The sequence below is a fragment of the Cornus florida genome, unplaced genomic scaffold (assembly GCF_030987335.1).
Source record: "Cornus florida cultivar Cherokee Brave unplaced genomic scaffold, ASM3098733v1 CherokeeBrave_3.0.0_Hap2_Chr11, whole genome shotgun sequence".
Classification (NCBI taxonomy): domain Eukaryota; kingdom Viridiplantae; phylum Streptophyta; class Magnoliopsida; order Cornales; family Cornaceae; genus Cornus; species Cornus florida.
This window is the reverse complement of record NW_026775581.1, coordinates 104658038-104782120: the sequence shown is the minus strand read 5'-3', so window position 1 is coordinate 104782120 and position 124083 is coordinate 104658038. Positions and strand designations below refer to the sequence as shown.

The 124083-nt window shown below is 35.1% G+C and overlaps 9 protein-coding genes and 5 pseudogenes across 9 annotated transcripts; 8 read left to right on the top strand and 6 right to left on the bottom strand.

The window, feature by feature from the left end:
- Positions 1-22709: 22709 nt before the first annotated feature.
- On the bottom strand, positions 22710-23662 carry LOC132286837 (17.9 kDa class II heat shock protein-like). The gene has a single exon (XM_059789237.1). It carries the CDS (start codon positions 23435-23437, stop codon positions 22967-22969), a length of 471 nt encoding a protein of 156 aa, XP_059645220.1. The 5' UTR covers positions 23438-23662; the 3' UTR covers positions 22710-22966.
- A 789-nt stretch (positions 23663-24451) lies between these two features.
- LOC132286832 (17.3 kDa class II heat shock protein-like) lies at positions 24452-25345 on the top strand. Its single transcript, XM_059789233.1, has one exon. The coding sequence runs from the start codon at positions 24669-24671 to the stop codon at positions 25140-25142; it is 474 nt and encodes a 157-aa protein (XP_059645216.1). The 5' UTR covers positions 24452-24668; the 3' UTR covers positions 25143-25345.
- A 983-nt stretch (positions 25346-26328) lies between these two features.
- Positions 26329-30136, top strand: LOC132281749 (ankyrin repeat-containing protein BDA1-like; annotated as a pseudogene).
- On the top strand, positions 27674-31983 carry LOC132286839 (ankyrin repeat-containing protein BDA1-like; annotated as a pseudogene).
- A 496-nt stretch (positions 31984-32479) lies between these two features.
- Positions 32480-33296, bottom strand: LOC132286020 (17.1 kDa class II heat shock protein-like). Its single transcript, XM_059788274.1, has one exon. The coding sequence runs from the start codon at positions 33114-33116 to the stop codon at positions 32640-32642; it is 477 nt and encodes a 158-aa protein (XP_059644257.1). The 5' UTR covers positions 33117-33296; the 3' UTR covers positions 32480-32639.
- A 1068-nt stretch (positions 33297-34364) lies between these two features.
- On the top strand, positions 34365-35280 carry LOC132284368 (17.3 kDa class II heat shock protein-like). Its single transcript, XM_059786468.1, has one exon. The coding sequence runs from the start codon at positions 34491-34493 to the stop codon at positions 34965-34967; it is 477 nt and encodes a 158-aa protein (XP_059642451.1). The 5' UTR covers positions 34365-34490; the 3' UTR covers positions 34968-35280.
- A 2303-nt stretch (positions 35281-37583) lies between these two features.
- LOC132281748 (ankyrin repeat-containing protein BDA1-like) lies at positions 37584-39340 on the top strand. Its single transcript, XM_059783423.1, has 2 exons — positions 37584-38123; positions 38471-39340. The coding sequence occupies exons 1-2, from the start codon at positions 37584-37586 to the stop codon at positions 39338-39340; spliced, it is 1410 nt and encodes a 469-aa protein (XP_059639406.1).
- A 3183-nt stretch (positions 39341-42523) lies between these two features.
- LOC132281744 (uncharacterized) lies at positions 42524-43390 on the bottom strand. Its single transcript, XM_059783419.1, has 2 exons — positions 42766-43390; positions 42524-42648 (listed from the first exon to the last, which is right to left on the bottom strand). The coding sequence occupies exons 1-2, from the start codon at positions 43388-43390 to the stop codon at positions 42524-42526; spliced, it is 750 nt and encodes a 249-aa protein (XP_059639402.1).
- A 20925-nt stretch (positions 43391-64315) lies between these two features.
- Positions 64316-64828, top strand: LOC132285579 (17.9 kDa class II heat shock protein-like; annotated as a pseudogene).
- A 19021-nt stretch (positions 64829-83849) lies between these two features.
- On the bottom strand, positions 83850-85572 carry LOC132281743 (ankyrin repeat-containing protein ITN1-like). Its single transcript, XM_059783418.1, has 2 exons — positions 85006-85572; positions 83850-84677 (listed from the first exon to the last, which is right to left on the bottom strand). The coding sequence occupies exons 1-2, from the start codon at positions 85570-85572 to the stop codon at positions 83850-83852; spliced, it is 1395 nt and encodes a 464-aa protein (XP_059639401.1).
- Positions 85573-87055: 1483 nt separating this feature from the next.
- LOC132285098 (17.9 kDa class II heat shock protein-like) lies at positions 87056-88649 on the top strand (annotated as a pseudogene).
- Positions 88650-94091: 5442 nt separating this feature from the next.
- Positions 94092-96900, bottom strand: LOC132281742 (ankyrin repeat-containing protein BDA1-like). The gene is made up of 3 exons (XM_059783417.1): positions 96715-96900; positions 95263-95850; positions 94092-94919 (listed from the first exon to the last, which is right to left on the bottom strand). The coding sequence occupies exons 1-3, from the start codon at positions 96898-96900 to the stop codon at positions 94092-94094; spliced, it is 1602 nt and encodes a 533-aa protein (XP_059639400.1).
- Positions 96901-99499: 2599 nt separating this feature from the next.
- On the bottom strand, positions 99500-99978 carry LOC132285904 (17.1 kDa class II heat shock protein-like; annotated as a pseudogene).
- An 8661-nt stretch (positions 99979-108639) lies between these two features.
- Positions 108640-110493, top strand: LOC132284458 (ankyrin repeat-containing protein BDA1-like). The gene is made up of 2 exons (XM_059786570.1): positions 108640-109220; positions 109398-110493. Exons 1-2 carry the CDS (start codon positions 108651-108653, stop codon positions 110247-110249), a joined length of 1422 nt encoding a protein of 473 aa, XP_059642553.1. The 5' UTR covers positions 108640-108650; the 3' UTR covers positions 110250-110493.
- Positions 110494-124083: the final 13590 nt, after the last annotated feature.

The window sequence follows — 124083 nt, the reverse complement described above, 5'->3', positions numbered from 1 at the left end:
CGGACCCTAAGTGTTCGGCTCGGCGAAAATCTCACCTCGGACCTTAAGTGTTCGGCTCGGCAAAACCTCCCTCCGGCTCCACGCCAGGGAATGTATAATTTGCCTCGGATCCTGAGTATCCCAGACAGCTTCGGACCTTAAGTGTCCTATTCAGCAATATTCCTCCACACTCAGTGCCGAGGAATAATTCGCCTCGGATCCTAAGTATACGGGACAGTTTCTGACCCTAAGTGTCCTATTCAGCACTAGTCCTCCACACTCAGTGCCGAGGAGTAATTCGCTTAAGACCTCTGATACCCAGATCAGAACTCTTTCCTCCGGACTCCAAGTGTTTAATACCTTGTGTATGCGGATATGTCATGAGTTCATCATACTCCACCCCACATCAGGAACACATGAGAAGGAAAGAGTATGTATACGTCTACTGAAGGCAAGTAAAAGGCAAGGAGGGTTCATTTAACAGTTAAATCATTGTCCATACGAATCATCCTGCGATATCAACTAAACTGTTAAAAAGATCTCCTTCTTCTCACAATCCTTGCGTTTTCACGGATAGCATAAATCCGAAGCATAAAGACAATGTTTAGTGTTTAAACACATTACCAAACAGAGAAATATGAACAGTATCAAGAACATACAGCAAAAGCAAGTCAGGCAAGCCTAAAACGAAAAGGTATATTCATTATCCCAAAACAAGCTGTTCATAAAAACAAAGTACATGGCTCTACTTCCTCTTCGGATCGAAGGGAGTAGATTCAAAAGCATCCACTACATTAGGACTTGAGGTAGGAGGAGTTGAAGCCGCAGGAGCAGGGGAGCTAGGAGTACCCTTTAGATGTGCCTTCACCATCTCGGCAAAGCGGATTTCAGCTTCCAAAGCCTCTGGCCCTTCATCGTATGGGAAGTGCACCCCCACTTTCTTGTTAAAGGCGTCCGGATCCGTCGTCTTAGGGCCTGAGCCTTGATTATAGCCAGACCGGAACGCTTTAGCACTAGCCAAGTGCGCCAGACAGGAGTAGCGTCCTTGCATTTGCTTCCCCGCCTTGAAGCAGGTAGTAAGAGCCTCGGTCAGGCGTTGAACCTCGGCCTGAAGAGAATCCACCTTAGCCTCAGAGGCTGACAACTGCCTCTTGTACGCATCCTTGGCTTCAGAAGCTATCTTCAGATTGGTAGAGGCAGTAGTGACTCTCTTCTCTGCATTTTCAAGATCCTTTTCCAACTTCTTGATGGAGAGGGATTGAGCTTTAGCAGTGGCGCAGAGGGCCATGGTATGGTATAGATTCTGTTTAACAGGGAAGCAAATATAAGCATAAATAGAAACATAAGCAAGCAAGAGTAACTTAATTCTGAAGGAGCAATGCGAACCTCTATGGCCCGGACTAGAGCAGAGGGGAGTAGTTGCTCCAACCCCATTTGGCTGATGGCTTCCTCGTCCTTTGGGAGCCACATTCCTCGAGCCACCGCCAGTGCAGCTGAAGGGTCTGTAACCACAGAATCCCCTGAGTGCAGGACTGACCTGTCAGCCCTGGTGAAGGAAAGAGTCCAAGGAGCCCCAGTCTCAGTAAGAACAAAGGCCCTGACTTTATCTTCAGGTTCGGCCTCTCCAGCCTTTTTCCATCTGCTTTTAGAAGGGACTTTGCCCTTGCCAGAGGAAGAGGGGTTGAGGCGAGATTTCTTCAATGGTGGTTCCTCAACCTCCACCTCATCCTCAGTTGATCCAATGACGACCAAGGGTTGGGCATCTTCGGCTTTCTTTTTTAAAGCCTCAGCCCTCCGTATCTCCTCCTCAGTCATTGGGAAACTGTCAAAGGATGGTAGAGACAGATCCATGAGGTCTGCAGCAACGGCACTGGAAGCAATGTCCTTGAGGTTTGAAGAAGTTAGCAGGTCCTCGATAGGCGAGGGGTCACTCCAGACTCGTTCCTCAAGAAAAGAAAGTCTGTTCCTTGCTGCGGAGGCTGGGAATGTAGCTGAAAAAACACCAAGAAATTCATAAATACGGCGAAATATTAAGACTTGGCAAGGAAAACAGCCAGAACACTTGGTATGAAGGGAGGTTAAATATTCTATACCTAATTTCCCGAATTTGCGGGGGATGGGAAGCGCAATTGATTGGGACACGAACCATTTTCCTTTAACTACAACCATCCTTTCTTTCCATTTCTTTTCGGATGAAGGAAGGTTCGTGCATATCCTTTGATGAAGTGGAGAGGTAAAAAAGAAGCGACCAGGCTCGGTCCCATGCTTAGATATATTGTAAGTAAGCAGAAGGTCGGCAAGGGTCAAATCCAGAGCCTCTAATTTCCGGTGCACCAACAATGCCGAAAGGATGCGAAAGAAATTAGGATTTACTTGAAGGGGGGCAAGACCTAGCTTATTAAAAACTAAATGATAGAAGGGATGAAGAGGGAATCGGAGGGCGTTAAGGTGCCCTACCGAAAGAAGCAACTCATCCTCCTCAATTCCCTCGCCGGAGGTGAAATCGGCACCCTCGGGATATTCTGCAATTTCTACTCCTTCAGGAACATCAAATTCTTCCATTACCGAAGCAATAGAGAATTTGATGCGGCGAATAGAGATGATTGCTTTCTTCTCTTCATGGGTAAGAACATAATCAGAGCCTGAGGTGGATGTTTCGGTTGGAAGAGGGGAAGTACCTGATGGATTCAACGAAGGGAGATCTGTAGAAACCCTAGGAGGGGGAGCCCTAATGCGAATGGGGGAAGATGAAGGTGTGGATTCAGAATCCCCAAGGTCTACACGTTCGGGAGTAGATGAAGTACTCATAATGAAAGATTGAAGAGAAAGATGCGAAACTAACCTGACAAAGCGATGGAAGCGATGGAATGAAGGACGCAGAAGTGCAGCAAGGGCAAATGTAACTCTTGCAAAGTCTTGTGTGACGGATTAATAATGAAAGACCACGAACCGTTTCTGAAGCAAAGTAAAAATCGGTTTCAATTCCCTCTTTAATAGGAGCCGTCACTCAATTAAAAATGGAATTTAGGGCAAAGTGTGGAGGGAAAAAAACTCCCTCCAATAAAAAGCGCACACGTCACCACCACACATATCTACATTACAAGGGCATTCAAGGCCCATCATGTTCAAGCCCAAATTGAGCATACTTACAGCCCAAGACCATTATAATTTGTCCTCCAACTTCCATCAAGGCCGAATCAAGAAGTCATCAGCCCAGCTTATGAGTATTTAACATCCGGCCTGTTACTCAAGCCCAGCCGGATCAGAATATATTCAGCCCAAGAATGCACAAGTCCTACCATTTGAAGGAATTACCTTATAAGGAAAATTCTGATAGGAAGTTTTGTGCAAGGCAAGTTCTATGTATGGAAAATTCGACAATGGAAAAAACTCTACTAGAAAAGAATGGTTATATAGAAAGAATTGGGGGGCAAGCAACGCAAGTCCTACCATAATTTTGCAATCTTTTGTATATAAATAGAGGCTAAGACCTCCAATAAAGGATCAAGCAATTCCACACTTCTCTATATATTGTTCTTATTTATTTTTATTGTTTTTTGAGTGAGTTGTTTTATTTTTCTCAATCACTATTGGTTGAGCGAAATTTTGCACCTACAGGTAGAATATTATATAATATAATTTTTAATTTTTATCAATATCTCAATAGAAATATGAAAAGAGATTAATTTGAGTCATCATATTATTTATATGACATAACAATTTCACATGGATGGAAATCAATATAATATTTATTTTTTACTATCTATATAGCTTTGAACTAAATATAGTTTTATACTGTGTGATGAATTATAAAATATGTTACTTTTGCATGACAATTTTTATCCCAGGGTTGACATTTAATGTTTCTTTGAGGGGCTTAAAAAAAGATATATTTAATAATTCAATAAAATATGAGTATGTTATCATAAATGAACTATATTCTACGTATAAATATAAATAATTATTATTGAAAACACAAAATAAAAAATCTGGCACCTAAAATGCAGTCCTCCTTAGTTTTTCTAATTTAAATATCAATATAATAATAATCCATTATTTTATGATAAAACATGAGTATGTTATGAAAAATGAATTATATTCTACATATAAATACAAATAATTATTATTAAAAACGTAAAATAAAAAGAATCTGACAACTAAAATGCAGTCCTCCTTAGTTTGTCTAATTTAAATATGAATATAAATAATAATTATTATTATTATTAATCCATTATTTTACTATTTAATTGCTAAAAATTAATATAAATAATTGGGTATAAAGATAATTCATCCAACACAAAATTAATTTATTTTTTAATATTTGAAATTATGAGGGTAATTTTGGTAAGTAAATCATTTTTTTTTTTTTCCCTTTCATGTCCAAACTAATAAAATAGTAATATTTTCCCACAACTTTCTTGAAAATTTTTTTTGCTAACCAAATCCGTGAATGAAACTTGATTTTTCTTTTTTTCACTTTCACTTTCTATCATAAATTACCATCTAACCAAATGGACCCAAATGTTCATTTGATTAGATAGAAATTTATGATGAAAAGTAAAAGTGAAAAAAGTAAAGGAAAGGAAAAGAAAATCAAGTTTTCAGTATGCATTTGGTTAAAAGGAAAAAATTTCAAGAAAGTTGCCAAAAAATAATATTTTGTCAGTTTGGATAGGGTGAAAAGGAAAAGAAAATGATTCTATTACCAAAACTACCCTTTTGAATTTAAATATTTTAAAATAAAATAAAATTTTGTTTGATGAATCACCTTATATCTAATTGTTTATATCTATTATTAGCAAAAATAAAAAAAATAAAATTATATATTACTAAAAATAATAATATAATTATTTCTATTAATATCTAAATTGTATCTTTAACGAACACAACAATTGTAAAACTCAAATATGGAGGTTGTAAGTTTCCAATCAAACTAAGAATCCCAATGGCCAATAACACCAACACTAGCCCTAATTTTCCAATAAAACTAAAAAAAACATGTATGTATACTATTCAATCTCAATCATTATTAATAAAAAATTAATTTTATATACATATATAGAAATATAAATAATTAAATAAGGATTACACCAATTTACAGAAGAAAATCTACCTCTGCGTGAAGTTTGTGGAGAAACTGAAAAGTGGAGAGAAATAAGGAGAGAAATAAGGAGAAAGTAAAGAAGAGTGGGGGAGAAACAACTGACAGGGGCACCAGAGGAAACAAATATTCAAAGTGGCTAAGTTTTGCGAGAAAGTAAATTTTCGCGTGTTTTGTACAGGAAAATTTTTAGGGAAAATTCATAACATGCGAGAATCTACTTTCCCGAAAATTTTCAATTTTGTAATGTTTCCGATTTTTACCATTTTTCATTTTTTGTAAATTTCTGTTTTTAAGGTATTTTCGTCTTTTTTTGTTTTGCGTACCGGACACCGTAGGGTGTGCCGGGTGTGTCAGAGAATTGTTTGGGACATTTCTTTGAGTCTAGAACTCTTAGAAATATATCGGTGGTCATCTCAGCATTTCTTTGTTTTCGGGTTGGAAGGTCCCAGGTGGGACCCGTTATTGGGGTTGTTGTGTACAGCAGTGGTGTCAAGGGTCCATTGCATTTCATGCAAAATTGTTTTGTACATAATTATATTATTGTAACTTGAAAATATGTGGTTGGAAATTTAATTATATATATATATATATATATATATATATATATATATATATATAAAAGAAATAAATGTGGGATTTTTTTTTCTTGATGGTAGGACCCACCATTCTTTTTTTTAATTTATTTTTTAATTTTTATTTTTATATGGCTACAAGGCCATTTTTGGCTTCAATATTTCTCTCTCTCTACGTAAATCTCTCTCTCCCTCTCATTTTTCTGTCATACCCCTCGGATCCGAGACGCGAGTTGATCAGGCCCAGGCCCAAACCCGAGAGAAATATCAAACAATTAATATGTAACTGAATACAGAATACAAAAGAAAATAAGAAATAAAATAATAACGGAAAAACGCTAATTGAAAATCCTTAAAATAATATAATTATTGAAATCTGTTAAATCCAAACTCCATAGGTTTACAACTTGGGAATCCATCCATTGGACCCCTTATTAAAGATTCTCAAACCGAAACTGAAAAACATAAATAAAAACTAAAGCTAACATAAAGAAGATTCCTATATAGTCGGAGGAATGAATAACTGTATCTGCTCTGCACGTCCAAGCTCTAACCCTGGAACTAACGAACACCTAAAAAGTAAAGAAGTGGGTCAGGCCCACATGCAAGTCCTGATCCTACTAAAATCCAAATAGTAATCCGATACGCAGATACATCCTAGGAAGACTCAACAATAACTAGAGTAGTCCATATAAGTATATAGTACACACTATTGGACGCTCGCTAGTCCAGTAAGTTTATCTCAGCTTGAATAGAAGGCACATGCAAATACGCACCCTAAGGTGGGCATGAGTACCTAGACCTACAAGGGAACAACACCTATGTCCAGTTATCCATCCTAGGCGATATACACGCCCTAACCATGGTCATGAGACTCAAGCTCATACCACGGCACATAATATATATATATATAAAGTCCGTACTCCTCCTAATACATAAGACCATCCATCTGTGCAGTGGTCTGATATATGTATAACAAATCCATCCTGAAACCATAGTGGATCATTCAATTCACAATTAATGTGACACATGTTGGTGATGGACTTAATCTTTATGATTAATCCATACCTTAATCCAAATTTAGGTAGGGCTTAGTGTCTGAACTAATCCGTACCTAGTATGACACCGTCCCATACCGGCACATACCATCCTCCAGTTTCGGTAGTTAATAACACAGTATAATTACTTATTAACCACATCCTAGAATAAACATAAATATAGTTTAGCATGTACACAACCAATTTATGCATCCAATATAACATTTAGATATCCCATTACAGTTCTTGATATAAATGAAAAGACTGTACATTTAGCTCCTCCAGTTAACACAGTTGATGAAAACAGTATCAGATACTAATCAACCATACTCCAAAATTTGCATAATTACAGTTTAACATGTGTATAACTAAATTATGCATCCAATAACAATTTTAGAGTCTCAGTTCCAGTCATTTAAATACATGAAATAAAACTGCACATTTAATTCCTCCAAACAGAACCATAATTAATGCAATCAACGGAAAAGGTAATCATCAATTAATTCCAGCTAAATAGATTTATGTTTCCGGATAAATAACTATATACTTGTACACAGTTAAGACATGTTTAATGTCTTTAATTTAGACAAAGAATCCCAATTGTTTCAGAAAATAGTAATAACAATATACTAGTTTCAATCCTTTCATCCACTGTTTCCCAAAGAGGTTTAATGTTGAACCTTATCTTTGTGCATACTTCAACATAATATCATTAACATGCTTCCTAACAGTTTATACATCTCTGGAATAATTATACAGATCATCCACATTCCCTGAACCAACCTAGAAACCTTCCTACAGGCCAAACCGGACCCAGAACCACGGAAAACCTCAAGAAAAGGGGTTGGAGCCGCCTCTAGAAAGTTGGAGCCGGCTCCCCCCTTAGTGGAGCCGGCTCTACCCCATGTAGAGCCGGCTCTACAAGTCCTAGAGCCGGCTCTACCCTTTTGGTAAGCCGGCTCTCATCTTTTGAGAGCCGCATCCCCCTAACCTGTTCGTCTTCTTCGCTTCCGGCGAAGTCCAGAGCCTCTGTAGTATTTTAAACTCCTATTCTGGTGTTTATTTAATGTCCCAGATTTATTTGAAAGCCCCCGACATGCAACAATAATCCCAATTAAACCAAGCTTAAACTCAAGAACGGCATGCAACAAATCACAGAAACTTTAAGAACTTGCACCAGTTTGGTTCACGAGATTTATTACAGTTTAAACATGCATTCAAGATAAATTTAAACATTTATTTAATCCGTTTTAATGTTGGTTTAATCCCTGGAGTCTTTCTAAGCATGTACAGAACACAGATTAAAGAGATAGAGTGAAACAGAGACTTGCCTTGAGTTTCAGACTTTGAAACTCTAAACCTCCGTCTCTGAATTGTCCGTCAACGTCGTCGACTACTGTCCTACTCCTCCGACGCTCTTGGTTCAACCCAGAAAACACCCCGTCCAACCTTCCTTGAACCTCTCTGTATAATACTCAAGTTCCCTCTCTGTTTCTCTGCTCTCACAACTCTTTGTATCACTGTATACCGAAATAGAGTTTTATGTATTTTTTCTCAAACTCTAAACCCACATAAGGTCATATATATAGGCGTAGTAATCCAACCCTAATCCTTGTATAATTTGAGCCCTAATGCAACACTTAGTCGGCCTAAGAATAACCTAAGTTATAACTTATGTCGACTAATACGTGAATATACAGAAAACACAATCCTAATTTAAACCAATTTAATTAAATAAAACCAATTATCAATTAAGTCAAATAAAACATCATAAAACAATTTAATTTAAAATAATTTAATAAAAGAAAACAAAACAATTTAATCAATTAATTAAAACAAAATCAAATTTAAATAACCATAGAAGAAACACACATTTAAAATAACCAATTAATAGAATAAAACGCAATTAAACAATTAAATAAATGCCAGGACTATCCTTTTAAAATTTGGGGTATTACATTCTTCCTCCCTAACAAAAGGAATTCCGTCCTCGGAATTCGCTCTTACCTTCTTCCAATATTTCAGGAAACTGTGAGCGAATGACATCCTCCCGTTCCCAAGTGGATTCAGCCTCATTCTGATGACTCCACTACACACGAACTAAAGGGATAACCTTGTTACGAAGGATTTGATCTCGACGGTCAACAATACGACATGGTGGCTCCAAATAAGTTGCATCCGGCTGCAACTCAATCTCCCCAACATCGATATGCTAATACCGATCCTCATCTCACAGAAATTTCCACAACATGGAAACATGGAATACATTGTGAACGCGATCCAAGTTATCCGAAAGTGCCAACCGATAAGCGACAGCTCCTATTCAATCCGTAATCATGAATGGACCGACAAACCGCGGTGACAATTTTCCTTTCTTCCCAAAGCGCATAACACCCTTCATAGGAGACATTTTGAGAAGAACCTTATCCCTAACCAAAAACTCCAATGCCCGAGTACAACAATCAGTATAGCTCTTCTGCCTACTTTGGGCAGTACCTATGCGATCTCTAATAAGAGCAATCTTTTCAGAGGTATCCTTGATGAACTCAGGACCCAAGAATCAATTCTCTCCAACTTCCATCCAACAAACAGGTGATCAACACGGTTGACCGTACAATGCCTCAAATGGTGCCATACCAATAGTCTTCTGAAAACTATTGTTATACGCAAACTCCACAAGTGGCAAATAATCCTCCCAATGGCCCTTGAAATCAAGAACACATGATCGAAGCATATCTTCCATAATCTGATTCACACTCTCAGTCTGTCCATCAGTCTGAGGATGATAAGCAGTACTAAGATGTAACTCCGTACCTAAAGCCTGCTGAAAGCTCTTCCAAAATCCAGATGCAAAGCTCGAATCCCTGTTCGATATAATAGATAATGGAATGCCGTGCAACTTCACAATCTCTAAATCCTTGCCAACTACTCCGAAATGAAATCAGTGCAAATAGGCAAGAAATGAGCTGACTTGGTCAACCTATCCACAATGACCCATATGGAATTATGCCCCTTGAAAGAATTTGGCAATCCTTCCACAAAATCCATAGATATGCTTTCCCATTTCCACTCCGGAATTGGTAGTGGCTGTAGAGCTCCTGGAGGCCTCTGATGATCAATCTTGACCATCTGACATGTACTACATTGCGAGATAAAAAGAGTAATGTCCCTCTTCATACCTGCCCACCAAAACTGCCGCTTCATATCCTGATACATTTTGTCGCCTCCTGGATGAACAGAAAACTCAGAGTGGTGAGTCTCCGTCATCACATCCTTCCTCAAATCATCAGCAGAAGGTACCACTAACCGTCCTTTGTACCACAAACCTCCATCAGCCCCAACATAGTAGAATGGAACCTCTCCAGAACCTATCTCTGCAACTTTGTCGATACACTACTGATATGTAAGTTAGGCTTGCAAAACATTGCGAATGATGGAAGGTGTAACTACCATACAAGCCATAAAAGCATCCGATAACTCATCCACACTCTTCAAAGCATTCCACTCAATAGTGAATAGAGCAGAAAGACTACCAACAGGTCGGCGACTGAGTGCATCCGCCACCACATTCGCTTTCCCTGGATGGTACTATATAGAAAAATGATAGTCTTTTACAAACTCCAACCACCTGCGCTGTCTCATATTCAGCTCCCGCTTAGTGAACAAGTACTGCAGACTCTTATGATCACTAAATAATCTGAAGGACTCACCCAACAGATAATGCCTCCAAATGCATAAGGCAAAGACCACAACTGCCAATTCCAAATCATGTGTTGGATAATTTAGCTCATGAGGCTTAAGCTTCCGAGATCCATAAGAAATCGGTCGCTCCTCCTGCATCAAAACACATCCAAAACCCTGCAACGAAACATCCGTGTAGACAAGATACTCTATCCTGCTCTGTGGAGTAGACAAAATCGGTGCAGAAGTCAACTTAATTTTCAGCTCATCAAAAGCTGTTTGACAGTGCTCATCCCATACGAATTGTACACCCTTCTTGGTCAGATGAGTGAGTGGTCCGGCTATTTTTGAGAACCCCTGGATGAACCTCCTGTAACATCCCGCCAAACCGAGGAAACTCCGAATCTTGGTAGGTAAAGTAGGCTGTCCCCACTCAACCACAGCTGAAACCTTAGCTGGATCCACCGCTATTCCTTTTTCTGACACCACGTGACACAAAAACTTCACTTTTCGTTGCCAAAAATCACATTTCTCAAACTTGGCATACAACTGGTATTCACAAAGCATCTGCGAAACTATCCGTAGATGTCTAGCACGATTGTTCTCAAACCTAGAATAGATCAGGATATCATAAATGAAAACATTGACAAACTGATTCAAGTAAGCCCTGATGACCCTATTCATCAGATCCATGAAGACCGCTGGTGTATTAGTCAACCCAAACGACATTAACCGAAACTCATAAGATCCATATCTAGTGAGAAACACCGTCCTCAGAACATCCTGCTCCCGAACCCGAAGCTGATGATATCCAGACCGCATATCAATCTTGGAGAAATAGGTAGCTCCCTTCAACCGATCAAAAAAGTCATCAATCATAGGCAAAGAATATTTGTTACGAATCGTAACCTTGTTCAACTCCTTGTAACCTATACACAGGCGGAGCGAACCATCATTCTTCTTCACAAATAGAACTGGTGCTCCCCAGGGTGAAGTACTCCTATGCACGAAACCCTGGCTGAGTAGCTGCTGAATTTGATTCCTCAGCTTACGCCTTTCCACTGGTGCCATCCTATAAGGTGCCCTAGCAATAGGCGTAGTACCTAGAGCTAAGTCAATCCCAAAGTCGATCTCACGACTCGGTGACAACCCTGGAATCCCTTGAAATACCTCCGGGAAATCCTGTACAATCGGTATGCTATCCAATGATACAGTAGTTCCATCCTCCGTTTCCTCCTCCACATGAAACAAATAGGTGCTAATGACCCCGCGAGAACGTGGCATAGCGACTACAAAAGATTTCCTGACCAGGTATGGTAAACACAATAGACCTATCCAAAACAAATAACTTGAGCATGGCAGTGGTAACCAATCCATCCCAAGTACCATGTCATAAATGTGCCGGTCCAAGACCAAAAGATTTGCTAGACTCTAAGTCTACCAAAAATCTAGTGTCATAGGTCCATCCTATGTGGCAGTGTTGCCTAAACAAATATCCCAAGGTCTATTGTAAAAGGATATCAACCAATCCATGAAAATCCCATAGTTCTAAATACTCCGTAGAGCAAAACACATAAGTAAACAAAAATACTCCGTAATCTTCCCATTTTTCAACTAGTATTCTACCTTGGGAATTCCTCCTTCCTACCATATTGACTTACCCAAGTTCATTTACAAACTCCTTGGTAATCGTCCTGTCTCAACATAATGTACCACAAGCAATTATCTGTTTGCATGAGCAAAACCAATCACTCCACTGTGATAGACATTTATGAGCCCAACATACATCTTCTAATACCGCTTAGTAAAACCATATGGGTATAACTCACACACATGCCATCACAAAACAAAATAAAATAACCAAAAACCACGAGTTCACTTTATTAAAAACGTTTCCAAACCAAAACTGTTAAACAAATAACCGTAAGGTATTCTTTAACATACTCCTAGTGTACGTGATTGAATCCGTACTACATTCTTACTAATACCTCATCCACTACTAATAATGATAAGTACTCTCAAAAGAGCGGTCACCCTTGAACTCCGGTGCCATCCATCTTGGATGCTCCGGTATCTCCTCCATCCCGATCTTCTTTGGGGTCTTCCTCTCCGCTTGGCTCAGCTTCGAGCACCACCGAAGTTGTGTTAGGTCCACAGTATGGTGGCCAATCCCGCACGTAAGAAACTTTCCTTGACTTATATTCCGAAGCAACGCCTATTAGAATCAACTCCTTGGTCTCCAATTTTGCCTTCTTGATCGGCCTTCGTAGGGGAATCGTCGGAGTAGCCTTCCTCGGCCTTGGGCCCTTCTTTGCTTTCATCGCGGACCCCAACCTTTTCCTAGTGCCAAACATTCTGAAATTACAGAATACACTTGACATCAGTACTTTCTAAACGAACCGTAAAGGAATACTATGAATCCTAAACTTAAGCTCTAATCACGAGAAAACGTTCCGCGGAAGACTTAATACGAAACATCCTAGAGACACTTGAACCTGGAGTGCTCTGATACCAATCGTGATACCCCTCGGATCCGAGACACGAGTTGATCAGGCCCAAACCCGAGGGAAATATCAAACAATTAATATGTAACCGAACACAGAATAAAAAAAAAAAAGAAATAAAATAATAACGGAAGAATGCTAATTGAAAATCCTTAAAATAATATAATTATTGAAATCTGTTAAATCCAAACTCCATAGGTTTACAACTTGGGAATCCATCCATTGGACCCCTTATTAAAGATTCTCAAACTGAAACTGAAAAACAGAAATAAAAACTAAAGCTAACATAAAGAAGATTCCTACATAGTCGGAGGAATGAATAACTGTATCTGCTCTGCACGTCCAAGCTGTAACCCTGGAACTAACGAACACCTGAAAAATAAAGAAGTGGGTCAGGCCCACATGCAAGTCCTGATCCTACTTGTAATACCCCTAATTTTAAAAAGGATATTCCTGGTATTTAATGGTATTTAATTTATTATTTAAGTGCATTTTATTTGATTATGTGTCATTATTTTTTTTATTAGGTGCTTAATTATTTTCTTTTGTGGTGATTTAATTTATTTCTTTTGTGGTGATTTAATTTATTTAAATGATATTTATTTTTAGTTATTTGATTGGAATTACTTGTTAGTGTTTTAATTACTTAATTGGCATTAATGGTTTAAGTGTAATTGGTTTAGTTATTTGATTGGAATTACTTGTTAGTGTTTTAATTATTTAATTGGCATTAATGGTTTAAGTGTAATTGGTTTAATTATTCTATGTGTGTCTTATTTTATGTGTATCTTATTTGGTTTAATTGGGTTTACTAATTATTATTTTGTTCAATTAGATTATTTGTTAAGTATTTAATGGTGAATAGGGTAATTAGGTAAATACATCTAACTAGGGTTTTAATTACAGTATAAATTAGGGTTTTATATTATAGTTGTCGTAGGTTTCTACGTTAATTGGATGGGCCAGTTAGGGTTGTGAGTTGGACTTAAATGAACCTAGGGTTTAGGAAAACTCTATAAGTATAAGGTAGATGTCTGTGTAGGTTTTTTTAAAACAAAGCACACGTTTTGTGGAAGTGGAGAAGGAAAAACGCAGTTTTTCACATTCTGCCAAGGTTTGATCAAAGCTCCGATCCTGCTTCGTCCGTGGTCCGATCGAGCTAAATTTTGGAGGAGAGGTTCACGACTCAGTGACGCACAATCTGAACGGTGAAGATTAGAGTTTGACCTCGGGAACAGTGATTCGTACTCGTGAACAGTAACCGGGTCGCACAGGTTTTTTCCATTCTGCCCAGATTTCATCAAACATCCGATCCCGCTTCGTCCGTTGTCCGATCGAGCTGAAATTTGGAGGATAGGTTCATGACTCAGTGTTACACAATCTGAATGGTGGAGATCAGATTTTGAGTTCAGGAATAGTGTTTCATACCCGTGAACAGTAACCGGGTTTTGGAACTTGCCGGGATTTTTTAAAAGAAGGCGACGTTGAAACTTTGAACAAAAGTTTCTGAGGCAAGATTCCATCCTTACTCTTTCCCTTAGGCTTCATACTCTTTGCACTCTTAAATGATTCCAGGATTAATGAAGATTAAACCAAACTAAAATGATATCTGTTTTGCTATGAAACTGGTAGTTACAGTAGTGTTGTATGCTTGTTCAACCTAGACTAAGCATGTTTGTGGATGCATTGTGGTTCTGTGGTTCACGTTTTTCCTTACCACTGCTAGTATAAATTATTGGAAGGATGGGTCTAGATGATAGCTATCTTAACTTCTGTAATAGCAACTGTTGGAACTTAAATACTAGGAGGATTTGAGTTTAACACTAGATCGGTTTTGTGGAACACTATAATTTGAGCATGTCTACATACATACTGTGAATATTGTTTTGATGCTTACATTATCACAGTTAGTATCAACTGTGGAGGTTAGGATTTTGTAATACATACCCTACATATCTATATGTCATTTGTAAGGTGTTAAATGGAAGTTTTAATTAATTCTGTCTTTATATCAGACTAAAGGGAACAACTTAAATTGGGCATGTATATGTTGTTGTTGTGACCCTGTTTATCAATGCTTATTTTATCACTGCTAACATTGAATGTTGGATGTTGGAATTTAGTTGATATATACTTGATTTATTGGTATTATTGACTACTGGAGGATTGGAAAGTAGGCACCGGTATGGGACGGTGGCATACTAAGGATGGGTTTGGTTTTTAAAACAATACCATTACCCACCTACTTGGAATAAGGATGGGATTAACTAAAAGTTAAGTCCCGTGGATTTGTATTGTCATGGCAATTACTTGTTGAGCGGCAATACCAGGGATTTTGGATGGATTTTATATATGTACTGTTATGGTGCCTCGGTATGAGCTTGAGCCTCAGGACCGATGACTAGGGAGCGTATATGCATCGGGATGTGTAGCTGGCTACGATGGTTGGAGGTGTACCCTGTTTAGGTATAGGTACATATGCCCACTTCGTGTGCGTTTTAGCATGTTACCTCTATTCAGGTTGAGACCGGCCTGTAGTCCAGTGAGAGTCCTTTAGTGTGACTATATATATATTTACGGACTATTAGCTATTGTTGAATTGTTTAGGATGTACATGCGTATCGGGCCTCTGTTTGGATTGTAGCAGTATAGAACTTGTGCGTGGGCCTGACCCACTTCTATTTTTCAGGTACACGACAGTTCCAGGCTCAGACGTGTTCGTGCTGAGCAGAGGTCTCTATTCACTCTTCCGACGATGTAGGGCTCTCTCTATAGTTTTATTTCTGAACGTTTATTACAGTTGTTCTATCTTCCGTATGGATGTTTAATAGGGGTCCACTAGAGATGGATTCCCAAGTTGTAAATTGATGGAGTTTTGGAGTTTGGGTTTGATGGATTTTAATAATTATAATATTTTGCGGATTCTATTTTTAGTTTCTTCCAGCTTTAATTTCATTTCTTAATTTATTTTGTATTCCGTGTTCATTATAAAATATTAATTGTTTGATATTCCCTCGGGTTTGGGCCTGGGCCTGATCAACCCGTGTCTCGGATCCGAGGGGTATCACACTACTAAAATCCAAACAGTAATCCGATACGCAGATACATCCTAAGAAGACTCAACAATAACTAGAGTAGTCCATATAAGTATATAGTACACACTATAGGACGCTCGCTAGTCCAGTAAGTTTGTCTCAGCCTAAATAGAAGGCAACATGCAAATACGCACCCTAAGGTGGGCATGAGTACCTAGACCTACAAGGGAACAACACCTATGTCCAGTTATCCATCCTAGGCGATATACGCGCCCTAACCATGGTCATGAGACTCAAGCTCATACCACGGCACCATATAATATATATATAAAGTCCGTACTCCTCCTAATACATAAGACCATCCATCTGTGTAGTGGTCTGATATATGTATAACAAATCCATCCTGAAACCATAGTGGATCATTTAATTCACAATTGATATGACACATGTTGGTGATGGACTTAATCTTTATGATTAATCCATACCGTAATCCAAATTTAGGTAGGGCTTAGTGTCTGAACTAATCCGTACCTAGTATGACACCGTCTCATACCGGCACATACCATCCTCTAGTTTCGGTAGTTAATAACACAGTATAATTACTTATTAACCACATCCCAGAATAAACATAAATATAGTTTAGCATGTACACAACCAATTTATGCATCCAATATAACATTTAGATATCCCATTACAGTTCTTGATATAAATGAAAAGACTGTACATTTAGCTCCTCCAGTTAACACAGTTGATGAAAACAGTATCAGATACTAATCAACCATACTCCAAAATTTGCATAATTACAGTTTAACATGTGTATAACTAAATTGTGCATCCAATAACAATTTTAGAGTCTCAGTTCCAGTCATTTAAATACATGAAATAAAACTGCACATTTAATTCCTTCAAACAGAACCATAATTAATGCAATCAACGGAAAAGGTAATCATCAATTAATTCCAGCTAAATAGATTTATGTTTTCGGATAAATAACTATATACTTGTACACAGTTAAGACATGTTTAATGTCTTTAATTTAGACAAAGAACCCTAATTGTTTCAGAAAATAGTAAGAACAATATGCTAGTTTCAATCCTTTCATCCACTGTTTCCCAAACAGGTTTAATGTTGAACCTTATCTTTGTGCATACTTCAACATAATATCATTAACATGCTTCATAACAGTTTATACATCTCTGGAATAATTATACAGATCATCCACATTCCCTGAACCAACCTAGAAACCTTCCTACAGGCCAAACCGGACCCAGAACCATGCAAAACCTCAAGAAAAAGGGGTTGGAGCCGCCTCCAGAAAGTTGGAGCCGGCTCCCCCTTTAGTGGAGCCGCCTCCACTTCATGTGGAGCCGGCCCTACCCCATGTAGAGCCGGCTCTACAAGTCCTAGAGCCGGCTCTACCCTTTTGGTGAGCCGGCTCTCATCTTTTGAGAGCCGCATCCCCCTAACCTGTTCGTCTTTTTTGGCTCCGGCAAAGTCCAGAGTCTCTGTAGTATTTTAAACTCCTATTCTGGTGTTTATTTAATGTCCCAGATTTATTTGAAAGCCCCCGACGTGCAACAATAATCCCAATTAAACCAAGCTTAAACTCAAGAACGGCATGCAACAAATCACAGAAACTTTAAGAACTTGCACCAGTTTGGTTCACGAGATTTATTACAGTTTAAACATGCATTCAAGATAAATTTAAACATTTATTTAATCCGTTTTAATGTTGGTTTAATCCCTGGAGTCTTTCTAAGCATGTACAGAACACAGATTAAAGAGATAGAGTGGAACAGAGACTTGCTTTGAGTTTCAGACTTTGAAACTCTAAACCTCCGTCTCTGAATTGTCCGTCTATGTCGTCGACTACTGTCCTACTCCTCCGACGCTCTTGGTTCAACCCAAAAAACACCCCGTCTAACCTTCCTTGAACCTCTCTGTATAATACTCAAGTTCCCTCTCTGTTTCTCTGCTCTCACAACTCTTTGTATCATTGTATACCAGAATAGAGTTTTATGTATTTTTTCTCAAACTCTAAACCCACATAAGGTCATATATATAGGCGTAGTAATTCAACCCTAATCCTTGTATAATTTGAGCCCTAATGCAACACTTAGTCGGCCCAAGAATAACCTAAGTTATAACCTATGTCGACTAATACGTGAATATACAGAAAACACAATCCTAATTTAAACCAATTCAATTAAATAAAACCAATTATCAATTAAGTCAAATAAAACGTCATAAAATAAATTAATTTAAAACAATTTAATAAAAGAAAACAAGACAATTTAATCAATTAATTAAAACAAAATCAAATTTAAATAACCATAGGAGAAACACACAATTAAAATAACCAATTAATAGAATAACACGCAATTAAACAATTAAATAAAAGATTAAACAATTAAATAAATGCCAGGACTATCCTTTTAAAATTAGGGGTCTTACAGGAGTGGTGTCATGGGTCCATTGCATTTCATGCATAATTGTTTTGTACATAATTATATTATTGTAACTTGAAAATGTGTTGTTGGAAATTTAATTATATATATATATATATATATATAAAAGAAAAAAAGGTGGGATTTTTTTTTTCTTGATGGTAGGACCCACCATTCTTTTTTATTTTTTTTTATTTTTTTTATTTTTGGCTTCAATCTTTCTCTCTCTCTACGTAAATCTCTCTCTCCCTCCCTTTTTTTTTTTTTTTCCCCCTTTTGCTTCAAAGCTTCAAGCTTTGATTTCTCTCCGACCGTTGGGAGTTTGTTTGTGCTGTTTGTGGCAAGTCGAAGGGCTCATCGAGATCTTTGATTTGATCGGAGCCAAGTCCTGTTTGGCCAACCTTGGAATTTCAAAATTAGGGCTTGGATTTGGGTAATTGTTGGGACTTTCTTCAATTAAGAAGTAGGGGTCTCTAATCCACAATTTCTTTGATTTTTGTGAGTCAATTTTTTATAAATTGTTGTAAAGCATTCCTAATTTGTCTTGATTCTTGCAAAATTGACTAAATTATTGTACATGTGATATGTGATTATGTGTTAGTCGCTATTTTATGAGGAAACATGCTGTATATCATTATATTACATGCCTTGTGTAATTTGAGTTGCCGTACATGTGGCAAAAAGCATGATATGTGTGTTACATAGTTTCTCTCAAATGTGTTTTATGGTTAAAATTCAAATATATGGAGAATTATGATATTTAAGTTGCATGGTGCATTTATGCATTTTCATTGGGAATGGAATGGGAAAAAGTTTTTTTAAAAAGCCAATGAAATTGTTCTGGGCAAAAAGGTTTTGAAAGAGGTTTTTATGAAATCCCGGTCGCCTAGGAGTTGCATAGGGTGCGCAGCGTTAGTGCGACCTAGAGGGGTCTAGGGAAACTGCCCTAGTGTGGTTGAGTTACTTGGACCCTAAATGACACCATGGAGTTGCCATGGGTCGGGACAGTTAGCCAATCATTCTCTCGTGCCGCGCATGGAGTTGCCATGAGACGGATTTCACTAACGGTTTGGAAACGAGGACGGAAATGTTTTAGAAATGTGGAGCGACATTGCATGGCATTGCATCCCATTGCATGGCATAGTTCATTACGATTTTGATTGTGATTGTTAACCTTGTTGTTAAGTTTTTCCCCGACACGGCATGATCCCATTCTCCTTATTTCCTATTCATTATTTGGATTCACAGGGTCACAAGAGGTGTGTCTTAGACACCTCTTGGTTAGCCATTGTGCTCACCCCTTTCATTATAGACATTTTTCAGGGCTCGGGAAAAGAAGTGGCGGATGACAACCCACCACAAGCTTGAAGGGAGATATAATTTCATTTTCCTAACTTTTGTATCTTGAAAACCCATTCTTTTGTAAAACCTTACCCTGCAATGTATTCACTCTGTGATGTAACTATAACCATATGATAGTATTTCTTGTAAAGTGGAGCTAAGTAAGCAACTTGCAATGAATGGGTTATGATGGTATATTTTGTGACAAATTATTGATGATTTTAGTCATGGGATGTGGTGTAGTATTTGCCGTGAATTCAGAATTATATTGTTTATCAAGTTGGTCCCCAATGAGCTCAGCATTTTTTATGTTTTTAGCTGCAAATAACAGCATTTCAGGGCCTGTCGGTAGTCTGACAAGGACCATCAGCCGACTAACAGTGCACATTTTGGTATTCCAGAGAGTTGGGTTGTAGAAAACCTTGTTTCGGCTGTCCGAACTTTACCATCGGTTGACCAAAACTCCATCATCAGTCGGCTGACACCCCATCTCCAGCCGGCCGACAGTGCACTTTAAGAAAATCCCGAGAGTTTGCATTTTTACCAATCGTTTCTGCCGGCTGATCATTTCCATCAGCCGACCGAACATGTAGTTTCAGCTGGCCGATGAAGGGCCACCAGCCGGCTGTCCTTGCCCCTTTGACCAGTGCTTTGACCCTCTACTTCTAAGTTTTATTTGGTGTACCTTGGGTCTTGTAATGAATCGAATACTATCTAAGAGCACAGGTAATGATGATTGTACCCTTAGTTGACCTCGGGTTCGGATAAGAACCCGGTTAACGGTTCGAACCCACGGGTTCGGGTCATTACAAACTAAGTATCAAAGTGATGGTTCAAATACCATTAGGACGACGGGCAGAGGCCTACCTAGGATTGCATAGGGAAGTTGAATTGCATGACTATGTGCTTATGTGTTAAGGTGTTCAATTGTTCGAAAAGCATGCTTACTTGTCTACTCGCTTATTTACTTATGTGATCACATGCCTATGTGTTTAAAGTAATGCATATTGTTACCATGATAATGATTGAAAGTATGCTGATCTTGATATGATGATGTGTACAAGGAGTATAATAGCGGCAATTGGAGGCATGGAGTGAACAGTTCATTTTTATGGTAATGCGACAAGTTAGGAGCATGGTTGTATCATGGTGTGGATTATGATTATTATAAGTATATATATCCATGTGAATATGCGATCGCGCATGGGATGGTTGTGTAAGTTATGACCTGAGTGGACGAGGAGCTCAGTTGCTCTAGGATTGTTAGGTGCCAGTTCTTATCGGACGAATGACTTGGTCTTTTAGCTCGTGGATTGAGCTATTTATGTGTAGTCATTTTGATTTTCTTGTTGCATTTGTGTAGTGCTTAGAGCACGACTTTGGATTGTTGGGTGCCAGTGTTTTTTTTTTTTTTTTTTTTTTTGTACAAAAGGCAGGGATAGGGGCGAGCACATGGTTGGATCCACTAAACATTCTTCATGATGCACTTTTTTAGAAATACCAAAACTATTAAACATTCTTCATGATGCACCTTTTTAGAAGTACCAAAGCTGTTAATTTCCAATAACTTTACAAACTGATTAAGGTCTGGTTGTATGTTCCATTAACCTTATATAAGCCAAGGTTTGGTAGGATTTTATTATTATTATTATTATTAAATTTTTTTTTTTGGTGCAAAATGTAAATTTGTTTAAGTTTTCTAACTGATGAAGGAATGCAAATTACCAGGGTATTATACCTTGGTGACAAAAATTGAATGGAAAATACAGAAATACTATTTATAATGCACACAAATAGCATATACTATTTTCAGTGAAGTGTAAATTTGGCACGTCGACAATCGGATACTGATTCTTCATCATTTTAGGCGTGTTCGTGCTTCCTAACATCTAACTGAAGTTATATCACCACTGATAAGTTTTCTATAAATTCTGCAATTTTTCCATAGAATGTATTTCCTCCAAGAATTACCCGTTGTAATATTTGAAGATTTCCTATAGCAGCAGGAATTGTGCCCTTGAATCGATTATTTTGAAGATCTAAAGTTGAACTCTTTGAATTGGTTAGCAGCCCGATCTAATATCTCCAAAGGCTACAGTTGGCCATAGAATGAATGAAGTTCATTTCATCTGGTTCACTACTTCCCAAATTATTTTGAGAGAGTAATTCTACCAAGATTTTGAAAGCCTCCAAAATTAATTCTTAGTTTCCCATTGAAATTACTCTCTCCAATATCAATTTCTTCTAGTTTTCTACAATTGGGTATGGAGACAGTAGGGTCAAGTAAATTTGTTCCCCCATAATTGGAGAAGTCGAATATTAGGGAGCATCAGACCCAAGTTTGGTGAAAGAGTGCCATCAAGTTGGTTAGAAGGCAAAGAGAGAACATTTAGAAAAGAAAGATTACAAATGGAAGGATGGATTGTACCAGAGAGTTGATTGACGCCAAATGCAAGAACTTTAGGTTTTTCAATTGACCCAAAGTGCAAAGAGAGATTTAAGCCTACAAAAAATTGTATGAGCAATTTTCCATTTCATCTGCAGCAAAAGCCCCATGTTAAATAGGAGTGGGACTATCTCGAGCTAACCCGCCGAGTCCAAAAATAATTATTCCTAATTTTTCCACTTTTGGCTTGCGAGTATAATTATTCCTAATTTTTATTGACGGAGGTAAATATTGCAAAGAAAGATGTAGAAAAAGTCCTATGATTTTATATAGATACGACATAATCATGATTATGTGGTTTACAACAAATAGTTGGGGATTTTTTATTTTATTTTTTAATATTGAGATGGAGAGATGGAATGTAGGATTTAAATTTTGTGTTCCAAAAATAAATACACGAGCAATTAATTTATTCCATTGAGGTAAAATTACCCAGTAACATAGACAAATTTGATGCAAAAACCACTCTGAATTTCTCTGATATTAAATCATATTCCAAATCCAGTTATTGGCTATTTCAATTTCAATTGAACATCATCCAAATATTAAGAACAGCACACCCCTAAAATGGAAATTGTATATCATACTCAAAATTCATTAAAGGAAAAATTCACGAAGCTGAGACAGATTCACTTTAAAAGACAATATATCCCATTGATTTATATAAAATATTTAAACCCCCACATCAGAAAGCAAACCTAAAACACACCTCACAAACAAAAACACCCAACTCATACATACAATTATAAATAGCTAAGAAAGACTATAAAACAGGACATTATAAAATCATAAACCAATAGGAATGATGTGCCATCTTAATTCAAGCAATCTTGACCTCAATGGTCTTGGGCTTCTTGGGCTCCGGAGGAGGCAACTTTTGAACCGTAACAGTAAGCACACCGTCCTGACAAACCGCGGAGATGGCATCAGTATTTGCATTTTCAGGCAACACAAACTTCCTCATGAATTTCCCAACCCTCCTCTCCATTCTCACGTACTTGGCTCCCTCTTCCTCTTCCTCTCTCTTTCTCTCTCCACTTATCAGCAGCAGATTGTCGTCCTCCACCTGCACCTTGATGTCCCCTGACTTCAGCCCCGGCATGTCCACCACGAACACGAACGAATTCGGGTACTCCTTCACGTCGGCCGGTGTTGTCGCCATTGCCTTGGCGTCGCGGACGTATGTGCGAGTCGGAGTGTTGGAGGACTTGTCGGCTTCATCGGTGGCGTCTAGGATGTGTTGAAGGGCGTGGAAGATTGGGGCGTCGAAACCCACTGGCCTGAATTCCATTTTCTGCTTTGTTTGGGGAAGATAAATTACTGAAATGGTTTTGGGTTGTGAGAGAGATTCAAAAACTTTTGATTTTGCTAGGATTGTTTTGTTGAATCGATATGTTGAAGGGATGAGAATGTCGTGGGTAATTTATAGGTGGGGGTATGTGAAGTTTCTGGAAAGGTTGGGAATACGTGAGACACTTCTAGGAGGTTCAGGTAATTTCTCCCACTAAAGTCCGTTGGAACTTGGTATGTTAGTGGGGGCATCCATCTATGAAATTTTATATGTTTGGACCGGTTTGTGTTCTTAGTTTATTTGTTAAAAATAAATAAATAAATCTTCTGATATTTTTTTAGAGAAATAATATTTAATATTTATTAAAAAATGATATTAAATGCAACAAAAATGAATGAATTTCATTTCCAATTTTATGTTGTATAGCCATATTGTCTCCTTAGTAAAAATAAAAAACAATAATAATAAATAAGAGTTAAAGTGAATAAAATATTCTCTTATAGAGAAGTATAAACTTTTCTTCGATTTTTATTTGCTTCTCTTCCTCTGTCTCATTTTTTTTTTATTTTAACAATTTCTTTTTTGAATTAACTTTTTTTTTTTAATTTTTAATTTACTTCTCTACCTCTGTCTTTTTTTATTTTTATTTTTTCTGACAATTTCTCTTTTGAAATATGAATTCTTTTTTGTACTTCTCTCTTTCTAATTTATTTTTTCGATTCTAAAATTGTATTTATAGTCTTCTCAACCCTCATTTGAATTTTCGTAGTTATATTTCTAAATTTGCATGTATATATATTTTTGAATTTTGGTAGATATTTTATGGGGAAAAAAATTGTGAATTTTTTAATTTTATTTTGAAGTCTTTTTTTTTTTATTTTTTAAAAAAAGGTTATTTCCGATTATTTTAATTTATTTTTGAAATTTAAAAACTTTACTACAAGCTTCACCAATTATAGTCAAGTCAAGCAACGGAAGGCCAGAGAATATGTAAAGTCGGCCCCACAACTCGGGAAGTGAAAAATGGCAAAAGGAGAAGCTCCTAGAAACGTCCCCATGTCTTCCTTACCTTTCCAGAAACTTCACACACCTACCTATTAATTGCCCACAGCATCCTCTTCCTCTCTTCAAACGCACAACATTCAGATTTCAAACAAATTCTTAAATCAAATACAGTGATTTTCTCTTTCAAAATTTCCAGAGACAAAACCCAATTCATCACCAGAGAAAAATGGATTTCAGGCCAATGACGGGTTTCGACGCCCCGATCTTCCATACCCTTCAGCACATTCTCGACGCCACAGACGAAGCAGACAAGTCCTTCAACGCTCCGACGCGCACATACGTTCGAGACGCCAAGGCCATGGCGGCGACACCGGCCGACGTGAAGGAGTACCCAAATTCGTACGTGTTCGTGGTGGACATGCCGGGGCTGAAGTCAGGGGATATCAAGGTGCAGGTGGAGGACGACAATGTGCTGTTGATAAGCGGAGAGAGAAAGAGAGAGGAAGAGAAAGAGGGAGCCAAATACGTGAGAATGGAGAGGAGGGTTGGGAAATTCATGAGGAAGTTTGTGTTGCCTGAAAATGCAAATACTGAGGCCATCTCCGCGGTTTGTCAGGACGGTGTGCTTACTGTTACGGTTCAGAAGTTGCCTCCTCCACAGCCCAAGAAACCCAAGACCATTGAGGTCAAGATTGCTTGAATCATTATCTCATATTAGTGTTCTGCTTTGGTATTTCATCAGTACTACTAGTAATAATTATTGGTTATTCTAGGTATGAATTGGGTGTATTTCTTGTAATTTTGTTTTCTGGCTCTGGATCATTTGCTTTCTGATCATGAGGAAGTTTGATGCTTGTTATATTATCAATTTCATCAATGGAATATATGGGTTATCCATCTAAAGGAATTCTTTTCAATTGTGAATTATTTTATTTTATTTTGGCTTTTTACCCTGTATATGCTCAAGAAGTGGTTTCTTCTTATTTAGCTTTTTATTTATGATTTTCGGACAAAGTAAGAACTCAGAAATGACAGTTATAATAGAACTGAAAATGTGATTCCATTTCATCAATGACAGTAGAATATGCAAGTTTGTTGTTGGAAATTACTTTTAAAGTAAATTTTTTTAATGAATCTCTGAATATAATGCAATTAATGGAAACTTGAGAGATAATCATATTTATACATCACATGAAATGATATCATGGTTTTTCATTTTATTTTAAATCCATTTGCTTTTGTTGTTTTAAGATTTTTCTGTTTTCCTGGAACATAGGTTGAGAATGAGAATGAGAGATCAATGTGGCGTCATTGTGTGAGGGTCTCGTGGAGTGATACACTGTGCAAGGTATTGAATTTCTCTCTTAGCTACAGTCATGACATTCTCAAATTAGGCTGGCTTGTAATTTTTTATGGATTTATATATAATCTATTGTACTGTTAGGACTTTGTAACAAGGGTTGATGTATTTTATGAGAAAAAATTGTAACAAAGCTGTAATTAAAATTGGTAAAATTAGACCTTATGAGTGAGTCACTAGAACAATTCTTTAAGATTAGTAGAACAGATGTCATTGAAGATTAGGGTTGTCATTCAGAATATACTTTAATGCCAATTTTATCCAACGTTTTGCTCACATATATTAAGCAATGACTTCCAAAGAATTGAGCCTAGAAATATATGTGTGTCAATAACAATGGACAAAACTCATTAAAATTATCGGAATTAAAGTCAATATATAATGAAATATGTGTGTAACGTGTGTTATGACTAAATATATATATATATTATAAGTTGCAGTGCTTATATCTGTATCTATCTGTGTGTGTGTGTGAGAGAGAGAGAGAGAGAGAGAGAGAACGGAGCAGAGACTTAATGAAGCAGCAATGGAAGGGAACATAACATCATTGCATGAATTACTTCAAGAAGATCGACTGGTTCTTGACAGAGTTGTTATGAATTGTTTTAAGGAAACTCATTTGCATGTTGCAGCATTATGTGGCCATCTGGATTTTGTAAGAGAAATTCTAGCTAGAAATCCCGAGCTTGCTGGGGAGTTAGATTTGCGACGATCATCCCCTCTTCACTTAGCATCGTCTAAAGGGCATGTTGAGATAGTAAAAGCATTGTTATTAGCCAATCCTGAAATGTGTCATGCTTGTGATCGAGACGGTAGAAACCCCCTCCATCTTGCTGCATGAGAGGCCGAGTCAATGTATTGAAAGAGTTAGTTCAAGCCAGATCCAATGCAGCTCGAGCAACATTGGACCAGGGTGCAACCATACTGCATGTGTGTGTGCGGCATAATCAGTTGGAGGCACTAAAGCTGTTGTTGGAGACTATGAACGATCACGAGTTTGCAAATTGTAAGGATGGGCATGGCAACACCATATTACATCTAGCAGTCACGGATAAACAAATTGAGGTATGACCATGATTAAGTTTATGCACGACTAGTTATTTAATATTTCTAGTGTGTATCCTACACCTGTGGTTATTTCATTATTATCATTTTTCCTCATTAATTTATGACCCAAAAAATAGCGTAGGTCAACATATGAAGGTTGTTGTGAAGTAAATGAAGTACTTTTGCTATGTAGTTGAAGTAACTCTTTTGGTGCATTATGTTAGATAAAATACTTTTAGTTACCATGTTTAACCAAATTAGACAAGCAAATCCAAATTTCTAATTAATTGTGGTGGCATCACTTTTTGCAACAATGGCTTTCCAAGCTGGAGTAAACCCTCCAGCCGGTTGTTGGCAAAACGATACAACAGTGAATCCTCAAACTAATATCCCTAATTTAGCTCCCACCCAGAGCAGGGGGATCTATAATGGTGTATAACTATCTAGATGCATACCCGATTTTCCTTGCTGCTAGCACGACGGGTTTTGTAGCATCTCTGAGCACAATCTTGTTGCTTATAAGTGGATTGCCCTTCAAGCGTTGGACTTTTATGTGGATTCTGATGGCGATCATGTGGCTGACAGTTTCAGCAAGGGCAGTAACTTATGTTATGTCAACTTGAGAGATGAACATGTGTATTTATATCACATGAAATGGCATCATGTTTTTTAATTTTGTTTTAAATTCATTTGCTTCTGTCGATTTAAGATTTTCTGTTTTCTTGAAACATAGGTTGGGATTCATGAGAATGAGAATGAGAGATCAATGTAGCCCCGTTGCGTGAGGGTCTCGTGGAGTGGTACACCATGCAAGGTATTGAATTTCTTTCTTAGGTAGGCTACAGTTCTGATATTCTCAAATTAGCCTGCTGTTTAAATTTTTATGGATTTATATATAATCTATTATATTGTTAGGACTTCATAACAAGTGTTGAGGTATTCCATGAGAAAAAATTGGAACAAAGACGTAATTAAAATTGGTAAAATTAGGTTTTCTGATTGTGTCACTAGAACAATTCCTCAAGAGTGATTCTTTTGTATATGCACTTACACATACAGACACTCTTCACAATGTAGTGTTATGGACAATGAAAGAATGAGCAATATTAATGAAAAGAAGAATTTTGAAAAGAACAGCTATAAAATTTGAGATGGCTTCCTAATTCCTTGAGTTAGGGGTTGGAGCATGACATTTGTGGGGTGATGAACAAGAAGAATGTAGAGAGAGATTCCTTTAGTTATGAAAAGGAGAAATATATTTGATTAGGATCTACAATTCAGTTTTTCAACAAGCAAACATGGTGCACAAAATAGCAAAATAGGCTTGGCTTCCAGATAGTGTGAATGGTGTTTTGTCTTGTGCACATGTGGAGATGAAGATGGAGGCTCAAAAGAGTCTAGTTCTTTTTCTTTTCTTTTTTTAATTGAACAGAAGTTTTAATTTGTTTGCCAGGGGGAAGATGTGATGAATATAAAAGCTTTTTGTTTTATATATGTCATAATGAACTTACATTGACACAAATAATTTTATTTCAGTATCTAGAATGCAGTACTCCCGACTAATAATTAGTTTTTATTTCTTATTATCAAAGGTGCTACATTGTAAGTACTCCAGAGTATTCAATGATTAGAATTAAAGTATGTGACTTAGTGGTAACTTCTCTTCTTTTGTATCAAAAGGTGAAGGGTTCAAGTCCACAAGCATTGTGAGAATAATGTGAGTGAAAAAAAATTAAATAATGATGAGAGAGAGTATATGTAGATCATGTTCTTTGTATCGGTTGTGTTCAAGTCTGTTCACTGATATATGGGTGAGACTTGAGAATTAAATGAGTCTGGGCTGAGTCCGTAGGAAACCAGTCGAGTCCTTGGAAAGTCAATCGAGTCTCAGTCAAGTCCTTAAATATTTATCTGAGTCAGCACAACTAATAACATGCAAGGTTGATAAAATTTCACAATCACAATAAGTAATTCTGTTACGTTACATTTGATATGATCCTACATCCGTATTTGCATCGACGGCCATGTCTGTGTCCTCGAACCATCTTTAGAGTGATGAACATGGAATATGTGGAAGAAATCAAAAGGTTATAGAGATTCAGGAATGATCCAAATAATGCTTTCATTTCTTTTGGAAATTAAGCAGAATAGGCATTTAATGTCTTGAAACAAGACAGCAGCTTATACTTCCTTTCAGGGTGGAGTTTATAAGGCACTTTCAAACCTTTTAAGAAGATAACATTATTTTAAGTTATAACGAATAAAGCTACTGGCTTACAGCTAAGTGTCTAAATTTCTTACTTACCATGGAAAAATAAAAATGTATACCCCATGGTAAGTAGTATAAATTTTTTATTTTCCGATGGTACGTAGTCTAGACTTCTTGATGATAATATTTTTAAACTTCTGCAGTACTTGTTTTTCTATCCATTTGCTTCGGCCAGAGGCAATTCAAGCTGAACACACAACGTTGCAGCCCTAATATCATGTAATTGAATTCTATCAAGCTATTAAAATTTCACGGAAACGTATAAAATGGTCTGATGTCATGTGGAACATCTAGAAATATTTTTACTTTGGAAATTGTAGACTAAATAGTATATACCAGATTATACTTTGAATTCAAAAGATTTAACATTCCAAGAAATTCATTTCCTTGCAATAACATTCATGTTAATTGTATGTAACTTAAAAGAACTATGAATCTGAAGGCTTATCTTTCCTGCAAAGAATTATGAATTATAAAGCAACAAAGTCTCCTCTGAACATATATATATTTTTATACTATTACATGGTAAAGTCAAGCATATATAAATAGCTGCTCTGTGACGTCCACGTAGTTTTGAATAATTGAGCCCAGGAGGTTGCTAGGTCGATCTGAACATACACTTTCCCCAGATCATTCATGTAATTGATTTGTTATAGGCCTTAATTTTTTAACTTTGTTCACGTCACTCATTGTAATTGGCTCATTAACAATGGGCACATGTTTTTCCCAAATATATATATTGACTCAACTACCACAAAACTTATAAAAAATAATTGGAATAAAAGCCAACAAAGAAATAAATAGTTTTCATAGTATACATGTATAAATATATATGTGGAGTAGCAGTTAGCTAACTTAGCTTATATTTGTATCAATCAATGGAGCAGAGACTTTATGAAGCAGCAATGGAAGGGAACATTACTTCATTGCATGGATTACTTCAAGAAGATCGACTTGTTCTTGATAAAGTTGTTTTGAATTCTTTTAAAGAAACTCCTTTGCATGTTGCAGCATTGCGTGGCCATGTAGATTTTGTGAAAGAAATTCTAGCTCGAAATTTCAATCTTGCTCGAGAGTTAGATTCGCAACAATTGTCCCCTCTTCACTTAGCATCTGCTAAAGGGCACGTTGAGATAGTAAAAGCATTATTATTAGCCAACCCTGAGATGTGCCATGTGTGTGATCGAGATGGTAGAAATCCCCTCCATCTCGCTGTCATGAAAGGCCGAGTCAACGTATTGAAAGAGTTGGTTCAAGCCAGTTCCAACTCAGCGCAAGCAACATTGAACCAGGGTGCAACCATACTTGCATGTTTGTGTGCAGCATAATCAAATAGAGGCACTAAAACTAATGCTGGAGACTATGAATGATCAAGAATTTGCAAATTGCAAGGGTGAGCTTGGAAACACCATATTACACCTAGCAGTTGCGGATAAACAAATTGAGGTATGACCATAAATTAAGTTTGTGTGTAAATTTTTAACATTCCTAGAGTGTAGCCTACACCTGTATATGATTATTTCATTTTTCCTCATTAATTTATGACCCAAACATTAGCGGATGACAACATCATGGAATACTATAGTTTAATCATGTTAATCTTGTACATAATTAAGGTTGTTGAGACCTTAATAAAGTACTTCTGCTATGCAGTTGAAGTGACTCTTTGGGGGCATTAGTCAAATACTCTCTCTCTCTCTCTTCTTCTTCTTCTTCTTTTTTTTTTTTTTTTTTTTTTTTTTAATTTAACCAAATTAGACAAATTCAAATTTCTTCAATTTGTAGAAGTGACAACTAATTGATGTTTTGCAGACGAGTCAGAATGGATGTAAATGCAATTAATGCAAATGGGCTAACGGCATTAGACATTTTAGAACAAAGTCAGAGAGATGTGAAGGATTTGGACATTGGAAAATGCCTTCAAGAAGCTGGAGCCTTGAGAGCCAAAGACATAGCTTTAGCAGATGGTAATGAAAATCGAACCATTAGGCCTAATGGTATGCCCTTGTTTGTACATGATGATGATAAAGGGAATGCTCCAAAAAGCATTTTCACACATGAGGGCGAATGGCTGGAGAAGAAGCGGAACATCTTAATTGTGGTAGCATCACTTATTGCAACAATGGCTTTCCAAGCTGGGGTGAACCCTCCAGGTGGTGCTTGGCAAGACAATAACACTGATACAAATCCACACAGAGCAGGGGAAGCTATAATGGCATATAACTATCCAGAGTCGTACCCAATTTTCCTTCGTGCTAATACGATAGGTTTTGTTGCATCTCTGAGCACAATCTTGTTGCTTATAAGCGGATTGCCCTTCAAGAGGAGGATCTTTATGTGGATTTTGATGGTGATCATGTGGTTGACAGTCACAGCAATGGCAGTAACTTATGTTATGGCAATTGTGGTAGTCACACCCAAAGATGAAAGGGAACCGCTCACCCACGTGACAGCAGTTGCAGTGGTAGTATGGGGTGTCTTGATGTCATTGCTTTTGCTGGGGAACACAATTCGTTTGTTAGGAAGGGCACCATTGAACAGCCTTGGAAGATCTATAAGGCTACAAAGAAGTTTTAATTCGGTTTGTGGAAACAATAGCAATGGCGAACGAGAAGCTCACCGAATTCAGTTGACCTAAACCGTGCCATTTAGGATTTCTTTCTTTGTATATGTTGTGTGAATTTCCATTTATCACGCGTGCATCGTGTGTGTATTATAGAATAATACATCTGTATGTGTATGTGATGTAACTGATGTTGTATTACTGCCTGTAAGATATTATGTTTTTCTTTATAGGGAAGTTTGTGTGTTATTGTTATTGTTTTGAGGAAAATAATTTGCAAGGCAAGTCCGTGGGATTGTCTCCTGTGTCATTTGTTTTAAATTGACCATGCAGTAAATTGAATGGTGTCTAAAATATGATTAGCAAATTAAATTAAACGTCCATGACACTTGTTTTTTGTATATGTAAATCAAGTTCCTTGGAATTGGTCGAGTCCTAGAGACTTTGTTGACTCGTAAGGGACTCGGCCTAGTTTTGAGTCCGTTTCTCAGCAATTTTTCGGTAAGAGTTGGAAATCAATCGCAGAAGACTTTTTAGTCGAGTTCTTGGTCAGACCAGTCTCGTCTGAATTTTTTAGAAAATTAGCAAAGTTTTTCAGCTGCATCAGCACAATTGATATTGTATAAGGTCAATAAATATCATTATGCTCAAATTATTGTTTGGAGACAATTATTCATTCATTAAGCTTCAGATGCTTGTTCATTTTGGAACTTAAATGAAAATGAGCAGCTCTATTACAATTTGTAATTGTCAATGCCAACTTTTTCCAAATAATAATAAATAAAGCATAGCCTAAACTGAAAATTGCATACTGTAACTCCGAATTCATTAAAAACACAATACATACATTACCAAGGAAACAGTTCAAACGGGACATTATAATATATATATATATATATATATATATATATATATATATATATATATGCAGATAGGGATGGTGTAAGATGTGAGAATTTCAAGCAATCTTGACCTCAATGGTCTTGGGTTTCTTGGGCTGTGGAGGAGGCAACTTGTGAACAGTAACAGTGAGAACGCCGTCCTGACAAACTGCCGAGATTGCATCAGTATTAGCATTTTCTGGCAACACAAATTTCCTCATGAATTTCCCAACCCTCCTCTCCATCCTCACGTAGTTGACCCCCTCTTTCTCTTTCTCTTCCTCTCTCTTTCTCTCACCACTTATCAGCAGCACATTGTCGTCCTCCACCTGCACCTTGATGTCCCCCGACTTCAGCCCCGGCATGTCCACCACAAACACGTACGAATTTGGGTACTCCTTCACGTCGGCCGGTGTCGTCGCCATTGCCTTGGCGTCGCGGACGTATGTGCGAGTCGGAGCGTTGGAGGACTTGTCGGTTTCATCGGTGGCGTCCAGGATGTGTTGAAGGGCGTGAAAGATTGGGGCGTCGAAACCCATTGGCCTGAATTCCATTTTCTTCTGTTTTTGGGCTAGTATTGGAAGATAAATTACTGAAATACTTTTGGGTTGTGGCAGAGATTTGAAAGACTTTGGTTTTGCTCTGATTGTTTCGGTGAAGGATAAGACTCTACTGCGGATTTTATAAGTGTTGTATATGAAGTTTCTGGGAAGGTAAGGAATATGCGAGACAATTCTAGGAGGTTCTGGTCATTTCTTACACTAGAGCCTTGGAAGTCTTGCTATATTTAGTGGGGCCATCCATCTATGAATTTTGTACTCTTCCAGGTGTATCCTAACATCGAATTTTGAATCTAAAATTAAAGACCGTAGTCTTTGGAATTCCAATCTGAATTTTCACGGTTATGCTTTAAATTTTTTCTTTTTTTTTTTGGGTATTTTATGAACAGATTTTTTTTTTTGCAGTTATAATTTATTTATTTATTTTTTTGAAGTCACTCCCTATTGGGGCGCTTAGTAATTTTATTTTGGTTTTTCATATACTTTTTAAAGAAATTTAATCAAATTAATCGTTACTAATACAAATTTAATTAGGGATGACAATTTCTTTCTATCCGACGGATTTTCGTCCCACCCTCACCCCTAATGGGGTTGGATTTAGTGGTCCTAAATGAATTTGAGATGTGTATGATAAAATAATTGAAAAGTCGAAGCAAATTTGGGGCAGGAGTGAATTTAGTGATGAACTCGCCCTATCCCGATTATATATATGACTTTTAATTTTTATATATATAATATATATATATTTTATATTTTAAAACTCTTGTTACTTTGTTGGAAGTATCCGTTAATATAGTAATATTTACTACTTAATAATTTAAACATTAGGTTAACTTATTTATCAATTTAATTTAAGTATATTGGGCTAGTATTTTTTAATACGTAATCAAGTGGCATAATCTGGCCCGCTCCTATCGTGCCCCGCAATTAAACAATTATAAATTCGTTACAAAATAAGAGAAGAGTTGGAATGATAGGAATAAGAGCGAAAATAATATAACAATTATAAATCTGTTACAAAATAAGAGCAGAGTTGGAGTGATAAATTTCCTACCAAAATAGAGTAAGATTTAACTAAATTCGTCCCAACACCCGTGTACTCTCAAGTCATGCAACGGAAGGACTGAATAATTTTTTCAACATCAAAGGAATATGTAAAGATGGCCCCACAATTCAATGAAAAAAAGAAACTCCTAGAAACGTCCGTATGTCTTCCTTACGTTTCCAGAACCTTCCGACAGTTACCTATTAAATTGCCCACAAATCCCTCATCCTCTCAAACGCACAACATTCAGATTTCAAACTCTTTTCGAATCAAATACAGTGATTTTCAGTTTTATTTAATTTTCACCCACACACAAGAGAAAGATGGAATTCAGGCCAATGACGGGTTTCGACGCCCCAATCTTCCACGCCCTTCAACACATGCTCGACGCCACTGACGAATCCGACAAGTCCGTCAACGCTCCGACACGCACATACGTCCGCGACGCCAAGGCAATGGCAGCAACACCGGCTGACGTGAAGGAGTACCCGAATTCGTACGTGTTCGTGGTGGACATGCCGGGGCTGAAGTCAGGGGACATCAAGGTGGAGGTGGAGGACGACAATGTGCTGCTGATCAGCGGAGAGAGAAAGAGAGAGGAAGAGAAAGAGGAGGGGGCCAAGTACGTGAGGATGGAGAGGAGATTTGGGAAATTCATGAGGAAGTTTGTGTTGCCTGAAAATGCTAATACTGATGCAATCTCTGCGGTTTGTCAGGACGGTGTGCTTACTGTTACGGTTCACAAGCTGCCCCCTCCACAGCCAAAGAAGCCCAAGACCATTGAGGTCAAGGTTGCTTGATTCGGATCTCAGATCATTTATAGTGCCCTCACTACCCTTTTTTTTTTGGTGTTTTCCAGTTGCAGTAATATTTATTGGTATTGATCATTTGCTTTCTAATCATGAAGAATCTTAATGATTGTCATATGGGCAGTTTCATCAATGGAATATATGGGTTATGTTCTTAAAAGAATTCCTCTCAATTGTTAAAAAGTTTCTAAAAGAATGCCCTCTCAACTGTTAAATTTTTTTAGTTGTCATTGTGAGCGGTTTGGATTAGACAAGGAAAGCCGTTCAATTTTGTACTTGATATTTGGATTAAAATTAAGGAAAAATTATAGAAGAAAAAAATATTGTACTTTGGGAGGTTTTATTAGGTAGAGGCAGTCAAAGGCAACACTTTATTAATTTATGAAATTTGATAAGTGTTCATTTGTACAGATTATCCTTAATGTCTTCACCAAGTAATCAAATTTTTGTGCACATCAAGTAGTCAAATTTTTGTGCACAAAAAAAAATGATGCATTTATACATAAGAGTGATATTTACATGCATAAAAAATGATGCATTTGTACATAAAAGTAGTATTTACATGCATAATCGTGGCATCTATGTACAAAAATGATACTTACCTACATAATAATGGTACTTATTATCTCTATGCACAAAAATAATATTTGGATATTAAAGGTAGCTTGGAAAAATGAACTGTGTTTTTTCATATTCACTAGCAGATATTTGATCAAAGTTCATAAATTTAAAAAGTGTTGACTTTGACTTCAACACAGTAATTTAGTCGAGTGGCCTAAATAAATTCAAAAATTCTAATATACTCTGAAATAATTTTCCTCCGACTATCAGAGCCGGTCGTTGAACCTGGCGTGGAGTACTGTCACAGGGCTAAAACGTCAAGGGGCTAACAAGTACCTACCCCGGAAATAACTACATGCGGAAGTGATCACTTATTTCAGAAAAAATTAATAAATTTGTGAATAAAATGAAATTAATGGAAAATTGAGAGATGACCATGTGTATAGCACATGATATGATATAGTGATTTTTCTTTTTTGTTTTAAATTCATTTGCTTTTTCCTTTTTTTATTTTTATTTTTTTAACTCGTGTATTTTTACTTGCTTATGTTGATTTTAAGATTTCTTTTTTCCCTAAGTTATAGGTTTAGATTCATGAGTGTCAGAATCAGATATCAATGTAGGCTAGATCAATGCTTTTGCAGGGTAGCAACTCAAGATGATCTCTTTCAGAGCATAATTCTCTATAACGAGTGTCGTCATGGATTCAACTGATTTAAGACAGATGGATCGAAAAAGAGAGGAGAGGTTTTTAAAGATATATAACGTTGTCAGGACAAACTCCAAAAAATAAAGTGGCATTGGTTTTCAATCAAAAACTTTAATTTTTCTTGTTTCATTAAGAAAGTATAAAATACCTCTTGTATTTAGTTAAGTCACTTAAGACGAGAGCAAGAGTCAAACTCTAAAATCTTTGAGAGCGAGAAAGTTCTTAGAGCTTCTGCACATTTCTATTATTTTTATTTATTAAATATTATATTTTGTTAATTTTTTAATATAAGAGTATTTAAAAGTAATGAGATTTTTAGTAATTAGTGCTTTGATTAATTAGATTTTATGAATGTAATTCGTGAGATTGGGATGAATGGGTTTCCAAATTGCAAAAGCATGGGTGGAGCAAAAAAGGGTAATCTAAATATACGAATTAAGTAACTTAAGTATTCGGAGGTATTTACACGTAATATTTCGGTCTAATGTTAAGTCATAAAAATTCTCAATTGTGCATGGTGTGATACGTAAAGTATCATCCTATACATTCTCAAATTATAGATAGCCAGAGAGAAAAGGAGGAAGTTCATGGATTCCCACTTCGCAGTGAGGTAGCTTGGAGGGCCGTGAGTTTAGCCACAAGGCCTCATAGTCCAAGTCTAGGTGAAGTGTTTTTTGATAGTTTGAAAAGAAGAAGTAGATTTTCTCCAAAATTTGGCAATCCCACTTTTCAAAGAATTCTGTAAATTTCTCAACAACTTTGGTGTCATATCTCTTATGGGTGGCAATTCTTATGGGCCGCCTGCAAAGAATTATAAAGCAACAAAGTCTTTGAAGTCCCCACTCAACGTATATATATTTATACCATTATATATTGTAGTCAAGCAGACATACACGTACACATATATATAGCTGATCCGTCCTCTTGTTAATAAACTTTTCTCGAAGATAGGAAGTTTCTAAGAATTGAGCCCTAGGTAGGTCCGAATATAACACTTTCCCCGGATTATATATTCATGCAGATTGCAGGCCTCAATTTTTTAACTTTGTTCACGTCGCCCGTTGTGATTGGCTCAATAATTAACAATAGGGACTAAGTCTTGTTCTTCACTTATAAATATTGACTCGATCAACAACCACAAAACATAAAAATATTGACCCGAATAAAATAAAAGTCGATCTAACAAAGAAATTTATGTTTGTTCAGATTATACATGTATATATATTTATAATAGTATATATATGTGGAGTAGCAGTTAGCGGACTTATCTTAATTATATGTGTATCTATATACTCAGAGAGAGAGAGAGAATGGAGCAAAGACTTTATGAAGCAGCAATGGACGGGAACATAACATCATTGCATGAATTAGTTCAAGAAGATCGACTTGTTCTCGATAGAGTTATTTTGAATTGTTTTAACGAAACTCCTCTGCATGTTGCAGCACTGCATGGCCATGTAGAATTTGTGAAAGAAATTGTAGCTCGAAACCCCGAGCTTGCTGGAGAATTAAATTCTCAACGAATGTCCCCCCTTCACTTAGCATCGGCTAAAGGGCACGTTGAGATAGTAAAAGCACTATTGTTGGTTAATCGTGAGATGTGTCTTGCTCGTGATCGAGATGGTAGAAACCCCCTTCATCTAGCAGCCATCAAAGGCCGAGTCAGTGTCTTGAAAGAGTTGGTTCAAGTCAGACCAGACGCTGCTCGAGCAAAATTTGATCAGGGTGCAACCATACTGCATGTGTGTGTGCATCATGATCAAATAGAGGCACTAAAGCTATTGCTGGTGACTTTGAACGATCACGAATTTGCGAATTGTAAGAACGAGCGTGGCAACACCATATTACATCTAGCCGTCGCGGATAAACAAATTGAGGTATGGCCATAATAATTAAGTTTCTAAGTAATTATTTAGTATTCCTATTGAGTGCATGTAGCCTACACCTATTGTCATTTCATTATTATCATATTTCCTCATTAATTTATGACCCTGACAATAGCATATGCCTTATGGCATACTTTTGTTTAATCCTGTTAATGGTGTACATATATAATAAAGGTTGTTGAGACCTTGATGGTGTTTTTTTGCTATGTAGTTGAAGTGACTCGTTGGGGGCATTAGGTCGAATACTTTTAGTCGTCACCTTGTTTAATTTAACCAAATTAGGCAAATCCAAATTTCTTGGAATTGTAGAAGTGACAATGAACTGATGATGTTTGCAGATGATAAAGTATTTGCTTTCGTGTGCCAAAAATATTGATGTGAACGCGATTAATGCAAATGGGTTCACGGCATTCGATATTTTAGAACAAAGTCAGAGAGATGTGAAGGATTTTGACATCGGAAAGTACCTTCAAGAAGCTGGAGCCTTGAGAGCCAAAGACACGGCTTTAGCGGCTAGTAACGAAAATCGAACCATTAGGCCAAATGGCATGCCCTTTTTTGTACATGATAATGATAAATGGAATGCTCCAAAAAGCATTTTCACAGATCAGGGTGAATGGCTGGATAAGAAGCGGAACTCATTAATTGTGGTGGCATCGCTTATCGCAACAATGGCATTCCAAGCTGGGGTGAGCCCTCCAGGTGGTGCTTGGCCAGACAATGTCAGCAACAGTACTGATACAAATCAGACAGACTCACATAGAGCAGGGGAAGCTATAATGGCATATAACTATCCAGATTCATATCCAATTTTTCTCCGTGCTAATACGATAGGTTTTGTTGCATCTCTGAGCACAATCTTGTTGCTTATAAGCGGATTGCCCTTCAAGCGGAAGATTTTTATGTGGATTTTGATGGTGATCATGTGGTTGACAGTGACAGCAATGGCAGTAACTTATGTTATAGCAATTGTGGTTGTCACACCAAAAAGGGAAAGACCACCACTCACTGGTGTAATTGTAGTTGCAGTCATAGTATGGGGTGTCTTGATATCGCTGCTTCTGCTAGGAAACACAATTCGTTTGATAGGAAGGGTACCATTGACCTGCCTTGGGAAATTTCTATTGCCGCAAAGAACTTCTTTTTGTACAGTTTATGGAAAAAATAGCAATGGAGACCGAGAAGCTCACCGAAACCAGTTGAGATAAAATCATGTTGTTTACTCTCTCCTTTTCATAATAGTTGGGTATTTTGGCAACAGTGACTTACAATTTTGTGAGTCACGATTTCTATAGCACCGCCTGGAAGGCTCACCCCAGCTTGGAATGACTTACAATATATATTTGTGTGTGATGTTTTTGAGGAAAATAATTTGCAGGGCAAAGTCCATGGGATTGTCTCATGTGTCATTTTTGTCTTGTGGAATACAATTGTTTTAAATTGACAATGCAATGAATTTAATGGGGTCTAAAATACGATTAGCAAATTAAATTAATACTTGTTTTTGTTTATGTAAATCAAGTTCTTTGTAATTGGTGGTGTCGTAGTGACTTGGTTGACTCATAAGGAACTCGGCCTAGTTTTGAGTTCGTTTCTCACCAATTTTTGGGTAAGAGTCAAAAATTGTTGACGCTAAAATTGGCCAACTGGAGCCGATCTTAAGTTGATGGAAAACAGGGCGTGCCAAAACCAACTACATAGTTCAATTGTGGATAGTCAACTTGCAGTCTCTTTAAGAAATTGATTTTCAGGCGATTATAGGAGAGAGAACAAAAATAGTCCTTAATGAGTTCTAATTGCCTTAGTTAAAAGGGTTTTTCAATGAATAACTTATAATAAGTATCAAGAGAATAGAAAATGAAGGAAAATAGATATAGAAAAAATATAGAGAGAAAAGATTTAGAGGGAAAGAGAGAGAACGAGACTTAAGAACATAGGGATAGAGATAAATAGCAAGGATGCTATTTTTAGGAAAGAGCTTGAAAAAACAAATAAAATAATAAATTGATTCTGAGGGTGTTGGACCTCTATTTCAGCATGCCTTTTCATTTATTTATAGAGATTATTAGTAAAATAAACTTACAATCCGGTATCCTAATAACTTTACAACTCTATCACATAATAAAAATATAAAATTCAAATCAAACTAATCCTCTAGATAAGTATCCTTATGCAAATAATTTGTTCTTCCAGTTATCCAAACCAACTCTGTCTGATACACTTTCAAACGCCACCCATGTAACACCCAATCTTCTTCTAACTGCATCAAACCATTTCAACCGAAGTCCAAGTTAATTGTTTACCATGTAGACTAAAAATGTCTTATAGCCCAAACCCATTACCTCATGTTTCAGCCCAATACCCTCTCGGCCTAAACTTTTAACATATCATCGTTCATCAGGCTTTATGTTCCTAGCCCATACCACTATGTCACTGTTCATCAAACCCAATTGGAACCCAAACCCAATTACCAAAATGGGTGTCAACAAAAATCACACAAGATTTGTCAGAGTTCTTAATCAGACAAGTCTCGTTTGAATATTTTAGAAAATTAGCCAAGTTTTTTAGCTGCATCAGCACAATTGATCTTGTATAAGGTCAATAAAATATCATTATGCTGAAATTATTGTTTGCAGACAATTATCAATTCACTAAGCATCAGATGCTTGTTAATTTTGGAACTTAAATGAAAATGAGCAGCTCTAGCCTCTATTACATTTTGCAATTGTCAATGCCAACATTTTCCAAATAATAATAAAAAATAAAAATAAAAAAAGCATAGCCTAAACTGAAAATTGCATATTGTAACTCCAAATTCATTAAAAACACAATACATACATTACCAAGGAAACAGTTCAAACGGGACATTATAAAACCATAACAGTAAGCACACCGTCCTGACAGACCGCAGAGATGTCATCAGTATTAGCATTGTCAGGCAACACAAACTTCCTCATGAATTTCCCAACCCTCCTCTTGATCCTCACGTACTTGGCTCCCTCTTTCTCTTCCTCTCTCTCTCTCTCTCTCTCCGCTTATCAATAGCACACTGTCCTCCTCCACCTGCACCTTGATGCAGTGACGGACCCAGAAAATTATGTTAGGGGGCGGCCTTTGCAACATATATATATATATATATATATATATATATATTAAACCATCCTAATAAACAAAAAGAAAATTTTCATTCATTGATAATTCCATTGAGCACATTTATAATTTTTTTTTTTTTTTTTTTTTTTTTTTTTTGATATTTAAGCAAATTCATTAAAGGCGTTCAAAAGGGGAACGCATCCCAAAAACAACAAAAGGATCCCATTGAGCACATTTTCAATTCAAATCATCATAATAAGCAAAAATATTTTTTTTGTTCATTGAATCATTCCATTGAGCACATTCACAATTGTCCCCAACGACTTTCATATTTTGAAAACGTCGTATGATAACTTCATTATCTATGCCACTAGATATCTCCTTTTCAATAAATACTATCAAGCTATCACTCATCGATTCATCTCCCATCTTGTTGCGTAATTGGTTCTTCACGATATTCATAGCAGAAAATGCCCTCTCTACACTAACAGTTGCAATTGGTAGAATCAACGCTAATGTCACAGGCAAATAAACTAGTGAATGTACCTTGTCTCTTTTGGCTTCCACCATTTTTTTTGCACGGTCACCAATCCCTTTTAATCCTTTAAACTCGCTATTAGAGCGCATATCCGCAATATAATTCTCAAGTTGATCACTAAGTCTCATGAAAGTATGTGGAGAGAATTCTTTTGGGTAAAATTGAGCAAGGTGGATTAGTTTTTGCTTTTCAAAAGCACAAAATGAATCATCCGGACACAAGCCACACAAAACAACAACTCGGAACTTATTTCAGTAAAACGACTAGTTAGCTCTTGAAGTTGCATATCTATGATGGATTAAAACAAATCAACACGATAATGATGCAAATTCGACTTGTCATGAGCTTTACGTCGTAGTCTTCCTCAAGGTAGAAATGTATCATCCATATTAGGAATAGGAATGTCATGTTTCACACAAAAAGAAGAAACTTCATTAAGTAAAGAATCCCATCCACTTTCTCTCATCCTTTGTAATTGGACCTTGCTTAATTTGACCAAGGACATAGCAACCACAATATCTTGATCTTTCCTTTGAAGTGCCTTTGACAAATCATTTGTAATTCCCAAAACAGCTCTCATCAAATGCAAAAAAAATATGAAGTTAAAGGATTGTATAAATTCTAATAAAAGATTTACTTTAAACTTCTTTTCTGATGACCCATCCTCTGCAAGTGTCTCAAATACAGTAACAATAGATGAAAACATAGTAATCACGCTAATCAAAGTGTCATAATGTGAACCCCAACGTGTATCACTAGCTCATTTAAGAGAAGTGTTTTGATTTAGGCCTTGCCCACTTGAAATCTCCCCATTGTTAAATGCCTTGATAACTATAGAAGCTTGTTTCTCTCGAAGAATATCACAACATTTACATGAACCGCTAACTACATTTATAAGATTAGCAACAAAAGTGAAGAGAGCAACAATATCCTCATGTTTTTTTGCCATACCCACGAGAGCCAATTAGAGTTGATGGGTAAAACAATGAATGTAAAAATCACATTCATTCTCCTTCAAGATGAGAGCTTTGAGACCATTGAACTGACCTCGCATATTACTAGCCCCATCATAACCTTCCCCTCGTAATCTAGAAATGCTCAACCCATGTCTAGAAAATAAAGCATCAATCGCTTTCTTGAGTGAGATGGAAGTGGTATCAGAAACATGCACCAGACCCACAAAATGTTCAACTACATGCCCATTCTTGTCCACATATCGTAAAACACAAGCCATTTGCTCCTTTGTTGATATGTCCCGAGATTCATCAATTAGAATAGAAAAAAAAACATCGCCAATATCTTCGATAATAACATTGAGAGTCTCCAATGCAATGGCATTAACAATGTCCTTTTGGATCTTAGGTGCCGTTAATTTGTGATTTTTAGGAGCATTTTTGAATGTAACCGCATTAATATCTTCATTATAACTCGCAAGAAATTGCGATGTCTCAAGAAAATTCCCTTGGTTGCTTGAATCCTCAGATTCATCGTCACCACGAAATGCAAGACCTTGTCGCAAAAGATGTTGAACACAATCAATTGATGCAATCAATCGTGTTCGATATGCAATTCGTGTCTTGTCCGATTGCTTGAAGAAAATTGACTGAATGTGTTGCTTTTGCTTCATTAATGCTTGGCACATACTGGAACATTAGTTGTGGGCACTTTTCGGACCTCCAACGTGGCTTTGTAATTTTTCCAAACCTTTCTTCCAATTAGAAAATCCTTCACTCACGAAGGTATCACCACCCGATTGTTCTCTAATTTTTGGTTTAAAAAGATAGCAACATAGACAATATGCTTCATCTTTATCTATGCTATATTCTAACCAAATAGAAAATGCATTAAACCATGCTGGGTTAAATCGTCGTAAGCATTGCCCATAACTCTTATAAGGAAAATGATATTTTTTAGGTTGGCAAGGACCCTTTAGTATATATGTTATCCGAATTTGATCTTGGACATTAGGATGGTAATTCAATATCGGAGTTTGTAGTCCAGGATCTGCAGCCAGATCCTCAAGGTGGATCTCTACATCACTTATCTTTAAAGAGCCATCATCTCTTCTTAGAGATGGTGGCAACCCTCTTGTCACAAATTTGTCCATTACTGATCAATTTCCTATAAAGAGTGACGACAATTTAGTTTGGTTTCTTAGTGATCAATTTTCCATCAACATAATAAACAAATTCAGAAATTACATATTATAACAAATTGTGCGCCTGTGTTATTGTGCATTGCACTAAAAAAAAAAAAAAAAAAAATTAAATATTAAGAAATTTCATATAATAAAATAATTGTGCGTCTGTGCTGTTGTTCATTGTACCAAAAAAATAGAAATAAAATATTAGAAATTGCATATGCATTGCTATTAGAAAAAATTAATCAAAGGGCGTACCTGTACAAAAGAACTTGATCTTGCAAGTTGCAACACTAAACACTCCCAATTTCTCAAAATTGTTGTTATTGTACAAAGGGCCTCAACATACACCAACAATCAATTGAAATAGCTGTAAATAACAAAAATGAATAAATAAATAAATTTAGCAGATTTTTTCAGTATTTAATTTGATTTCAATAAAACTTTATTGCAAAATTTTGAACCTACTTTACCCAAAGATAAAAGAAAGTTAATTCCATGTACTACATACATCCTACAGTTCCTACTGGCTACTGGCTACTGGCTACTGCAAAGGGAACAGAATGTCCTACTTTCCATTGATTTAAAAGTTAAAGCAACTAAACAAATATTGATCCAATCATCCAACCATAATTTTAGAGGCAACAAACAATTTCCTTTTATAGATAAAGTCCCTTTTTGAGAAATTTTTACAAATTACAAAACCTTATTATATTCCTTTTTGGAATCTCAATCCTCCGTCTTTCAAAAAAAAAATACAGTAAAGTAGTAAACAAATCATCTAGTATCTAACCAAATCACTAATTACAAAACCTTATTATATTCCTTTTTGGAATCTCAATCCTCGTCTTTCAAAAAAAAAAATACAGTAAACAAATCATGTAAGTATCTAACCAAATCACTGGTAATCTCTAACCAAATCAAAATACAGTAAACAAATAAAAAAAAAAATAATACAGTAAACAAATAAAAAATTTAACCAAATCAAAAAATACAATAAACAAATCAAAAAAATACAATAAACAAATCAAAAAAATATATACAGTAAACAAATCACCTAACCAAATCACTGGTAATCTCTCTATTTTCTATATAAATTTATGTGTGTATGCATTTATATATGGGAATTGGGATAATTCTAAAAAAAAAAAATTTTGTGGGTTAAAGGACGAAACAATAGGGTCAAAATTAAGTATATCAAACTCACCGTAGTGATCGTACTGTGGTGTCGAAATCAGTCTTAAGAGATGAGAGTCTTGAGAGAACCAAATCACGATAAAGAATTTTGAAGGTTGAATCCCTAATTTTCGTTTAGGAGGCAGAGACGAGAGTCTTGAGAGAACCGAAGTATGAAAGAGTAAAGTTAGGAGATAAAATAATATTTTTGGAAACTTATATAGTGGGGGCATTTGTGAAATTTTAGGAGGGGCATTGTATAACTTTTAAAAAAATTGTAGTATATAATACCAAAAAAAAAAAAATTCCAGAGGGGGCATTGGCCCCCCTAGTCCCCAGGCAGGTCCGTGCCTGCCTTGATATCCCTGACTTCAGCCTCGGCATGTCCACCACAAACACGTACGAATTCGGGAACTCCTTCACGTCGGCAGGTTTCGTTGCCTGTGATACCCCTCGGATCCGAGACACGGGTTGATCAGGCCCAGGCCCAAACCCGAGGGATATCAAACAATTAATATGTTATAACAAACACAGATTACTAAATTAAATAAGAATTAAAAATTTTAATAGCTGAAAGAAACCTAAAAGACAATCCTTAAAAGTTAAATACTTAAAATTTGAATAAACCAATTCCAAAATCTCCAAGGGTACAACTCGGGAATCCATCTCTAGAGGACCCCTAATAATAATCCAAATAGTAATAAAAGAAATAACTGAAAAGACATCCAGAAGTAAGGTACGAAGAAAAATACTACATCGTCGGTAGAGTGAATAGAAACATCTACTCAGCACGAACACGTCTAAGTCTGGAACTGTCGTGTACCTGAAAAATAGAAGTGAGTCAGGTCCACGCGCAAGTTCTATACTACTACAACCCAAACAGAGGCCCGATACGCATGTACATCCTAACCAGTCCAACAATAACTAAATAGTCCGCAGATATATATATAATCACACTAAAGGACTCTCACTGGCCTACAGGCCGGTTTCAACCTGAGTAGAGGTAACATGCTAAAATGCACACAAAGTGGGCATGTGTACCTAACCTAAACAGGGTACACCTCCAACCATCGTAGCCAGCTATGCATCCCCATGCATATACGCTTCCTAACCAACAACTCTGAGACTCAGGCTCACATCGTGGCACCATAAAATATATAATAAATTCCATTCCAAAATCCATAATAGGGCCGCTCAACTATATGTTGCCTTGACACTACAAATAAAATAGGATTAACTTTTAGTTAATCCATTCCTTAATCCAGACTAGGTAAGACTTAGCATTTTTGAGCTAATCCCCCTAGTATGACACTTTCCCATACCGGTGCATACAATTCATCCATCCAGTGTTAATAATGTATAAGATAGTAACCATTTCAATATCAACTAATCAACCAATCCATAACAAGTATACACCATCCATCCAATTATTGGTAATATCATTGACATTAACACATATAAATATCAACCTATCCAAATATAAGCCATAACAAGAATCTATAATTAGCATGCTTGTTTCAATACATCCAGTACTTAATTCTCAAAAAAAATATAAATATTCGAGAATAAATGTAACCATTCTGTAATCCACAATAAGCACAGTAATAATTAGAACAGAATTAACATGCTTACTAATAACCACTCTGCAACATCCCATAAGTTGATCTAAATAATTCGTTGAAAAATGTCAACTAATTTAACCTTAAGCATTAACCGAATTTATATTAATTGATATGTTTAATCTCATATCATTGTTTCATGATTTAAAACATAAAGATTCCAAGTTAAAACTGCTAATTCAAAGCTAAGAAATTCTGATCATCCCCATTTAAAATAATCCTGAAAACTTCCCTAATGAGTTTCAGACTGTATCCCTGTTTAGCCTCTTATGATAAATTATGAATTTCCATGCTTCCTGCAAGTTTACCAAGAGTTTAAACATCACTAATTTCCCCTAGAACCACTTCCAAAACATTCTGGAAATTTCAAATACCCATGTACAGTAGCCTAGATCGCAGAAAACAAAAAAAAAAAAAAAAAAAATGAAAAACTGGGAGGAGCCGGCTCCACACAAAGTGGAGCCGCCTCCAAATAATGGTGGAGCAGCCTCTACCTAAACCTAGAGCCGGCTCCACTTTATGTGGAGCTTGCTCTGCGTTTTGGTGACCCAATTCTTCTTCCATGCGTCGTCACCTTCCACTCCGGCAGTATTTGACCGCTCTGTTCTTCTAAACCAACTCCACTACTGATTAAAACTAAGCCCCAAGGTGCTATAAAGTTGTTTAAATTCATTCTTTGTTAATCTGAGCTCACCCAAAACAAGAACAAACAAAAACAGTTTACAGACGGAAGAAAAACACAGGCATGAAATATACTGTTTTGAAACAACTAATTGTGCAACCATATTAGTTTAATGTTATTACTTCCTAGAACTGAATTAGTGATGCAAAGAACACGAAACCCAAGGGATTGAGTTAGATATAAAACTTGCCTTACACCGACGGTTCTTCCCAAGTTCTCCGGTGAATCTCTGTGTGCTCTCTCCCTCTCTGTTTCCTCTATGCCTCCACAAAAAACCCACGGTTGTATTTTATTTTTCCTTCAACCCTAAACCCCCGTATAAGCCTATTTATAACCTTAAACTTTAAACCCTAATCCATGTATAATACGGCCCATAGACAAACCTAGGTTGTACACTGTCGGCTGCCTATGATAACTATAAACCCCACAAACTAAAGTCACGTTACAACCTACTGAAACTAATTAAATATAATTTAACGAATCCAATTAAATTTAATTTCACTTAAAACAATTAAAGCCTAAAATAAAACAATTAATTAAACAAAACAATTAAACAAATTAACTCAATTAAATTTAAGTAAACTAAAAAAGTAACCAAATAAATTTAAAACAATTACAATAATTTAAAACAAATAAGTAAACAAATGCAGCTTAAAATATTTAAAATAAGTAAATCAAATCAAAGGAAAACAAAAGCAATTTAAACAATAATTAAATATCAGGACTATCCTTTTAAAAGTAAGGGTATTACATTCTTCCCCCCTAACAAAAGGAATTCAGTCCTCGGAATTCGCTCTTACCTTCTTCTAATATTTCAGGAAACTGCGAGCGAATGACATCCTCCCGTTCCCAAGTGGACTCAGCCTCATTGTGATGACTCCACTGAACACGAACTAAAGGGATAACCTTGTTAAAAAGGATTTGATCCCGACGGTCGACAATACGACACGGTGGCTCTAAATAAGTTGCATTCGGCTGCAACTCAATCTCCCCAACATCGATATGCTGATACCGATCTTTATCTCACAGAAATTTTCGCAACATGGAAACATGGAATACATTGTGCACGCGATCTAAATTATCTGGAAGTGCCAACCGATAAGCAACAGCTCCAACTCGATCCGTAATCATGAATGGACCGACAAACCGCGGTGACAACTTCCCTTTCTTCCCAAAGCGCATTACACCCTTCATAGGCGACACTTTGAGTAGCACCTGATCCCCAACCTGAAATTCCAAAGCACGAGTGCGACGATCAGCATAGCTCTTCTGCCTACTTTGAGCAGTACGCATGCGATCTTTGTAATACCCCGATATTTTTAAAGGATTTATTAATTAGGATTAATTATTTTATTTTATTTTTCAATGATTTATTTTATTGTATTGAGTGCTAGATTAATTATCTTATTTTAATTAAGTTATATTTCGTGATTATGTATGATGATTGATTGTTTGTGTGGTTGATTATTGATTGAATTATTGGTGTGTTGATTTTATTGGTATTGTGTAACTTAGTTGTAAATTCTTAATTGTTTATGTGCTTCATGTAATTAGTTATTTTAATTTCAGTATTTAATTAATTATCTTATTTATTTAAATTAATTGGATTGGGTTTAAGGGAAGTTGGACCAAAAGATGTGGTCTTGGGCTTGTATGAAACCTTATTGGGTTAATTAATGAAGGCCCGTGGTTATTTAATTATTTAAATGATCACTTTTGTATTAATTATAAATATAAATATATATATATATATATATATAATTATATATAAATATAATTAATTAATAATTGTTATGGAAAGATATATATATATAGATATATATTTATTGATATATATATGTATATATGATTTAGTTAACTAATGGGTTAATTATGGAAGGAATATATATATATATATATATATATATATATATATATATATATATATATATATGTTTATAGATATAAATTATTTAAAGGTTATTATTTTAATTCATAATACTAGTTGGAATAGGATTTGGAATTTAAGGTGTATAAAAATACACATAAGGCTTTAGGGTTAAAGGTTTTACACTTTAGAAAAATAAAACAGACAGAGAGAGAGGAAGAAAAAGGGCTGACAAGGAGGAGGTCGGATCTGAAAAGGAGGACGTCGGAATTGGAAGAGATAATTAAAGTTTGAAGCGTCGGTTTCGTTTCGAAACCTTCAGGCGAGTTTTCTCTAACTTTCCTCTTAAAACACATAAGGATTTCACCTTGAGTATCAAGGCTTTAATTAAATTTATTTGTTTAAAAATTATGGTTAGATCGGAATAATTAAAAGGATAAACTATTATATTTGATTTTTAGATTATTGGATTTTAATTGATATATATAGGTGTTATATGTATATTTTAAATCAATCTATAGGTGGATTTGTGACCCAAGAGAGTTAATTATGGTTTCTTTATTTTTCTAGAATTGTTCTGTAATTTTCTGGAATTTTTCTGATATTTTTAGGAATTTATTAGGATTTATTTTCCTATTATTTGTTAGGAAAATAATTATATATATATATATATATATATATACTATTTATATATACTACGTAACTGGCGCATGTGGAGTGGCGGCACAATAAGGAATTGATCCAGCGCGACGCGGTGTAGGATAATAGTGTGTATACGCCAATTAGGGCCATTTGATTAATTAAACTTATGTGAATTGATATGGTGCATCGCGGCGCATAAAAGTTTGGTGCGCATGTGCATCTGGACCATAGAAGTGGTCTGGTCAACTATGGGGTTATTTGGTGTATCGCAGACCATGAGAAGATGGTGCACTCGCTGATCTGGACCTTAGATCTATTATAGTTAATAGAAAATAATCCAGTGTGAGCGTGTTCATTTGCGCACTAATTTGTGACCATTGGATGCGGCATAAAGGAAGTGATGGATTCAGTGTGGTGAGCTCACGGTAGCTGAAAGAGCTTAGCCAATACCAGCACACAAGGAGGCTTGAATCCAACGCGTGCAAGTGCATAGTAAGCGCGTGGGCGCGCGTGGGAAACCACTGTTGGCCTGTTTTGACACTAAAAATTAAAATGGTCATAACTTAGTCATTTTAAATCGAAATTAGGTCATTCTTGAGCTCAAATTCAAGAATTTTTCGTCCTCTTTCCAATGGTACCAATTTCATTATCAGATTTCCATCCTACTAGGAGGTATTTACATTTTAGTGAGACGGTGTCGGAAAACTATTTAAACCGATATGGAGTATTTAGGAGAAACTATCTCTGACATATTAAGTAGCATTAATTTGTGTAATATAGTAAATTACTAATTGGTTATGGATGGATGATATATATATATATATATATATATATATATATATATTTATTTATTTATTTATTTATTTATTTATATATTTGTATATATGGTTTATTTAATTTATGAGTTGTATGGATAGTTGTACATATATATATATAAGTATTGATATATATGTAGATGTGATCTGAAATAATTATGGATTATTAAGGAAGGATTATACACATATATATTATAAAATATATGTGTATATATATGTAAATTAAGATATTTAGTGTTATTATTCTTACTTAGTATATACAACTGGACTGGTTATTAAATTAATGATATGCGTATAATATGCATGAGATGGCTATGTATGATTTAGCGTATTGTTAATTTTAAAGTTAATTCATGATTAAAGTGTAGGTATGGATGAATTGTCAAATGATTAAATATATTACCTAAATATTTGTATGAATAGAATACATATATGGAAAGCATGGATGAATTGCTAATTAAATGTATGAATAAATATACCTGTGGAGGCATGGTTGAATTGCCAATGTGTAAATATATATACACGGAGGCATGGTTGAATTGCCAATGTATAAATAAATATACTTGTGGAGGCATGGTTGATTTGCCAAAGCATAATTACATTGTTATGTGTTAGATGATTAAAATATCATCTATGGTTGTTGTATGTATAGATTGGATTAGGATTAGATATTCTTAAATAAGAATAGTTTAGTACTTACTGGTTAGTGTATTATTTTATATTAATAAAATTATATTGGTGGAGACATGGATGATTTGTCAATGCTGAGATTTTGGATATGTGATTTAGTTAAAATCATCATCGGGTTTTGGGATTAATTATAATATGTCTTTTATTATAATTTATCATATAAATGATTAAACACCTGACTAGGATGGGATTAAGGTCAAAGGAGTTTTTATAAAATGAAATGGTAGATTGGTCTAGGTATGAATATTATTTTAATAATTATTTAATAGGTATAGAAATTTAATAAACCTATTAATGGATGTGATTAGTATAGTATATATAATTATATATAGATATGTATATCGTGCTTTATTAAAGTTAAAACTTTATTAGGTTTGGTTTTTATCAGAGATGATCTGCTTATTGGTTTTCAGAGGCCTGGTAGAGTGAACTTGCTCGTAGGGTTTAACTCACGATTTATTTTTCAGGTTATTAGAGGTTCCAGTCTCGAGGTTGAGGATCCGCAGCTGGGAGACTGTCATTCATCTATTCATCTTGTGTACTTTTAAATAGTATTGGATTATTGGATAATGTTTTAATGGGTCCTTGAGTTATGGGATTTCCGAATTGTAATTGTTGGAGAATCATTAAGTAATATTTATTTATTAGTTTTCTTCAGCGGTTTATTTATTCTTTATTATTCATCTTTGTATTCTGTGCTTGTTAAATACTTAAATTGTTTTGATATCCCTTGATTTTGTGCGTGGATTTGATCAACCCGTGTTCCAAAATTAGGGGGTATCACAATCTCGAATAAGAGCAATCTTCTCAGAAGTATCCTTGATGAACTCAGGTCCCAAGAATCTACTTTCACCAACCTCCATCCAACAAACAGGCGATCGACACGGTCGGCTGTATAATGCCTCAAATGGTGCCATCCCAATAGTCTTCTGGAAGCTATTGTTATAAGCAAACTCCACAAGTGGCAAATAATCCTCCCAATGGCCCTTGAAATCAAGAACACATGACCGAAGCATATCCTCCATAATCTAATTCACCTGCTCAGTCTATCAATCAGTCTGAGGATGATAAACAGTACTAAGGTGTAACTCTGTACCCAAGGCCTGCTGAAAGCTCTTCCAAAATCCAGATACAAAACTCGAATCCCTGTCTAATATAATAGACAATGGAATGCCATGTAGCTTCACAATCTCTGAAATGTAAAGCCTCGCCAACTGCTCCGATGTGTAGTAAGTGCAAATAGGCAAGAAATGAGCTGACTTGGTCAACCTATCCACAATAACCTATATGGAATTATTCCCCTTGAAAGAATTTGGCAATCATTCCACAAAATCAATAGAAATGCTCTCCCATTTCCACTCCAGTATCGGTAGTGGCTGTAGAGCTCCTGGCGGCCTTTGATGATCAATCTTGACCATCTGATAAGTACTACATCGGGAGACAAAAAGAGCAATGTCCCTTTTCATACCTGCCCACCAAAACTGTCGCTTCATATCCTGATACATCTTATCGCCTCCCGGATGAATAGAAAACTCAGAGTGGTGAGTCTCAGTCATCACATCCTTCCTCAAATCATCCGCAGAAGGTACCACCAACCGTTCCTTGTACCTCAAACCTCCATCAGCCCCAACATAGTAGAATGGAACCTCTCCAGAAGCTATCTCTGTAACTTTGTCGATACACTGCTGATCGGTGAGTTGTGCTTGTAAAACCTTACGAATGATAGAAGGTGTAACCACTATGTCAGCCATAAAAACGTTCGACAACTCATCTACATTCTTCAAAGCATTCCACTCAGTGGTGAATAAGGCAAAAAGACTACCAACCGATCGGCTACTGAGTTCATCCGCCACCACATTCGCTTTTCCTGGATGGTACTGTATAGAAAAATGATAATCTTTCACAAACTCCAACCATCTACGCTGCCTCATATTTAGCTCCCGCTGAGTGAACAAGTATTGCAGACTCTTGTGATCACTAAATAACCTGAAGGACTCACCTAACAAATAATGCTTCCAAATACGTAAGGCAAGCCAACTCCAAATCATGCGTTAGATAATTAAGCTCATGAGGCTTAAGCTTCCGAGATCCATAAGAAATCGGTCGCTCCTCCTACATCAAAACACATACAAGACCCTGCAACAAAGCATCCGTGTAGACAAGATACTCTATCCCGCTCTGTGGAGTAGCCAGAACTGGTGTAGAAGTTAACTTCCTTTTCAGCTCATCAAAAGCTCGCTGACAGTGCTTATCCCACACGAACTGTACACCCTTCTTGGTCAGATGAGTGAGTGGTCCTGCTATCTTGGAAAACCCCTGGATGAACCGACGGTAATATCCTGCCAAACTGAGAAAACTCCGAATCTCAGTAGGTGAAGTAGGCTGTCCTCACTCAACAACCGCTGAAACCTTAGCTGGATCAACCGTTATCCCCATTTCTGACACCACGTGACCCAGAAACTTCACTTCCCGCTACCAAAATTCACACTTCTCGAACTTGGCATATAACTGGTGCTTACGAAGCGTCTGCAAGACCATTCGAAGATGTCTAGCATGGTCGTCCTCAGACCTAGAATAGATCAAGATATCATCAATAAAGACAATGACAAACTGATCCAAGTAAGCCTGAAAAACTCTGTTCATTAAATCCATGAACACTGCAGGTGCATTAGTCGTCCCAAATGGCGTGACACAGAACTCATAAGAACCATATCTCGTGAGAAATGCTGTCTTAGGAACATCCTGCTCCCTAACCCTCAGTTGATGATACCCAGAACGCAGATCAATCTTGGAGAAGTATGTGGCTCCCCGTAACTGATTAAACAAATCATTGATCCTGGGTAGAGGGTATTTGTTACGAATAGTAACCTTGTTCAACTCCTTGTAATCTATACACAAACGGAGCGAACCATCCTTCTTCTTCACAAATAACACTAGTGCTCCCCAGGGTGAAGTACTCCTGCCAATGAAACCCTGGCTGAGTAACTGCTGAATCTAATCCCTCAGCTCGCGCATCTCTACCGATGCCATCCTATAAGGTGCCCTAGCAATAGGCGTAGTGCCTGGAGCTAAGTCTATCACAAAATCAATATCGCGACTAGGTGGCAACCCTGGAATCTCCTGAAATACATCCGGGAAATCCTGTACAATTGGTATGTTATCCAATGATACAGTAGTTCCCTCCTCCGTTTCCTCCTCCACATGGAACAAATAGGTGCTAGTAACTCCGTTAGTACGCGGCATAGCGACGACATACATGTCTTGTCCAGGTATGGTAAACACAATAGACTATCAAAACAACTAACTTGGGCATGGTAGTAAGACAACCAATCCATCCCAAGTATCACATCATAAGTGTGCATGTCCAGGACCAATAGGTTAGCTAGAAATCTGAGTCTGCCAATATCTAGTGTCACAGGCCCATCACTCTCATGTAAAATAGCTGTATCGCCCAATGGTGTAGAAATACCCTGAGGTCTAGTGTATACCCTCGTCCTCATCCCAGATAAAATAACAAAAGTCCTAGCAACAAATGAATGTGTAGCACCCGTATCAAATAAAACGCGTCCATGAAAACCATGTATAGGAAACTTACCCTCAACAGCCTGAGGTGCCTGCATATCCTGTGGCTTAGGGTTGTATACCCTGCCATAATATAACTGCTGCGGTGCCTGTCCCTGAGGCTGCGGCGGTGCCGGTAATGCTAGATAAGTCTGTCCCTGAATCCGAGGAACCTGTGGAGCTGGTAGAGGCACTGGCGCTCTCTGCCCCTGCTGTACATGTTGTCCCTGCCCCTGTCTCTATCCCTGTCCCTGTCTAACTGTAGGACATTGCCTGGAAGTGTGACCATACTCTCCACAAGTGTAACAACTACCCTGGAAAGTACTGAATGGCCTCCTCTGCTGGTTAGCCTGTGGCTGACCCTATCCTACCTGTGGTCCCTCATTCTGCTGTCGCTGAACAGGTACCACATCCCTGGGAGCATCTGATCCACCCTTATGCTTCTTCCAAGGTTGTTGTCCCTATAACTTGCCCTTGTCATTCTGTCGGTGTCCGTTCCCATTCCCTTTTTCAACTGACTGGTTAGCAGAGTCTCTATCACCCCGCTTCTCACCCTTGGCCTGTCTGATGTCCACGATCAACTGATACTGCTACAGAGCAGCGTCTACCACCTGAGCATAGGTAGTATAAGCTCGACTACCTGTAATAGCTCTCTTGATAGACCACATCGGTCCCTTGACAAAACTGTTACGCTTCTTCTCTTCTGTATCCACTTCCTCCGGTGCAAAGAGAGACAAGCGTGTGAACTGCTGCTCATACTCCGCCACTGTCATGTTCCCTTACTGCAGATTTAGAAACTCAGTCTTCATAGCTGCCCTGACTGCATAAGGGAAGTACTTTTCATCAAAGCGTGCACTGAACTGATCGTAAGTCAATGCCATCCTCTCATCTGGGGTAGTAACTGACTCCCACCACTGTAGTGCATCACCAACTAGCTTGAATGTAGCAAGCATCTGCTTCTGAACCTCCGTGTACTGAACCAAGTGAAGATTTCGCTCAATGTCCTGTTTCCATTGGTGAGCTGCTCTCGCATCGGTGGAACCTGTAAACTCAGGTGGACTCCCCTTTATGAAAGAGCTCCTAGCTTTTTCCCAAGAATCCATCTGAACAACTGGTGCTGGTAATGGTGCCGGCTGTACCTGAGGCTGATTCCGAAGTGCAGCTATTACCCCAGCTTCTATAGCCCGAGCAACGAGGTCATTAAGGTGAGGAGGAATCTTTGGATCCCTGACCTGGTCTAGAGTCTGCTGAACATTCTCCTGTTCCTCCTGGAACTGACCCATGTCATCTTGAAACCCAAGCCTTTACTGCTCTTCCTCCATTCGCTGGCGCCGTAAGAGATATTGTTGCTTACATGTCGCTCTCCTTTCTTTCCTAGTTCCTTGCATGTTATGTCTATTTCTAGTGTTAATCATCTGCTAACACGAAAAGACAGACATCAGTACCATTTCTATACGAACAGTAAGGAATACAATGAATCCTAACTTAAGCTCTAATCAAGAGAACACTACGCGGAAGACTTAATATGAAACATCCTAGAGACACTTGAACCTGGAGTGCTCTGATACCAACTGTGATACCCCTCGGATCCGAGACACGGGTTGATCAGGCCCAGGCCCAAACCCGAGGGATATCAAACAATTAATATGTTATAACGAACACAGATTATTAAATGAAATAAGAATTAAAAATTTTAATAGCTGAAAGAAAACTAAAAGACAATCCTTAAAAGTTAAATACTTAAAATTTGAATAAACCAATTCCAAAACCTCCAAGGGTACAACTCGGGAATCCATCTCTAGAGGACCCCTAATAATAATCCAAACAGTAATAAAAGAAATAACTGAAAAGACATCCAGAAGTAAGCTACGAAGAAAAATACTACATCGTTGGTAGAGTGAATAGAAACCTCTGCTCAGCACGAACACGTCTAAGTCTGGAACTGTCGTGTACCTGAAAAATAGAAGTGAGTCAGGTCCACGTGCAAGTTCTATACTACTACAACCCAAACAGAGGCCCGATACGCATGTACATCCTAACCAGTCCAATAATAACTAAATAGTCCGCAGATATATATATATATATATATATATAATCACACTAAAGGACTCTCACTGGCGTACAGGCCGGTCTCAACCTAAGTAGAGGTAACATGCTAAAACGCACACGAAGTGGGCATGTGTACCTGACCTAAACAGGGTACACCTCCAACCATCGTAGCCAGCTATGCATCCCCATGCATATACGCTCCCTAACCAACGACTTTGAGACTCAGGCTCACATCGTGGTACCATAAAATATATAATTAAATTCCATTCCAAAATCCATAATAGTGCCGCTCAACTATATGTTGCCTTGACACTACAAATAAAATAGGATTAACTTTTAGTTAATCCATTCCTTAATCCAGAGTAGGTAGGACTTAGCATTTTTGAGCTAATCCCCCTAGTATGACACCGTCCCATACCGGTGCATACAATCTATCCATCCAGTGTTGATAATGTATAAGATAGTAACCATTTCAATATCAACTAATCAACCAATCCATAACAAGTATACACCATCCATCCAATTATTGGTAATATCATTGACATTAACACATATAAATATCAACCTATCCAAATATAGGCTATAACAAGAATCTATAATTAGCATACTTGTTTCAATACATTCAGTACTTAATTCTAAAAAAAAATACAAATATCCGAGAATAAATGTAACCATTCTGTAGTCTACAATAAGCACAGTAATAATTAGAACAGAATTAACATGCTTACTAATAACCACTCCGCAACATCCCATAAGTTAATCTAAATAATTCTTTGAAAAATATCAACTAATTTAACCTTAAGCATTAATCGAATTTATATTAATTGATATGCTTAATCTCAGATCATTGTTACATGATTTAAAACATAAAGATTCCAAGTTAAAACTGCTAATTCAAAGCTAAGAAATTCTGATCATCCCCATTTAAAATAATCCTAAAAACTTCCCTAATAAGTTTCAGATTGTATCCCTATTTAGCCTCTTATGATAAATTATAAATTTCCATACTTCTTGCAAGTTTACCAAGAGTTTAAACATCACTAATTTCCCCTAGAACCACTTCCAAAACATTCTGGAAATTTCAAATAACCATGTACAGTAGCCGAGAATCGCAGAAAACAAAATTAAAAAAAAAAAAATTTGAAAAACTGGGAGGAGCCAGCTCCACACAAAGTGGAGCCGCCTCCAAATAATGGTGGAGCCGCCTCCACCTAAACCTAGAGCCGGCTCCACTTTATGTGGAGCCTGCTCTGCATTTTGGTGACCCAGTTCTTCTTCCGTGCGTCGTCACCTTCCACTACGGTAGTATTTGACCGCTCTATTCTTCTAAACCAACTCCACTACTGATTAAAACTAAGCCCCAAGGTGCTCTAAAGTTATTTAAATTCATTCTTTGTTAATCCAAACTCACCCAAAACAAGAACAAACAAAAACAGTTTACAGACGGAAGAAAAACACAGGCATGAAATATACTGTTTTGAAACAACTAATTATGCAACCATATTAGTTTAATGTTATTACTTCCTGGAACTGAATTAGTGATGCAAAGAACACGAAAACCAAGGGATTGAGTTAGATATAAAACTTGCCTTACACCGACGGTTTTCCCAAGCTCTCCGGTGAATCTCTGTGTGCTCTCTCCCTCTTTGTTTCCTCTATGCCTCCACAGAAAACCCACGGTTGTATTTTATTTTTCCTTCAACCCTAAACCCCTATATAAGCCTATTTATAACCTTAAACTTTAAACCCTAATCCATGTATAATACGGCCCATAGACAAACCTATGTTGTACATTGTCGGCTGCCTATGATAACTATAAACAAAGTCACGTTACAACCTACTGAAACTAATTAAATATAATTTAACGAATCCAATTAAATTTAATTTCACTTAAAACAATTAAATCCTAAAATAAAACAATTAATTAAACAAAACAATTAAAAAAATTAACTTAATTAAATTTAAGTAAACTAAACAAGTAACCAAATAAATTTAAAACAATTACAATAATTTAAAACAAATAAGTAAACAAATGCAGCTTAAAATATTTAAAATAAGTAAATCAAACCAAAGGAAAAACAAAAGCAATTTAAACAATAATTAAATACCAAGACTATCCTTTTAAAACTAACTGTGAAATACTTAAAGTGCCCCCAGATCAGAAGAGGTCAAGAGGACCAAAAAGAATTGCTATAGTAATTGTCTACATTTGAGAGCAGAAACGGGCTGTCAAATAAATTTTTCTGGAAAAACTCGAAGAAGAAACCGTTCCCGAAATCGAGTTTTCTACCTGTCAACATGGAAGAAAATGAAAAAAAAACACAATGTGAAATATCCGAAATGCCCCTAGATCAGAAGAGGTCAAGAGGGCCAAAAAGAATTGCTACAGTAACTGTGCACATCTGAGAGCAGAAACGGGCTATCAAACGAATTTTCTTGGAAAAACACGAAGAAGAAACCCCTCCTGAATCGAGTTTTCTACCCAGCTACATAGAAGAAAATAAAAAAAACACAATATGAAATACCCGAAATGCCCCTAGATCAGAAGAGGTCAAGAGGACCCAAAAGATACTACAGTGACTGTCTACATCTGAGATAAAAAATGGGCTATCAAAAACACGAAGAAGAAACCCCTCCTAAAATCAAATTTTCTACCCGGCTATGTGAGAGAAAATGAAAAAAAACACATTGTGAAATGGCAAAAATGCCCCTAGATCAGTAAGTGCTTAAAAACTTAAAAAATGCAACTTTGCACCAAGTATGCATTTGACCCAAAATGCATTTTTAGGTTGAAACGAATGTGTACGCAAGAGTAATAAATGATTCTAAGCGTGCTAGAATGGTCCGCGGCTCCCGAGAAGCCCCGACTCAAAATTCGACCCCCCGACGGCCAAAAATGATAAAAATGAATAAGAATTGGGAAATTTGAAAACCAAAATTAACAAATGATTTCAAATTACCATCTGACCCATTCGCCACACTTCAAACATAATTAATGAGACCCTATGAAAGAATAAAAATGAAATTTTCACACCCGATGCAAAAATGGTGAAGCAATGACTTGTCCTTTTTCAATATTTTCACAACATTTCATGAAATCAAGAATTACATAAGATGTAATATAAATGTCATTGGCCGGCCTCATCTCACACAAGTCAAATATATCGTAAAAGGTGTACTTATGTACACATCACATACATAAAATCAAGGATACAAGTTCTGATATATAAGGCTACAAAAAATGGCATTCATACTAACATTTGCATGAAATGAAAACTTAAAAGTTATAAGTCATCCAAGGAATGATGAGCATAACGAACCAAGTCTTCGTACCTGAAAGAAATCCCCAGCAACTTCGGGATGAGTAACATAAAGCTACTCGTAGGAAATGAGCATGCATAGACCTAGCATTTTACAATAATATCACCTTAAGGTGAAACATGTTAAAGGAGCTCATGCCACCTAACGTCTATGTCAAAATGAGACTCGGGGAGCATCCTAAGTTACCTTAGATCATTAATAGCATAAATCACATCATTCATGCAATTAAACAATATAAAAGCATACTATACAACGCAACAAGATATAGGTTCTCAAAAGTATCAACTTGCAATCTAAGATACGAAAACAATTAAAGAGGGTCATGCCACCTAACGTCTATGTTCCAAATGAGTCTAAGGAATCATCCTAAACTACATTAGAACAATAAAGCACAAGTCACGATATCGATGCAATTTAACCAACATTGGAACTTCCAATACAACTCATAATGCATGATTTCTCAAAATTAATATTTTGAAACTCAAAATGGGAAATCAATTAAGGAACAACAAGTTACGATATCATCTAGTTATCAACTTGAAATGAAAAGTGAAATCAAACAAGGTGGATACTCGGACATCACGCCGGATCAGACCGACACTATAGTTACTTTAGTGTTACTAGCCCATGGGTAACCTCCCTATGTGCGCACTAGATTATAGAGGGACAATCCCCCGTACTAGAACCATGTCCTAGCCGTAGTCAAACAACGACATCCCCAAGTTTCCAAAATCAACAAGTTATGCAACAACGTATATATCAACATGTATATATAAGATAATCAACTATCTACCAAGCACAATCAAATTTGGAAACACATACAATACATGCACTAAGTCCACAACTATGGCATGACAAATGTCGAATCTTCAGTGTGCGATTCGTTACACGCTATGACAATATATTTCAACATTGAAAACACAAACTCATAAATCTAATACAAATCCAAAATCATGATTTAAACATGTAATCAATGTCAAACACATGATTAAATCATTAACTTTATAGAAACAAAAATTAATTAAATAAACTAATTAATTTCTTTAAGTTTTAAATCTCAATCAAATGACCCCTAATTAACACATGTTAAACAACATTGCATAGTCATTATATACATCCATTCAAAATCTTAATTAGGTCAATGGAACAACAAAGTGGAATTAATTAAATCATGATAATTAAATCTTTAACTTCTAAAGCAACATGAAATGGTCCCAAATTAATATATATGCTAGTAAACAAGTCTAGTCATTTCAAATATCAAGTTTAAAACCCAATTAAGCCAATAGATCCCTTAAATCGATTTTAATTAATTCTTTAAAATCTCTAAATTTTCAAACTCATCCAAATACTCCAAAATTAAATTATGTTAAAGAGCATGCGAAGACTTAATTTAATAGTATATCACAAGTTAATTTCATGCAAGGTACGACCATGGGAATTAACCTTTCACAAAAGAAAAATATTAAATAAAAGTTGCAATTCTTATTCAAATGACCCAAATTTAATATATGTCAACAATCATACCAAGGCCAAATTTACTAGCATGCTATACTTTAATTCTAAGTTATACACATCCTTGAGAATTAAATCCTATACAAAGAAAATAATTAAATTAAATTCTAGGATTAATACAAAACATGCATACAAGTGGTATAAGCTTATAAAATTATCAACACAACATAAACAAAATCCTAAGACATCCCCTACCTCAATTTGAGATGAAAATCTCAAAAGCCACCAAAATGAAACCGCTCCGAATCCGACGATACTTCGGGGTTTTGTCAGGGACAACACGGTGAACATTAAACTCCAAAGGGGACCTACCAAAATTCTAACTTGACCTCAAATCCGAACTAAAAAAATGGCCAAAAACGGGTTCTAATAAGGGGGAAAGGAAGGCCTAGTCAAGGCCTTTGATAAACGTTAAGGCATGACGACAAAATACCTAAGGGAAAAAAAGGTTAAAATGAGAGAAGAAGAGTGGCAGCCCCCCTTGGGCTACCATGGCAGCTGCTGGTCGTCCATGAAGAGAGGAGAAGGTCAAAAATGAAATGTCTCACCCCCCTTTTGTAGGAAAACCCTAAAAGTGCCCTGAAAGGACCTTGCTGGGTTCGGAAAAGTAGAATTTGAGCAGACGCCCTCAAACGGTGAAACTCTATGAACGAAAAAGAACCAAAATGAGAAAATATGAATAACGGAAGAAACGGCGTCAAAAACTGAGTCCCGAGTAAAGAGATATGCCCCGAACAAGTTCAGCGGCAATTAGGGCCAAAAACCCTGAAACTGGGGGAAAACGACCAGAAGACAATTCTAAGAGTACACGACTTGATGAAAAGTGAAAATGAATCTCGTACGAGAATTCAGGCTCAAAACGAGGCATTTTTGCAATAACTTTCCTTAATTGCATAATAGCCCCTCCAAAAAGTAAAAACTGCACTAATGACCCAGAATGAAAATATCTTCCAAAAATATTTTCTTAAAAACCCCTGAAATAAAATATCTTCAAAAGATATTTATAAAAAACACCTTAAGAAAAGAAAAAGATTCTGAAAAACTATGTATCCATACCCCTATTAACACCAAGAGCAACTAGAGTACTTTTCTACAAAAGTAAAAATACGTACTTCGTGAAAACCACTTAGAATGAAGATACGTAAATTCAAAAACCAACTCCGAGCATGAAAAGTGAGGCTGTGCCAAAAAGTGACAAACGGGGAAAAGACAAAATAGGGAAAATGACGAAAAGTGAATAGTGTCGAAAAAGTGAAAATGTGGAAATGATGCGGTTCTCAAAGGAAGTTGTCAATCCAAAGAAAATAGTCTCGGAAATCATTCCAGAGCACTCAAGACGACACTAAATGACGAGAAACCAAACTCAGAAAAGAAAGATCAACTGAAAAAAAAATATCCGTGAAAATCTGAAAAAAATGAAAGGAAGAAAAATGACCGAGTCATTATAACTTGCATCCACTAATCTAACTTATATCACTTCCTGCCTTGAAAAAAAAAAAAAAAAAAATTGGCATATTCTCTATTAAATTTGCATACTTTTACTTTTAATTTTTAAAATTAATTATTTAAATAATATTAATTAATTTTTAATGAATATATTACATGTATGTATTTTTTATTTATTTAATTTATTAATTTTTCATCAATATATTATATAAAAATGAAGATATTTTTTTACCGTAAAAAAAATAAATAAACTAATTATAATAAGTTTAATAATAAGTTAATCATTTAGATAACTTTAATAATAAGTTTATTTCTATTATCTTTTGAAAGATTGTAGTTATAAATTTATTTATATTTTTTTTATGATAAATTGAAACTAATAATAAAATTAAGGTAAATAGTATAATTAATATTTAGGTAAAAGAAAAGGTAATAGAAATAATTTAATAACCAATTGGCCTAGCGATATCAAGTTCTTACTTCTCAAAGAGAGGTTAAGGGTTCGAATGTCGATGGAAGCATATGTGTGTGAGTACCAACTAAGAAAAAAAAAATAATAAGAAATAAAAAATTTAATGAAAAGGGATAAAATGACCTTTTGATGAATTTGTCCTTATTTAAAAGATGAATAGTTGAAGGAATTTTTTTTTTTTTTACTTATTTTAATGAGAATAACAACTTCAAGATATCCCTCATTTCATTTTCACTTGCGCTAGTTAAATGACAAATACTATATGTGAGAAAAAAATCCCAACATCATTCTTTTTCAAAAAATGATACTCATTCTTGCAAAAATGGCCAAATTTTATTTTAAAAAATGTGTTCCATAGCCACTTAAGCCTATTTCCTATGAATTTTGCACATCTTTTGTATATACATGCCCTAATCTTGTATTTGAATCTAAACTTACAGACTTAGGGAATTCTAATATGAATTTTCATGGTTAAAAGCACAACATTCTAGAACCTCTAGAAATGTCTAGCTTATTCCCAATCTTTCACACTGATTCAACAAAACAATCAGAGCAAAATCAAAAGCTTTGGAATCTCTCTCACTCCCCCAACCAAAGAAGAAAATGGAATTCAGGCCAATGGGTTTCGACGCCCCAATCTTCCACGCCCTTCAACACTTTCTGGAAGCCAATGATGAAGCCGACAAGTCCTCTAACGCTCCAACTCGCACATACGTCCGCGACGCCAAGGCAATGGCAACGACACCGGCCGACGTGAAGGAGTACCCGAATTCGTACGTGTTCGTGGTAGACATGCCGGGGCTGAAGTTAAGGGACATCAAGGTGCAGGTGGAGGACGACAATGTACTACTGAGCAGCGGAGAGAAAAAGAGAGAGGAAGAGAAAGAGGGAGCCAAGTACGTGAGAATGGAGAAGAGGATTGGGAAATTTATGAGGAAGTTTGTGTTGCCTGAAAATGCTAATACTGATTCCATCTCTGCTGTTTGTCAGCACGGTGTGCTTACCGTTCACAAGTTGTCTCCTCCACAGCCAAAGAAGCCCCCAAGACCATTGAGGTCAAGATTGCTTGAATTCAGTGTTGGAAATTTATATATATATATATAATAAAAATTATTTTTTGGTCATATGCATTACGTTTTCTAAAGTAGGATTGCAATATAATTATTGATACTTAATGGATTGGGTTTGTACTTTCCAATTTGGTGGTCTAAATGGGAGTATGGTTTTATGCTATTGGATTGTGGTTTTCCAACTTATTTAGTATGATTTATTTCTAACCATTGATATCTAAGTTTCTATGATAGGAAAGGAGATTTAAATATGCTTGTTTGTAGAGAAGTTGTCCCCCTGTTGTTGTTATCTATAAGGGTTTTAAAACTCTAATAAAACTCTTATTCAGACCTATCGTATCGACAACTTTCAGAAGGAAGTAAAGCGCTTTAATTTTTCAGATCTCTCAAAGGGCACTCAAAAATTCTCGAAGGTATCTAAAGTTTAATCTTCTAATCAAGTATGATATCAAAAACCTCTTTTTAATTCAAGATTAATTTTGATTTCTACATGTTGTTTATTATTTAAACCCAACATTCAGATCTCACATCATTTATAGTGCCCTCACTGCCTTATTTTGGTGTTTTTCTGTAGTTGGTGGTACTGGTATGAATTGGGTGTGTCTTTCTTGTAATATTTATTTTCTGTTTTTGGATCATTTGCCTTTCTATTCATGAGAAATTTTAATGATTGATTGCCATGTGGGTTGGAGGACTTGTCATTGTGAGTTCATCAATAGAATGTATGGGTTAGCGGTACAAGGCTCTTACTTTCTAAAGGGAGGTCAGAGGTTCGAACCTCAATAGAGGCAGTATATGTGAGTCCCAACTAATATATATATATATATATATATATATATATATATATATATATATATATGAGTTATGTTTTTAAAAGAATTCCTCTCAATTGTTAAAAAGTTCTTTTTTTTTTTTTTTTTTTTTTTTTTTCTTTTTTTGTTGAATTGTCATTGTGAGTTCTCCGGTTTGGATTTGACAATGAAAGCCATTTAATTTTCTATTTAGGGGTGTGGTATTTTGATATTCGAACAAAGTCAGAAGTAAAAGTTCTCAATACACAATGTTGTCATGGATTCAACTGATTTCTCATGGTATATAGTGTTTTTTTTTTTTTTTTGGTAATTCAGTAATGCATAGATAAAAAAGATTAATTACATATATATACCAAGGGCATGCCCTAGGAGCCCAATCCAAAAAACCAAGAAAGTGCAAACCCAAAATAAACCAAAGAAAGCCCAAAAGAAAACAAGGACAATCCATATTGTCCAAAGATTGTGTCGTGTCAATGTAGTAATTGTATTGTGTCGATGTAGGGATATTCTACTAAGCATGTACATTCAAATCCGACCCATTTAATAATCGTGTCGGGAACTTCAACACTAACCCGGTCTATTTATTAAACTATTTATTAAAACGAGACATTTAATATCAATCAAATAATAAATATATGAAAAAAAAATTGTCACAGTTTACCCAAAGATTTAAAATAAAAAGAAAAATCAAAAGGTATAGTTAAGGTTTATGTTGAAATGACTTAATTCTCTATAGTAATTGAGTTTAAATAGGTAACATATTACATATATCATATTCACAACTATGACATGTTGAGTTAAACGGGTATAAAAGGGTTATACGAGTTGAACATCTCAACCCTAACCCGACACGGTTAAGAAAACGAGTTAATTGTATTATCCGTTTATAACCCGCACCCCGTTTAAGGTCAACCCAAACCCACTTATCTCCTATCGTATTCGAGTCGTGTTGGCGAGTCGTATTATAATTTGCTGTAATACCCCTAATTTTAAAAGGATAGTCTCGGTATTTATTTATTTATTTTTATTGTATTTTTTTAATTGTTTAATTGATTATTTGACTAATTGTTTATGTATTTAATTGAATTAAGTGTTACTTGGTTAATTGGCTACTTATCTATGTGTAATTTGTATTTTGTCTAGGTGTTATTTGTATTATTTGTTTAATTAGATTGTGCACTTAAATGATGTATTTGATTAATTGTAATTAATTATAAATTAAATGATTAAATGTTTTATTTTATTTTATTTTATTTTATGGTTATGATTAGTGGTAGTGGACTAACTAATTGGGTCCCACGGACTACTTGAATAGGAGGTTGGATGGGTATGGATAATTACCCATGGATAGTTGTATATGTATATATATAGATATATATGTATATACATATATATAAAAAGGAAAGTAATTTATTAATATTATAGTAACTTTAGTATTAATAAATAATCTGATGTATATATTTTATATATTTATATAATAAGGATATACATATATTTTATACGTAACATGTTTTAAGTTACCTTTTTAATATTATGGTAACTTTAGTATAAATAAATAATCTGATGTATATATTTTATTTATTTAATAAGGATACAGATAGATTATATACGTAACATGTTTTAAGTTACTTTTTAATATTATAGTAACTTTAGTATAAATAAATAATCTGATGTATATATTTTATTTATTTAATGAGGATATAGATAGATTATATACGTAACATGTTTTAAGTTACCTTTTAATATTATGGTAACTTTAGTATTAATAAATAATCTAATGTATATATTTTATTTAATTAATAAGGATATACATAAATTATATACGTAACATATTTTAAGTTACCTTTTTAATATTTTTATTTTTTATTTTTCTTTATTAAGTTGACTTGGATTGGGAAAAGGAATAGGGTTATTATTTAGCCTATAAATACACAACTATAGGTTGAAAAATGAGTAAAAATATATCACGTAATATATTCTATAGAGAAAGAGTTAGAGAGAGAATGAGAAAGAAGAAGGAATGAGGAGAAAACCCTGTAGAGAGAAGATCAAGGAAGAAGAAGTTTAACTTTCGATTCGAAAGTTTAAGGCAAGTTCTTCTTCTATCTCTTTCCCTTTGATTTGTGTTTCTGTACATGCCTAGGAAATTCCAGAATTTATTAAACACATAAAATTAAATAATTATGCATGTTTAATTGGGTTAGAACATAGGTTTTATGAAATTGGTTTATATCTGTTCTTGTGTTATGAATTGATAAAATGCATGATTTTGATTTGATTTCTTATGTGAATTTTTACATGTTTAAATTATGTATTTTTCATATCTGTAGAATGATGGAACATAGAAATATACCTACGATTCCTAAACATTAAATAGGGACTAGGTTTGGGTTTTCATAAATTTAAATAGACTCAATCATAATGATGCTTGCTATTTGAATGTTTTAAACAAACGAATGGATTTAATCTTTTAAAATATTTTAGCAATTGAGATTAAATGTGTAGGATGAATTGGATATAGAGAATCATTATTTAACGATATAATAAAATATCATTATGTATAAGATTCAGTTTGTGTAGGACATATGATATAGGAAGTTTAAAGAAATAATAAGTCATTCCTATTATGTGATAACTTGATATCATATTTATCATAGTTATTTATGGAATGTTTGATGTATTTCCTTAATTGTTACATCAATTGTTGGATTGTGTGGTTTAATGCACCGGTATGGGACGGTGGCATTCTAGGGATGGATTAATTTATCAGTTAAGTCCTACCTATTTTATATAAGGGAATAGATTAACTAAAATGTTAAGTCCTACTTATATTTAAGTCAGGTCAGCTGAACAAGTTGAATGACTTATGGAGGATTAATTTATTATATAAAGGAATGTATTAACTAAAATGTTAAGTCCTACTTATATTCAAGTCAGGTCAGCTGAACAAGTTGAATGACTTATGGAGAATTAATTTATACTGGATAGGATGGTTACTAGGTTTTATATATATAAATATGGTGCCATGATATGAGCTTGAGTCTCAGGATTAATGGTTAGGGCGCGTATATCGCCAGGGATGTGTAGCTAGATATAGTGTAGTTGTGTACCCTGGTAGGTCTAGGTACTCATGCCCACTATATGTGCGTTTTGCATGTTGCCTACTATTCAGGTTGAGACAACCCTATAGTCTAGTGAGGTTCCTTTAGTGTGTATATATATATATATACGGACTATTAGTTACTGTTGGATTGACTAGGATGTATATGTGTATCGGATCTCTGCTTGGACTGTAGTAGAGTAGAACTTGTTTGTGGGCCTGACCCACCATTATTTTTCAGGTGTTCGTCACGAGTAGAGGTTGTTCGTGCTGAGCGGGGATCAGTCTACTTCATTCTTCCGATGCTACATAGGAGTTCCTTTATGATTCAGTTTCCTATTTTAGATTACTGTCATTTGTTTAGTTTGAATTTTCTAGGGGTCCACACAGTATGGATTCCCGAGTTGTTTTTTGGAGGATCAGTTGTATCAGAAGGGTTTATTAATTAACGGAAATATATTATGAGGTTTATTATTAGATTATCATTTTAGTTTTTTGTCAACATTTTATTTATTCTTCTTTATTCTTTTGTACTCTGTGTTCGTTTATTATCAATTTGTTTTGATATCCTCGGGTATTCGGGCGTGGGCCTGGCCAACCCGCATTCGGAAATTCGGGGGTATCACAGTTGGTATCAGAGCACTCCAGGTTCAAGTGTCCTTAGGAGTGTCTTTCATTATGTGACTTCCGCGTTGCATCTCTTAAAACTTAGAGCCCATATTGGGATTCGTTGTACTTTATTTACGGTTTGTTAGGAGGAGCTGATGTTAATTATATTCTGTAGTCATAGAATGGTTGGCACTAGAAAAAGGATGGGTTCAAGGTGAAAGCAATAAAGACCCAAAGGAGTAGAGGAGTATGTTATCGATTTAGTTGCCAGAAAGCAGAGTTAAGGATTGACGGTCTAGGTTTGTTTGGCGTTACTTTAAAAGTATAAGTCAAGGAAGGATTTAGGTGTACGTGATAGGTCACCGCATATCGGGACCAACGCGACTTCAGTTGATTTCAAAAAGGAGACAAGCAAGGAGTAGGAGCCGAAGAGGATCCTAATGGAGGAGATTTATGTGTATCCAATAGAGAGGGTACTAAATCTTGAAGAGGGATGATTGCGCGAGGTAATCTGAATTGCTAGTAGTATATCGAATATTATTAGTAGAATTGGGGTTGATCAATCTACAAATAATTAAATCTTTCTTATCATCTCTAAAAGAGGTATATAAGAAGTATTGTTCAAAAGTTTGGGGATCGGATGTGTTCTTATCAGAACGAAATACATAATTTTTAAATCACATACAAAAAGGCATTGGTATTATGTTGTGACGTTCTAATTCGATTTATAAAGTCAAGTAAGACAGTTTACATTCCGCATATAAGGAGGATGAGGGTTAAGCCCTTGGTATTTGTTTAGGAAAACATTTGTGCTTTTAAGCGATGTTTTAAAGGATATGTTTCGAGGTTGGATAATTATTTACGAAACTATTAAAGGAAATTTTGAAATAATCTAGTAATGTTGATTTCAAAGGAGACTTTTTTTTCTAGAAAGAACGATGTCCTAAATAGGAGTATATTTTGTTTTATTGTGTTTATCATACGTGTTTTTTATTTTTATTTTTTGTTAATTACTCGGGATTTGGTTTGTGGTTTAGTTGGGGACACAAGTGTGTGATCAGCCAACTATTAATTTAATAACCTAACATGGAGTAATAGCGCTATTTACACTAGATTTGTGAGCGTACGGTCGTAGGATTTGGTAGATACACATAAATCTAGTCAATCTATTGGACCTGGACATGTGTCATTATGGTGTGTTTTGGGATGTGATAATTAAACCATCACTACGAGTCAAACAATCTAGAACGATTAATTTGATATACTTTACGTTATGTATGGATTCGTATCATATTACAACGCTATGATATTGGTGATTGTTAATGTTTCGGTATACTTGAAGTAGTGGTAAATAAAGATCACTAAAACGCCATGATGATATATCAGAGGTGCTGGATTTGCTAAACATCTTCTTGAAAATTTCAGAAGTTGTTACCAAGTCAGAAGGAGGATTTAATACTGGATTAAGTACTTATTAGAATGACACCGAGTGAGGATAGGAGACTGAATAAATATTCATCAGTCTATTCTTAATCAAGAATTTTATTCGTGAGGGCGTGTCATTAGGAGGAGTTGCCGGTGTTGCATATAGAGGAGGAAACTAAGTCTTATTCACTTGCATAAATAATATGAAATTTTTTTTTTTAGGTCACAATTTGCAACAATTAGCTGTTGCTAGGAAATTGATAACTTATGTAGAGGATGGAAGGATTTCATATTCTTTTGAAGTTAGATAAAGAAGTCGGATTGTCATTAACTTGTCTTAAAGAAGCAGGGTGTGTCAAAGACAAGATGGTGAGACCAAACACCTTTATAAAGATGAGGTGCATGGTATGTATGGAAATGTCATAATTTGTTGACTTTTGTTGAGTTAAAGTCGTAGTTGACTATTGATAAATGGAATTACCGATTGACTTTCAATATCGGTAAGTTTATCACAGATCAGTAGTGGATAGATTTAGTTGCAGAATTCGCTTTTGAAGATGCTCCAATTTAAACAATGGGTACAGACGAAAACTGGTGGTACCGGATTAACAGTACTTTCTACAGACAGATTGGATGGAGGATGCAAAGACTAAGTTTCACAACTCTTAGTTCTTTATTTATCCTAGTGGAAATATGATACTTTACGGTATGAAGCAGACGTTTGGAGGACAGGCAGGAGGGGGGACATAGTGATTTTGTCTCCCATTGTAATTTTTTATTAGATAGTCGAGATGAACCATTAGAGATCACTAGATCATTTACAGCTATTCCCTATGTTGAAGTGGAAATGAGATAGCATTTTCCACGGATTTAGTTGAGGGATTGCTAACTTCGCACAAGGGTCATGATTCTGGATGGGATATTGGTTGACTGATAAGTTAGGTCAGCTTAGTTCTTGTCTATTTCGAATTGGTAGGACTTTAGTTCATACGAATAGAATGGATCACGAGACGGTTTAGATAGATAGAAGTGGTAATTCACACTTTATATCAAGTTCCGTCTAGTAAAAACAATTATGGAAGTGGATGCTCTCAACAACCGATAAAATATTTAAATCTTTCGGTTAGTTGATGAGTTATCAGTTGAATTTATAACATGTGTAATAATAACACTTGTTATTACCAAGATAATTTAGGAGGTCAACTTTGAATATCGGAGCTGACCATGGAGAAGGTGTTACCTTACTCAGATGGAGTTTAAGGTACTGGAGAATGATTTAATAGTTTCTGTAAATAGTGTTATGATAGTCGGGTGACTGAGATGGAAAGTTATAATTTTTCTCGGTGTACTCAGACGGTTCGAAGGTACATCATGACATCAAATGTCAATTTTGGTGAACAGATACGGATAAGGATGCACATATAATTGCCCTAAGTGTAAAACCTGCTACAATGATGGAAAGTTGATCATCAGATTTCGTAGGAATCTTTAGCCACTTCCTAAAACAAATATGGAAGTTGAACTAAACAGGAGTGACGGTCGGTGGGAAGGATCGACATTGATTTGGAATTTCAATTTTCCATATGGAATCCGAGTGGTGGATTGAGAAAGATCGCTTGAGGATATAAATTTGAGTGATGCATATTTTAGAACTTCATAGTAATTCTATAGTTCAGTGATAGTGGTGTTATAGCATGTGGATGTCCATATTAGTGGATGTAAAGTGCTATTTCGAAGGAGCTTTATGAAGATTTTGGAGCAGCAGCTCTACTTCATATCTATAGACGGAGGATTTAATCGAGAGATTAAATTAGACCATAAACCCTGTCTACCACTTGGTATATTGGAGTTAAGTAGAGCCCTTATAGTAAGGTTGCGTTTACTTGGGAATAGGAGGATGTTTTTCGCTCACAGTTTCCAAGCATAATGGAAGAATAATGAAAGGAAGTAAGGGCGAATTCCGAGGACGGAATTCCTTTTTTTAGGGGGGAAGAATGTAATACCCCTAATTTTAAAAGGATAGTCTCGGTATTTATTTATTTATTTTTATTGTATTTTTTTAATTGTTTAATTGATTATTTGACTAATTGTTTATGTATTTAATTGAATTAAGTGTTACTTGGTTAATTGGCTACTTATCTATGTGTAATTTGTATTTTGTCTAGGTGTTATTTGTATTATTTGTTTAATTAGATTGTGCACTTAAATGATGTATTTGATTAATTGTAATTAATTATAAATTAAATGATTAAATGTTTTATTTTATTTTATTTTATTTTATGGTTATGATTAGTGGTAGTGGACTAACTAATTGGGTCCCACGGACTACTTGAATAGGAGGTTGGATGGGTATGGATAATTACCCATGGATAGTTGTATATGTATATATATAGATATATATGTATATACATATATATAAAAAGGAAAGTAATTTATTAATATTATAGTAACTTTAGTATTAATAAATAATCTGATGTATATATTTTATATATTTATATAATAAGGATATACATATATTTTATACGTAACATGTTTTAAGTTACCTTTTTAATATTATGGTAACTTTAGTATAAATAAATAATCTGATGTATATATTTTATTTATTTAATAAGGATACAGATAGATTATATACGTAACATGTTTTAAGTTACTTTTTAATATTATAGTAACTTTAGTATAAATAAATAATCTGATGTATATATTTTATTTATTTAATGAGGATATAGATAGATTATATACGTAACATGTTTTAAGTTACCTTTTAATATTATGGTAACTTTAGTATTAATAAATAATCTAATGTATATATTTTATTTAATTAATAAGGATATACATAAATTATATACGTAACATATTTTAAGTTACCTTTTTAATATTTTTATTTTTTATTTTTCTTTATTAAGTTGACTTGGATTGGGAAAAGGAATAGGGTTATTATTTAGCCTATAAATACACAACTATAGGTTGAAAAATGAGTAAAAATATATCACGTAATATATTCTATAGAGAAAGAGTTAGAGAGAGAATGAGAAAGAAGAAGGAATGAGGAGAAAACCCTGTAGAGAGAAGATCAAGGAAGAAGAAGTTTAACTTTCGATTCGAAAGTTTAAGGCAAGTTCTTCTTCTATCTCTTTCCCTTTGATTTGTGTTTCTGTACATGCCTAGGAAATTCCAGAATTTATTAAACACATAAAATTAAATAATTATGCATGTTTAATTGGGTTAGAACATAGGTTTTATGAAATTGGTTTATATCTGTTCTTGTGTTATGAATTGATAAAATGCATGATTTTGATTTGATTTCTTATGTGAATTTTTACATGTTTAAATTATGTATTTTTCATATCTGTAGAATGATGGAACATAGAAATATACCTACGATTCCTAAACATTAAATAGGGACTAGGTTTGGGTTTTCATAAATTTAAATAGACTCAATCATAATGATGCTTGCTATTTGAATGTTTTAAACAAACGAATGGATTTAATCTTTTAAAATATTTTAGCAATTGAGATTAAATGTGTAGGATGAATTGGATATAGAGAATCATTATTTAACGATATAATAAAATATCATTATGTATAAGATTCAGTTTGTGTAGGACATATGATATAGGAAGTTTAAAGAAATAATAAGTCATTCCTATTATGTGATAACTTGATATCATATTTATCATAGTTATTTATGGAATGTTTGATGTATTTCCTTAATTGTTACATCAATTGTTGGATTGTGTGGTTTAATGCACCGGTATGTTCTAGGGATGGATTAACTTATCAGTTAAGTCCTACCTATTTTATATAAGGGAATAGATTAACTAAAATGTTAAGTCCTACTTATATTTAAGTCAGGTCAGCTGAACAAGTTGAATGACTTATGGAGGATTAATTTATTATATAAAGGAATGTATTAACTAAAATGTTAAGTCCTACTTATATTCAAGTCAGGTCAGCTGAACAAGTTGAATGACTTATGGAGAATTAATTTATACTGGATAGGATGGTTACTAGGTTTTATATATATAAATATGGTGCCATGATATGAGCTTGAGTCTCAGGATTAATGGTTAGGGCGCGTATATCGCCAGGGATGTGTAGCTAGATATAGTGTAGTTGTGTACCCTGGTAGGTCTAGGTACTCATGCCCACTATATGTGCGTTTTGCATGTTGCCTACTATTCAGGTTGAGACAACCCTATAGTCTAGTGAGGTTCCTTTAGTGTGTATATATATATATATACGGACTATTAGTTACTGTTGGATTGACTAGGATGTATATGTGTATCGGATCTCTGCTTGGACTGTAGTAGAGTAGAACTTGTTTGTGGGCCTGACCCACCATTATTTTTCAGGTGTTCGTCACGAGTAGAGGTTGTTCGTGCTGAGCGGGGATCAGTCTACTTCATTCTTCCGATGCTACATAGGAGTTCCTTTATGATTCAGTTTCTTGTTTTAGATTACTGTCATTTGTTTAGTTTGAATTTTCTAGGGGTCCACACAGTATGGATTCCCGAGTTGTTTTTTGGAGGATCAGTTGTATCAGAAGGGTTTATTAATTAACGGAAATATATTATGAGGTTTATTATTAGATTATCATTTTACTTTTTTGTCAACATTTTATTTATTCTTCTTTATTCTTTTGTACTCTGTGTTCGTTTATTATCAATTTGTTTTGATATCCTCGGGTATTCGGGCGTGGGCCTGGCCAACCCGCATTCGGAAATTCGGGGGTATCACATTTGCCACCCCTATTTCAAATAACTCTTTAAATTTCTCAACTTTAGTGTCTTCTCTCTTAGGCAATTTGTGTTTGCGAGTCATAATTGTGTCGTGTTAACATAAAGTTATTATACTAAATAGCTCAATCTGAATACAACTCATTTAATAATTGTGTCAAAACTCATTTAATAATCGTGTCTGGAACCCTCAATACTAACTCTATTAACTAAACGGGATAATTGTGCCGACCCGTTTATGATCCGAACTTGTTAAAGTCAACCTAAACCCGCTTAACTAGTGTCGTGTTAGAGAAAGAGTGAGAGAGAAATATAAGTTGAGAGGAGTTAAGTATTTTCTCAATATTATTATTATTATTATTTTCTGGTAATCGCAAAGGACTGTCATTTGGAGTTTATCTCAAAGAGAGGCGAGTGGCTCCATGTTACAAATCATAGATGATAAATCATAAATGCAATGTATTGATATTTAACACTCATCCAAAAATAACAAGGAAATTGGCATATATGTAGTCAAGGGCAAAGCCAGGAATTGGGCCCCCCGCGCCCGCGGGGGGCGGGGGAGGTGGTGGTGGGTGGTTGAATTTGAACTATGTAACAAAAATTAAAAAAATACAACTTGGGCAAAAATTCACAAATGAAAAAAATACAACTTGGGCAAAAAAAAAAAAAAAAAAAAATTGATGTTAGAAGAAAATTATGGAGAAAAAATGTAAAGAAATAAGCATTATTAGAAAATCAAATTTCCTTTATCAATTGTTTTAATTTTAAAAAAATTCTAATTTTTGGAAGAAGAAAATTAAGTAGATATATTCCACAATTCAACAACATAATGAATTTTAACTCAATTTTGAACCAAAAAAAAAAAAAAATCAACAAGATTATTATTGAGTTATTAAACAAGATACAAATAATTATAAAATTTGTTATTTAGAAAGTAATAATTAAAAGTATATAGATGATATTATTATTGTTATTAAGAGTCTCACAATATTTTAGTTTATCTTCTTTCCAAATATTCCTAGGACTTGCCAATAAAGATTGTTATATAATTTTAGATATTTTTCTTGTAAATACCATTTTACAATAATGTTTGACAAAAAAATGCTTCATCCATTTTTACCAAACATGAGGAAATATTAATTATTTTATTCCTTTTTTTTTTTTTTTTTCTCTCTTGAATTGATATTATAGATATGGTACATGTATATATAAATAAAATAATAATGTGTTAAAGATAACAACTATAATAATTATTTACCAAAATAAAAATGACTATAATAATAATGAGCTTAAATTTTTGTTTCAAAATATTTAAGCTTTTAAAAAATATAGTTAAAAGAGTACAAGTTGAAAAATATTTAAATTTCAAGGAGATACAAATTAAATTTATTTTCAAACTCTTTATTTTGGGTCAATATATGTCTTTTGAAAAAGATTGGGGTGCCAATTGAAAATTTTAATGAATTTTTGGGACAAAATCTAAAAATTAATTAATATTTAGGGGCTATTAATAGAATTTTTAACAAATTTGGCTGGTTAATATATCTGTTAAAAATATTGGGTGGGCCAATTAAAGATTTTAATCGATTTATAGGCAAAAATTATAAATTAATTAACAATAAAAAAATAAAAATAAAAATTTCCATATATGAAAAAAAAATAATAATAATTTCCAAAAATTTTGGGGGCCATGGCCCCTGGCCCCCTCTAGTTCCGCCAACGCAGTAATGCACCAAACGTATCAATTACGCATAGCAATTTAATTTGTTTTTTGTGGCTAAAAAATATGGACACGGCTGCGGGCCTGGGGCTGCTATCCTTTCATTTTGACCTTTCTTCAGTCATGACGTGTTTCTACGGCCTCTCTCTATAGAGATCCATTTCCTTGCTACAGCATTCCTCCTCTTAACTCTTCCACTAAACCATTATATATTGTAGTAAAGCGTGTGTGTGTATATATATATATGGCTGATCCGTCCTCTTGTTAAACAAACTTTTCTCTAAGACGGGAAGTTTCTAAGAATTGAGCCCAGGAGCTAGCTAGGTATATCCGAATATAACACTTTCCCCGGCCGCAACATTCATGCAGCCTCAAATTTTTAACTTAGATCACGTCACTCATTGTGATTGGCTCATTAATTAACAATAGGGACTACGTTTTGTTTGTTCAGATTATACAGATAATATATATATATGTGTGTGTGGAGTAGCTGACTAACAGTTAGCTAACTTTTCTTAGTATCTATGATTCTATACACTCAGAGAGAGAGAGAGAGAATGTAGCAGAGACTTTATGAAGCAGCAATGGAAGGGAACATTACATCATTGCATGAATTACTTCAAGAAGATGGACTGATTCTGGACAGAGTTGTTTTAAATTGTTTTAAGGAAACTCCTTTGCATGTTGCAGCACTGCGTGGACATGTAGAATTTGTGAAAGAAATTGTAGCTTGAAACCCGGAGCTTGCTGGAGAATAAAATTCGCAACGATTGTCCCCTCTTCACTTAGCATCAGCTAAAGGACACGTTGAGATAGTAAAAGCACTATTGTTGGCTAACCCTGAGATGTGCGTTGCTCGCGATCGAGATGGCAGAAACCCCCTTTATCTGGCAGCCATCAAAGGCCGAGTCAGTGTCTTGAAAAAGTTGGTTCGAGTCAGACCAGACGCTGCTCGAGCAAAATTGGACCAGGGGGCAACCATACTGCATGTGTGTGTGCAGCATAATCAATTAGAAGCATTAGTGCTATTGCTGGAGAGTATGGATGATCACGAATTTGCAAACTGTAAGGATGAGCATGGCACACCATATTACATCTAGCAGTCGCGGATAAACAAATTGAGGTATGACCATAATAATTAATTTTGTAGCTAATTATTTAGTATTCCTATTGAGTTTAGCCTACACCTATTGCCATTTCATTATTATCATATTTTCGCATTACTTTATGGCTCTAACAATAGCATATGCATCGTGGCATACTTTTGTTTAATCATGTTAACGGTGTACATAATAATTAGGACAAATTACACTCACACCTCTTGTGATTAGGTCATATTTTACCAAAATGAAAATTTTGATTTTAACTTTCACTTGTACCCCAATTTACTTTTTGGCCTCTGACGCATGCGAATGGACTATTTTACCCTTAATTTTTTAATACAAATATATGTAATTTTAAATGACAAAAAAACCCCTATTTATATATACACACACACTGTTTGTCACTGTAAAATTAGGGCTTGGTTTCCATGGAAGTCTCTACAAGAACAACTTGGCACTGATCACTGCTCACATGAGTGCCTGCCGTCGTCCTGTGTGCTCGTCGTTCTGTTTCACTGCCGTTCTCGCGCCTCGACGGTAAGCTTCATTCTAAGCTCGCAGTCAACCGTTCATCATTGCCCATCATCAATCATTGTCCATTGCCACAACTTGTCGTCATCCCTCTTACTTACATCGTTCCACCACTGGATTCATTTGACACTGGTTAGTTCCATCATCACCGGTGGGTTCTTCATTGCTCCGACGATGAGGACTGTGAGGATGAGAGTGCACCGCTCTGTTTCACACTGAACTGATGAATAATTGGGTCTTTGATATTTGACGTTCAGTACATGGAACCCGGTCAGTTTCAAGCTCTCCCTCTGTATTTTTTATATCTTTTTGTACATGCTTAATTTCGGCTAACCAATCTCACACACGGCAAGCTCTAAGCATCGACAACACCAAGTTCATATTGGCGAGCTCCAAGCAAAATGAACCAACTGCTAGTTTCATTGATTCCGACCGTGATTGATTGTGTTTTTTGTTACCTAAACCCATTTCATACCCCTCTCTTCAACTTCAACTTCAACTCGTTGGGGGCATTAAGTGGAATACTTTTAGTCACCTTGTTTTATTTAACCGAATTAGGCAAATCCAAATTTGTTAAAATTGTAAAAGTGACAATTAACTGATGATGTTTGCAGACGATAAAGTATTTGCTTTTGGGTGCCAGACATATTGATCTAAACACGATTAATGCAATTGGGTTCACGGCATTGGACATTTTAGAACAAAGTGAGAGAGATGTGAAGGATTTTGACATCGGAAAGTACATTCAAGAAGTTGGAGCCTTGAGAGCCAAAGACATAGCTTTAGTAGCTGGTAACGAAAATCGAACCATTAGGCCTAATACGCCCTTGTTTGTACATGATGATGATAAAAGGAATGCTCCAAAAAGCATTCACACAATCACACACATCAGGGCGAATGGCTGGAGAAGGAGCGGAACACATTAATTGTGGTGGCATGGCTTATCGCAGCAATGGCTTTCTAAACTGGGGTGAGCCCTCTAGGCGGTGCTTGGCAAGACAATTACAATATCACTGATACAAAATATTCATCACACAGAGCAAGGGAAGCTATAATGGCATATAACTATCCAGATTCATTTCCGACTTTCCTTTCGTGCTAGTACGATAGGTTTTGTAGCATCTTTGAGCACAATCTTTTTGCTTATAAGCGGATTGCCCTTCAAGCGGAGGATTTTTGTGTGGATTTTGATGGTGATCATGTGGTTGACAGTGACAGCAATGACAGCAACTTTTGTTGTAGCAATTGTGGTAGTCACACCAGAAATGGAAAGACCACCACTGACTGGTGTAATTGCAGTTGCAGCGGTAGCATGGTGTGTCTTGATAGCATTGTTTCTGCTAGGAAACACAATTCGTTTGATGGGAAAGGTACCATTCACCCGCCTTGGGAAATTTCTATTTCCACAAAGAAAAACTTTTGGTACAGTTTATGGAAAAAATAGCAATGGAGACAGAGAAGCTTACCGAATTCAGCTGATATAAACCATGCTGTATATGTTTTGTATGAATTTCCATTTGGCATTCGTACGTCATCGTGAATATTATATGCATACATTTGTATGCCTATGTGATATTTTATTACTGCCAATAAGACATTATGTTTGTCCATGTTGGAAAGTGTCAGTTACTGTTTTCAAAATTAGTGTTCGGCTCCTAGAAACCGTGGCCCTTTCTAAGTGCGTAAAGGAGGTTGAATGTCGGGTGTGTCAGGAATTGTTGTCGTTCCAAAGTAGATATCCGAATAATTATCCAGTAGAAGATTGCAGTGATCAAGGGATTGGATGAAGGATTAGAATTACCACCTTCAAAGGTTCTTTTTGCCTTGAAAAATGACTTCTGGATTAATTTATGGCTAGTGGAAAGGAAAGGGATATTGAAAGTGCAGGATTTCAAAGTAAGGTGCTGGAAAGTAAGAATAATAAATGCAGGACTTAAATTAAACATATTGAAGGTGCATTACATGAATGTAAAGAGACATGAAATGTAATAATTGAACTCCTGTTTTACTGTGTGATTTGAACAGGATTTGCAAACTAGCTCTAAGTGTTCTATTTATAGAGCTTTTCGATACATGTAAATTGATGTGTGGCAGCCTTAGTAGCTTCCGCGTGGCCTTTCCTTCGACTGCCAAGTGTCCCATGATCTTCTAGGCTTCTCTCAATGTTGACAAGTGTAAAATCATATTCTCCCATGATTTATAACTGATAAATAGTGGTCTTGGTGGTTGAATGCATGTTTGCAAGCCTTTACCCACGTTCTGGAACTACCGAAATGAAAAGTCGGCGGTTTCCAATAGCAGTTGAGAAATTCCACCTGGAAGATCCGAATCATGCCACGTGTCCCATGTCTTCCTTAGTCTTCTCCCTCATGCGTAGTCTTCTCCTTTATTTCAGACCATGATTCCACTAATTTAACCCTTGTCATCCATAACCTTTGACAGTTTCTTCAGTTAATAGTGGTAACTATATGAAGTACCACCACTTTCAACTGAAGTGTTTATATTTGGCCAAGTGTATGACGTTCTTTATAGTCTTTTCCTTTTACAGAATCTTCCTTTCATGGCGTCGTGGTCTCTAACTTTTAGTGACTTCCTTATCGCAGGTAATATTTCATGTATATATATTTTTATATATATATATATATATATATATATATATATATATATATATATATATACCAGAAATATATAATTACCCACATCCCTTGAACTTCGATAACTTCCATTCCTTTAGACTTTCCTTTTGAGCTTTGGAATTCATGGCATTGTGGTCTCCTGGTTGGTCGTTCTGAAGAAAAGGTTCGGCATTATTAACCAAAGGTTCAGCCGTTCCGAACCAAGGGCTCAGCCCTGCTGAAGGAAAGGTTCCGCCTTCTAAAGGAAAAAGGTTCAGCGTTCTGAAGGAAATGGTTCAGCCGTTCTGAACCAAAGGCTCAGCGTTTTGAACCAAAGGCTCGGCCATTTTGAAGGAAATGGTTTAGCCTTTCTGAACCAAGGGCTCGGCGTTTTGAACCAAAGGCTCGGCCGTTCTGAAGGAAAGGTTCACCGTTCTGAACACAAGGCTCGGCGTTCTGAAGGAAATGGTTTAACCTTTTTGAACCAAGGGCTCAGCGTTTTGAAGGCAAGGGTTCGCTGTTCTGAAGGAAATGGTTCAGTCGTTCTGAACCCAGGGCTCAGCGTTCTAAAGGAAATGGTTCAACATTTCTGAAGGAAATGGTTTAGCCGTTCTAAACCAAGGGCTCGGCGTTCTGAACCAAAGGCTCGGCCATTCTGAAGGAAAGGTTCAACCGTTCTGATCCAAGGGCTCGGCATTTTGAAGGCAAGGGTTCGCCGTTCTGAAGGAAATGGTTCAGCCATTCTGAACCCAAGGCTCGGCATTCTGAAGGAAATGGTTCGGCTGTTCTAAAGGAAATGGTTCAGCCATTCTGAACCAAGGGCTCGGCGTTCTGAACCAAAGGCTCGGCCATTCTGAAAGAAAGGTTCACCGTTCTGAACCAAGGGCTCGGCATTCTTCATTTTAGGCTGACCTTCATGACATCGTGGTTAGCTTCCAATAATAATTTATAAGAATTGCGATCCAGCATGGTAAGTTCCAATGGAACTCGCCACATTCTTCCTCCCTATTGGTGGATGACACAAGATCAAACTTCAGCAATTCCATATGACGCTTCTTCTTTTGGACATTTTAAAGCATCAATCCAGTGTGGTAAGCTCATTGAAACTTGCCACATGTCACCTTTCCATTGGGCCAAAAATAATTGAGTAAACAATTAGTAATCAAATTTTCTTTTGCATCAAACTTCTCTCTACACAAATATCGAGTAACTAATATTTTAAAGTTTGTCATCATGCAATATATAGTGAGAGTTGTATATATTATATGTTATTTCTCATGTTTTGGTTACAATTTTTGGTGCAGAAGCAAGTGCAACCCATAGATATAACACAAATCTGGAGAAGTTATATTTTCACCACAGAAGGAAAACAAATATTGACCAGTCTTTATGTTAATAGGAAAAAACATATTACTATGTATATTGATATCTTTACGTATTTAAGTTAGAATTTGTATTTTCACCAGAAAAGGAAAATAAATATTGGCAAATCTTTTCGTTTCTTTTTTATATTGTCAAATCTTTACCTGAAAAGGAAATAATTTTTTTTTTTCCCTGAATGAAAAGGAAATAAATATTACTTCGTATATTATATTTGTGTATTTAAGTTAAAATTTTAAAATGGGATCAATTGTACATCCAGTGACATCTGTCGGTGTTGTGCACTCGTGGATAAATGTAATTTATTCCTATTTTAAACTCAATCCAAAAATTAACAAAGAAATTGGCATATGTTATGCACCAACAAAGCAAACAATTACCAGAGCAATTAATTTTCGGTAGACGTATTTGTATTGGACAAAATTATGGAGACAGTTATTATCCTTTAATTTGGACTTTTATTTCTTCAGTCTTTACGCGTTTCCACGGACTTTTACTCTCGTTTTTTCTCAGGAGTGAGAAATTCATTTCCTTGCTATCGCATTCCTGTAACTGTTTGTGACTTAAAGAACTATGAATCTGAAAGCTATCTTGCCTGCAAAGAATTACAAAGCCATTAAGTCTTTAAGTCATCCTATATATAAAATTATGGAGTCAGTGTCTTGAAAGAGTTGGTTCAAGTCAGACCAGACGCTGCTCGAGCAAAATTGGATCAGGGTTCAACCATATTGCATGTATGTGTGCATGATGATCAATTAGAAGCACTAAAGCTTTTGGTGGTGACGACTATGAATGATCACGAATTTGCGAATTGTAAGAATGAGCACGGCAACACCATATTGCATCTAGCCGTCGATAAACAAATTGAGGTAGACTATAATAATTAAGTTTCTAGGTAATTATTTAGTATACAAATGTATGCATATAATATTCACGATGACGTATAAATGCCAAATGGAAATTCACACAAAACATATACAACATGGTTTATATCAGCTGAATTCGGTGAGCTTCTGGGTCTCCATTGCTATTTTTTCCATAAACTGTACCCGAAGTTCTTCTTTGTGGCCATGTAAATTTCCCAAGGCCCCATGGTCCCCTTCCTACCAAACGAATTGTGTTTCCTAGCAGAAGCAATGCTATCAAGACACCCCATACTATGACTGCAACAACAATTACACCAGTGAGTGGTGGTCTTTCCCTTTTTGGCGTGACAACCACAATTGCCATAACATAAGTTACTGCCATTGCTGTCACTGTCAACCACATGATCACCATCAAAATCCACATAAAAATCCTCCGCTTGAAAGGCAATCCACTTATAAGCAACAAGATTGTGCTCAAAGATGCAACAAAACCTATCGTATTAGCACGAAGGAAGATTGGGTATGAATCTGGATAGTTATATGCCATTATAGCTTCCCCTGCTCTGTGTGGACTCGTATTGTCTTGCCAAGCACCGCCTGGAGGGCTCACCCCAGCTTGGAAAGCCATTGTTGCTATAAGTGATGCCACCACAATTAATGCGTCGCGCTTCTTCTCCAGCCATTCGCCTTGATGTGGAACAATGCTTTTCGGAACATTTCTTTGATCATGTACAAACAAGGGTGTACCATTAGGCCTAATGGTTTGATTTTCGTTACCACCTAAAGCTATATATTTGGCTCTCAAGGCTCCAGCTTTTTGAAGGCACTTTCCAATGTCGAAATCCTTTACATCTCTCTGACTTTGTTCTAAAATGTCTAATGCTGTGAACCCATTTGCATTAATCGCGTTTACATCCATTCTGACACTTGAAAACAAATGTTTTATCGTCTGCAAACATCAGTTAATATATTGTCACTTTTACAAATTGAAGAAATTTGGGTTTGCCTAATTTGATTAAATTAAACAAGATGGGTAAAAGTATTTGACTTAATGCCCCAAAAGAATCACTTCAACTACAAAGCAAAAATAATACTTCATTAAGGTCTCAACAGCCTTAATTGTCTACACTTTTAACATGATTAGACTACGGTAAGCGATGATGATGTCATATGCTATTGTTTGGGCCAAAAATTAATGAGGAAATATGATAATCATGAAATAACAATAGGTATAGGCTGCACACTATAGGAATACAAAAAGTAATTTGTGGCCATACCTCAATTTGTTTATCCTTGACTGCAAGATGTAATATGGTGTTGCCGTGCTCATCTTTACAATTTGGAAATTCGTGATCATTCATGCTTTCCAGCAATAGCTTTAGTGCCTCTATTTGATTATGCTGCACACACAAATGCAGGATGGTTGCACCCTGGTCCAATTTTGCTCGAGCCTCGTTGGATCTGGCTTGAACCAACTCCTTCAACACATTGACTCGGCCTCTCATGGCAGCGAGATGGAGGGGGTTTCTACCATCTCGATCACGAGCATGGCACATCTCAGAGTTGGCTAATAATAATGCTTTCACTATCTCAACGTGCCCTTTAGCCGATGCTAAGTGAAGAGGAGACATTCCTCGCGTATCTATTTCTCCGGCAAGCTCGGAATTTCGAGCTAGAATTTCTTTCACAAAATCTAAATGGCCACGCAATGCTGCAACATGCAAAGGAGTTTCCTTAAAACAATTCAGAACGACCCTGTCGAGAACAAGTCCATCTTCTTCTAGTAATTCATGCAGTGATGTTGTGTTCCCTTCCATTGCTGCTTCATAAACTCTCTGCTCCATTCTCTCTAGCTCTCTCTCTCTGAGTAGATAGATACAGATATAAGCCAACTGCGTCTCCATATATACATATATATAATATAATATATATATGTATAATCTGAACGCAGATATATATATATATATATATATATATATCTTGGTTGACCTTTCCTCTATATTTTCATAAGTTTTGTGGTAGTTGAGTCAATATATACATACAATTTACAAGTGACAAATAAGTGGCTATTGTAATTGATTGAACCAATAAGCAGGGTGGAAGTACCCAATGTATGTCACCTGAAATAAGTAATAAAAAAATAAGGGCTATATGGTATAACAAATCAAAAATATGAATGATGTGGGGAGGGTGTAATGTTTGAATTGATCTAGCTGGGGAAAGTGTTATGTTGGAATGGGTCGAACTCCGGTTGAAGCCTCAATTTTTTGGAACTTATGCTGGAAATTGTTATTCCTTATCGTACCAAAATAAAAAATAAAAATAAAAATAAATAATCTTACAAAAATATGTTTGTTTAAGAAGAGGACATCACACCAAGAGCTATGCTTGATTTAATTTATAATAGGATAAATCTTTATAGTTCTTTAAGCTACTCAATTCACAAGAAAAGGACAAAAAAAAGCCTATACGATACAATATATTTAGATTTAAGACTAACTTTATTAGTTTTAATAGTTATATGTATAGACCGATATTGAACAAGTTGTAACTGACGAACTTTTCTTTTCCTTTTTTTTAAAAAAAAATTAAAAAAGAAAAAAAAAATTAAGTAACTGACATAAATAGAATATAATTACAGAGTGGGCCTTTGACCAGTCCATTTCTGGGACAAAAGTAAAGCCCAAAAACAAAGGCCGAAGGGACAAGCCATTACTGTATTTGATAACATTCTTTTGGGTCGTATTCTTAATAAAAGACGAACAATCAGTTACGCCTTGTAGGTAAAAGTCAAATTTCATTTTTTTTAGAGTCAACATATATGCGGTGGTTAACAGCCAAATTTCATTGTTTAAAACCTTGAAATCACGTTCAATATAGTTTGAAACTTTGCAATTTTTGTTGTTCTTGATCTAACCACACTGCCATTATTGTAGTATTTTTTAATAATTAATCTTATATTTTCATAGTTTTTAAAGATAATTAAACTTGAAACTTCTTTTCGTGAGAGTGCACCTATATATATGCAAAACCTATAACACTATTAAATTTAAATTTTAAAACTTTTTCTTTTTCTTTTTCTTTTTCTTTTTTTTTTTTTTTTTTGTAATTACAGCATGTCCTAACCTTTTGTTACAGGCCCTAATCTTGTCTTGGGAATTCTAATCCGAATTTTCATGGTTAAAAGCTAACCTTCTTGTCTGTTACCAGAAGTCCAGAACCTCCTAGAAAAGTCTTGCATATTCCCAACCTTTCCAGAAACTTCACATACCCACGCCAATAAATTGCCCACAACATTCTCATCCCTTCAACACATTGATTCAACAAAACAATCAGAGCAAAATCAAAAGCTTTGGAATCTTCTCTCACTCCCCCAAACAAAGAAGAAAATGGAATTCAGGCCGGTGGGTTTCGACGCTTCAATCTTCCACGCCCTTCAACACATTCTAGACGCCACCGATGAAGCCGACAAGTCCTCCAATGCTCCGACTCGCACATACGTCCGCTACGCCAAGGCAATGGCGACGACACCGGCCGACGTGAAGGAGTACCCAAATTCTTAAGTGTTCGTGCTGGACATGCCGGGGCTGAAGTCAGGGGACATCAAGGTGCAGGTGGAGGACGACAATGTGCTGCTGATCAGTGGAGAGAGAAAGAGAGAGGAAGAGGAAGAGGGAGCCAAGTACGTGAGGATGGAGAGGAGGGTTGGGAAATTCATGAGGAAGTTTGTGTTGCCTGACAATGCTAATACTGATGACATCTCTGCGGTCTGTCAGGACGGTGTGCTTACTGTTACTGTTCACAAGTTGCCTCCCCCACAGCCAAAGAATCCCAAGACCATTGAGGTCAAGATTGCTTGAATTCAGATCTCACCTCATTTATAGTGCCCTGTTTTGGTGTTTTTCAGTAGTTGGTGGTACTGGTATGAATTGGGCGTGTCTTTCTTGTAATATCTGTATATATGTTTTTGGATAATTTGCTTTCTAATCATGAGAAATTTTAATGATCGATTGCCATGTGGGCAGTTTCATCAATGGAATATATGGGTTATGTTTCTAAAAGAATTCCTCTCAATTGTTTTTTTTTTTTTTTTTTTTTAATTTTTAAATGTCATGGTGAGTCCTCAGGTTTGGATTAGACAATGAAAGCCATTCAATTTTCTATTTTGGGGTGTAGAATTTTGATATTCGGACAAAGTCAGAAGTGAAAGTTAAAATTAAACTGAAAATGTGATCCCATTTCATCAATGACACAGGAATTTAGATTTAGTCAAGTGGCCTAAAATAATTACGGAAAATTTTAAAATATCCTGGAATACTTTTCCTCGGGGCATAGCTATGTGTAGAAGCGATTTAGAAATTATTTCTAGAGTAAAAAATTAATGAATTGGTGAATAAAAAGAAATTAATGGAAACTTGAGAGATGACCATGTGTATATATAACACATGATATGATATGGTGATTTTTCTTTTTTTTTTTCTTTTTTATTTTTTTATTTTTTTTGAACTCGTGTATTTTTATTTGCTTACGTCGATTTTAAAATTTCTTTTTTCCCTGAATTATAGGTTGAGATTCGTGAGGGTCATAATTAGATATCAATGAGGCTAAGGCTAGATCAATGCTGTAATGACCCGGATTTTTCGGATAAATTTTTTCCGTTATCTTTTCCCTTCTGAGTTTGGTTTCTTGTCGATTAGTGTCGTCTTGAGTGCTCTGGAGTAATTTCCAAAACTCTTTTCTGTAGATTGACAACTTCCTTTGAGGATTGAGTCATTCCCACATTTTTCGTTTCTCGACACTATTCACTTTTTGTCTTTTTTCCTATTCCGTCTTTTCCTCATTTGTCACTCTGTTTGCGTAACCACACTTCTTGTGTTCGGAGTTGGTTTCTGACTTCAGGTATCTTCATTCCCAATGATTTCTATGAGATACGTATCTTTACTTTCGTGAGAAAATACTCTGGTTGTTCCCGGTGTTCATAGGGGCATAAATGCAAAGTTCTTTGGGAACTTTTTCTTTTCTTGGGGTGTTTTTCAAAAATATCTTTTGAAGATATTTTATTTCAGAGGTATCTAAGAAAAAGATATTTTCATTCTGGGACAGTTTCGCAGTTTTCACTTTTTGGAGGGGTCATTGTGTAATTAATGAAAGTTAATGCTCAATGCCTTGTTTTGATCCTGGATCCCCGTATGAGTTCATTTTTACATTTCGTCGAGTCGTGAACTCTTAGAATTTCCTCCTGGACGATATTTTCCAGTTTCAGGGTTTTCTGGCCCTGATTTGCGCCAAACTTGTTTTAGGCATAACTCTCTACTCAGGACTCGGTTTTCGATGTCGTTTCTTCCGTTGTTCATATTTTCTCATTTGGAATCTTTTTTGTTCACAGAGTTTTGCCGTTTGAGCTCGTCTGCTCAGATTTCACTTTTCCGGACCTAGGGGGCCCGTTCAGGACATTTTTTGAGTTTTTCTATAAATAAGGGGCCTTTAAGTGAAAAATCAGATTTTTGCTCTCTTTCTCCTCTCTCTTGGCCAGATCTAGAGGCAGCTATGGCTGCCATCTTCTCTCTCTTCTTTTGAGCTTCTTCCTTTCAATGAAATACCTTGATGCCTTAGTGTTTATTGTTCCCCTCGGCGAAGCCTTCGATTCCAACCGATTGGAATCTCGTTTTGGCCATTTCTTGAGTTCGGGTTTGAAGTCAAGTTGTGTTTTTGATGGGGCTTCCTTGGGATTCATGGTCGTGGTGTTGTCCCCGACAAAACCTAGGAGTTTCGTCGGATTCAGAGCCGATTTATTTTGGTGGGAATTTGAGATTTCATCTCAAATGGAGGTAGGGAATGTTTTAGACTTTTGTGTGTGCTGTATTGAGTGTTTAGCATGACTATACAACTTATATATGTGCCTTGTATCAAATTTAGAAAGTTAGTTTCTTTGTATAAGATTTAAAATTTATGATGATATATAACTTTGATTTGAATTATGGCATAGTAGAAAATCTTGTTTTAACATGTTGGTTAACATATATTAAATTTGGATTAATTAAATAATAATTGCTCTTTTTAATTAATATTTATCTTTTGTGAAAGATTAAAGTTCATGGCCGTACCTTGCATGAAATTGAGTTGTGTTATGCTTCTAAATTAAGTTTTGGCATATTTATTAACATACTTTAATTTGAGAGCATTTGGTTGAGTTTGAAAATTTAGAGACTTTAATTAAGAGAATTAATTAAAATCTAATTTTGTGGTTTCATGGGCCTAATTAAGCTTTTGTGGGAATATATGTAATGACCATGATATGTCTATTAGCATATATTAAATTAGGGCCAATTGGAAATGATTTGAAATTTAGAGAGTTTAATTATTTTGATGTAATTAGATTCTATCTGATTTATTCATGGATTTAATCATGTGTTAGAAGGTACTTCTATTTTAAGATCATGGATTTAGACTTGTGAAGTATTCACTTGATTGTATTATATGCATTGAAGGGCATTGTTGTTAAATTTATATTCATGAGAGTATGTTTCTATATGAATATATTGTTGGTTAGTGATTTCGTAGCATTATGGATATGAAATGCTCATTATGCATAATTGAGAGTTATATTGCTAATTTGTTACTATGTAATAGTAATATGTATAAGTTATGAACTTATTTGGCTTATTTTGGAATCTTGGAACATTGTTGAGTTGAGATGGCTAGGGTTTGGCTCTAATACGGGGACGTGAGTCCTCTAAGTCATTGAGTACGGGTTAGTGCCCAGAATAACCATTGAGGTCTCGGCAGAATTTCGAGCGTGATGTCCAAGTCTTCTACTATTTGTTTTCGCATTCAATTCCAAGTTGACAATCATGTTTACCTTATTGACTTGTGGTTTTGACTATTGGCGATTTTGATGTTGTTAAGTACATCCATACTAAATTGATATATTTAGTTGATTTCACACTTTTAGATTTCTAGTTGATAACCTAGAGAATCTATATTTTGATGTGTGGTATTAGATATTCTAATTATACTAAATTATTATATTTAGTTGATGTTGCATTTTAGACTTCAAGTTGATAACCTTGAGAATCTATATGTTGTTACTTTGTGTAAGCATGACCTTATGTTGCTAAAATTTCATGAATGAGGTGATTGTTGCTAGAAATGATTTTAGGTAGCTAGGATGCTCCTTGAGTCTCACCTTTGACATAGACGTTAGGTGGAATGAACCACAATAATTAAATCATGCAAACTTGTAAAATATAGGTCGATGCATGCTCACTTCCTACGAGTAGCTTTATGTTACTCACCCCTACGATACTAGGGCATATTTCAGGTACAAAAATTAAAGTTGAGACTTCCATTATGCTTGGATGACTTGTGGACTTGAAGACTTCCATTTTTGTGAAGGTTGGCTCTGAATGCCAATTGTAGTCTTAATTGTCATATGTGTATATTTGATTCGAAACTTGTAATGTGTGGCTAAGCACACTTTTGATTCTCATTTTATGTATATGATATGAGACCAAGGGCCAAACTTCTTTCAGAATCACATTTATGTCATGGATGTTGATTTTTGCCCTTAATGAGATTACATGAAATTAATGCGTTTTAGTATGCTATTTTGCACCGGAGCGTGTATTGCGTATAAAATTCCTTATCTAGAATTCATTTAACATGTATGAAGTGTGGTCAAGGGCCAAACGGCATTTTGAAACCAGCTCATGATTTTAAATTTCAAGTTTTCATTCCAAACTTCGTTTTTGGCATTTTGGCCGTTGGGGGGTCATTTTTTGTATTGGCCATATTTTTGGACCATGGACCATTGTAGTACATCTTACTAGGTAAGTTACGTTTGCGTGCATAGTCGTTTCCGGGCAAAACTTCTTATTTGGTGAAATGAGCCTCTTACGGACTCATTTTACACTTTTGTTGTATAATCTGACCTAAGGGTATTTTGAAAATTTTCTTTGAGAAATAAATTCTGTTCTTTACATAGTCACTTAGAAAATGTGATTTTAGGGGGGATTTCTTCTTCGTATTTTTCCAGAAAATGCCATCTTGGCATCGGAAATCGCATCCGAAGTTCAGCTCTCAGTTTTTAAATTTAGTAGCTTTTTGGACCCTCTAGACCAGTTTTCTTGGGAGGGCATTTTGGGCATTTCACAGTGAGTTTTTTTTTATTTTTCTTACAATTAACGTAGAAAACTCGATTTTGAGGGGGGTTTCTTCTTTGAGTTTTTCCAGAAAATGCCATCTTGGCCCTTAAATTTTCATTTTTCCCGGAAAAACCCCTGCTGCCAGGTTTTTGGGTTGCACTTTACTGCCCTCTTCACATGTAAACGGTTACGAGGGGTTTCGTAACCGGTTACATGTGCATGGGCAGTGTTTTGGTCATAAACTTTGGCCTCCTAACCGGTTAGGAGACCTTCCTAACTGGTTAGATGTTCATGGGTTGCCTCTTTTGGACCGTGTTGCCCCTTCTTCTTCCGTTAGCCATATCTTCTTCATCCGGACTCCAAATCAAATGATTTTTGAGTCTAAATTCATTAATTTTTCATTGTCTTTCCAATGGTGTGCTTGGTGACGCCTACTTTTAAGCTGAAAATGACGATTTTGCCCCTAGGTGCATTCTTGTCCGTTTTTGAAATATTGCTTCCGCATTTGTTTTCTTTGGGTTCCGTGACCTCTTAGAGATGCGTGGTATCTTTTGAGACCATTGTTTTGTCTTTTACTTTTGCATTTCGGATCCGTTATCAGGTCATCTTTCGATTCATCACTGACACACCGAGTTGAAAAATTTGGGCCATCACAAATGCTTTTGAAGAGTAGCAACTCAAGATGATCTCTTTCATGAGCATAATTCTCAATGCACAGTGTTGTCATGGATTCAACTGATTTAAAATAGATGGCTCGAAAAAGAGAGGAGAGGTTTTCCAGGGTATATAATATTAATTTTTTTTTTTTTGGTAATTCAGTAATGCATAGATAAAAAAGATTAATTACATATATATATAAGGGGCATGCCCTAGGAGCCCAATCCAAAAACCAAGAAAGTGTAAACCCAAAATAAACCAAACAAAGCTCAAAAGAATACAAAGACAATTCATATTATCTAAAGATTGTGTCGTGTCAATGTAGTAATCGTATTGTGTAAGGATATTCTACTAAATATGTAAATTTAAATTCGACCCATTTAATAATCGTGTCAGGAATCCTCAACACCAACCCAGTCTGTTTATTAAACTGTTTATCAAAACGAAACATTTAATATTCAATCAAATAATAAATATATGAAAAAAATTGTCACAGTTTACCAAAATATTTAAAATAAGAAAAAAAATCATAAGGCATATGTTAAGGTTTATATTGAAATTACTTAACTATAATACCCCTAATTTTAAAAGGATAGTCTCGATATTTATTTATTTGTTTTAATTGTATTTTTAATTATTTAATTTTAATTGTATTTTTAATTATTTAATTGATTATTTGACTAATTGCTTATATGTTTAATTGAATTAAGTACTACTTGATTATTTGATTATGTATCTATGTATTATTTGTATTTGTTTATGTGTTAATTGTTTAATTAGATTATGTGCTTAAATGGTGTTTTGATTAATTGTAAATTAAATGTTTTCTTTTCTTTTATTATTTTCTTTTATACTTATGATTAGGACAGGAGGTTGGATGTGTATGGATTATAAATTCTCTTAACTTAGCAAGTTTGAAATCTAAAAAAACTAAAAACTGTTCTCTATTCTGATTTTCTGAAAACTGTAATTAGCAAGGCCATATTATCCTTTAATTTGGTCTTTTATTTCTTTCAGTCTTTACGCGTTTTAACGTACTTTTACTCTCGTTTTTTCTCAGAAGTGAGAGATTCATTTCCTTGCTATCGCATTCCTGTAAACTGTTTTGTGACTTATAGGACTATAAATCTAAAAGCATATCTTGCCAGAAAAGAATTACAAAGCGACAAAGTCTTTAAGTCAACCTATATGTAAAATTATGGAGTCGGTGTCTTGAAAGAGTTGGTTCAAGTCAGACCAGACGCTGCACAGTCTGAAAAGAGAGGTGTTGAATAACTTTTAATTTTTTCAGTTATTATTGTCTTAAGTACAACTCATTCGCTGAAATAAACTTAATTCCCTACTAGGACAAAAGTTATACTTTAGAGGCAGTAATACAACTTCACATACACTGAAATCTTATAGTCATTAATACAACATCGCATACACTGATACATATATATTATGCATCTGAGTTCTTAAGACATAGGGCATTAACAACACACCACTACATTATGCAAATGGAAATTCATATACTAAACATATACATAGGCCGAACACTAATGTGCCATACTGCCATCGGTCTATAACTGATTTCGGAGAGCTTCTCTGTCGCCATTGCTATTTACATAAACTGAATAAAAACTTCTTCTTTGTGGCCGTATAAATCTTCCAAGTCTGCTCAAAGGAGCCCTTCCTAGCAAACGGATAGTGTTCCCAAGCAGAAGCAACGCCATCAAGACACCCCATACTATGACTGCAACTTTAATTACATCAGTGAGTGCTGGTCTTTCCTTTATTGGTGTGACAACCACAATTGCCATAACATAAGTTACTGCCATTGCTGTCACTGTCAACCACATGATCACCATCAAAATCCACATAAAAATCCTCCGCTTGAAGGGCAATCCGCTTATAAGCAACAAGATTGTGCTCAAAGATGCAACAAAACCTATCGTATTAGCACGAAGGAAGATTGGGTATGAATCTGGATAGTTATATGCCATTATAGCTTCCCCTGCTCTGTGTGGACTCGTATTGTCTTGCCAAGCACCGCCTGGAGGGCTCACCCCAGCTTGGAAAGCCATTGTTGCGATAAGTGATGCCACCACAATTAATGCGTCGCGCTTCTTCTCCAGCCATTCGCCTTGATGTGGAACAATGCTTTTCGGAACATTTCTTTGATCATGTACATACAAGGGTGTACCATTAGGCCTAATGGTTCGATTTTCGTAACCAGATGCTAAAGCTATATCTTTGGCTCTCAGAGCTCCAGCTCCTTGAAGGCACTTTCCAATGTCGAAATCCTTCACATCTCTTTGACTTTGTTCTAAAATGTCTAATACTGTGAACCCATTTGCATTAATCGCGTTTACATCCATTCTGACACTCGAAAACAAATATTTTATCGTCTGCAAACATCAGTTAATATATTGTAACTTTTACAAATTGAAGAAATTTGAGTTTGCCTAATTTGGTTAAATTAAACAAGATGGGTAAAAGTATTTGACTTAATGCCCCAAAAGAATCACTTCAACTACATAGCAAAAATAATACTTCATTAAGGTCTCAACAGCCTTAATTGTCTGCACTATTAACATGATTAGACTACAGTATGCGATGATGTTGTCATATGCTATTGCTTGGGCCAAAAATTAATGAGGAAATATGATAATCATGAAATAACAATAGGTATAGGCTGTACACAATAGGAACACAAAAAGTAATTAGTCAGAAACTTAGTTTTGGCCATACCTCAATTTGTTTTTCCTTGACTGCAAGATGTAATATGGTGTTGCCGTGCTCATCTTTACAATTTGGAAATTCGTGATCATTCATGCTTTCCAGCAATAGCTTTAGTGCCTCTATTTGATTATGCTGCACACACACATGCAGGATGGTTGCACCCTGGTCCAATTTTGCTCGAGCCTCGTTGGATCTGGCTTGAACCAACTCCTTCAACACATTGACTCGGCCTCTCATGGCAGCGAGATGGAGGGGGTTTCTACCATCTCGATCACGAGCATGGCACATCTCAGAGTTGGCTAATAATAATGCTTTCACTATCTCAACGTGCCCTTTAGCCGATGCTAAGTGAAGAGGAGACATTCCTCGCGTATCTATTTCTCCGGCAAGCTCGGAATTTCGAGCTAGAATTTCTTTCACAAAATCTAAATGGCCACGCAATGCTGCAACATGCAAAGCAGTTTCCTTAAAACAATTCAGAACGACCCTGTCGAGAACAAGTCCATCTTCTTCTAGTAATTCATGCAGTGATGTTGTGTTCCCTTCCATTGCTGCTTCATAAAGTCTCTGCTGCATTCTCTCTAGCTCTCCCTCTCTCTGAGTAGATAGATACAGATATAAGCCAACTGCGTCTCCATATATACATATATATAATATAATCTATATATATATGTGTGTGTATATGTATATGTATATGTATATATATCTTGGTTGACCTTTCCTCTATATTTTCATAAGTTTTGTGGTTGTTGAGTCAATATATACATATACAATTACAAGTGACAAACAAGTGGCTATTGTAATTGATTGAACCAATAAGCAGGGTGGAAGTACCCAATGTATGTCACCTGAAGTAAGTAATAAAAAAATAAGGGCTATGGAGTATAACAAATCAAAAATATGAATGATGTGGGGAGAGTGGAATGTTTGAATTGATCTAGCTGGTGAAAGTGTTATGTTGGAATTGGTCGAACTTCGGTTCAAGCCTCATTTGGAGCTTCTGTTGGAATTTGTTATTCCTGATCTGGTATAAATCTTTATATGTTGTAAAGTTCTTTAAGCTACTCGATTCACAAGAAAAGGACCAAAAAAAAGCCTATACGATACAATATATTTAGATTTAAGACTAACTTTATTAGTTTTAATAATTATATGTATAATAAACCAATATTGAACAAGTTGTAACTGACAAACATTATTATTATATTTATTTTAAATAATTTTTTTTAGTAATTGACATAAATAGAATATAATATAAAATATAGAGACGCCCACTGAAATTTGCGGACACTTAGTTGAAAGTTTCCTTATTTTGGGACAACCACGCTCCCTTGTGAAATTTGTCATTCAAATAGAGCCTTAAAACATGAAAGTGTATTTTACCCTTCACTATTTTATTAATTTTAATTATAAAATATTAAAATACTTAAATAACAAAATTACCATCAATCCTACACAAACCAGATCCGGCACCACCACCACACCAAAATCACCATCATCCTCTCTCCAAAATTTTCTCACTCCAGAATTTTCTCTTTCTTCATCCTCCTCCTCCAACTCTGGTATCCCCTCAGCCTCCATCACAGCCCTCAGATCATCATCAGAGCTTTGACTAAACCCATTGACCACCTCTGTTTTCACTCCCATCAAACGGATTAAAAAAATCCCACCCAAAATCAAACTGTGGTGATGGCATCAGTGGGTCCTCACTGCCATAAAAATGCTCACGAACCTCTCCTCCTTCATCCTCATTATCATCCTCTTCTCTCTCTAGATTTTCTCTCTCTAGATTTGAGGAGTGAGAAGAAACCTTATTAACAAGTTACTGGGTTTTCGCTAAAAATGGGAAATTTCGGATAAAATTGAGCACAACCCATCTCCAACTCACTGCCAAACTTGATTTGGGGAATTATCTCTGATTCACTGCTAAATATGGATTTGGGGAATTGAGTTATGCTAAAAATGGGAAAATTTAGAATCACATTGAAGAAAAAGTTGGTTTTTGATGAACCCAACAAAGCCGGCCGCGGATCTAGAATTGGCGCCAGTCGTTGTAGAGGCAGAGGATGATGATGAAGCCGACGGTGGAGGAAAGGCAGTTCGCCACCGTCGTTGCTGCCGCCCATCGCCGCCTTGTGTGTGTATATATATATGTATCTATATATACACACATGTGTGTGTGTGTGTGACAGTATGTGTGACAGTGTGTGTGTGTGTGTGTGTGTGACAATGAATGTGTGTGTGTGTTTTGGTGTTGGGGCGGAGGAAGAGAGAGAACAGAGAGGGGGAAAGAAATGGTTTTTGATACGAGCTTAGAAAAGTCATTTTAATATTTAAATTGGTGGAGCCAAAGGTAAAAATGTTAATTTATTATTATTGGCGTGTCTTTGATATCTGTTTCAAGCTTAATGGGGTGTCATTATTTCTTTTGAAAAACATCAGGTGTGATGCTGTACTTTACCTTAAAATATGATTACATAATGGGCCTTTGACCAGTCGTTTCTGGGACAAAAGTAAAGCCCAAAAAAAAAGGCCGAAGGGACAAGCCCATTACTGTATTTGACAACATTTTTGTGGGACCTATTCTTAATAAAAGACAAACAATCAATTACGTATGCAGGTTCAAATTTCATCTTTTTAGAGTCAACATATATGTGGTGGTTAACAGCCAAATTTCATTGTTTGAAACCTTGAAATCACGTTCAGGATAGTTAGAAACTTTGCAATTTTTGTTGTTCTTGATCTAAACACACTGCAATCATTCTGGTATTTTTTTAGTAATTAATTTTATTTTTTCTTTATTTTTAAAGATAATTAAAATTTAAACTTCCTTCACCAAGGTGGACCTATTTATATGCAAAACCTACATCACAATGCAAACTCAAAAAAAAAAAAACAACGTTTAAAAAATTCATAGACTAAGCATGTATAAAGCTATAACACTATTACTAACCCAAAAACAAAAAGAAGCTAAAACACTATTAAATTTAAATTTTAGGACAATTTTTTTGTAATTACTGCATGTTATAAAATTATACCACTATGAAATTAAAAAAGAAAATGATAGAGTCACCGAATGATTTCTCCTAATAAGTTCCGAATCTGACTTGTTTTTGTCCACGTCATCTACTTAAACAGTTTCTAAAAACTAAGAGTAGTGATAGAGAAACTGAATGGCTATCCCCAAATTGTCACCGAATCTCACGTGTTAAACCACGTCAAATTCATTAAATATTCTTAAAGAGTGAAAATTTAAAATCGTCTCCCACCTCACGTGTCTTAGGTGGGTCTTACACCAATCATAATTGTCTTCAACTTTAGGACATGGGTTCCGTTTACGGATCTCCCAATTTTTTACCTATAATCTAAATCCAAACTCCTTTCCATCAATGATTTCAAATGGAAAAGAAAAAATGAAGTGCAAAAACTAAAAGAAAAATTGGGGAAAATCCTAATATAATGAAGGCCCTATTATCTTCTAAAATTGTTTCCCTTATCAGAAAACAAAAGTATAAAATTAGCAAATAGAATATACAACAAAAGCATATATGTATATATATACACATAGATAAAGACATAGATATATTATCCTACTTATAAAAATATATATATATTGAAACTCATCATCTGATTAACACACACTTCGGGACTGGACAATGGGCGCACCCCTTTTCTTTCTTTTTTTTCCTATCGATTTTTTTGTTTATTTTTTATTTTTCCTTTTGTTTGCATTTTTCGATTTTATTCGCATGAGTTTCCAAATTGTAAATCGTTGTCATTGTGTGCTACGATTAAAATTTAGAGTTTGATCCAGTTTGTGCAATTGAAGATGAAACCCACCCAAGTCACGTGAGGTGAGAGAGAATGTTAAATCCTACATGTCTTAAAAAACATATAATGAATCATGTCTATCATTCGGTAAAATTTCAATATTACCATTCAAATTTTCTATCATTATTCAAAAAATAATTATTTAACACTTGATAAATATAATTCGATGTTAATTCGAAAATTCTTTTTCGATTCTCCTACCATTACTCATTAAAAATATGCACTACTAATCCAAGTTCCCAAAACTACTCATTTTATTCATATTCATTACATACACACAAAGGTAACTAGTAAAACTCGGATCTCCAAAATACTATTTATCAACAGAAGCAAAAGGAACACAAAACAGACTATAAACAACACCCCACACACAAACCAACTAGTCTCACAGAAAAACAAACACGCGTATAAATCCTCAACCAGACTTGACCTCGATGGTCTTTGGCTGCTTGGGCTCGGGCGGAGGCTTCTTCTCAACAGTAATAGTAAGCACACCATCCTGAACAACAGCAGTGATTGCCTCCGGATTCGCATTCTCCGGCAGCGGGAACTTCCTCATCAACTTCCAAACCCTCCTTTCCATCCTCAAATACTTGACTCCCTCCTCTTCGTCCGTCTCTTTCTCTCTCTTCCTCTCCCCGCTCACCACCAGCACGTTGTTGTCTTCCAGTTCAACCTTGAGATCATTTTTCTGATCCCGGGCATGTCCACCACGAACTCGTAGTAGTCTGGGTGTTCTTTGATGTCGGCTGGTATGCTTGCCATGGCTTTGCAGTCGCGAACGTAGGCTCGAGATGGGTTGTGCTGCCGTGGTGACATTTCTTCAGAGAATTCGATTATGTCATGGAGGGTTGACGTTATATCTGTGTCGATACCAAAACTTCTTATATCCATGTCTAGATCGATCTCTCTCTTTAATTTTTGCCAAACACTAGGATATTTGTAACTGGGATTGATCGGAATGTATGTATAGTTTTTATTTATAGTGGCTTCACCGATTGAAGTACTGTAATATGTTTTGGAAAATTATAAATTTTCATACATATCAAAACTGACGTACGTGTCTTTCCTGACCATTTCGGAACAAGCCAGAATGCTCTCGTACAGGGCTTTCGCTTCCAGGTGGCTTCATTTAGCAAGCATGGTGTCTGACACATGACATGTGGCCATACACATGTCGGATGCAGTGAGATCAAATTTGAATCACTTTTCTAATTTTACTCACTATTGTATTGACAAAAAAAACCCTCAAAACAAACTTCCTACAAAAAAAATATATAACTATTTTTGTTTTTTTGAACTCATTTGCCTGACAAAATTTTTTATAAAAAGAATTTTTTTTTTTTTTTTTTTTTCTAATGGTATTTAAGGTTTGGATAGGGGCCTAGATTGATTTACAGACATTCTGCAATTTCTCTCCTTTCAAATGTGGTACACATAACTTGCCAAAGTGAGCTTCCAGGTTAGGATTTTACTTTTTTTTAATTTATTTTTTCAATTTGATGATGCTCATACGAGGAAATTCTTCCAAGAATTAGGGTTCGTATAGAACCCACACTTATATTTTGTAACCCATTACACACAATTTTTGAGTATAAACACTGGTGGAAGATATGCTCATGTGATTCTGTTGCATTTAGACACAGAGCACACACATTGGGTTGCATTGTGTATAGATTTGCAGGCTTGTCTTGTGTGAGTAGCTTCTCTTGTATAGCAATCCAAAAACAAAAGCTATGTTTAGGGATAACATTACTAAATCATACCAATTTGTGCCAGTAAATGGGAGGGAGGCAGAGGCTGTGAAATGGCTTGGAGGGTGTTTTTGAGGGAATAGAATTTGATAGGTGATGGCTTCCATTGAATCAAGTCGATCATTGACATTGATACTTGGTAGGTTAAGGTTTGTGGTATCACATTGGGGTGCAACAAGATTAGAGATCTGTCTAGGCCAAGCCCCCTTGGCCATTTTGAATAAGTTCATGTATTCTCATGTGTTTGTGAATTGATAGTCAAGTCAACCTGGTCTATGATTTGAGTTGAGTGGTCCACAGAGTAGCCAATTATCAAAGAAAACTATAGTGTCCTTCCCATTGATGCTGTGCTCGATAAGAATTGATTTTTTTTTTTTGGCCGAGTGCTATGTTGCCATAAAAACCCTTATTTTTTCATAATTTTAAAATTAATTCAACTAAACTTGTTTTTTGATTCCTTCAATAACATATGTAAAATCTACATCACACAACTCAGTACATGAACTGTAATATAACACTTCAAAACCGAAAAAACTCTTATTTTTTCATAATTTTTAAAATTAATTCAACTAAACTTGTTTTTAATTCCTTCAATAACATATGAAAATACATAACATATGTGAAATCTACATCACAGAGTTCAGTACATCAACAATATGTAATATAACAATTCAAAACCCTATGATCGCACTTTTAAATTATAATTTCTTGCCATTGTGCAAAAAAAAAAAATCCTATTAAATTATACTAACATATAAAGCATTTTCATTTAACAATACATGCATTAAAAATTACATTTTAACACATTTAACATTGCATTCATTAATTTACTATGTAAAAGTTGTTGACCAAAACAGGGCCAAATACATCTAATCGAAAATCTTTTTAAGCAAAACATGCAAGAAATTTCCTTTCCTACTCTCAATAATAGACGAGGAAAAAAATAAAAAATAAATAAATAATTAATTAATTATACTGACCTCCCTAAAGTTTCATCATTATACACTAACCTCTCTTCTTGTTTGTCAAATAACACTAACCTTCCTGGACATTTGTATACTCATAACAAAACACAGACATTCCCTCCGTTAAGAGAAAACACCTTAACTAACGAAAAAGAATGATGTAAATAAAACAATTAAAATGTCTAAAATACCCTGTAATTATTTCTCCTCTATCCTGGTATTCTCTTCCCCTCTCTCTAAGCAAACCTCAAACACCATAGCAAAACTCAAAATTCAAATCCCAAAATGAAACCACTGTCATCCCTCCATCGCCATCACCACCAACATACTACACCCTCAACAGAAGTGAAGTTCGCCGGTAATGGAACCACCTGAACTGGATCTCGCTGGAATTGAGGTTGGGTCTAAAGCTCGCTGAACTGAACCGAAACTCACCGCTGTGACGAAGCTCGCCGGACTGGATAGAAACTCACCAAACAGTGACGGGGAATCAGAGGTGGAGCCTCAACTGTTGGCTCATCTATGATGATTGATTCTGTTTCCATCTTCAATTTCTCCGATCCCGGCATTTGCTTCCCGGGCCGGTGCAACTAGTCCATGAAAAATCGACCATCAAGCCAAACCCAAGACCCAAAGTTGTTCACAGCCACCGTAGCCGGAATCGGGTCGCCAACACCACCACGCCGTCGCTGGTAAGTTCATTGCACCGCCCGCCCGCCGGGAAGCTGTTCTCTTTAGCCATCCTTACTCATTATATCTCTCTATCCAGATATTTCTATCTCTAGTATATTTCAGAGAATGCAATTGATGATGCAAATGTGAAAAGGAAAGAAAGAAATTTGGTGTCCGCAAAATAGAAAAATCAAAGAAAATGGAAGTTGAATTCAAAAGGTTAAGACCTTAAATTGAATAAATTAATTAAAAAGGTAAAGAAATAAAAAAGGGAAATATTTTAGGAACTACAAGCTAGGCAACAGCAAAGGCCAACTCCTGCGAAGAAGCAACAACGGAGACAAGGGCTGCACCACGGCACCACCACAACCTGTAGCTTCACCACCGCCATCCTCAACCCATAACCACTGCCATCCTCTCTCAAACTGAAATGGGTCTCTCTTCTTGTTCCAAAAATGGGTCTGCAATAGGTTAGAGGGAGGAAAGAGAGTAAAGAAACACTTTGGGCCTTTTTGTCTTTTCAAAATTTATTGTATTTGTAATAAAAAACAATATAGATATAATAAGGGTATAAAAGTAATTTCAATAGCCATCCATCCAAGGCCTCTTGTAGGGGAGGTCATTGTAATTTGAAAAACAAGAGGGGGGGTCAGTGTAAGTTGACGAAACCTCAGGGGAGGTCAGTGTAATTATCCCAAAAAAAAAAAACAAAACAAACCAACCAACTTAGGATACGTTTAGAAACGTTTTTGTTTTTTGTTTTTGCAGTCTTAAGAAAGAAATATGATTTTGTTTTCTTGAGTGAAAATAGAAAACAAAAATAATATTTATTAACACTTATTGTTGTCACAAATTTGAAAACATAAAATAATAATTGTGTTTAGTAATACAATATATTTGTTACAAAAAGTACATAATATTCTTTAAATTTTTTATTTCTATTTTTTTTTTCCCTAAATCTATTTTATTTTTTTCATGGCAAGAATTTTAAGAGTTAGTGATTATAGGGGAGGATAGATGACTTAAATACAAACTCTCGAACACAGGGAGCAACCCAATCACTCAGACACAGCACTTGCTTCCATTAATATCAAAAAGTCATAAATCTAGAAAATCTAATTTAAAATTATAAATCTTTAAAATAAGTACAAAATTAAATATACTAAGACAAAAACATTCCCACCAATTATATATATAAATACATGTATATGCATGATGTATACATTTATGATGTGATATATAATATATTTATCATATAATAATTTATTATGAATAAAAAACTATTAAATAATATATTTTATATGTAATAAAATATATATTGTGTTATAATATTGTAAATTAATTATAATTTAATATTTACGTATAATATAATATAAATATAATATATAATAATATAAAATATCTACTGTTTAATAATTTAATAACATTATATTCTATATCAAAAAAATATTTTTGTCAAAAAAATCATTGACATTATTATTTAATATATTATATATTAAAATATATTTTATCAAATAAAAAATAATATACAATATTTAATTAATTCTATATTAAAAATATATATATTTATTAACATTTAATATGCAACTTAGTATATAACACAAATAATAAGAATTTTATTTAAAATGAATAGTGCATGTGCATTAACATTAGTGAAAACGTTTCTCTGCTATAGTACCGAAAATATAAGAAATATTATTTAGATGTTTTTTCTTTTCTTCACAAAAATTAAAAACGTTTTTTATTATAAAAAAACAAAAATATTGAATGCTATTTTTTGTTATAGAAAAACAAAAATATTGAACGCAATTTTTGTTTTTATTTTGCCGTTTTAGAGGTTGATAGCAAAAAATAAGAAAAAATTTGTTTTCATTTTGCCGTTTTAGAAGTTGATAACAAAAAAATAAGAAACGTATTCGTTACTAAAGACAGCCTACCCACCTGACCGTCCATTATTAGTAAATACTGTATAGTTTTCCATTAGTATGATTTATTGTCCGGTTTGGCTTTCCTTTTTCCTCCCTGAACTCCCATTAATTTGTTTGATGATGGAAATATAATATAAGTTACTTAATTCCCAAAATTACTCATTTTATTTATATTCATTACAAAGGAACTTAACTAATAAAACTCGGACCAAACCACTCTTTCCAAGAGAAGCTAGCAAAAGGAACACAAAACAGACAAAAAAACCCCACCCCCTAAGTACTGTACTATCCAAGTACAAACATACGAACACTCATATATATATATATATATATATATAAACCCTCAAGCAGACTTGACCTCAATGGTCTTTGGCTTCTTGGGCTCAGGCGCACGCTTCTTCTCAACAGTAACAGTAAGCACACCATCCTATCAAACAGCAGTGATTGCATCAGGATTCGCATTCTCCGGCAGCGGAAACTTCCTCATGAACTTGCCAGCCCTCCTCTCCATCCTCGGGTACTTCGCTCCCTCCTCTTTGTCCTTCTCTTCTCAGCAAGGTGTCTGACACACATGACATGTGGCCATACACGTGTTGGATGCGGTGAAATGAAATTTGAACAACTTTTATAGTTTGATTATACGAAGTTTAAGGTTTGGGGGCTCATTTGTTAAGAAAGTAAGCTCATTTTTATTTCAATTTTCAGATTCATCTGATAAATGAGTCAATCCGGAACAACGTAAATATAAGATTGCAAGAGTTTGTATATATGTTTATAAATATAAGTTCAAGAACCGGTTAGTTAGATCATATGTATATTATATAGGTTTTATCAACATAAATTCATTAACATATTTATATTCTTTGATAAGCGTGTAAACTCATATAAGTTAGCGAGCATTTCAAAACAAATTTAAACACGAAATCTAAATTATTTTTATTATTAAAATAGTTACACTCGAATTTAGCTTTTTAAGTTTATCACAATTTTAAATTAAGTTTGAATTGAGTCCATAAACGAATGGACGGGTTCTAAACAAACTCAACGTCCATTCAGTTTGGCTCTACTCAATTTACAACTCCTACTGACTACTCACATGAATATAAGTTTATGACATTTTGATAATTTTGAAATTTTTTTTAAAATATTAAGGATAGAATATAATTTAAAAAGTTTACATTATTAAGAGTTTTAATACATTTTTTTTTTAATTTATAATCCTAACTATAATTTACCTTTTTAATTATATTCTCTTTCAAACTCTTCCCATTATAACAAATCCTATTCTTTCTCTAACTATTCCCATTATAATAATAATTTATGTTTCAACACAAGTGGTTTCAACACATTATTTATTTATTTTTAATTTTTAATGATTTTACAATAATTTATCTTAAACATAAATTTTGCCTATTTTCTAATTCTATTTTCTTTCTAACTCTTCCCATTATAACTATACTCTCTGTTTTTTTCTTTTTCTTTTTCTTTTTCTTTTTCTTTTTTTTTTTGGGGACAAATCCTTCAATAGAATTACCATACAACATTTCGAGTTTGTAGTCTTGATTGAATGCATTCTAAGCCTGCGTTGTCTTTAAAGCGTGTGCCACCAATGCTGAATACAAGGAAGGGGCTAATGGAAAAAGAGAACAGGGGTGTTACTGGGGAGAGTGGGAAATTGATCAACAAGACTTGCCAATGGAACATATCCTCTCTCTTTTGGGAGCAAGTAGGGATGGCAATGGGAATGGATTTGGGCGGGTGTACCTTTTTTCGCCTCTGCAACCGTTTAAAAATTTCCTTCTCTCTCCATTTTGGCCCAAAATCGCAAAAATATGGGAACTTTCTATCCCATCCCCGTAACAGTTTAACATTTTTATCCCTGCGCATACCCGCCTCGTCTCGTTTAAGACCATAATTTATTTATTGTTGAAATAGATTTGTTCTTCTTTTTTTTTCCCTCAACTTCAATTCTTCATCATTGCAACTTTCATTTTAATCAAATTCATTTGTTACTTTAATATTATTATATGTAGTACTTAATATATAGTTGTAAATATATGTATTAATGAAATAAGAGTACTTATGTAATTTGCCTATCTAAACGGAGCGACCTCCATCCGCCCTCGCACCAAACCCGCGCGAGTTTTTATTACATTAAAACATACCCGTTCAAATAAAGCAAAACAGTCCCCCAAAACCGCAAAAAATAGGGTGGGGTCGGTAACTGCGAGGCGGGTCAAATTGCCATCCTTAGGAGCGAGAGAGCTTTTAAAGCGTTGCAAATTTAATTGTATTTACATGTTACTTAATATATATTATTATTTTTATTTATTAAATATTATATTTTTGTTAATTTTTTAATATAAGAAATTTACTATAATTACAACTCTAATGGTCGGTGAATTATGCAAATTGGGCTTTCTTCTTCGCGGATCATCACTTGGGCCGAAGACTGATTATTGGGCTAGCAGACTCATCTGGTGGGCTGAAAGATGACATCTTTCCTTGCTTTGGGCCTATTTCTTTGGGCCTTTATAGTTGGGTGGCCCAAGAGAATTATTTTGTGAGACCTATCTTTGATTCTTATTGGACAGTAGGATTTCCTACTTTTTAGTGAATCACTTGGGCAAACAGCACACTTGCACACATGCATTGTTGGACAATACTTGTCTACTCACAGGTGAGTATGAAGTTCATACTTGTACTGATGTGGCATAAAATTAGTGAAACGCGTGTCCCTATAATACAAATAAAGTTCTGGATGATGAATAGAAATAATAACTATAAATGTAATGATACAAATATATTTGTTTTTCAGCCAAAAGAAAAAAAAAAAGACAAGTAATAACAATCTATCCTGCAATCAACAAATCTTGTATGAAACTTTGTAAATCAAATTTTATGTAATTGGGTGTACTTTAAATAAAAATAATTAATATGTATATATAAGGATTACACATTAAATCATGAAAGATAAAAGTAAAACCTTCAAGTATTAGCATATGAGGGTTTCAGAGTAGTTTGAGAAAGAGAAAGAGAGGGAGAGTTAAATTAGGATTTGATTTACATCATTTTGGGTTGATTCGATAAACATTCAATTTTTTTTATTTTTATTATTTTCTATTTTAAGGACACTTGTCACATTATTTTTGCTCTACATCAGGGGTGAGTATGAATTTACTATTTACCGGTAAGTAAGCAAGTATTATCCTTCGCAAATTTAAAAAATTGAATTTGTGGATTTGGGACAAATGGATTTCCAAATCGGGAAATCATGTGTGGAGCGAAGCACGATGACCTAAATGTACAATTATGTGACTTAGGTCTTCATGAGTATTTACACCTAATACTTTGCAGTGAGGTAGCTTGGTGGGCCGTGAGTTTAGCCACAAGGCCTCATAAATCCAAGTCATGTGAAGTGCCTTTTTATAGTTTGTAGAGCTTATGTAGATTTTCTCCAAAAGTAGGGCAATCCCACTTTTTCTTTTTCTTTTTCTTTTCTTTTTTTTTTTTGTGTTTTTTTTTTTTTTTAAGGACTCTGTCATTTGGAGAAACAGTCAAAACCACTAGATAATAAATCAGAAATGCAATGTATTGATATTTTTTACACCGCTGGCGGCTGCTCTCCTCTTATTTTGACTTTTCTTTCGGTCTTTACGCGTTTCTACGGCCCTTTTTCTCAGCAGAGACAAATTCATTCCCTTTGCTATAGCTTTCCTCCTCTTTTAACTCTTCCTCACTTCAACAACTATGAATCTGAAACCATAGATACACTGGGCTGCAAAGAATTATAAAGCAACAAAGTCTTTAAGTCCCCACTCAACGTATATATATTTATACCAATTTCTATTGTAGTCATATATATATATATATATATAGCAGGTCCGTCCTCTTGTTAATAAACTTTTCTTAAGGCAGGAAGTTTCTAAGAATTGAGCCCTAGGTAGGTCCGAATATAATAACACTTCGCCGGCATCATTCATGTAGGCCTCAATTTTTTAACTTAGTTCACGTCAACCGTTTTGACTGGCTCAATATATATATAATTAACAATAGGGACTAAGTTTTGTTCTTCAGACGTAAATATTGACTCAACTACCACAAAACATATAAAAATTGACCCGAATAAAATAAAAGTCTAACAAAGAAATATATGTGTTCAGATTATACGTGTATAAATACTTATAATAGTATATATATATATGTGGAGTTGCAGTTAGAAAGAGAGAGAGAGAGAGAGAGAGAGAATGGAGCAGAGACTTTATGAAGCAGCAATGGACGGGAACATAACATCATTGCATGAATTACTTCAAGAAGATCGACTTCTTCTCGATAGAGTTATTTTGTATTGTTTTAACGAAACTCCTTTGCATGTTGCAGCACTGCGTGGCCATGTAGATTTTGTGAAAGAAATTGTAGCTCGAAACCCCGAGCTTGCTGGGGAATTAAATTCTCAGCGATTGTCCCCTCTTCACTTAGCATCGGTTAAAGGGCACGTTGAGATAGTAAAAGCACTATTGTTGGTCAATGGTGAGATGTGTCTTGCTCTTGATCGAGATGGTAGAAACCCCCTTCATCTCGCAGCCATCAAAGGCCGAGTCAGTGTCTTGAAAGAGTTGGTTCGAGTCAGACCAGACGCTGCTAGAACAAAATTGGATCAGGGTTCAACCATATTGCATGTGTGCGTGCAGCATAATCAGTTAGAGGCACTAAAGCTATTATTGCTGATGACTATGAACGATCACGAATTTGCGAATTGTAAGAATGAGCGTGGCAACACCATATTACATCTAGCCGTCGCGGATAAACAAATTGAGGTATGGCCATAATAATTAAGTTTCTAAGTAATTAGTATTGCTATTGAGTGCATGTAGCCTACACCTATTGTCATTTCATGATTATCATATTTCCTCATTAATTTATGACCCTAACAATAATATCATGGCATGTGAGATATAACTTTGTATTAATTGGTGACTAATTGATGTTTGCAGACCATAAAGTATTTGCTTTCGAGTGTCAGAATGGATGTAAATGCGATTAATGTAAATGGGTTCACGGCATTAGACGTTTTAGAACAAAGTCAGAGAGATGTGAAGGATTTGGACATTGCAAAGTCCCTTCAAGAAGCTGAAGCCTTGAGAGCCAAAGATATAGCATTAGTAGCTGGTAACGAAAATCGAACCATTAGGCCTAATGGTACGCCCTGGTTTGTACATGATCAAAGAAATGTTCCGAAAAGCATTGTTCCACATCAAGGCGAATGGTTGGATAAGAAGCGCGACGCATTAATTGTGGTGGCATCACTTATTGCAACAATGGCTTTCCAAGCTGGGGTGAGCCCTCCAGGCGGTGCTTGGCAAGACAATTACAATAGCACTGATACAAATCAGACAGTTCCACACAGAGCAGGGGAAGCTATAATGGCATATAACTATCCAGATTCATATCCAATTTTTCTTCGTGCTAACACGATAGGTTTTGTTGCATCTCTGAGCACAATCTTGTTGCTTATAAGCGGATTGCCCTTCAAGAGGAAGATTTTTGTATGGATTTTGATGGTGATCATGTGGTTGACAGTGACAGCAATGGCAGTAACTTATGTTATGGCAATTGTGGCTGTCACACCAAAAAGTCAAAGACCACCACTTACTGGTGTAATTGTAGTTGCAGTCATAGTATGGGGTGTCTTGATGGCATTGCTTCTGTTAGGGAACACAATTCGTTTGTTAGGAAGGGCTCCTTTGAACAGACTTGGAAGATTTATATGGCAGCAAAGAATAAGTTTTCATTCAGCTTATTTAAACAGCAATGGGGACCGAGAAGCTCTCCAAATTCAGTTATAGACCGATGGCAGTATGGCACATTAGTGTTCGGCCTCTGTTTATGTTTAGTATATGAATTTCCATATGCATGATATGTAGTGTAGTGGTGTGTTTGTTAATGTCCTTATGTCTTAAGAACTCAGATGCATAATAATAATAATAATAAATAGGGTAAAGTGCAAAAAACTTCCTTAAACCATGTTTGAATTTGCAAATAATTCTCTTGAACTATATTTTGTGCATAAAACTCCCTAAACTATCTCATTTTGTTGCAACATACCTTAAGGACTATACTATATGTCATTAAATGACAATAATGGCCCTTCTTATTGAATTACATTTAATATATTTTTCTTATCTAAATAAATTATGAAAAAATTCGAACTAATTTGATGAGATATTTTTCATTAAAATTGCATAAATTTACCTTTAATTTTTTTAATTAATTATTTAAATAAAAAGTTTTAGTAGAATTTTAAAAAAAAAATTAATTAATTTTTAAATTTTTAATGAATATATTACATGAAAAGAATGTATATTTTAAATTGGTTATAATACGTTTTATTATAAATAATAAAGTTTTAATAATAAGTTAATCAATTTAGAAAATGGTAATTACAAATCTATTTATCTATTTTTTTTTTCATTTTTATGATAAATTGATACTAAAAATAAAATTAAGGTAAATAGTAAAACAATTTAATAAGAAATGAAAATTTTAATGAGAAATGGTAGAATAGTCTTTTGTGATAAATTTGTCTTTAATTGCAACAAATCAGTAGTTTGGGAATAATTTTTAGTTCAAGGGGTTATTCGCATAAGGGCAATACTTTAGGGGAGATTTTTTACACTTAACCCTAATAAATATGTGTAGTATGTATGTATGTGATGTTGTATTACTGCCTACAGGATATAACTTTTGTGCATGTAGGAAAGTTTTTTTCAGTTAACATTGTTTTAAGAAGGAAATTGATATATTATATATTAATGATTGAATAATCTGATCAAAAACAATAACTGAGCATAATGAAATTTTATCGATCGACCTTATACAATATCAATTTTTCCGACTCAGCTGAATAGATAGTCTATACTTCCGTGACCAGCGAATGAGTCGCACTTAAACCAATAGATCATGTTCACTCATCTGCGATGCACTAGTGCAATACAATAATAACACAGTGCAGAATACAACTATATCATAAATACAATTTCCATACAACAATTTTTAAAAAGTTATTCAACACATCTCTATCCAAATATAACACATGTACAACAATTTTTAATAAGTTTTTTTTTTCAGGGAATGAGTTGTACTTAAATCAATAATAACTAAAAAAAAGTTATTCAACACATCTATTTTCAGACGGTGTTGCCATCAGACAGTTGGGCCTGTATGTCGTTCGTCTTTGTCTTTGGGCCTGTATGGCTAAGGCCTGCTTTTGTATCCTCAGCTAAAGCTGAAGCCATGTACAGACTTTTTTTTTTATACAACTTGCTTAACATTTTAAAGTAAAATAATAAATAAATTTATTAATGAAAATTATCTGGTCTATTTAAAAGATAAAAATCATACTTAAGGGTTTGATCTGTATAAATATCGTATGATGAGGATTACAACACGATTTAGCGCACATAAAGTATGAGAGCCTGAGAGGTCACGTCAAACGGGTAGCTTAGTATGTTTAAGTACTTAAAAATCAAACTTTGGAAAAATATCACAATGCTGCAATATTAGCATGGCATACCACTATTGTTGCATTAATCATGTTGACATCCATATCTAATGAATAATTAATACTTTATTGTCTGCAAAGATTAAATACTTTAGATTTCTTGTTTAATTTAGTTAAATTTGATACTTCATAAAATACCATGTTTAAGTGACTTATCACTCTAGTCAACTCTTAAAATTAAATTGGCATGATTTGCGTTAACTTAATTTGAAGATCTTCTTAGTTATAGTATTTATTCACCTCTCCCTAACCACCTTTCGAAACTAGGGATTTGCAAAAATAATTCAACATGATTAATGCAACAATAGTGCTATGTATTTTGGATAAAAAATAATTCTCTTACTAATAGACTCCAAAAAGTATTATATCAACGCCTAATAAAATACTAAACTCTATAAACTATTACTAATAATTCTATACACAAAATTATTTTAACTTTTAATTTTCTATCATATTTTTTATTTCAATAAGTATATAAAAATAACTCTCATATATTTAATTTTTATAATGTATTTTTAATTTTGTATAAAATTATCTGTTTTAATAAATATATTAAAAGTGTTATCTTTTCCTAAAAATTCTATCTCAACTACTAAAAAAATTTCTAAACTTTATCAATTACTCCTAAGAATTCTATACGCAAAATTATCCTTATATTTAATTTTTTATAATATTATTTATTTCAATAAATATATAAAAATAATTCTCTTATATTTAATTTTTTATAATGTATGTTTAATTTTTTATAATGTACATTTAATTTTTTATAATAATATTTATTTTAATAAATATATAAAATGATTCTTTATTCCTATAAATTATATACACACAATTATTCTTATATTTTTATTTTTGATCATTTTTTCTCTTAGAGACTACTAATGAATTAGCTAATGAGATCTACCAATATCAAATGATATACCTTGATGCAACTTAAATTTTAAGTGAGAGATTATATTAATAATTTTTATTTTTTCAAAATTTATTATTATATTTTATAATTTTGAGAGTAATTAAATCCATTTAATCAAGTTCATGTACATACATAAAAATAATAATACAGTAATAAAAAAAGGCATGAATTTTGGATGAATTCATTTGTGTGGTTGATGGCATTGATGGTAAATTTGAAAAAACTTAAAAACTTAAACAAAGAAAAAGATATGCATTTATGGTAGAAAGAGAGTTTTATTTTCGAAAATTCAATCCACGTGTACAAAAACTATTAGTTTGGCCAATTATTTAGCATTAAGCTTTCGGCAATAATATCATTATTCTTTCTTTAATTATTATTAGTATTATTATTCTTATTTTACTTATAATGTCTACTAATGGAATTCTAAAATCCATCAATTTTTTCTAACAATTTTCTCCACATACAAATTATTCTTTTATATATATATATATATTCTTTACACTAATTTGATTTTGCACAAGTCGATCCAAGTTTTAAAAAGTTTTCTCGGTAGAGGATTGTCCATCATTTATTACAAGTTTTGAATGCCGTGTCAGTTGTCTCTTCCTCAATGTCTATATTTTCAGTCAGCAACAAAAAAAAAAATGGAATATAACATTTTTTTTAATAAGGAATCAAAAGAATTTAAAAAAAAAAAAAAAAATTTGTCATTTTGAAAAAATAAAAGATTTGATGGCACATTGACACATAATTTTTTTAAATAATTTCATTGACACCCCCTGAGGTTTGGCCAAATATAAGTCTTAAATATCTTTCGAAAATAATTATCATTCACATTACAAACGTTTGCTCCGTTTTTTACTCTCACCTCAAAAGTTAGTTGACAGGTATGTCAGACCACTTTTTACATGTAAAGAGACATTCTTACCCTTTGACTTTGGTTTGACCCATTTAATTATTTCTTTAATAAATAAAATGACATATTTACCCTCATTTGACTTTAGTTTGACTATTCAAATGACATGTTAACCCTTATTTGCCATTGAAATCAACTCACCTCTTCAGCCGTTGTATATCTTGGCTCCAAAAGTATTTCTTGGCTCAAAAAGTTGCCTTGGCTCCAAAAGTAGTTCAAAAAGTAACCGTTGTAATATTGACTCCAAAAGTAGCCGTTGGTTGTATTGTACTATAAATACACACTGCTTACACACTGCTTGCACTTCTTCATACATGCGTGAACTGCTTGCACTTCATACATGCTTGAAGGCTCCAAATAAGGTGTGCATTTGGTAAGAATTTTTTTGTGAAATTGTAATTTTGTTTGTAACCTGTAATTACAATTTTTTTTTACAAGTAATTCATTTGTAACTGTTTGTTGATTTGAACCTCATAAATGTGAAAAAAAAAAAAAAAAAAAAAAAAAAATGAATGTATGTAAAAATAAGGGTGATATTTTGAAAAATGTTTATTTTTAACCTGTAATTACAAATTTTATTTTTGAATATGTAATTGCCAATATTCTTTAACCTGTAACATGCATGTTTTCAAGTAAACAGAGGCAATCAAGTGTGTGTTGCCAACGTTCAGAACTAAAATATGTTCATGTGGAAGAAGAGCAGCATTGAGGGTATCCCATTCAGACAAAAATCCTGGAAGACACTTCTACAATTGTCATAATGGAAAATGCGCATACTTCAAATGGTTGAGCCCTGAGGATGTACTTACACCTGATGCTATTGCTAATGTGAATGCTACTAATGTCAATGATGGAATCAGGAATGACATTATAGATGGTTTAATGTCTTTGATAAGGTCAATTGTGTATGCAAGCATGGACATTTGTATTGTAACTGTCCTAACAATGTTCATTGCCTTTCTATCTAAATAAAATAATTAGTTTTCTATTATAATCACTATGTAGTAATGCAATTGCAACACAATTACAATATTAAAGCATGCATACAGCCTTTAATTAAGTCACAACCATTTTTCAGATCAAAATATATTCCATCAAATATCACAAACATTAAAAGCCAAAAAATAACCCATGAATACCATTACCAACTTCCACATAGAGCAAATTTAAATATCCCTTCAAATTCATTACAAAACCTTCAAAATACTCATGAATAACCAACTGCCACATAGAGCTAAGTCTAAATATCCCTTCAAATTCATTACAAAACCTTCAAAATAACCAAAAAGGAATTCCCCATTGCATATCATTACTTACATAACCCAAAAGTATCTCCCATATCATATACTTGCAAAACCCAAAAAAACTGTATTGTGTGTGAAATTTAGCCTGTGTAAAAAATTATGTTAGCACTGTGCAAAAAGTCATGTTTACCATAGACTATGTCCTAATTCTTGTTGTAGGTAGAGTGGTGTAACATGGAGTCTAAATGCCTTATGTCACTTTTGTTAGTTTCATATATATTGAAGTTGAACCTGAACCCTGAATAACAAGGACATAAATATAAACATAAACTGAAATGCATAATGTTTTATGAATTATGTTGTAAAATGAGTAATCTCAGACAAATATGAATAATATACCTGAGTGCCTTATACTGTTGGTGGTGCTGCTACTGTTTCTGTTGCCCTATTTCTTGAACCCTAAAATGAAAACAAAGCTTAACAATTTAATACCTATTAAAATGAATAATATCAGACATATATGAATTATATACCTGAGTGCCTTGTGTTGTTGGTGTTCTGCTGTTGTTTCTGCTTCCCTACTTCTTGAACCCTGAAATGAAAACAAAGGTTCACAATATAAACATAAACTGAAGTGCAAATAGTTTTAAATATAAATTAAAACTTTAAGAGATGAATTAAATACCTGAGAACCATGTGTTGCTACTCTAATCCTTCTTGATCTTCTTGGTACACTTTTCCTCCTTACTGTTGGGGCTATTGATGATGATGGGCTTGTTATTGCTGCTGCTTTTGCTTTTGCTGTTTTCATTTGTGCTGCAGTTGAGCCTTTTCACATCCCCTCTTGTTGTGTCCAAACACATCACATATACTGCAAGTGATAACACTTGATCTTCTAGTTACTTCTGGTTCACCAACCTCCCTCTTTCTTTTCATTCTAGGTCTGCCTATTGGTCTTTTGAGAACTGATGGCTCCAATAGTGCTATGTCAACCTTAGTCCACATAGTGTCAGGGTGCAGTGGGTGAATAAAAGTACTGTAAGTCTTTACATATGTATTCTTGTTGTAGAAATCTGAACAAAAACTCTCAAAATCAAGCCTTGTGTGTGTAATAACTGTACATGCATGCCTGTAAGGCACTCCAGACACTTGTCATTCCCTACAGCAGTAACTCCTCTCATCTAGGTTCACAATATAAGACATGTGTGCATCCATTTGTGTAATCTGATACAAATTCCCACCAGGCCAAATCAGTTCACATGTAGCAACTTTAGAGATGTTAAAGTTCAATTTTTTCTAAGCTTTTGGCACTATTGTATTTGTCTACTCTACTGTCCTTTGAAATCTTTTGCCAAACTTGGACATCAGTTTTTTTGCCATGCTTTCCAGAATTGCAGTGATAGGTTTTTGTCTGATATTCCCAAGCCAAGAATTAAATAACTCCACATGATTATTGGTGACAAAGTCACACTTTGCCCTAGGATCAAATTTGTGTCTAGCCCATGTCTCTAAAGGATGTTCCATCAACCAATCACAGTCCCCCCCCCCCCCCCCAAAAAAAAAAAAAATAGATTGCCTGCAGCTGCCCCATTGCAAATTTGAATTCTAATTCATTATATGCATTTATAGCTTCCCAGAATAAACTTTTGTACTTCAAAGCAGGATATTTTGTCCTAAAATTGGCATAGATATGCCTGCAACATCTCCTAGTTATCAGAAATAATTCCCAAAATTCTCTTTTGCCCATCTGACATAAAGGTTCAAGGAATATCTGCAGTTGTATCACTAAGGAACTTGTGCAAATGATCTAAAAACCATTTCCAACTGTCATTTCCTTCAGATTCAACAATGAGAATGGCAAATGGATACAACCCATTATTTCCATCAAATCCTATAGCACTAAGTAAAGTACCCCCAAAATGTCCCTTTAAGAAACATTCATCAATACCAATAAATGGTCCGCACCCATTAACAAACCCATTCTGACATGCAGCAAATGATAAAAAAAATTCTCTTAAATCTTTGAGGCTCATTTGTATTTTTCCTTATGAATACTAAACTAGCTGGATTTGTTTTCACCACCTCAGCAGCAAACTTCCATAGATTTCCATATGACTTAGTGTGACTCCACTCAATCTCCTCTTTTGCTTTCTTTTTAGCCCTCTTACAACTTATATCAGTAACTACTGTAAGAAACTTCTCTCCAACTTCTTGTTTTAAATCCTTTACTGAAATGTCAGAATTCTTTCTGAACCTATCTAGAAGCTTTTTTGCTATAAATGTAGAAGTCACACCTTTATTCTTAAAAGTTCTTATGCAACAATATTCTGGGCCAACTCTTTTTATTATAAAAGACATTTTATCAAGCAATAGGGTTGCATGAACTCACCAATTGCAACCTGCATTCCCACAGTGATAGGTAATTCTTTTCCTTTCATTTTTTTCCCTCACAAGTTTAAAACCTTTTTGGATAGAATATTCTACCAAGACATTTCTAAAGTGGTGGATACTATCAAAGAGCTGGTACTTCTCAAATACAATTTTACCCCCCTATGATACCCCTCGGATCGGAGACACGGGTTGATCAGGCCCAGGCTCGAACCCGAGAGAATATCAAATAATTAATACTTTAATGAACACAGACAACAAAATGAAATAAGAATAAATATTAAAAGCTGAAAGAAACAAAAATAAATCATTTAAAGATAAATACTTAAATCCCAGTAATCCAAAAACTCCAATAGATTAAACAACTCGGGAATCCATCTCTAGTGGGCCCCTAATAAAAATCAAAACTGAATTAAAACAACTGAAAAAACATCCTGATATAAGCTATGGAGAGAAATCCTACATCATCGGTAGAGTGAGTATAAACATCTGCTCAGCACGAACACGTCTAAGTCTGGAACTGTCATGTACCTGAAGAATAGAAGTGGGTCAGGCCCACGTGCAAGTTCTATACTACTCCAATCCAAATAGAGGCCAGATACGCATGTACACCCTAAACAATTCAACAATAGCTAATAGTCCGTAAATATATATATATATATATATATATATATATAGGCTGGTCTCAACCTGAATAGAAGTAACATGTTAAAACCCACACGAAGTGGGTATGTGTACCTAAACCTAAACAGAGTACACCTCTAACTATCATATCCAGCTATGCATCCCAATGCATATACGCTCCCTAACCGTCGATCCTAAAACTCAAGCTCATATCGAGGTACCATAACAATATATTTAAAATCCATCTTGTATCCTAGTAGTGCCGCTCAACTAGTCGTTGTTATGACACTACAATCAATAGGACTTAACTTTTAGTTAATCCAATTATTAATCCATAGTAGGTAGGTTTTGGTATTTTGAAACCAAACCGTCCTTAGTATACCACCGTCCCAAACCAGTGTATACTATCCAATCATCCAGCAGTTGATAAGACAGACGACTACAATAAATATCAACTAAATCCATATCTCCATTTATGATACTAACAGTCATATTGTAAGCATCAATAAACACAGTTAACCTTATACATAAATATGTTCAGCTTTATATCCATCACTGATACTAACAATTATAGTGTAAGCATTAATTAACATAGTCACAGTATATACATAAACCTACTCAGTTTAGGTTGTTCCATAAAATCCGGTATCGTGCCAAGTTTAAATCTTAATAGCATTCAACCTCCAGCAGTTGATATTATAGACAGTTAAGGTAAACATCAACAAAATCCATGCCTCCAATAATTGATACTAGCAGCGATAATGAAAACATCAACACAGAATTATAGTATACACATAGACATGCTTGATCTGTAGTGTTTTCACAAAATCCAGTATAGTGTTAAGTTTGTTTAAATCCTAAAGTCATTTAACACCAATTCATCCAAAATAAATATAATTCAGACACATGATCATGATATATGATAAAACATATTTTAATTATATTATTTGTCTCAGAAGATTACAAATCACAGAGAATTAAACCAAATTAATTCTTCCGACTCCAACCACAGTGTGTTATTTTGTTTACAACGTATACTGTTCAAGTGACAACCATAATTAGATTATTAACATGCCTCCTGAAGTCTTAGAATTGTCTCTAAGCATCATCCATACACCTCACATATAGCACTAAACTCAATTGAAACAACCACTGCAACCAAAACTGACCGGAAACGAAGGAAAAATTAAAAACTCAGCAAGGAGACGTCTCCTAAAAGTGGAGCCACCTCTTTTAGGCCTTGGAGCTGGCTCCCACACTTGGGAGCCGCCTCCACATCAAAGGGAGCCAGCTCTCTCCAAGGGAGAGCCGGCTCTCTCCCTCTTTGCCCCGTCTCTTCATCTTCCCTCTTCTTCAGATGCCTTCTGCAACCTCTCTACCCTACGCTATGGTTTCCAGAAGTTATAACTCCATCCCAGTAGCTTCCCAGTCCATGTTTAAGTCTTTAATACATTCCATGCATAGGTTTAAATAGAGAATTAAACAAGCAAATAACACGTTTTAACAGGTTTTGCAAGCAAGCACACATATGTGATAGTCCAAATTTTAGCATAAACAAATAACATTTTTATTGATTAAATCAATCCTAGAATTATTTAGGAATGTAAAGAACACGAAGCCTAAGGGAGAGAGTAAGGATAGAACTAGCCTTACACCGACGTTCGTCTCAAATTTTTGGCGAATCCTCTGTTTGCTCTCTGTTCTTTCCTAGCCGTCTCCAAAACTTCTCTCAACCTTACAATGTCGTAAGTTTATTCTAAAACCCTAGGTAGACAACTTAGGTGAATATTTATAGGCCACACTAATCCTAGACTCACTTAAACCCTAATTGGATTTACTTGGCCCATAGAGAAAACTAGGTTAAATTCAATATCGGCTGTGAACTATAACCCTAATGTATAACTATCTGTGTGCAACCTTCCTTACAGTTACGTTAAGATATAAACTAATTTAAATTAGACACCAATTAAATTTAATATAACTAAATTCACTTAAACAAGTTTGTACCTAATATAATTAAACTAATAATTAAAACAATCAATTAATGAATACAATTAAATCCATATTTAAAGCAACTAAGAAAATAATAAGCAAATAATCAATTAAGCAAAACAAAAGTCCATTAAAATAACAATTAAATCAATTAAATTAACACATAAGCACTTCAGCAATTAAAAATGCAATATAAACAATAAAGTAAATACCGTTACTATCCTTTTGAAATTAGGGGTATTACACCCCTCACCATATTTGAATGGCTTTCTCTTCAAAGCTCTGTGTAAATACTTCATAGTTATATTTCTATTTTTTTTGTTTCTAATTTTATTTTTTTCACTTTGACCCTCACATGTCTCTCTTTCCTGCTCACTTTCACTTTCTCCACTGAAATCATAATCCTCACTATAATTAGAAAACTTACCATCAGTATGCTCTGAAGTCTCCTTCTCCAAGTCAATAGTATCCAAATTGTCATCTCCCAAATTATTAACTCCCCCTCCCTCATGAACACCAGTCCATTCTTCGTCATCACTATCAGAAAAACTATACTTAGAATTTCCTTCACCACCATCACTCCCCTCATCATTCCTCTCATTATCACTCCCCTCATCTGACATCACTGTTTCATTTGGAATGACTTCCTCAACATCACTGTCTCCCCCCACCTCAAAGGCATTACTAGAGCCTGCACCATTACTACATGAAGCTAAACAATACTTAGCAACTTCAATAAATACATTTATATCCTTACAACCCTTCATCTACTCAAACATGATAATTACATCTTCATCCAGTTCTAGCAACATTCTATCAGTACAATCAGGAATTTGAAAATAAATATTAAATGCCACAGAACCTTTCTCACAACACACTTCATCATGTAGCAAGTAGGTAACATGAGTATTCAGTGATAAATAACTATACTTTTCAGGATTAATATTCCCTATCACATAAACGTGTCCCTCATAGTGAACAATGATATCATGCAAAGTATCAGATACCATTTGAATCTACCAAATAATAATAATAATAAAAAGAATAATCATGCTAACAAACAAAACTAATTACTACAAGTCAAAATAAAGGATGGTAACAATAAAAACAGTGGTGCAACAAACATGATAACAGTAAGCAAAATCCCAATTAATAAACCTTAATCAAACAAAAATAAACATGTTAAAAGTAAACCCAAAGGTTAATTTACATTAAAATAACCTTAAATTAGGGTTAATCCAACAAAAGCCTCATCAATTAACCATAATTAATTATGTGGGTTTTACAAGAATTAGGGCTAACTACACCCTTATTCCACGAAAAAAAAAAAAAGAAAAAAAAAAAAGAAAGGATTTTACCATGCAAAAAACAAAACAATAAAATAGCAACGAAAAATAACCCTAAATTAGGGTTAATAAACCATAAAATTAAACCCAAATTTTTGGTCATTTTAGAGATACGTAACCTAAATTAGGCTTAATCCAGCAAAAACCCCATCAATTAACCCTAATTAATTATGGCGGCTTTGCTAGAATTAGGGTTAATTACACCCTCTTATTCCACGAAAAAAGAAGATCCTAATTACATCAAATAACATGTAAAAAAGATAACAATAACATGCAGAAAACAAAACAATAATATAGCAACGATTAGATTAGGGTTCTTGGAAAAAAATTAAAAAATAAATAATAAAAAAAAAAACTGAGATTAGCATGCAAATGACTCTGAAATGGGTCAATTGTACATGGAAAAGGCCTGAAATGGACTTGATCGGCGGTACGCAGTTGGATGAAAGGTATATGGCTCTGGAACAAGGGTTTGATGGTATGAAGTTTGGACTCTAGAACTATGACTCTAAAACTAGCTAGGCTTTCATGGTTTTGTTAATTTGTAGGTTGCATCTGTAGAGAAGAGGGAGAGTGGTTTTGTGTGATACCCCTTGAATCTAGAGCCACGGGTGATCAAGTCCGGGCACAGATCCGAAGGATACCAGACAATCAATATATAAACAAGCAAGAATAAAACTGAATGAAGAATAAAATAATGATATGCTGAAAAGAATTCTAATTGTAAAACCTCCAAAAATAAAAGTTTTAATATAAATTAACTTTCCAATCCGTACAACTCGGGAATCCAACTAGCGGACCCCTAATAATCTCAACTGATAAAACTTTACTAAATAAAATCTAAAACTAAAACCAGAAAGAAAAATCTTATTTAATCGGAAGAGTGAGTGACTGTATCTGCATCACTACGATCAAACCCTAAGCCCGGTACTCACGAACACCTGAAAAATAAAGGTGGGTCAGGCCCACATGCAAGTTCCATCCTACTACAATCCGTACATAAACCCGATACGCAGATACATCCTAGATAGGTCAACAATAGCTACAATAGTCCATAGATATATAAATACACACTATAGGATGCTCACTAGCCTATAACATAGTTCAGCCTGGGTAGAAGGTGACATATAAAACACGCTTTTCAGCGGCCAAGTACCTAGACCTACCAGGGAACATTAGCTCTATCTAGCTACTCAACCTTTGCAATATACGCACCCTAACCGTGATCAGGAGACTCAAGCTCGTATCACGGTACCATAAATATATATATAAATTCTTTCCTAATGCAGAAAATTAAAACAAACATCCGTTATGTCGTTCAACTGTTTTAGTTGACAGGACATGCATCCATGTAGGATTTAACTATTTTAGTTAATCCATTCCGTATGTATGAAAGGGGTAGGACTTAGCTTTTTGATCTAATCCATCCCTGATATGTCACCGTCCCATACCGGTACATATAATGCATATGATCCACATATGATGCACACTCAAAATGAACATCAAGTATATCCAGAACCAACATAATAGAAATCAGATATAGATAAGCTCCTATTCATGCATCCAGTATATGATTATATTCATAGATCCTCCTTTTAAATTGTTAAAATAAAAATAAACAATTTAAACCATCCATTTCCATGTAATTGACAGAACAGAAATTAAGACAGTTCAGCAATTATCCTTCATAACATAATATAATGAATATCAGAATTTTAAACTGCACATTATACTAGAATTCCAAAACAACACATCCATACTAGTTCGTTTAAAATGTTAAAATGATGACTAGTATTTAAATCCTCCCATATCCTTTACGGCATGCAAATTTATAATTAAATCTCATGGCATCTATGTAATTCCCCATTATAAATTCTGTGTCGGATATATTGACACTCCAAAGTTTAAGTACATCATATGAAACTTCAAAAAGTATTTTATATGAGTTCCATTTAATTTGCTAACACAAAACTAGCAACTAATCTTCCACTACTCCCGACAATATGCAGCTTATTAGATAAGGGTACATGACATCATAACCAACATTCCTGAAGCTGAACTATGCTAAATATATCATTGATATAAATTCTAACAATAACTACAATGTCAGTCCAAATTAAGTTGTCAAAACAACTTAGCAAAACAAGCATTCCTCCTTTCTTGACAGTAGGCCTATTATAAGCTTGTGTTTTAAGACATGCATTTAGGTTTAGCACCTTAGCATAAACCAACTATTTGAAGGTTTTAACAAGTTAATTTTAATTATTTAAAACCCCCCATCACTTTCCAGTAATTACCTTTAAGCCTCTGAACTTCAGAAAAATTACAGAAAACACCCGTAGGGGTTTTTTTTCCATGGGAGCCAGCTCCCCTTTATTGGAGCCGGCTCCTAGGCTTCTAGAGCCGGCTCCCCCTCATGGAGATCCGGTTCTCTCTTCATGGGAGCCGGCTCCCACCGTTCGGGAGCCGGCTCTCCCCCCTGAGAGCCCCTCTGCCTCGTCTCTACTTCGTCCGATGATTTTTCTGCGTTTCCGGCGAAGTCCGACGTTCCTGTCCCAAGTATTTTAACATTCCTAGTGTTCAATTTAAATTCTTAAAGCCCTAGAAACTTCTCACCATCCAGCATGTATTAATTGACAAAAATCTAAAACAAAAACAAAACCGTATCCAAAAACGCCAATCACAGTTAACTG

Excerpts from the sequence above, each read along its gene's own strand:
- LOC132281748 (XM_059783423.1), top strand. The coding sequence starts at position 37,584 with ATGGACGGGAACATAACATCATTGCATGAATTAGTTCAAGAAGATCGA. Across the intron at positions 38,124-38,470 it reads TCGCGGATAAACAAATTGAG|ATGATAAAGTATTTGCTTTC; the intron begins GTATGGCCATAA and ends TGATGTTTGCAG.
- LOC132281744 (XM_059783419.1), bottom strand. The coding sequence starts at position 43,390 with ATGAAGCAAAAGCAACACATTCAGTCAATTTTCTTCAAGCAATCGGAC. Across the intron at positions 42,649-42,765 it reads CATCTTGAAGGAGAATGAAT|TTAGCGGTTCATGTAAATGT; the intron begins GTGATTTTTACA and ends TTATAAATGTAG.
- LOC132286837 (XM_059789237.1), bottom strand. The coding sequence starts at position 23,437 with ATGGAATTCAGGCCAGTGGGTTTCGACGCCCCAATCTTCCACGCCCTT.
- LOC132284368 (XM_059786468.1), top strand. The coding sequence starts at position 34,491 with ATGGAATTCAGGCCAATGACGGGTTTCGACGCCCCAATCTTCCACGCC.
- LOC132281742 (XM_059783417.1), bottom strand. The coding sequence starts at position 96,900 with ATGGGAGTGAAAACAGAGGTGGTCAATGGGTTTAGTCAAAGCTCTGAT. Across the intron at positions 95,851-96,714 it reads TGGTGGTGGTGCCGGATCTG|AGAGAGGGAGAGCTAGAGAG; the intron begins GTTTGTGTAGGA and ends CTATCTACTCAG. Across the intron at positions 94,920-95,262 it reads TCAAGGAAAAACAAATTGAG|ACGATAAAATATTTGTTTTC; the intron begins GTATGGCCAAAA and ends TGATGTTTGCAG.
- LOC132286020 (XM_059788274.1), bottom strand. The coding sequence starts at position 33,116 with ATGGAATTCAGGCCAATGGGTTTCGACGCCCCAATCTTTCACGCCCTT.
- LOC132284458 (XM_059786570.1), top strand. The coding sequence starts at position 108,651 with ATGGAGCAGAGACTTTATGAAGCAGCAATGGACGGGAACATAACATCA. Across the intron at positions 109,221-109,397 it reads TCGCGGATAAACAAATTGAG|ACCATAAAGTATTTGCTTTC; the intron begins GTATGGCCATAA and ends TGATGTTTGCAG.
- LOC132281743 (XM_059783418.1), bottom strand. The coding sequence starts at position 85,572 with ATGGAGCAGAGAGTTTATGAAGCAGCAATGGAAGGGAACACAACATCA. Across the intron at positions 84,678-85,005 it reads TCAAGGATAAACAAATTGAG|ACGATAAAACATTTGTTTTC; the intron begins GTATGGCCACAA and ends TGATGTTTGCAG.
- LOC132286832 (XM_059789233.1), top strand. The coding sequence starts at position 24,669 with ATGGATTTCAGGCCAATGACGGGTTTCGACGCCCCGATCTTCCATACC.